This window comes from Panulirus ornatus, chromosome 16 (assembly GCF_036320965.1).
Source record: "Panulirus ornatus isolate Po-2019 chromosome 16, ASM3632096v1, whole genome shotgun sequence".
NCBI lineage: Eukaryota > Metazoa > Arthropoda > Malacostraca > Decapoda > Palinuridae > Panulirus > Panulirus ornatus.
Window position 1 is genome coordinate 35,453,709 of NC_092239.1, and position 144,179 is coordinate 35,597,887.

The following is a 144,179-nucleotide window of genomic DNA, read 5'->3' on the forward strand; positions in this document are numbered from 1 at the left end:
CGCAGCCATTGCTTATCTGGCGCCGCCTGGCACCATACTGGTAAACCTCCCCCCCCCCCCCCCCCCCCTAGTTACCGCACAGGCGAGATCGCGTCTCACAGTTATCAGCATTATACCATATCGTTGGTTGGTTATGAAACATTTATTGAAAGAAGATCCTTAATGATTTTTGCGTTTGTACTCTATTGCCCGCTTTAGCGAGGTAGCGTCAAGAACAGTCGTACAATGGCATGGACTCGCACACGACCAGTCTTGAAATGCCAGGTGTGATCAGCCGAAACAACCAGAGTCTCCTAAATCTTTTTTTTTTTTCTTACTCTTTTACGATCTGATGTTGTTAGATTCGCCAGGCCCACGTCTGCCGCGGGACGACCAAGGTCTCTGGTCTAGCACGACCTGATCACTGACCGTGGGTCACTAGTATCATTCAGATGACCCTTGAGTCTTTTCTTCAGCAGTTGCGCTGATGTACGTCATTTTACTTACAGGTCGCTCATGACCAAATGAAAGAAAAGAGTTGCGAATTAGAGCTGTGGGTTTGAATTCGCAGGGTCATGTCATCCCTGGAGATATGCGACATTAGGGAATGGGCACAAATCTTAAAGTCGATTCGCCATCGATATACGAAGACGCACTCTGTAATGTAGGGAAGGTATAAAGAGCAAGATTCTGTCACCTGGCGATATAGCGCCAGCTTGGTAACATTTCTGCAGTCTCTCTCTCTCTCTCTCTCTCTCTCTCTCTCTCTCTCTCTCTCTCTCTCTCTCTCTCTCCGTAAGTGCTTATGTTAATTATCAGTCGTAGTCAGTATAGTTATATACACAGCGAGTGTACGTTGCCCAGGGAGTATCTTATGAACCTGACGGTGTTCATGATATTGCTATTACTGGTTTATAACGTGATGTTAGTTGCCTTAATGACCGTGGCAGGCGACAGGCTAAAAGCCCAAATAACCAACCCCAGCACCTGTGTCTTGTCACATGATTAGGTTCCGTGCCAGGCAGGGAATTAGCAAACTTAACAGCAACAAGGTCGTTTGTAAGTCTTGACAAGAAGGTGCTTATGTAAGTGAGCTTATCTAAGTTTATCTTCCTCTCCTGAGTCCAGAGCAGCTGTGTGTTGAGCCGCAGCGGACGCGTAACACTCAGGTCAAGGTGGTGCTGCATGTGAAGGTGACGGAAGGGTTAGAGAAAGGGTGGGTCTTCCTTTCTTAAGCTCGTAGTTACCAGAGAGAGAGAGAGAGAGAGAGAGAGAGAGAGAGAGAGAGAAAGCGTGCGTGGTCAGTGGGCTTAAAATCTCTCGACAGATGGTGAAAGACGAAGCGAGAAATCTTGCGCGAGTTACCCTTCGCCATCAGTAGGAGTCCCAGCGGTCGGTCTGTCAGGTATGGCAGGATCAGAAGCTGGGATGATATGTACACGAAGGCCGTCTTCTTGTAGCTGGCGATAGCGATATTACCGGTTTGCCAGTCCTGAAGGCTGTCGAGGGTGGTTTTATATATATATATATATATATATATATATATATATATATATATATATATATATATATATATATATATACATATATATATATATTAAAATTATCACAATTTTTACATGGTGCTCTATAGGCACATCCTGCAGAAATTTCTGGTGAGTTCCTGATTAAGATATTTTTTAGAATATTGTTTCTGAAGGCAACACTTACATTAAAAGATTTAAGCAGCATGGGAAGTAGAGTAGAATTATTACTGAATGGGAGAACTAAAAGGTGTCAAGGGGAGTTTTGGGTTTAACTTTTAAAATAATTTCTTTTCCAACTTAAAGGATTTATCAATGAAAGATCTAGGATACTTTAGCTTGGATCCAATGCATTATATCTTCTCACACTCATCATCAGCAAACTCTGAACTGCATATACATAATGCCCTAAGGAACATAGACAGGAATGATGATAGTCTGACTGTCATATTGAGCTGAATGATTATGGATAAATGAGCGTGCATTGATAGGTTTTCTGTACATGCTAATCTTATACGTGTTTCCATCCCTGTGAATCATGCAATCTAAAACTGGTAACATACCAGTATTTTGAATTTCTACAGTAAAGTAGATGGAAGGTACTAAATTGTTAAGTAAAGGGTGAAATGTCCTATGATCTGTTGACGTAAGGAAGTACAGCCTCCCATAAAATCTTTTCTTCCCAAAAGGCGTGCATCATCTTCCTGCTACTAGAATTGTGCGGGCTTTAAGGTCCAGGAGCTCCTAGGAAAGGGGTCCTGGGATAATTGCACTTAAAAAAGTGTCCGCCTATATATATGCCTATAATCTTTCTATGTATGTATGTTTGTATATCTGTCTATCCATCTGCGTGCGTGTGCGCGACACACACACACACACACACACACACACACACACACACACACACACACACACACACACACACAGATGTTCAAATTAATATTATTCAGAATTCATTACGTTGGAATAGGATGATAGCCTCACGAGGACCAAATTTATATATTAATCAGCTCGTTGATGATCATCTGGTGTCAAGGGTCTGTAATGTTATATGTGCTCATATATATATATATATATATATATATATATATATATATATATATATATATATATATATATATATATATATATAGATAGATAGATAGATAGATAGATAGATATCTGGGAGTGGATTTGGCAGCGGATGGAACCAAGGAAGCGGAAGTGAATCATAGGGTGGGGGAGGGGGCGAAAATCCTGGAAGCCTTGAAGAATGTGTGGAAGTCGAGAACATTATCTCCGAAAACAAAAATGGCTATGTTTGAAAGAATAGTGGATCCAACAATGTTTTATGGTTGCGAGGCGTGGGCTATGGATAGAGTTGTGCGCAGGAGGGTGGATGTGCTAGAAATGAAATGTTTGAGGACAATGTGTGGTGTGAGGTGGTTTGATCGAGTAAGTAATGTAAAGGTAAGAGAGATGTGTGGAAATAAAAAGAGCGTGGTTGAGAGAGCAGAAGAGGGTGTTTTGAAATGGTTTGGGCACATGGAGAGATTGAGTGAGGAAAGATTGACAAAGAGGATATATGTGTCGGAGGTGGAGGGAACGAGGAGAAGTGGGAGGCTAAATTGGAGGTGGAAAGATGGAGTGAAAAAGATTTTGAGTGATCGGGGCCTGAACATGCAGGAGGGTGAAAGGCGGGCAAGGAATAGAGTGAATTGGATCGATGTGGTATACCGGGGTCGACGTGCTGTCATTGGATTGAATCAGGGCATGTGAAGCGTCTGGGCTAAACCATGGAAAGTTCTGTGGGGCCTGGATGTGGAAAGGGAGCTGTAGTTTCGGGCATTATTGCATGACAGCTAGAGACTGAGTGTGAACGAATGGGGCCTTTGTTGTCTTTTCCTAGCGCTACCTCGTACACATGAGGGGGGAGGGGGATGTTATTCCATGTGTGGCGAGGTGGTGATGGGAATGAATAAAGGCAGACAGTGTGAATTGTGTGCATGCGTATATATGTATGTGTCTGTGTGTGTATATATATGTGTACATTGAGATGTATGGGTATGTATATTTGCGTGTGTGGACGTGTATGTATATACATGTGTATGTGTACATATATATTTATTTATTTTGTTTTGTCGCTGTCTCCCGCGTTTGCGAGGTAGCGCAAGGAAACAGATGAAAGAAATGGACCAACCCACCCACATACACATGTATATACATACACGTCCACACACGCAAATATACATACCTATTCATCTCAACGTATACATATATATACACAGACATGTGCATAATTCATGCTGTCTGCCTTTATTCATTCTCATCGCCACCCCGCCACACATGAAATAACAACCCCCTCCCCCCTCTTGTGCGCGAGGTAGCACTAGGAAAAGACAACAAAGGCCACATTCGTTCACACTCAGTTTCTAGCTGTCATGTATAATGCACCGAAACCACAGTTCCCTTTCCACATCCAGGCCCCACAGAACTTTCCATGGTTTACCCCAGACGCTTCACATGCCCTGGTTCAATCCATTGACAGCACGTGGACCCCGGTATACCACATCGTTCCCGTTCACTCTATTCCTTGCACGCCTTTCACCCTCCTACATGTTCAGACCCCGATCACTCAAAATCTTTTTCACTCCATCTTTCCACCTCCAATTTGGTCTCCCACTTCTCCTCGTTCCCTCCACTTCTGACACATATACCCTCTTTGTCAATCTTTCCTCACTCATTCTCTCTATGTGACCAAACCATTTCAAAACACCCTCTTCTGCTCTATCAACCACACTCTTTTTATTACCACACAACTCTCTTACCCTTTCATTACTTACTCGATCAAACCACCTCACACCACATATTGTCTTCAAACATCTCATTTCCAGCACATCCACCCTCCTCCGCACACCTCTATCTATAGCCCACGCAACGCAACCATATAACATTGTTGGATCCACTGTTCCTTCAAACATACCCATTTTTGCTTTCCACACATTTTTCAACGCTCCCAGAACTTTTACCCCCCCCACCCTATGATTCACTTCCGCTTCCACGGTTCCATCCGCTATCAAATCCACTCCCAGATATCTAAAACGCTTCACTTCCTCCAGTTTTTCTCCATTCAAACTTACCTCCCAATCGACTTGTCCCTCAACCTTATTGTACCTAATAACCTTGCTCTTATTCACATTTACTGTCAGCTTTCTTCTTTCACACACTTTACCAAACTCAGTCACCAGCTTCTGCAGTTTCTCATCCGAATCAGCCACCATCGCTGTATCATCAGCGAACAACAACAGACTCACTTCCTAAGCTCTCTCATCCACAACAGACTGCATACTTGCCCCTCTTTCCAAAACTCTTGCATTCACCTCCCTAACAACCCCATCCATAAACAAATTAAACAACCATGGAGACATCACGCACTCCTGCCGCAAACCAACATTCACTGAGAATCAATCACTATCCTCTCTTCCTACACGTACACATGCCTTACATCCTCGATAAAAACTTTTCACTGCTTCTAACAACTTGCCTCCCACACCAGATATTCTTAATACCTTCCACAGAGCATCTCTATGAACTCTATCATATGCGTTCTCCAAATCCATAAATGCTACATACAAATCCATTTGCTTTTCTAAGTATTTCTCACATACATTCTTCAAAGCAAACACCTGATCCACACATCCTCTACCACTTCTGAAACCACACTGCTCTTCCTCAGTCTGATGCTCTGTACTTGCCTTCACCCTCTCAGTCAATACCCTCCCATATAATTTCCCAGGAATACTCAACAAACTTATACCTCTGTAATTTGAGCACTCACTTTTATCCCCTTTGCCTTTGCACAATGGCACTATGCAAGCATTCCTCCAATCCTCAGGCACCACACCGTGAGTCATACATACATCAGATAACTTCACCAGTCAACAATACAGTCACCCCCTTTTTTAATAAATTCCACTGCAATACCATCCAAACCAGCTGCCTTGCCAGCTTTCATCTTCCGCAAAGCTTTTACTACCTTTTCTCTGCTTACCAAATTATTCTCCCTAACCCTCTCACTTTGCACACCACCTCGACCAAAACATCCTATATCTGCCACTCTATCATCAAACACATTCAACAAACTCTCAAGATACTCACTCCATCTCCTCCTCACATCACCACTACTTGCTATCACCTACCAACCAGCTCCCTTTACTGATGTTCCCATTTGTTCCCCTTTCTTACGCACTTTATTTACCTCCTTCCAGAACATCTTTTTATTCTCCCTAAAATTTAATGATACTCTCTCACCCCAACTCTCATTTGCCCTCTTTTTTACCTCTTGCACCTTTGTCTTGACCTCCTGCCTCTTTCTTTTATACATCTCCCAGTCATTTGCATTATTTCCCTGCAAAAGTCGTCCAGATGCCTCTCTCTTCTCTTTCACTAATAATCTTACTTCTTCATACCACCACTCTACCCTTTCTAGTCTACCCACCTCCCACGCTTCTCATGCCACAAGCATCTTTTGCGCAAGTCATCACTGCTTCCCTAAATACATACCATTCCTCCCCCACTCCCCTTACGTCCTTTGTTCTCACCTTTTTCCATTCTGCACTCAGTCTCTCCTGGTACTTTTTCACACAAGTCTCCTTCCTAAGCTCACTTACTCTCACCACTCTCTTCACCCCAACATTCTCCCTTTTTTTCTGAAATCCTCTACAAATTTTCACCTTCGCCTCTACAAGATAATGATCAGACATCGCTCCAGTTGCACCTCTCAGCACATTTACATCCAAAAGTCTCTCTTTCGCGCGCCTATCAATTAACACGTAATCCAATAACGCTCGCTGGAAATCTCTCCTACTTACATACGTATACTTATGTATTTCTCTCTTTTTAAACCTGGTATTCCCAATCACCAGTCCTTTTTCAGCATATATATATATATATATATATATATATATATATATATATATATATATATATATTTTTTTTTTTTTTTTTTTTTTATACTTTGTCGCTGTCTCCCGCGTTTGCGAGGTAGCGCAAGGAAACAGACGAAAGAAATGGCCCAACCCACCCCCTACACATGTATATACACACGTCCACACACGCAAATATCCCTAACCACACAGCTTTCCATGGTTTACCCCGGACGCTTCACATGCCTTGATTCAATCCACTGACAGCACGTCAACCCCTGTATACCACCTCGCTCCAATTCACTCTATTCCTTGCCCTCCTTTCACCCTCCTGCATGTTCAGGCCCCGATCACACAAAATCCTTTTCACTCCATCTTTCCACCTCCAATTTGGTCTCCCTCTTCTCCTCGTTCCCTCCACCTCCGACACATATATCCTCTTGGTCAATCTTTCCTCACTCATTCTCTCCATGTGCCCAAACCATTTCAAAACACCCTCTTCTGCTCTCTCAACCACGCTCTTTTTATTTCCACACATCTCTCTTACCCTTACGTTACTTACTCGATCAAACCACCTCACACCACACATTGTCCTCAAACATCTCATTTCCAGCACATCCATCCTCCTGCGCACAACTCTATCCATAGCCCACGCCTCGCAACCATACAACATTGTTGGAACTACTATTCCTTCAAACATACCCATTTTTGCTTTCCGGGATAATGTTCTCGACTTCCACACATTCTTCAAGGCTCCCAGGATTTTCGCCCCCTCCCCCACCCTATGATCCATTTCCGCTTCCATGGTTCCATCCGCTGCCAGATCCACTCCCAGATATCTAAAACACTTTACTTCCTCCAGTTTTTCTCCATTCAAACTCACCTCCCAATTGACTTGACCCTCAACCCTACTGTACCTAATAACCTTGCTCTTATTCACATTTACTCTTAACTTTCTTCTTCCACACACTTTACCAAACTCCGTCACCAGCTTCTGCAGTTTCTCACATGAATCCGCCACCAGCGCTGTATCATCAGCGAACAACAACTGACTCACTTCCCAAGCTCTCTCATCCCCAACAGACTTCATACTTGCCCCTCTTTCCAAGACTCTTGCATTTACCTCCCTAACAACCCCATCCATAAACAAATTAAACAACCATGGAGACATCACACACCCCTGCCGCAAACCAACATTCACTGAGAACCAATCACTTTCCTCTCTTCCCACACGTACACATGCCTTACATCCTCGATAAAAACTTTTCACTGCTTCTAACAACTTGCCTCCCACACCATATATTCTTAATACCTTCCACAGAGCATCTCTATCAACTCTATCATATGCCTTCTCCAGATCCATAAATGCTACATACATACATGTTCGTTATTTCCCCGCGTCAGCGAGGCAGCGTTGAGAACAAAGGACTGAGCCTAAGAGGGAAAATCCTCACTTGACCCCTTTTCTGTTCCTTCTTTTGGAAAAGTAAAAACTGGAGGGGAGGATTTCCAGCCTCCCGCTCCCTCCCCTTTTAGTCACCTCCCACGACACGCAGAAAAAAGTGGGAAGTGTTCTTTCTCGGGTATCCCCAGGGATATATATATATATATATATATATATATATATATATATATATATATATATATATATATATGTGTGTGTGTGTGTGTGTGTTTTTTCCATATTATTCGCCATTTCCCACATGAGCGAGGTAGCGTTAAGGACGGAGGACAGAGCCTTTGAGGGAATATCCTCACTTGGCCCTCTTTTCTGTTCCTCTTTTGGAAAATTTAAAAATGAGAGGGGAGGATTTCCAGCCCCCCGCTCCCTTCCCTTTTAGTCGCCTTCTACGACACGCAGGAAATACGTGGGAAGTATCCTTTCTCCCCTATTCCCAGGGATAATATATATATATATATATATATATATATATATATATATATATATATATATATATATATATATATATATATATATATATATATATATATATTTATATATATATATCCTTCTACGACACGCGAGGAATGCGTGAGAAGTATTCTTTCACCCCTATCCCCAGGGATAATATATATATATATATGTTTGCTTTGAAGAATGAATATGAGAAATACTTAGAAAAGCAAATGGATTTGTATGTAGCATTTATGGATCTGGAGAAAGCATATGATAGAGTTCATAGAGATGCTCTGTGGAAGGTATTAAGAATATATGGTGTGGGAGGCAAGTTGTTAGAAGCAGTGAAAAGTTTTTATCGAGGATGTAAGGCTTGTGTACGTGTAGGAAGAGAGGAAAGTGATTGGTTCTCAGTGAATGTAGGTTTGCGGCAGGGGTGTGTGATGTCTCCATGGTTGTTTAATTTGTTTATGGATGAGGTTGTTAGGGAGGTGAATGTAAGAGTTTTGGAAAGAGGGGCAAGTATGAAGTCTGTTGTGGATGAGAGAGCTTGGAAAGTGAGTCAGTTGTTGTTCGCTGATGATACAGCGCTGGTGGCTGATTCATGTGAGAAACTACAGAAGCTGGTGACTGAGTTTGGTAAAGTGTGTGAAAGAAGAAAGTTAAGAGTAAATGTGAATAAGAGCAAGGTTGTTAGGTACAGTAGGGTTGAGGGTCAAGTCAATTGGGAGGTAAGTTTGAATGGAGAAAAACTGGAGGAAGTAAAGTGTTTTAGATATCTGGGAGTGGATCTGGCAGCGGATGGAACCATGGAAGCGGAAATGGATCATAGGGTGGGGGAGGGGGCGAAAATCCTGGGAGCCTTGAAGAATGTGTGGAAGTCGAGAACATTATCTCGGAAAGCAAAAATGGGTATGTTTGAAGGAATAGTGGTTCCAACAATGTTGTATGGTTGCGAGGCGTGGGCTATGGATAGAGTTGTGCGCAGGAGGATGGATGTGCTGGAAATGAGATGTTTGAGGACAATGTGTGGTGTAAGGTGGTTTGATCGAGTAAGTAACGTAAGGGTAAGAGAGATGTGTGGAAATAAAAAGAGCGTGGTTGAGAGAGCAGAAGAGGGTGTTTTGAAATGGTTTGGGCACATGGAGAGAATGAGTGAGGAAAGATTGACCAAGAGGATATATGTGTCGGAGGTGGAGGGAACGAGGAGAAGTGGGAGACCAAATTGGAGGTGGAAACATGGAGTGAAAAAGATTTTGTGTGATCGGGGCCTGAACATGCAGGAGGGTGAAAGGAGGGCAAGGAATAGAGTGAATTGGAGCGATGTGGTATACCGGGGTTGACGTGCTGTCAGTGGATTGAATCAAGGCATGTGAAGCGTCTGGGGTAAACCATGGAAAGCTGTGTAGGTATGTATATTTGCGTGTGTGGACGTATGTATATACATGTGTATGGGTGTGGGTTGGGCCATTTCTTTCGTCTGTTTCCTTGCGCTACCTCGCAAACGCGGGAGACAGCGGCAAAATATATATATATATATATATATATATATATATATATATATATATATATATATATATATATATATATATATATGCAATTACTGTGGTTATCATCATTTGATGCAATAACGTGATGGTTCACATCCACCGCAAGTGCTAGTCGTTAATCTATTAAATGACGTCACTGGAAATTGAGAACAAGGTACGTCTAGCACAGGTGCGTCTTGTAAACTTCAAACATGTGCACTTTGGGAAGAGGAGGCGAGGCTTCCTGGCCACACCCCAGCACCACACTCCACACTTGACTGTAGGCAGCAATCGTAGTGACACACGAAGTCCTTACCAAGTGGTCTTTCCTTCGCCGCCGCCATGAACCGACTTATCCTGCTTCTGTTGGCTCTGTCCGCCACCCTGGCCTCTGTAAGTATGTGTCTGTGCGTAAAACGACTTGATTAACTGTGTTTGACTGTACAGTATGGTGGAGGGGAGTTCTACACTCGAGGTAACCTATTACAAAACCTTTAATACCGTCGTACAACTTTTAAAATTTATGCATATGGTCGGCAGTGTCATCTTTTTAAATGATTCTGTATCCCCGTCACTCTCCTCTTGTTTTAGAATTACTTCTTTACATCCATTCAAACATGTGTCTGGATGTGGTCTCTTGTTCCTCTTTACTTATATCTTCCTTTGTGGGCAACTTCATTGCTCAAACATCTTGTGAGTCATCTTCCACCTTTGTTGTCCTTTTTTTGGAAATTTTGTATCAGGTCTACGTTTCTTCAAGCAGGTTGACCCCATCGTAAGATTATGATATGATTAAGATATGCTGTTAATAGTGTGCTGAACATCACCTGATGAATGTAATTAGATATAATGTGTGGCTGGGTTGTATCTTAATTACTCTATTTTTGGCTGGGTTGAACTTGATTAACAATAATTCTAATCAACTTTGGAGTATGGCGAAGTTCTTTTGTTTAGTTGTAAATGTAAACCTGGCCGTAACTTACCTCTCATGTGCGTATTTAGTCCCTCTGGCAAGTTCTTTGGATATGAGGACAACATTAACCCCAAGACCAAATCCTGGGATATGCCACTCTTTACTCTAACCCACAAAGAATTGGCGCCTCTAACGAGAGTTTTCTGATACCTTTCGCTCGGGTGGTTTTTCGATCCAACGAAGGAGTCCATCTTGTACTGGCCACCTGGGAATCCAGTTTCTTTACCACCACCTCGTGTGAAAGAGTGTCGGATGTTTTCCTGAAGTTCACAGACACATAGTCCACCCACCCATCTTTTAAAGCAGAGCTCACTCCACCACAGAATACGAAAAGATTCGTCCTGCATGACTTCTTTCCTCTGAACCTGTGTTTACTCTTGTTTAGGCAGTGTCTTCTTGCAAGTAGTCATCCATTTACTGTCTGATCTTTCTCTTTCTATGTCTTATAGACTCGTTTCACCAGCAGACACTCTTCTGCAGTTCTCTGCATCATCTTTCCTCTCAGTGGAGCTGAAACGCTTCTTCCAACGATGTTTTTTAAGCAACATCTAATTTGGCCTTTTGAGTATTTCTGTACACTGCTCGAGCTCATATGAAGATGCTGGATGAAAACTATAAGTCTTCTTTCGATTCGCATCATTTGTGTGTTTACATGTGTATGTAACCACCTATTTGAGTTGTAAGGGGAGTTTTACGCTCGTGGGCTTACATCTGAACATGTTGGGGCTGTCCATATTTTTTGAGCATTATCATCATACAATTATATCTTAGATGTATGTATGATGTGTGTGTGTGTGTGTGTGTGTGTGTGTGTGTGTGTGTGTGTGTGTGTGTGTGTGTGTGTGGTGAAATTGGTTACAGTAATGACTGCTCATAGAGTCTATTACGGGCAGGTATTTAACTACATCCACTAAGAATGACTTGTCTTTCCAGGGGTTTGTGTACGACAGACATAATGGCCCGATGTCCGACTTCGCTCCTGACGACAACACCAGGAATCTCTTGATGATGGACGACGTCTCTGATTCCAGTGAGGAAAACAGCGACGACAGCGATGATGAAGATAGTTCCGCAGATACCAGCAGCGACAGGGAAGCTCTTGACATGATGACTTTTAGTGACGACAACACCAGGAATCTCATGATGATGGACGACGTCTCTGATTCCAGTGATGATGACAGCGACTACAGCGATGATGAAGATAGTTCCGCAGATACCAGCAGCGACAAGGAAGCTCTTGACATGATGACTTTTAGTGACGACAACACCAGGGATCTCATGATGATGGACGACGTCTCTGATTCCAGTGATGAACACAGCGACCACAGCGATGATGAAGATACTTCCGCAAGTAGCAGCAGTGACAGGGAAGCTCTTCAAATGATGGCTTTTAGTGACGACAACACCAGGGATCTCATGATGATGGACGACGTCTCTGATTCCAGTGATGATGACAGCGACCACAGCGATGATGAAGATACTTCCGCAAGTAGCAGCAGTGACAGGGAAGCTCTTCAAATGATGGCTTTTAGTGACGACAACACCAGGGATCTCATGATGATGGACGACGTCTCTGATTCCAGTGAGGAACACAGCGACGACAGCGATGATGAAGATAGTTCCGCAAGTAGCAGCAGCGACAGTGAAGCTCTTGACATGATGGCTTTTAGTGACGACAACACCAGGGATCTCATGATGATGGACGACGTCTCTGATTCCAGTGATGATGACAGCGACCACAGCGATGATGAAGATACTTCCGCAAGTAGCAGCAGTGACAGGGAAGCTCTTGACATGATGGCTTTTAGTGACGACGACAGTGATTTTACTAAAGTTGAAAATGGTGATGACACTGACAATATTGAAAGTGCGGATAAACTTCTCCGTCATCATCGTAGACTTCCCAACATGCCTGATACCAATGATGATTTGGATATGGGAGACTATGATAACATGTAAGAAGAAACACGGCGGTGACGGTGACGATTTCGATGACGACGAGAGCAAGTACTTTGGTCAACTGGGTAAAGATAGTGAAGATCCTGAAGGGCTTTGAACTCGATGAAGAGAACTTGTAGATGGTTCAAGTAACCGATGAAGACAAGTTTGGATCTCATTCCTAAGCATTTAGAGCTGATGTCAAAAAGTTCAAAGACAACAAAGACAAGTTTGATTCCATAAATAAAAGTTGAGAGCTGATGTCATGAAGTCCAAAGACAAAAAAGAAAAGCTTTACTCCCATGAATAATGATTCAGAGATGCTGATAATGAGTCCAAAGCCGACGAAGACAAGTTTAAATCTTATGATTACGAGTTTAGAAAAGTTCGAAGCCGATGAAGAAGAGTTTTACTCCCACGAACAGTAATTAGAAACTGGAAGGGAGGTTACTCGAAGCCATGATTAAAGCATAACTTTGTAAGACTTTAAAAATACAGGTTGAGGGTCGTGTAATCTTCTCTGATATCAACCTGACAGTCCTTCTATGTAGGTGATATCTTGAGAATCCTGCTGCATTAGAGAAAGTCATCATCTGCTGATATCTTGACAAGGCTCCCAGGTGAGAGATATCATCATCATATGCTGAAATCTTGTTCATCCTGAAATTAGCTCCAGCTAAATGGATTTCAGCTGCCGAATAAGAAATTACAGTAACATTACAGTGGGACTCGTAAAATATATTACTCTCAAGCTAGAAAGATGGAAAGAAGATCCATAACTCAAGGGTAATACATCGCCCCCAAGCTAGAAAGAGGGAAGGAAGATCCATCATAACTCATGGGGAATACATCGCTCCCAAGCTAGAAAGAGGGAAGGAAGATCCATCATAACCCACGGGTAAGAATTTATAGAAAACGAAAATTATTGTCATTTGTCTAATGTTTGTAAAATCTACTACGACCAAGGATGATGAACATCTCATCCTAAATGTGCATATATGTAAAGCATCTCATTAAATCATTGGCAAAAAGCATTTGAATTTCTCTTACACCTCCAAACACTGCATTTGTATGTCTACCTTCCATAAGATAACTAGTATGATGATATCGTCTCGTTATGGTGGTATGGTAGTAATGATGGTATTGTGATGTTAGAGTAATGGTACAGGAATGGTATAGTGGACTCTAGGGTGGTGGTGATGCTTCGGTGGGATGGTATGGTGATTGTAAACGTGTGTGGTGATAGTGAAGGTACTGATATGGTGAGAATGTTGTGATGATGAACATATGGTGATGGTCAGTTGAGAAAGACAATATGACGGTGATGGGAATGTGGTGTTACTGGTACGATAATCGTATGGCGTGATGGTGATATAATCATTCATGGTCTGGTGTTAATAAGGTGATGATTAAGGAATAGATGTGATAATGGTATGCTTATAATGAGTATAGTTTTATGGTGATAGTATGTTGAGGTAGATAGTATAGTAACGGTTATTGCTATGCTAATAATGGTGCTCATGATGATCCACTTCTGATATGGTGATGTGTTGATGGTGTGGTTGTGTTAGAACTAGGCTCACCGCATGGTAATGTGGTAGTGGTGATGGTGAGTGAGTAACGTGTGGTGATTATGATGGTGTGAAGCTGATACTGTGGTGATGGTGAGAGTGATCAAGTTATAGTTGTCATGACGATGGAGTTTTGGTGTGGGCTATAGCGTAAAGGAAGTGATGATGGGTAAGGTATAGTGAGGAGAATAGTAGTAATAGCAGCAGCAGCAGCAGTAGTGGTGTGGTTGTAGATGTAGCAGTAGTAGTAGCAGCAGTAAAGGTAGTAATAGCAGCAGCAGCAGTAGTGGTGGTTGTAGTTGTAGCGGTAGTAGCAGCAGCAGCAGCAGCAGCAGTAGTGGTGTGGTTGTAGTTGTAGTGGTAGTAGTAGCAGCAGTAGTAGTGGTGTGGTTGTAGTTGTAGTGGTAGTAGTAGCAGCTGTAGTAGTGGTGTGGTTGTAGTTGTAGTGGTAGTAGTAGCAGCAGCAGTAGTGGTGTGGTTGTAGTTGTAGCGGTAGTAGTATTAGCAGTAAAGGTAGTAATAGTAGTTTTGTTGTAGTATTGGGATTATTTGGTGGTAGTGGGTAGTGATGACAGGATCTTAGAAGTTTGTACGGTGATGGTGAGGATGGTGATAGCACTGCTGGTTTAGGGCCATAGTAAACCACTAATTATCTCATTTGGTCAAACTCATTTACTTGAAAGAAATCTTCAAGTAAAATTTGATATCAAACTGATGCAACATTTGTATGTGGAGAGTATACAATGTTAGGCCCTGGACGGTAGAGAAGTGACCTGATACAGTGCTTTACTGCCCAGATTATTGCAGGTAACGTGCACCAATGGTAAATTAGGTTGGAGTCTGAGGGGGATTCATCTGTCTCCATAATACAGTTACAGGGAGGAATCCTCATTCCCTGACACATACATGCTCAGGATCAAGGTCCCCTGCCAAAGCTTGTATTCGATCTCTGGATGTTTCTACACTCTTGCAAATTACATACACTCTTGTAAATATGTATGTCCTATTCAGACGCTATTTCTTACACAGATGGCATTTGACAGCACACCTTTCACGCCTTGGAAACCATTCCACAAAAACATCGTGAAGCACTTGGCATTAAGCCTCTCGCACCCAAAAGACCCTAAATACAGCGATTCTCATAGCATGGAACTCTGTCACCACACTTCCATCACCAGAGACTCGAACTCAAGGCATGAAGGATCCATCACAAAATATTTTGAGGATGTTTTTATATTTTTAAGGTTCTGTCTACGATATTACTATAAGCCGTGTCCAGTACATTGAAATAACTAGCGGGATATTTAGTTGCCTGTAGACAGCGGCCGCACATGAAAGCAATACCCACTTGGCTGTGAAGTGTTTAAAGGAGAGCTCGAAACAATTTTGAATCCTATGTGTTGGGATTATCATTAATCCCGTTTTCTCTCTAACGAAAACGACGATAACAGGCTAGACATGACATCAACATAACCTCTTCTCTTTTGTCTTACTCGTCGCTCCGCGCATAAAATCTTATCTGGATAGAAATTTGGATGATAACAATCAGAATATGTCCTTCAGTACCGACCGTCTCGCGGTGCAATGCCATAGTTTAACCTTTATGAATTCTTCACCTATTTACCCCTCTTTGAATGACTAAAATTCCCTCACCATTTGATTCATCTTTACGAACTTTATTTCACTTACAATCTCTTCCTCTGCAGCACCTCAGAAGACCTCGGTCTTCGTCTTGCCTCGTCTAAGCAAGGTATATTAATTAGGTGGTGACGTTGAAATAGAACTGACTTATATTTCCTTCCTGTGTCTCCTCTGATGATGTGATTATTACACGAAAGTGCACTTGGGAACTTATCGTGTTTCATTTCCCCGTGGACTCATAGGAATGTACTTGATCACTCGCTAAATTGTGATCCTTTCCAGCATATATATATATATATATATATATATATATATATATATATATATATATATATATATATATATATATATATATATATCGAACGTGCTTAAACACAAACATACATCCACATATATGGCCTGCTGGGATTCATGGACGACAATCGTACATGAATGTATTTTCAAATGAGACTTAAAGCGTGAAAGAAATCGGCAAATCAAGGATCACGACAACCTGTACAGATACCAAATATGGCTCCACGTATTCCTGAGGTACAACATTGATGATGAGATTCGAATAGACCAAAGGCAGGATGATGGAATGAGTCACAGTAAGACGAGGACAGAGTATGAATTATCGTCACGAGAGGTATAATTTAACAGGAACTGTTCGTATGAGAGTGACTCATGGCTTAACATCGTACCCCGCCAGGTCGCAAGATCCAGTATATCATGGCAATTCTAGAGAATGTAAAAACCATATATTGACCAATGTAAAAGTTTGCCCTCAAGGCAACGAGTCGAAGGAGACACTCGAAATGCATTTACAGCAGAGACTGGCGAAATCAGATTGGCCATCACTTGACACAGCCAAATATTCATAAGGTCTAGCATAGACTATATCTTAAGCAGCGATGGAGACACAGAGAGGAAATAACTACCCAAAGTCTTGCCCACACTGGGAAAGAGGAGGGGAAAGCTGATGACAGTTTACAGGTCGTTTTTAAGATCGATTCGATGATGAATTTGGACCGTGAATGGCCATAGGCGATCGAAACGTGTGTCTGACTCATTCCATTCGTCATCGAACACATACGGAATGGAAAGCAGAAATATTACGGGATCTTCAGACGAAATGCGGACGGAATACATTGATTTTCGCTGAAGTATAACTATTGCTTTCGTTGTTAAATGTGAGGTTACGAGCTTTGCCAGATCTTCCAAATATTCCTTCATTGAAGAATATTCAATTTCAGTTTCATTATGTGTTCCTTTCTTTTACACAAATATTTACATTCACGTTAGCCTTAACTGACAAACACATGAAGGTTCTCAAAATAAGAGATAATAGATTTTACGTGTATGGAGGTATATGGTGACTCCTCTGGGGAACTACCCATTACCCGTCTAACTACACACAATGATATTCTTGTCTTGTATAAAGCCACCATCAAATGGGGAGAGTAAGAATATTCACCAATACACACATACCAACACATGACAGCACATAAAAGAAAACATCAAAAAACAACCAGATGTAGAACATGGCAAGTGTCATAAAATTAATTATGATGACCGTAAACACACACACACACACACACACACACACACACACACACACATATATATATATATATATATATATATATATATATATATATATATATATATATATATATATATATATATATATATATATTATCCCTAGGGATAGGGGATTAAGAATACTTCCCACGTATTCCCTGCGTGTCGTAGAAGGTGACTAAAAGGGGAGGGGGCGGGGGGCTGGAAATCCTCCCCTCTCGTTTTTTTTTTTTTTAATTTTCTAAAAGAAGGAACAGAGGGGGCCAGGTGAGGATATTCCAAAAAAGGCCCAGTCCTCTGTTCCTAACGCTACCTCGCTAACGCGGGAAATGGCGAATAGTTTAAAAGAAAAAAAGAATATATATATATATATATATATATATATATATATATATATATATATATATATATATTTTTTTTTTTCTTTTTTTTCATACTATTAGCCATTTCCCGCGATAGCGAGGTAGCGATATATATTTTTTTTTTTTTTTTTTTTTTTTTTTTTTTTTTTTTATACTTTGTCGCTGTCTCCCGCGTTTGCGAGGTAGCGCAAGGAAACAGACGAAAGAAATGGCCCCCCCCCCCCATACACATGTACATACACACGTCCACACACGCAAATATACATACCTACACAGCTTTCCATGGTTTACCCCAGACGCTTCACATGCCTTGATTCAATCCACTGACAGCACGTCAACCCCTGTATACCACATCGCTCCAATTCACTCTATTCCTTGCCCTCCTTTCACCCTCCTGCATGTTCAGGCCCCGACCACACAAAATCTTTTTCACTCCATCTTTCCACCTCCAATTTGGTCTCCCTCTTCTCCTCGTTCCCTCCACCTCCGACACATATATCCTCTTGGTCAATCTTTCCTCACTCATTCTCTCCATGTGCCCAAACCATTTCAAAACACCCTCTTCTGCTCTCTCAACCACGCTCTTTTTATTTCCACACATCTCTCTTACCCTTACGTTACTTACTCGATCAAACCACCTCACACCACACATTGTCCTCAAACATCTCATTTCCAGCACATCCATCCTCCTGCGCACATCTCTATCCATAGCCCACGCCTCGCAACCGTACAGCATTGTTGGAACCACTATTCCTTCAAACATACCCATTTTTGCTTTCCGAGATAATGTTCTCGACTTCCACACATTTTTCAAGGCTCCCAAAATTTTCGCCCCCTCCCCCACCCTATGATCCACTTCCGCTTCCATGGTTCCATCCGCTGACAGATCCACTCCCAGATATCTAAAACACTTCACTTCCTCCAGTTTTTCTCCATTCAAACTCACCTCCCAATTGACTTGACCCTCAACCCTACTGTACCTAATAACCTTGCTCTTATTCACATTTACTCTTAACTTTCTTCTCCACACACTTTACCAAACTCAGTCACCAGCTTCTGCAGTTTCTCACATGAATCAGCCACCAGCGCTGTATCATCAGCGAACAACAACTGACTCACTTCCCAAGCTCTCTCATCCCCAACAGACTTCATACTTGCCCCTCTTTCCAGGACTCTTGCATTTACCTCCCTAACAACCCCATCCATAAACAAATTAAACAACCATGGAGACATCACACACCCCTGCCGCAAACCTACATTCACTGAGAACCAATCACTTTCCTCTCTTCCTACACGTACACATGCCTTACATCCTCGATAAAAACTTTTCACTGCTTCTAACAACTTGCCTCCCACACCATATATTCTTAATACCTTCCACAGAGCATCTCTATCAACTCTATCATATGCCTTCTCCAGATCCATAAATGCTACATACAAATCTATTTGCTTTTCTAAGTATTTCTCACATACATTCTTCAAAGCAAACACCTGATCCACACATCCTCTACCACTTCTGAAACCGCACTGCTCTTCCCCAATCTGATGCTCTGTACATGCCTTCACCCTCTCAATCAATACCCTCCCATATAATTTACCAGGAATACTCAACAAACTTATACCTCTGTAATTTGAGCACTCACTCTTATCCCCTTTGCCTTTGTACAATGGCACTATGCACGCATTCCGCCAATCCTCAGGCACCTCACCATGAGTCATACATACATTAAATAACCTTACCAACCAGTCAACAATACAGTCACCCCCTTTTTTAATAAATTCCACTGCAATACCATCCAATCCTGCTGCCTTGCCGGCTTTCATCTTCCGCAAAGCTTTTACTACCTCTTCTCTGTTTACCAAATCATTTTCCCTAACCCTCTCACTTTGCACACCACCTCGACCAAAACACCCTATATCTGCCACTCTGTCATCAGACACATTCAACAAACCTTCAAAATACTCATTCCATCTCCTTCTCACATCACCACTACTTGTTATCACCTCCCCATTTACGCCCTTCACTGAAGTTCCCATTTGCTCCCTTGTCTTACGCACCTTATTTACCTCCTTCCAGAACATCTTTTTATTCTCCCTAAAATTTAATGATAGTCTCTCACCCCAACTCTCATTTGCCCTTTTTTTCACCTCTTGCACCTTTCTCTTGACCTCCTGTCTCTTTCTTTTATACTTCTCCCACTCAATTGCATTTTTTCCCTGCAAAAATCGTCCAAATGCCTCTCTCTTCTCTTTCACTAATACTCTTACTTTTTCATCCCACCACTCACTACCCTTTCTAAACAGCCCACCTCCCACTCTTCTCATGCCACAAGCATCTTTTGCGCAATCCATCACTGATTCCCTAAATACATCCCATTCCTCCCCCACTCCCCTTACTTCCATTGTTCTCACCTTTTTCCATTCTGTACACAGTCTCTCCTGGTACTTCCCCACACAGGTCTCCTTCCCAAGCTCACTTACTCTCACCACCTTCTTCACCCCAACATTCACTCCTCTTTTCTGAAAACCCATACTAATCTTCACCTTAGCCTCCACAAGATAATGATCAGACATCCCTCCAGTTGCACCTCTCAGCACATTAACATCCAAAAGTCTCTCTTTCGCACGCCTGTCAATTAACACGTAATCCAATAACGCTCTCTGGCCATCTCTCCTACTTACATAAGTATACTTATGTATATCTCGCTTTTTAAACCAGGTATTCCCAATCATCAGTCCTTTTTCAGCACATAAATCTACAAGCTCTTCACCATTTCCATTTACAACACTGAACACCCCATGCATACCAATTATTCCCTCAACTGCCACATTACTCACCTTTGCATTCAAATCACCCATCACTATAACCCGGTCTCGTGCATCAAAACCGCTAACACACTCATTCAGCTGCTCCCAAAACACTTGCCTCTCATGATCTTTCTTCTCATGCCCAGGTGCATATGCACCAATAATCACCCACCTCTCTCCATCAACTTTCAATTTTACCCATATTAATCGAGAATTTACTTTCTTACATTCTATCACATACTCCCACAACTCCTGTTTCAGGAGTATTGCTACTCCTTCCCTTGCTCTTGTCCTCTCACTAACCCCTGACTTCACTCCCCAGACATTTCCAAACCACTCTTCCCCTTTACCCTTGAGATTCGTTTCACTCAGAGCCAAAACATCCAGGTTCCTTTCCTCAAACATACTACCTATCTCTCCTTTTTTCACATCTTGGTTACATCCACACACATTTAGGCACCCCACTCTGAGCCTTCGAGGAGGATGATCACTCCCCGCGTGACTCCTTCTTCTGTTTCCCATTTTAGAAAGTTAATACAAGGAGGGGAGGATTTCCGGCCCCCCGCTCCCGTCCCCTCTAGTCGCTTTCTACGACACGCGAGGAATACGTGGGAAGTATTCTTTCACCCCTATCCCCAGGGATAATATACATATATATATATACATATACACACACACACACATACACACACATACGCACATACACACACACACACACACACATACATATATATACATATGAAAAATGTAAGAAACAATTTAGAAAACAAACTTTTAGCTTGAAATGAATGAAAAAAAAATGAATGTCACATAATGGTTCAACCTCTGGCTATGGAAAAGGAAATGTACAATTTATTCACACAAACGTCAATAGCAGTTCTCATCAATTTCACCACTGTATATATATATATATATATATATATATATATATATATATATATATATATATATATATATATATATATATATATATATATATATAGCGTGGGCTATGGATAGAGTTGTGCGCAGGAGGATGGATGTGCTGGAAATGAGATGTTTGAGGACAATGTGTGGTGTGAGGTGGTTTGATCGAGTAAGTAACGTAAGGGTAAGAGAGATGTGTGGAAATAAAAAGAGCGTGGTTGAGAGAACAGAAGAGGGTGTTTTGAAATGGTTTGGGCACATGGAGAGAATGAGTGAGGAAAGATTGACCAAGAGGATATATGTGTCGGAGGTGGAGGGAACGAGGAGAAGTGGGAGACCAAATTGGAGGTGGAAAGATGGAGTGAAAAAGATTTTGTGTGATCGGGGCCTGAACATGCAGGAGGGTGAAAGTAGGGCGAGGAATAGAGTGAATTGGATCGATGTGGTATACCGGGGTTGACGTGCTGTCAGTGGATTGAATCAGGGCATGTGAAGCGTCTGGGGTAAACCATGGAAAGCTGTGTAGGTATGTATATTTGCGTGTGTGGACGTATGCATATACATGTGTATGGGTGTGGGTTGGGCCATTTCTTTCGTCTGTTTCCTTGCGCTACCTCGCAAACGCGGGAGACAGCGACAAAGCAAGAAAAAAAAAGAAAAAAAAAAAAAATATATATATATATATATATATATATATATATATATATATATATATATATATATATATATATATATATATATATACGTACACACACACACACACACACACACACACACACACACACACACTTGTGATCTCATTAATATGCTGATTTCGAGAAATGATGGCAACTGTTTTATGCCTGCATATATTTCCCATTCACAGAGCGCTCGCTGTTGGTGTAGTTTTCAAATATACTGATGCCTCACAAGTGTCCTTTGAATCCTTATCTTGTTAATTCACACGTTTCCAAGCCATAATCAGCAACAGATGATGAAATATTCTAATCTCTCTCTCTCTCTCTCTCTCTCTCTCTCTCTCTCTCTCTCTCTCTCTCTCTCTCTCTCTCTCTCTCTCTCTCTCTCTCTCTCTCTCTCTCTCTCTCTCTCTCTCTCACACACACACACAAACTATATATATATATATATATATATATATATATATATATATATATATATATATATATATATATATATATATATATATATATAATCCCTGGGATAAGGGAGAAAGGATACTTTCCACGTAAACCTTGCGTGTCGTAGAAGGCGACGAATAAGGCGGGGGCTGGAAATGCTCCCCGCTCGTTTTTTATTTTCCAAGAGAAAGAACGGAGAGGGGGGGCTCAGTCCTCTGTTCTTAACGCTACCTAGCTAACACAGGAAATGGCGAATAGTGTGTGTGTGTGTGTATATATATATATATATATATATATATATATATATATATATATATATATATATATATATATATATATATATTCATTTTTTATTATACTCTGTCGCTGTCTCCCGCGTTAGCGAGGTAGCGCAAGGAAACAGACGAAAGAATGGCCCAACCCACTCACATACACATGTATATACATACAAGTCCACACACAGCACATATTGGAGGTGGAAAGATGGAGTGAAAAAGATTTTGAGTGATCGGGGCCTGAACATGTAGGAGGGTGAAAGGCATGCAAGGAATAGAGTGAATTGGAACGATGTGGTATACCGGGGTCGACGTGCTGTCCAGGGTAAACCATGGAAAGTTTTGTGGGGCCTGGATGTGGAAAGGGAGATGTGGTTTCGGTGCATTATACATGACAGCTAGAGACAGTGTGAACAAATGTGGCGTTTGTTGTCTTTTTATAGCGCTACACCGCGCGCATGCGGGGGGGAGGGGATTGTCATTTCATGTGTGGCGGGATGGCGACGGGAATGAATAAAGGCAGCAAGTATGAATTATGTATATGTGTATATATGTATATGTTTGTGTATGTATATATACGTGTACGTTGAAATGTATAGGTATGTATATATGCGTGTGTGGACTTATATGTATATACATGTGTACGTGGGTGGGTTGGGCCATTCTTTCGTGTGTTTCCTTGGGCCACCTCGCTGACGCGTGAGATAGCGACAAAGTATAATAAGAAAATGTAATATATATATTCCGGATTTTCGATCGTAAATACATATCGAAAAAAGTATAAATAACTTTGCCATGGCTCCCATGTCTTGAACTAAGTAACCGTTTTTCCATAATTAATGGGCCTATTGACTGGGTAATGACTTTCTTGCTTCTGACATAACTATATAACTCCTTAAGGGTTCTTTATTATTTTCAGCAATACACGCTGCATACTGGCGTTTACTTTGTCATATAACTCTTACTTTGTCGACGCAAATTTTCATAATTCACTCTATTATGTTGGTCACTGGTTTCCCTAAGTTTCTTATGAGCTATTTATTCTTCTTCCTTTTTTTTTTTTTTTTGACAACAGACACTTTTTCTACTTTAACGTCGCCACCTAATCAATACACCTTGCTGAGACTAGACAAGGCGAAGACCAAGGTCTTCTGGGGTGTTGCAGACGAAGAGATTATAAGAAGTGACACAGTTCGTAAAGATGAATCACAAGGTGAAGGAATTCTAGTCATCTAAAGAGGGGTAAAAAGAGGAAGAATTGGTAAAGGTTAAAGTAGAGAAAGTATAAGTTATATCAACGGGGAGAATAGCTATGGCTTTCCATCACGAGATGCTCGGTACTGAAGTACACATTCAGACTGTTATTATCCAAAGCGTTGGCAGGAGACCTCGACCAGGAGCATGTATGTGTCAGTCAATGAGGATTCCTCCCTGTATCTGTATTATGGAGACAGATGAACCCCCCTCAGACTCCAACCTAATTTAACATTGGTGCACGTTACCTGCAATAATCAGGGCAGTAAAGCACTGTATCAGGTCACTCCTCTACCGTCCAGGGCCTAACATTGTATACTCTCCACATACACATGTTGCATCAGTTTGATATCAAATTTTACTTGAAGATTTCTTTCAAGTAAATGAGTTTGACCAAATGAGATAATTAGTGGTTTACTATGGCCCTAAACCAGCAGCTATCACCATCCTCACCATCACCGTACAAACTTCTAAGATCCTGTCATCACTACCCACTACCACCAAATAATCCCAATACTACAACAAAACTACTATTACTACCTTTACTGCTAATACTACTACCGCTACAACTACAACCACACCACTACTGCTGCTGCTACTACTACCACTACAACTACAACCACACCACTACTGCTGCTGCTACTACTACCACTACAACTACAACCACACCACTACTACTGCTGCTACTACTACCACTACAACTACAACCACACCACTACTACTGCTGCTACTACTATCACTACAACTACAACCACACCACTACTACTGCTGCTGCTGCTGCTATTACTACCTTTACTGCTACTACTACCGCTACAACTACAACCACACCACTACTGCTGCTGCTGCTATTACTACCTTTACTGCTGCTACTACTACTGCTACATCTACAACCACACCACTATTGCTGCTGCTGCTGCTATTACTACTATTCTCCTCACTATACCTTACCCATCATCACTTCCTTTACGCTATAGCCCACACCAAAACTCCATCGTCATGACAACTATAACTTGATCACTCTCACCATCACCACAGTATCAGCCTCACACCATCATAATCACCACACGTTACTCACTCACCATCACCACTACCACATTACCATGCGGTGAGCCTAGTTCTAACACAACCACACCATCAACACATCACCATATCAGAAGTGGATCATCATGAGCACCATTATTAGCATAGCAATAACCGTTACTATACTATCTACCTCAACATACTATCACCATAAAACTATACTCATTATAAGCATACCATTATCACATCTATTCCTTAATCATCACCTTATTAACACCAGACCATGAATGATTATATCACCATCACGCCATACGATTATCGTACCAGTAACACCACATTCCCATCACCGTCATATTGTCTTTCTCAACTGACCATCACCATATGTTCATCATCACAACATTCTCACCATATCATTACCTTCACTATCACCACACACGTTTACAATCACCATACCATCCCACCGAAGCATCGCCACCACCCTAGAGTCCACTATACCATTCCTGTACCATTACTCTAACACCACAATATCATCACTACTACCATACCACCATAACGAGACGATATCATCATACAAGTTATCTTATGGAAGGTAGACATACACATACAGTGTTTGGAGGTGTAAGAGAAATTCAAATGCTTTTTGCCAATGATTTAATGAGATGCTTTACATATATGCACATTTAGGATGAGATGTTCATCAATCTTGGTCGTAGTAGATTTTACAAACATTAGACAAATGACAACCGTTTTTATTTTCTATAAATTCTTACCCATGGGTTATGATGGATCTTCCTTCCCTCTCTCTAGCTTGGGGGCGATGTATTACCCTTGAGTTATGGATCTTCTTTCCATCTTTCTAGCTTGGGGGTGATGTATTTCACGAGTCCCACTGTAATGATACTGTAATTTCTTATTCGGCAGCTGAAATCCATTTAGCTGGAGCTAATTTCAGGATGAACAAGATTTCAGCATATGATGATGATATCTCTCACCTGGGAGCCTTGTCAAGATATCAGCAGATGATGACTTTCTCTAATGCAGCAGAATTCTCAAGATATCACCTACATAGAAGGACTGTCAGGTTGATATCAGAGAAGATTACACGACCCTCAACCTGTATTTTTAAAGTCTTACAAAGTTATGCTTTAATCATGGCTTCGAGTAACCTCCCTTCCAGTTTCTAATTACTGTTCGTGGGAGTAAAACTCTTCTTCATCGGCTTCGAACTTTTCTAAACTCGTAATCATAAGATTTAAACTTGTCTTCATCGGCTTTGGACTCATTATCAGCATCTCTGAATCATTATTCATGGGAGTAAAGCTTTTCTTTTTTGTCTTTGGACTTCATGACATCAGCTCTCAACTTTTATTTATGGAATCAAACTTGTCTTTGTTGTCTTTGAACTTTTTGACATCAGCTCTGAATGCTTATGAATGAGATCCAAACTTGTCTTCATCGGTTACTTGAACCATCTACAAGTTCTCTTCATCGAGTTCAAAGCCCTTCAGGATCTTCACTATCTTTACCCAGTTGACCAAAGTACTTGCTCTCGTCGTCATCGAAATCGTCACCGTCACCGCCGTGTTTCTTCTTACATGTTATCATAGTCTCCCTCATACATACTATGACTGTTACTGGCATGATGATGATGATGACGGGAATGTTTAGCCGTACTTTCGATACTGTCACCTTTAATACGGCTGCTGGTATTGCTATCTTCATATTCATCAGAATCACGACTGTCGTCGCCACTGTCTCTAGATACATCAGAGACATCAACCATCGCGTCAAGAGCGTCACTGTCACTGCTGCTACTTGCGGAATTATCTTCATCATCGCTGTCGTCGCTGACTTCCTCACTGGAATCAGAGACGTCGTCCATCATCATGAGATTACTAGTGTTGTCGTCAGGAGCGAAGTCGGACATCGGGCCATTAGGACCGTCGTACGCAAACCCCTGGAAAGACAAGTCATTCTTAGTGGACGTAGTTAAATACCTGCCCGTAAATACCTGCCCGTTAAATACCTGCCCGTCATTACTGTAACCAATTTAGATGTTTAGATGTGACCCCACGAGCGCAAAACTCCCCTCACAGCTCATATAGGTAGTTACATAGACATGTATACACACATGATTAAAGACACGTACACTAATATTAAATCACAGTGGAGTATATTATTACCTTAAGCTAAAGAGAAGAGCTGGGGATACAAGAGTCCATGTAGAGACCTGTAATCGTCTCCAAAGACTAGAGGAGTCTTTCGAAAGGTTGTGAATCGAAAGAAGACATAGTCTTGATACAGCCTTTTCATATGAGCTCGAGCAGTGTGCAGAATTACTCAATAGGCCAAATAAGATGTTGCTTAAAAAAAACATCGTTGGAAGAAGCGTTTCAGCTCCACTGAGAGGGAAGATGATGCAGAGAACTGCAGAAGAGTGTCTTCTGGTGAACTGAGTCTATAAGACATAGAAGGATAAAGATCAGAAAGCAAATGGATGACTACTTGCAAAAAGACACTGCCTAAATAAGAGTTAACACTGGTTCAGAGGAAAGAAGTCATGCAGGACCAATCTTTTCGTATTCTGTGGTGGAGTGAGCTCTGCTTTAAAAGATGGGTGGGTGGACTATGTGTCTGTGAACTCCAGGAAAACATCCGACACTCTTTCACAGAAGGGGGTGGTAAAGAAACTGGATTCCCAGGTGGCCAGTACAAGCTGGACTCCTTCGTTTGATCGAAAAACCAACCGAGCGAAAGGTATCAGAAAACTCTCGTTAGAGGCGCCAATTCTTTGTGGGTTAGAGTAAAGAGTGGCATATCCCAGGATTTGGTCTTGGGGTTAATGTTGTCCTCATATCCAAAGAAATTGCCAGAGGGACTAAATACGCACATGAGAGGTAAGTTACGGCCAGGTTTACATTTACAACTAAACAAAAGAACTTCGCCATACTCCAAAGTTGATTAGAATTATTGTTAATCAAGTCAACCCAGCCAAAAATGAGTAATTAAGATACAACCCAGCCACACATTATATCTAATTACATTCACCAGGTGATGTTCAGCAAACTATTAACAGCATATCTTAATCATATCATAATCTTACGATGAGGTCAACCTGCTTGAAGAAACGTACACCTGATACAAAATTTTCAGAAAAGGACAACAAAGGTGGAAGATGACTCACAAGATGTTTGAGCAGTGTAGTTGCCCACAAAGGAAGATATAAGTAAAGAGGAACAAGAGACCACATCCAGACACATGTTTGAAAGGATGTAAAGAAGTAATTCTAAAACAAGAGGAGAGTGACGGGGATACAGAATCATTTAAAAAGATGACACTGCCGACCATATACATAAATTTTAAAAGTTGTACGATGGTATTAAAGGTTTTGTGATAGGTTATCTCGAGTGTAGAACTCCCCTCCACCATACTGAACAGTCAAACACAGTTAATCAAGTCGTTTTACGCACAGACACATACTTACAGAGGCCAGGTTGGCGGACAGAGCCAACAGAAGCAGGATAAGTCGGTTCATGGCGGCGGCGAAGGAAAGACCACTTGGTAAGGACTTCGTGTGTCACTACGATTGCTGCCTACAGTCAAGTGTGGAGTGTGGTGCTGGGGTGTGGCCAGGAAGCCTCGCCTCCTCTTCCCAAAGTGCACATGTTTGAAGTTTACAGGACACACCTGTGCTGGACTTACCTTTTTCTTAATTTCCAGTGACTTCATTTAATAGACTGAACTAACACTTGCGGTGGATGTGAACCATCACGTTATTGCAACAGATGATGATTATCACAGTAATTGCATATATATATATATATATATATATATATATATATATATATATATATATATATATATATATATATATATATATATATATATATATTATCCCTGGGAATAGGGGAGAAAGAATACTTCCCACGTATTTCCTGCATGTAGAAGACGACTAAAAGGGGAGGGGGCGGGAGGCTGGAAATCCTCCCCTCTCATTATTTTTTTTTTTAATTTTCCAAAAGAAGTAACAGAGAAGGGGGCCAGATGAGGATATTCCCTCAAAGGCCCAGTTCTCTGTTCTTAACGCTACCTCGCTAATGCGGGAAATGGCGAATAGTTTGAAAGAAAGAAAAGATATATATATATATATATATATATATATATATATATATATATATATATATATATATATATATATATATATATATATATATATATATAAAATCCCTGGCGATAGGGGAGAAAGAACACTTCCCTCTTTTTTCTGCGTGTCGTGGGAGGTGACTAAAAGGGGAGGGAGCGGGAGGCTGGAAATCCTCCCCTCCAGTTTTTACTTTTCCAAAAGAAGGAACAGAAAAGGGGTCAAGTGAGGATTTTCCCTCTTAGGCTCAGTCCTTTGTTCTCCACGCTACCTCGCTGAAGCGGGAAATGACGAATATATATATATATATATATATATATATATATATATATATATGATCCCTGGGGATAGGGGATTAAGAGTACTTCCCACGTATTCCCTGCGTGTCGTAGAAGGCGACTAAAAGGGGAGGGAGCGGGGGGCTGGAAATCCTCCCCTCTCGGTTTTTTTTTTTTTTCCAAAAGAAGGAACAGAGAATTGGGCCAGGTGAGGGTATTCCCTCAAAGGCCCAGTCCTCTGTTCTTAACGCTACCTCGCTAATGCGGGAAATGGCGAATAGTTTGAAAGAAAGAAAAAAAGATATATATATATATATATATATATATATATATATATATATATATATATATATATATATATATATATATATATATATATATATATATATATGCTGAAAAAGGACTGGTGATTGGGAATACCATGTTTAAAAAGAGAGATGTACATAAGTATACGTATGTAAGTAGGAGAGATGGCATGGCCTGAGAGCGTTATTGGATTACGTGTTAATTGATAGGCGCGCGAAAGAGAGACTTTTGCATGTTAATGTGTTGAGAGGTGCAACTGGAGCGATGTCTGATCATTATCTTGTAGAGGCGAAGGTGAAGATTTGTAGAGGATTTCAGAAAAAAAGAGAGAATGTTGGGGTGAAGAGAGTGGTGAGAGTAAGTGAGCTTGGGAAGGAGACTTGTGTGAGAAAGTACCAGGAGGGACTGAGTGCAGAAGGAAAAAGGTGAGAACAAAGGACGTAAGGGGAGTGGGGGAGGAATGGGATGTATTTAGGGAAGCAGTGATGGCTTGCGCAAAAGATGCTTATGGCATGAGAAGCGTGGAAGGTGGGTAGATTAGAAAGGGTAGAGTGGTGGAATGAAGAAGTAAGATTATTAGTGAAAGAGAAGAGAGAGGCATTTGGACGACTTGCATGGAAAGAATGCAAATGACTGGGAGATGTATAAAAGAAAGAGGCAGGAGGTCAAGACATAGCTATAGCCGTTACTATACTATCTAACTCAACATACTATCACCATAAAACTATACTCATTATAAGCATACCATTATCACATCTATTCCTTAGTCATCACCTTATTAACACCAGACCATGAATGATTATATCACCATCACGCCATACGATTATCGTACCAGTAACACCACATTCCCATCACCATCATATGGTCTTTCTCAACTGACCATCACCATATGTTCATCATCACAACATTCTCACCATATCAGTACCTTCACTATCACCACACACGTTTACAATCACCATACCATCCCACCGAAGCATCACCACCACCCTAGAGTCCACTATACCATTCCTTTACCATCACTCTAACACCACAATACCATCATTACTACCATACCACCATAACGAGACGATATCATCATACAAGTTATCTTATGGAAGGTAGACATACTCATACAGTGTTTGGAGGTGTAAGAGAAATTCAAATGCTTTTTGCCAGTGATTTAATGAGATGCTTTACATATATGCACATTTAGGATGAGATGTTCATCATCGTTGGTCGTAGTAGATTTTACAAACATTAAACAAATGACTAATTTTCGTTTTCTATAAATTCTTACCCATGGATCTTCCTTCCCTCTTTCTAGCTTGGGAGCGTTGTATTCCCCATGAGTTATGATGGATCTTCCTTCCCTCTTTCTAGCTTGGGGGCGATGTATTACCCTTGAGTTATGGATCTTCTTTCCATCTTTCTAGCTTGGGGGTGATGTATTTCACGAGTCCCACTGTAATGATACTGTAATTTCTTATTCGGCAGCTGAAATCCATTTAGCTGGAGCTAATTTCAGGATGAACAAGATTTCAGCATATGATGATGATATCTCTCACCTGGGAGCCTTGTCAAGATATCAGCAGATGATGACTTTCTCTAATGCAGCAGGATTCTCAAGATATCACCTACATAGAAGGACTGTCAGGTTGATATCAGAGAAGATTACACGACCCTCAACCTGTATTTTTAAAGTCTTACAAAGTTATGCTTTAATCATGGCTTCGAGTAACCTCCCTTCCAGTTTCTAATTACTGTTCGTGGGAGTAAAACTCTTCTTCATCGGCTTCGAACTTTTCTAAACTCGTAATCATAAGATTTAAACTTGTCTTCATCGGCTTTGGACTCATTATCAGCATCTCTGAATCATTATTCATGGGAGTAAAGCTTTTCTTTTTTGTCTTTGGACTTCATGACATCAGCTCTCAACTTTTATTTATGGAATCAAACTTGTCTTTGTTGTCTTTGAACTTTTTGACATCAGCTCTGAATGCTTATGAATGAGATCCAAACTTGTCTTCATCGGTTACTTGAACCATCTACAAGTTCTCTTCATCGAGTTCAAAGCCCTTCAGGATCTTCACTATCTTTACCCAGTTGGCCAAAGTACTTGCTCTCGTCGTCATCGAAATCGTCACCGTCACCGCCGTGTTTCTTCTTACATGTCATCATAGTCTCCCTCATACATACTATGACTGTTACTGGCATGATGATGATGATGACGGGAATGTTTAGCCGTACTTTCGATAATGTCACCTTTAATACGGCTGCTGGTATTGCTATCTTCATATTCATCAGAATCATGACTGTCGTCTCCACTGTCTCTAGATATATCAGAGACATCAACCATCGCGTCAAGAGCTTCACTGTCACTGCTGCTACTTGCGGAACTATCTTCATCATCGCTGTCGTCGCTGTCATCATCACTGGAATCAGAGACGTCGTCCTTCATCATGAGATTCCTGGTGATGTCGTCAGGAGCGAAGTCGGACATCGGGCCACTAGGACCGTCGTACACAAACCTCTGGAAAGACAAGTCATTCTTAGTGGATGTAGCTAAATACCTGCCCGTAATAGACTCTGTCAGCAGTCATTACTGTAACCAATTTCACCACACACACACACACAAACATATCATACATACATCTTAGATATTGTTGGATGATGATAATACTCAAAAGATATGGATGGCCCTATTATGTTTAGATGTGACCCCACGAGCGTAAAACTCCCCTTCCAGCTTATATAGGTAGTTACATACACATGTATACACACATGATTAAAGACTCGTACACTAATATTTAATCACAGTGGCGTATATTATTACCTTAAGCTAAAGAGAAGAGCTGGGGATACAAGAATCCATGTAGAGACCTGTAATCGTCTCCAAAGACTAGAGGAGTCTTTCCAAAGGTTGCGAATCGTAAGAAGACATAGTCTTGATACAGCCTTTTCATATGAGCTCGAGCAGTGTGCAGAAATACACAAAAGGCCAAATAAGATGTTGCTTAAAAAACATCGTTGGAAGAAGCGTTTCAGCTCCACTGAGAGGGAAGATGATGCAGAGAACTGCAGAAGAGTGTCTGCTGGTGAAACGAGTCTATAAGACATAGAAAGAGAAAGATCAGAAAGCAAATGGATGGCTACTTGCAAGAAGACACTGCCTAAACAAGAGTAAACATTGGTTCAGAGGAAAGAAGTCATGCAGGACCAATCTTTTCGTATTCTTTGGTGGAGTGAGCTCTGCTTTAAAAGATGGGTGAGTGGACTATGTGTCTGTGAACTTCAGGAAAACATCCGACACTCTTTCACAGAAGGGGATGGTAAAGAAACTGGATTCCCAGGTGGCCAGTACAGGATGGACTCCTTCGTTGGATCGAAAGGTATCAGAAAACTCTCGTTAGAGGCGCCAATTCTTTGTGGGTTAAATTCTAAAATAAGAGGATGGTAATGGGGGTACAGGATCAGTTAAAAAGATGACACTGCCGACTGTGTACATAGATTTCAAAAGTTGTACGATGGTATTAAAGGTTTTGTGATAGGTTATCTCGAGTGTAGAACTCCCCTCCACCATACTGTACAGTCAAACACAGTTAATCAAGTCGTTTTACGCACAGACACATACTCACAGAGGCCAGGGTGGCGGACAGAGCCAACAGAAGCAGGATAAGTCGTTTCATGGCGGCGGCGAAGGAAAGACCACTTGGTAAGGACTTCGTGTGTCACTACGATTGCTGCCTACAGTCAAGTGTGGAGTGTGACGCTGAAGTGTGGCCAAGAAGCCTCACCTCCTCTTCCCAAAGTGCACATGCTTGAAGTTTGCGAGACGCACCTGTGCTGGACGTGAACAAGTGAGGCTTATTATGATCCGCTTACGACACAAAGTTCACAGTATCTGAATAATCTGAATCAGAATTACTTGTTTGCAAATAATCTTACATTGAATCTATCTTGTTTCAGTGCTACACTATATATATATATATATATATATATATATATATATATATATATATATATATATATATATATATATATATATATATATATATATATATATATATATATACATATATATATATATATTATTTTTATTTATTCTATTTTGCTTTGTCGCTGTCTCCCGCGTTTGCGAGGTAGCGCAAGGAAACAGACGAAAGAAATGGCCCAACCCACCCCCATACCCATGTATATACACACACGTCCACACACGCAAATATACATACCTATACATCTCAATGTACACATATATATCACACAGACACATAAATATATACCCATGCACACAATTCACACTGTCTGCCTTTATTCATTCCCATTCTTTTCTTTCTTTTAAACCATTCGCCATTTCCCGCGTTAGCGAGGTAGCGTTAGGAACAGAGGACTGGGCCTTTTTTGGAATATCCTCACCTGGCCCCTTCTGTTCCTTCTTTTGGAAAATTAAAAAAAAAAAACGAGAGGGGAGGATTTCCAGCCCCCCGCTCCCTCCCCTTTTAGTCGCCTTCTACGACACGCAGGGAATACGTGGGAAGTATTCTTAATCCCCTATCCCCAGGGATAATATATATATATATATATATATATATATATATATATATATATATATATATATATATATATATATATATATATATATACACTTATTGCCTGCGTGTCGTAGAAGGCGACTAAAAGGGGAGGGAGCGGGTGGTTGGAAATCCTCCCCTCTCGGTTTTTTTTGTTTTTTTTTTTCCAAAAGAAGGAACAGAGAAGGGGGCCAGGTGAGGATATTCCCTCAAAGGCCCAGTCCTCTGTTCCTAACGCTACCTTGCTAATGCGGGAAATGGCGAATAGTATAAAAGAAAGAAATATATATATATATATATATATATATATATATATATATATATATATATATATATATATATATATATATTCTCTCTTGCGAGCCCGCTACATGAGCGACGTTGCGCCAAGGACAGTAACACACACACACACACACACACACACACACACAAAAGCCTAGGCCAGGTACCCATCTATCGACCGACCCCTAAGGGCTGATGAACACCTGAGATTGGCTGTGGGCTGACTGTCTCGCCCACGAATCGATCCTGGGCTGGCCCGTGCGTGAGTCATGTCAGGAACGCTAACCACAAGGGAAGCCCCTGTATATATGTGTGTGTGTGTGTGTGTGTGTGTGTGTGTGTGTGTGTGTGTGTGTGTCTGTGTGTGTGTGTGTGTGTGTCAGAGTTACCAGTTTGAGCAAAGGGTCACTGTTATCAGGTGTTGATAATACCGTATCACCTGATAGCACCATTTTCAGCGGACGCGTATTCCTCTCATTTCCTATCCCCTCCATCATCCACACTAATCACTTATTGTCAGTCTTTATCACACCATCTATCTATTTGCCTTGTCCACATATCACTAATTTATCCGCCCGCATTTTTGCCTCTATAACTCCGCCTATACTAACCACTTGCCTCTCCATCTGTACTATCCACCTTCAGCAGCATTTATGCACTTTTACCCCCATCATCCACCAGCTTCTCCACCCACAATATCCATCCGCCCATGTACAAAAGTTCTCTGCCATTCTTTGACCCAACGGAATCCACCTTCCTCTTATAGAGTCCACGTACCCCATCCACTGGCGCTGCCTAAATCCACTTAACCATAACATCCAGTTACTCATCCACATACACATTACATCCATTCCACCCATACCCAAACCTTGCGATAGGAGTATCAACCTACCCTGCTCCACTAACCACAATATACAACCATTCATCCTCTCTTATCTATTTACCCTACTAATATGGTGATCCAGATCAAAATCTGATGAAGAGATATTGCACAGCAACCATTTCCTGTGATGAATAATTCTGACATCACTGAGTATATTCGTAATCAAGCTTGTGGTTAACCACTGTTTGGCGACTGACGTTGGGTGTAACGCTCACGTTGAATTAGTCATACCCCTGCAATCAGTGGGTGTTGAGGAGAGGACATTATAAGTACAGCTTTTGCAGAGGCTGGGACCAGAGCACGGTGGCGAGTTGAATGCTTTTTGGTGACCCCGCGTCTCTTCGCCTACACAACCCCTGAAATTGATAGATAGCCTCGTCCGCGCCTCATAACACTACGTATTCAAAACGTGGAACTCACTGCTCCGCATACTCACGTCCTCCCTGTCTATGTGAGAGCGAAGTGAAGAGACTTCGAAGATAGAATGTATGTGTTTCACATACTCAACTCAGGTCCTATCAGTGCTTAGAAGCGACTCCGTCAAGCTCAAGTTGCCTGAGAACATCTGTTGACTGCAGTGCCTTACTATTGCTACTCACAACTTCACTGTTGCACCCGTGTGGTTCACGATGGAGAGAGGACTGTGGTTGTTCGTCTTGGTCTTGGCTGCAGGTAAGACTCACCGGTGCCTTGAGAGTTGCAGTTTAAGATAATACAAGTCGAAAAAAAGACGTAGTTCAGAGACAGTATTAGAAGTGTTCGGGTTATTAAGTATATAAAATACTTTTATGATAAATAAGAGGTACCTTCAGAGTATCAACATGTTCCATCAGGTTTTCGACGAAGATTTCTCAAGATTTAGTTACCCTGGATAGAACAAAACGTGGAGTTAATCTTGTCTTGCTTGTTTCCCAAAGTTCTGGTGTGTGCGCGTTTCGAAAAAAAACACACACAAAAAAAGGTCTACGTGCCACGTCCTTTTATTTCTGTCACATTTCATATTCATTATGGGTTGTAAGATGGTAAAGTCTGCGTGTCTTATACATAACTCATGTAGTATCTCATAGTATCTCTTCTTGGCCCAACATGAAGGACTGATGTATAAATGAGACTTTTATTAGATTTGATCAGCTTAATGCAAGCAAATCCTGTAACACGGTCCTCAGACTTTTAGGCAAAGCGCTCACTCGTCAAGCATACACTCAGGACGAAATGATTTAAATGATTGCTGCTTTAAGAGATGCGTTACCATCAAGTCTGTTAGGTGTCGTGGACCCAGCACCGCCAGATGGTCTGAGAATGATTGGAAATCAATCGTAAAATGAATCTGAATTCCGAGACAAAGAATGAAGGGACGTCTTCACCAAAGCAAGCTGGGGGAAACGTCAATAAGAATACTGTGGGAAGGCAAAATCAAATGCGTAACGATGGTGGAAAGTGAGCAAAAAGAGATTGTTGAATTTGACGAGTGGCTGAAATATGTGCATTCTGAGAGAAAGAATGTGTTATTTTGTATTGTACTTTATTTTCTAATGTTTTAATGTTTATTATCCTCTCACTCCGGCAGCGATGGCAGAAGGTTCATCATCCCTAATCGAAAACAAGGCAGAGAGGCCTTCGTGCCCTGAGGGATGGGTGGACTTCGAAAACCACTGCTACTTCTTCAGTGAGGAGATGGTGACGTGGGCCCAAGCACGAGCGGTATGTCGGGGTAGCGTTACCGGGGCTGACTTGGTCTCCATCTCTACAGAGGCGGAACTGGCTTTCGTGCAAGGTACGTTCCCAGGGACGGGAGGGATCAGTGTCATTTGAAACTGGGATGCGGAGGTGCTTTGACAAGCTGTGAGGAGGTGCTGAAGTGGCAGATCAGAGTACAAAGAGATCCAGCAAAGAAAGCAATAAATCAGTGAGTTATAGATTACGTTCTTCAAGGGGAGTTGGAGTGTACCTAAAAACATTACGGTACGAGTAAGCCAACATCAGACACTGGGAGAAGGTTAAAAAGCCTTAATGAGGATTTTCAAGTTAAATAAACGCCGTCGGACGAGCACTGTAAGATACGCCAGGGATAAACGACAGGTCTTGGGTAGCTTGTTGGGTATACAGGTGAAGGTAACAGTACTGTGTGGACATCTCGGGTAGAGAAGGATGTGTGGCCGTGTGGATGGTCTCTGGTGAAGTACTGTGGTTCATCATTATGTGACAAAAGTAATGGTCAGCTGTAATGAATCAGAGAAAAAGATATACTTTAAGATTCTCTTTTTCCAGAAACAAACTGAGTGTAATTTACTGACAGTAGATTAACCAACGAATTCCAGTTTGTTCAGTCTAAGATGTTAAGCAAAGAATAGAACTTAAAAGTCACTACATTTAATTATCTGTGCTGGAAAGTCTTGCCACACGCAATAAGACAGCATGCTAGAGAGTCGGTAGCTTACGTTAAGCACAGGTGAATCCTACCAGCTTCCAAAATGATAGCAGTATCCTCGAGTGTCTGACGATCACTTGAAGTTTTCGATCACCAGGAAACCTAGCCACAAGCAGCTGCTGGATTGGCTTCGGCGCTCCCCTAGCTGACGACGTCTGGGTCCTGAACGACGGTGAGTTAAATACTGCTAACTAGAGTATGATATGATCGTGTGACACTGTCTTTAGATAACTAACTTCCCTCACTTTTAGTGTGTCAAGCAGGGGCCACCTCCAACTAACATAAACAGATGGGCTGTTCTAAGTAAAGTAAGGAGATTTCATGGCATATTATTCATTCTTTTTGTGAGGTGTTACAGGCTCAGTACGTCGCGAAATTTCTCATCCCAGGGGCGCCTGGTGGGAGTACATGGAACGTGGGGGGATGTGTGGAGATGAGTGGGAGGGACGGTGGCTGGCGGCGCCTTCAGCCTTGCGACCACACCTCCACCGCCGTGTGTGAGGCTCCGACGCTCCGCATCACACGCGGGACTCTCCAGCAGCTCGCCCCAGCGCCAGGTCAGTCAAAAGTGGGAAAAAAATCTCTCTTTCTCTCTTACATGTTTGCCATTTCCCGCGTGAGCGAGGTAGCGTCAAGAACAGACCCCAGAGCCTTAGAGGGGGAAAAAAATCTTCACCTAGCTCGTTCTTTTCTTTCTTTTGGAAAGTTATACGGGGAGGGAGGATTTCCAACCCCAATCTCCCGCCCCTCTTTGTCGCTTTCTACGACACGCGGGGAATACGTGAGCAGTATTCTTTCTCCCTTATCCGCCGGGGATGATATATATATATATATATATATATATATATATATATATATATATATATATATATATATATATATATATATATATATGATTCTTATTTCAGCAGCAGCCAGCTATGAACACAGAAGGTAAATATCCGCACAATGAATCATTCATATTTGGATAAGCTGCTTGTATTGACTGAGAGCATTGATGTCCTTAGAAAGCGGTTGCTGGGAGAGATGGACGGAGGACCCTGCAACCGGCGAGTGCTATCTCTTGCTAGAGGAGGAGATGACCTTCTTAGACGCCCGGGACCAGTGCGCCTCGCTGGGCGAGGACGACGTAGTCCCGGATCTGGTCTCGCTCTCCACCATTCAAGAACAGAACTTCGTCTATAGAAGTAAGGCATCTCTTGCTCCTCCTCACACACACCCCAACATTTCCTTGTAGATGTAGTGAAATTAGTGCTTGTATGAAAATAGTTAGAATATTAATTAGTTTATTTATAATCTAAGTAGAAAATAGGATTTTGAGTTCATACAACAGTTTATGGTATTTTTGATGCATGAAACTAAAATATGCAGGTTTAAATAATCATAATTTTGTCTTTAGCCTCTTTAGTCACAGTAGACAGCACACTTAATACACTGCATGATTCATTAGCTCTGGACTGTTCAGAAATAAAGAACATACCTGACATCACGGTTGATAAGCGGAAATAAAAACAGATCTGACACCACAGATAAAGCTCTCGTATTGACAATGTATGTCATTGTGTTGAAAGGAGGAGCAACGGACTGCAGGACTCTTGAGAACACAACGATCTGACTGAATCAATTAGCCACACGCTCTCCCTTTAATGTTGTATGTTATACTCCTCCCCATTGTCTCCCTAGCATGGGATATCATATCTCCCTATCTCCCCATAAAAATAAACTTGATATTCCTCTTCCACATAGTGTATTGCACCCCACTCTCATCATACCTTAGCGAGGTATATCTCTCTCCTCTGACTCTCTTCCCTTTTGTCATTGAGTATTTACTATAATTCCTCCCCGCTTCGTAACCCAGCCAGATTGGGTTACACTCTTGTCCTCCCTTGACATAATGCATTACATCCCTGTTCATGACAAGAGAAAGAAGACTCCTGTTATTCGTTTCTCTTGACGCTGTGAGGTATAATCTTCTTTATCACATAATTTCTAATATCCTTCTCCCTTTCCTTTTGATATAAGATCATATATCGTGTTTTAACTCTTCACGATATGTTATACCCTATCGTCCCTCTTCCTAGATGTGATGTGTCACATCTATATATGTTGAAAATCTGAGCAAAATGGATTTTCTTAAAAATTTCAGGATAGATGATTTTAGGTATGCTGTATACGAATCTGTGGTCAAAACCCAAAAATTCGTGTAATTGGTCGAGTCATTAGCATATTAATATTATTATGATTAATCTATGGGGTCATTATATCATACCTACCCCTTCCTAAAATGATGTATGATAATGTTTCCTCGAAACATGAGTTATCCTACTCTCTCCCTTCGTACAATCCGGAGTACCATTATGCATTGTCTGACCCCGTCAGTCCTTCACACAATGTAGTGTACCCATGCTTGAGTCTCCTTCACACTGGATTATAGTCTGCCTTCCATGGCCACAGTACATTGGCCCCATTCGTAACACCTGACACCCAACATCACCCTTTTTTAACCACGATCTCTCCTTCTGGCCCTGTATACCGCTACGTGATTGACCTTTTCCTAACCAATTGGCAGATTTGTAACTTGTTACTTGGCCTGACCCATGCTTCGACTCGTATCATGGCCCATGACATGATCCATGACCTCCCCATCAATATCCTAATCCCTGGACTCACCCATGCAGTACTGTCCCATTATTTGGCCAGTTGTTCAACCAGTGAGTCCAGCGATTTGATTCATGGGCAAATCTCCCGCTGACTTCATCCATGGATAGACCATTCTGGTTGAGTCACAGTTGGACCATTAACTGATTACATAGCTAGTCATGGGTTGAAGCCGACCTTATCCTAGCCAGAGCTGCTGTGTGGGCTGACCCCTGAGTTGGTGTGTTGCAGTGTTGGTGGCGGATCAAAGCGTCCCTCAGAGGATGGTGTGGGTCGGCATGAAGAACATGGTGAACAACTACTGGGTGGACGGATCTCCAGTGGGCTACTACAATTTCGCGCCGGGCGAGCCTGATGGCTATGGTGATGGCTACATCTGTATAGGTACGTGGTTTAATTGCTCATTTGTTAATCGTCTATATTTTACATTTATCTTTACGTTGGAGGCTCAGGTCACGGACAAGAGTCCACATCAAGGCCGGGCCTTAATTGAAATATAAAGAGGTTCAGGAAGGGGGAAAAGATGAAAGCAAAGGTATTCATGAATTTTGAATTTTGAAAAATGCCTGATTATAGTTACCGAGAAAGACATGAGAGGGTTCCAAAGCTTGGAGGTGTAAGGAAAGAAACAGATACGCAAACGGCCCACCCTTGAGTTACCAAGAGCCACACACGAATCATGAAACGTATTAGTTACGTATAGGGCAAAAAAGCCTCTCGCGTTAGCGTCTCCAGGGATCAAATTTCCCAATGGTATCCTCATTTACTTCCTCTTTGCCCAGCTTGTTTTAAGGCAATTCTATCATAGAGTTCTTTCTGCAGCTTCCTCCTGACACTGATCCATTTTCCTGTGATGTCCACAGCTTTTGTACTTATTTTTGATTTTGGAGGAAGGGTATGTTAGAATTGTCGACGTCCCCATCCCTCTCCAGACTCAGAGAAATTATCGTGGACAGTACAGTGATATATATATATATATATATATATATATATATATATATATATATATATATATATATATATATATATATATATATATATATATATATATATATATATATATATATATATATATGGGAGCGGGGGGCTGGAAATCCTCCCCTCTCGTTTTTTTTTTTTTTTTTTTTCCAAAAGAAGGAACAGAGAAGAGGTCCAGGTGAGGATATTCCCTCAAAGGCCCAGTCCTCTGTTCTTAACGCTACCTCGCTATCGCGGGAAATAGCGAATAGTATGAAAAAAATATATATATATATATATTTATATACATATGGTCAAAGGAGTACTTTGAAAGGAGTCAGTTCGATTGTTGGTTCCAAAATGACGCAGTCGGGCCTTTGCAGTAACAGTCGATAGGCCTAAAGAACATACCAGCCAGCCATCGTTTTTTTTTTTTTATCATTACCTCACTCCTGCTTCAGTTGGTGTCCTCTTTCTCCCCTAGGGATGAGGACGGACACCGGCCTGTGGAAGGCCCTGCCATGCACCCTGGCCAACGCCTTCGTCTGCGAAGTGAAAGGTAAGGAGTCGATCTCATATTCAGTTGTCCCAGCCCATGTGAAAAGGGAAGGCAGATATACAGATAGGTAGATTGATAGATATAATCAATAATACATTATTCTGGAGCGTGAATGTAAACTTTATTCATGTGTTTCCATCCTGAGGTTCATTCTAGGACCTGCTGTAAGCCTGTAAAGCTCTGGTCTCCCCCCTTTAGCCAGGTCCTGCTATGTGTCTGTAATTCTTCCGTACCCCAACCCTCCCTGACTAGGACCTGCTGTGTGTCTTTGATGTTCCAGCATCCCTTGGCTAGGATCTCTGTGTACCTGTGATACTCTGACCTCCCCTGGCCAGGATCTCCTGTGAACCTGTAAAATTAAGACACTATAGAAATGAAAGACTTAGAGCAGAAATGGTTCGTGGTTTCACGTGTGATTCATATTAGCCTATCTTTATGACAAACGAAGCACCTTATGGTTTATGGCATGTGAACTTGCAGAGCTCTTCCATGTCGTATAAACCACATGTACAGTTGGAGAGCTCTCCTGTGCAGTATAAACCACGAGTAGAGCGTTTCATGCCACTAAAGCCACATGTAAGAGCATGCCCATGTAGTATAAACTACATGTGGAGTAGTCCCATACTACATACAGTAAATAACTGGTAGAGCTGTCCCCTGTTGTATGAACCACGTATACCCTGGTCTAGTTCCTCCTCTCCTAAAGTACTAGACATAATTCAGTTTTAGCAATGTATACAGCTCAGTGGCTCCCATTCAGGACCCCTTTGGCGAGTTGGCAGAAGAAGCCAGTTTTCAGGAGTCGTTCCCCACAGCCTCTGAACCAGCCCTTCTAAAGTTCACTTGAAGGGAAGAGTTGGTCTCACCAGACACATCAGCTCTGTGTGTAAAGTTGAGAGAGTAAGAAGCACTCTTAAAAGAGCGGAAATCCAACTTTCCCTTCAAGACACTGGGCATAGTAGATTGAGGAACACCGAGACACCGCTTGACTTCATTGATACCGCTGACTATCGTACTTTTATTACGTTGAGAACGAACGGAGCTGAAATGTGGAACCTTTTCGCTGTCGTGTTAGTGGTTTCAGCAATATGAGGTCTGCTTATCAAGCAGGATGCATTTACTAATTTCTTCCTTAGTCAGGCAGCCCACTACAGCTGCTCTGACATGCTGATGAGCCGTATATCTGAGCTGTATTTTCATGCAAATTTATGAAGTATATCAAATCAGCCAATGTGAGCTGGTGTCTCGTATAGAATTTCTGTATAATTGAAGCATTTTTTTTAACTTTTTCAGGAAGCAATTATGTGGGTCCGGTCGTGCCTCGTCCACCCCCAGGTATGTGGTTATGGTATAAGGTTGTTCAAGGACACACACACACCTCTTCACTCTCTGATATCCACACAGAAGGGAGACTCACAGGTCAGAAAGATAATGATATCCAGCCTGAGTTACCGTTTAGAGAAGCCACGTAGAAAGATATCTGTTGAGTTATCATTGTCTTAGGCTCACGATCTCATAATCTTCAGACCACTGGTATGGTTCACGTGAAACTGGATCGACTGATGATACTCTTTCCTTTTTTGATGTTTCACTGGTCTTCCTCTTCGGGACTTTCTGGAACTGGTGTGTGTTATTCCCCTCGATGATTTGAGAGCTTTTGATTGGGTCTGGCATAAGTAACAAATTTCAAAGTTTCTATCAATGGCTCTCCTCCCTCGCTCTCCAAAGTCATCCTTCTAATTGGTCCACTGTTGTAATTGTTGACATCGTTCATTCCATCCTGACTCTCTCTCTCTCTCTCTCTCTCTCTCTCTCTCTCTCTCTCTCTCTCTCTCTCTCTCTCTCTCTCTCTCTCTCTCTCTCTCTCTCTCTCTCACACACTAAGACTTCTCTGGGCTTTGCTTTGAAGTTTCTTTTGCTCAGTCCCTCCTGTATAGTTGCAGCACATTACCCAGGACGTGGTCGTCTCCAACAGCTCAGTGCCCCTTCGGATGGTCGTACTGGGAGAGCCACTGCTACTATGTGTCCAGCAACGACCTCAGCTGGACGGACGCCCAGGCCTGGTGCCATGACAACTTGGCCACCGAGCTCATCTCCATCACCAGCGAAGAGGAGAACTCCTTCATCCTGGGTAGGTCGCTCGCTGGCGGGTTAGGTAGGAGGGTCAGTGTAGGATGTCACATGTGGCGGTGGTGGTGTAAGAGAGAGAGAGAGAGAGAGAGAGAGAGAGAGAGAGAGAGAGAGAGAGAGAGAGAGAGAGAGAGAGAGAGAGAGAGAGAGAGAGAGAGAGAGAGAGAGAGAGAGAGAGAGACTAAAGTACCTTATACACTGTATTGTGGGGTCCAGACGTGGCGTGATCTTGACAGAAGTAATGGTTGAGCATGGAAGAAGCTTGGCTTTATGATTACCTCTCCCATCAGAAGGAAGGACAAATTATAGTTTCCATCTCTTGTTTTTGTATGCGTGGGTGTATTTTACCTATTTGTACGTAGGAGAGGATGGGTAGGGAGAGCTATACATTTTTGGGTCCAACTCAACTTTTTTCTATCATTCACCTTTTCAAATTTCTGTATATTGTACATTGTCTTCGTTCATTCACTCCCTGTTTCTTCTTTCACGGTAGCCTCAATATTCTTAGCCATTACTTTTTCCATTATGCTGTTCCTTTCTCCTAGTCTAGCTTCTTCCTTGGTAGTCCTACGCTTTTCTTTCGTATTGTTAGACTCTTCTGAATCAGCCAATTCTTTCAGCCCTTGCTCTTTCATTGGCCGTACGAATTTAAGTTCGTTCTTCATCTACAGCCTTTTCCTTTATACTCCTGTCCACGTCTTCTACCTAGATCCCGCCACTGTAGACGTGGCCCCTTTTCTTTCACACCATCATCATTCATAGCCATATTGTCTTTATTACTCTTAGCTTCCACCATCATTGACCCGTCATCTTCGTCGATAATCTTAGCTTTTTAATTCATATACAAAAGCCTCTTCCTTTGTAAGTCTGACGTCTTAGCGAGAAGTATTCCCTTGTATCTTAGCCGGAGATAATTTGGGCGCTTCGTGAAAGATGCTAGGAATAATCTACATTCTTAATGTCGGGGATACTGGATGCAATCTATTATGAATTGAGTTAATTAGGTATAAAGGAGACCAATAGATAACATTTTGGAGAATATCACCTTTTGCATCTTGTGTTACCATGCCTGGAGAACACTGTCGTAAAATGCTTAATATTTATTCACTTTAACAGGGAGGATTAGTGAGGGATCGGAGGACTTGTGGCTGGGTCTAGAAGTGGATGAAGATGGGCAGTGGAGATGGGTGGACGGGTCGGCTATGAACTACACCCATTGGCTGGGTGATCTGCCGCCCACTACTACTGGCTCCAGCAAGTGTATCAAGGTAATGTTACACTTCACCCACACTGGCTCCAGCAAATGTGTCAAGGTAAGGTTACACTTCACCCACACTGGCTCCAGCAAGTGTGTCAAGGTAAGGTTACACTTCACCCACCCTGACTCCAGCAAGTGTGTCAAGGTAAGGTTACACTTCACCCACCCTGGCTCCAGCAAGTGTGTCAAGGTAAGATTACACTTCATCCACACTGGCTCCAGCAAGTGTGTTAAGGCAGGATCGTTCCTCCGCCCACAGTGGCTCCGGCAGGTGTGTCAAGGTAAGGTCATTCCTCTGCCAACACTGCCTCAGGTAAGTGTGTCAAGATAGAGTCATCCCCCTCTAAAACTGGCTCCGGCAGGTGTGTCAAGGAAAAGTCAGTATCGGATGATGATATTTGGCAATGGTACAGGCTCTCATCCCTCAACCGTGGTTTACAGTTCTCTCATCATTGCAAAACATGGATGCAGATTTGAAGTATTGTAATCAGAACATGAGTGCACTGGTTGGTGACAGCTTTTGCCAGCTTTATGTGCAAATCACGCTGCAAGAAATTGATCAGTGTGTGCCATTTTAAAAGGTAAATTGACCAAATATTCTCCAGTTTAATTATACCCCGAAAATCTCTCAGAATGACGAGAGATTAATCAATGTGTGTTGAAATCTCATTCACAGTTCGTCCGAGTTCATAAGAGTCGCATCAGCTTCAGCAGGTTCGACGTATTCGAGCTTGAATTGTTGTGGTACTCAGATGAAGTTGGCATACTCTCTCCCTCTCTTTTTGACACATTTGATCGGGTCAGAAAATAGATAAAGTGATTCTAATCATCCCAGCGTTAGAAGAATGGACTGGTATTGTTTGGAGCGAGGTAAGGCGGTGTTAGGAGCGAGGTCACGCCGTTAGGAGCAAAGTCTGGTAGTGTATGGACCGAGCTGGGGTAATGTCGGGAGCGAAGTCGGTCAGATTGTAGAGTGAAGTATAAGAATGTTTGGGACAAGGTCTGGCAGTACAAGGAGTGAGGTCAGGCAGCCTGAGGAACGAGATTAGGTAGTGTTTTGAGTGAGGTCTGGCAGCGTCTGGTGTACTTAGTAGTGTGGGTACACCTGATGTTTCCGTAGAAGCATCATCACATAGTATTTTGTAGCTCACGACGTGCTGTCCAGATGTTTGTGTCTTCAGTGCTAATACGTATTGCTAGGATTCGGGTTGAAAGCCAGTTTTGGAATGACTTGATAGTGAGTGCGTTTTGTTCCACTGATTTAGTATTTCTTGGAGAGGCCATAATCACCGTTTCTTCATTTGATACTCGTTATTCGTGAACCGTAGCCACATATGTTACTTAAGATAGTGTCGTATACTTTGCTTTCATTGTTGATATATATATATATATATATATATATATATATATATATATATATATATATATATATATATATATATATATATATATATATTCTTTTTTCTTTCATGCTAGTCGCCATTTCCCGCGATAGCGAGGTAGCGTTAAGAACAGAGGACTGGGCCTTTGAGGGAATATCCTCACCTGGCCCCCTTCTCTGTTCCTTCTTTTGGAAAAAAAAAAAAACGAGAGGGGAGGATTTCCAGCCCCCCGCTCACTTCCCTTTTAGTCGCCTTCTACGACACGCAGGGAATACGTGGGAAGTGTTCTTTCTCCCAATCCCCAGGGAAGCTTTCTGCTAGTAATGTGTATTTTAAGGTCATGGGGTATATGTAGTCATAATATCGTATTTTTTTTATTAACATTTTCTGTTGATAGACTAATGGCGTGATATGGTAGCAATCAGATACCCTACTGGTGTGACCTCTCGTAGAAAACTAACTTGATTCAAGCTCTCGATGGCTCGTCGGGTATATATCCCTCGTGGTAGTCCGCGTTTTCTGTGTGTATCGCCATCAGACAGGCTCCTTTAGTATCCGTTCGAAGAGGCTCGTTCGAACTCTTAGATCCGAATAGGTTCGAACCGCTCGAACAGTCGCATTCGCTCGTTGCCATTGGACGTTGGAACTGGAGTGACGGTTTGTTGATATTTGTGTTGGGGCGAATCCTACCGGGAGAGTAAAGGGTGTTTTGTGGTTCCACAGGACGTCACTTCATCGAAGTTTACGAAAAGCCACCTGCTGTTTTGATCTAACATAACAATGGATTCAGAAATCATGGGCTGGCACAAACTTTTGAAAGAGTGCAGTGCAAGGTATGTACTGGGCTTTGCTGGTTCTGGTTTTCGTGTGCACGCATCTTCCTTTGGTCCAGGCTATCAATGGCACATATTCTCTCAGTTTACGTAGGATGTTATTGTTACATATTGAAGACATGGTGTCTGATGATCCTGTCAGTCAGCCAGTAACCTACTGGAAATAAGTTTGTAAAACTTTAGTAGGCTGTCCTAGTGGAAGCTTCTGTGTACCTTATTGTGGTGTATTGCACATGATTATACCTATCATAATGTACTGGGGTCCCTGAATAAAGTCAGTTAGTTAGTCAAATTGTTCAAACTGTCATTGGTACATATGCTCTCTGGTTGCCCGAGTTGTGGTAACATTTCAGTGTAGGGGCACATCGTAATCAGCTTTGAAATATTTTCAAATTTGTTTTGCAGTGATATAGTCATGTTTAGAGAACATATCAAGACTGACAGAGGATGATTTGGAGCACTATCAAATATTCTATGGTAATAAATAAGTCGGTAGTGGGGAGGGCTCTGAAGTGTCGCTTGGGGAAAATTTAGGGTTAACAAAAAAAAAAAAAAAGACCATTTCTAGGGCTGTCACTTTATTAAATTATGGAATTTGAGCATATCAAGTGAACTTCTTTTTAGTTTTCATGACTTACACCAGTGCCATATGATGTGGAGCATTATTTTTTATTTTATCCTACGAGAATATACACCAGGTAAGAAACAGTACAACGCAGATCTGGGAAAATGTGAAGTTAGTTACCCCAAAAGTCTGCGAAACATAAATAAGCAAACCCTTGAAAACCAACCTTAACCTACCTTTGTAGCCGAGGCTTAGCTTGAAACTCTTATAGAAATACAGAACACCCATGAAAACTTAGCATAACTTTCTATTGCCTAAGAGTCATTTTGTCGTGCCCAAGGGTTTACACGACACATGAAATCAACCCTGCAAACTGAGGGTTATTTTTTATCATTTTCAGATACGTGCTGACAGCTCGGCGTCATGGGGTTACTGGGTCGATGATAAGTGTGACCAACAGCTTCGTTATGCCTGCAAGATGTTGCTCAGTAAGTTGACACTGCTGTTATATATATAGTCATTTGACACTTAGTTTATAGATACTTCACCTTGTTAGCATGTGGTCAGCTTACAATGAATATATAGCTAGATGACAATCTTAGTATATGGTCAGTTGACACTAAGTACATATTTAGTTGATACTGTTCGTATATGGTGGGTTGACCCTGATAGTACGGTCATTTGACACTGTTAGCATATGGTCAGTTGGCATTGTCAGTATAAGTTTAGTTGACGTAAAGTATATAATCTGTTGACAGTAAATGGTCATTTGTTACTTAAGCTTATAGTCAGTTGACAGTATGAAGTCATTTGACTTAACATATTGTCAGTTGAGACTAAATATATATTCATTGGACTTAATACAATGTCAGTTGTCTCTAAGTAAGTAGTGTACTGTCATTATGTTGCCAGTTGGCAATATATACTTTCCTTATGATGGTCCGCCAGCCTCACAAGTATAGAAGCCAGTTTCATGATGGCATTTTCTTTAGGATTTTGTATTGTCCTTTATTTTTTTTGTCTATTCTTTTCTTCGCTCTTCTCGTAATTCATTCAGTTCGCATCGGGAACGTTCTGTCCTGCTTGCTAAACGCTGTCTATAGTGTGAGCAGTGTAGGTGCACTGTTGTCAGGACTTAATTTTATAACGCTCTCGCCAAAGATCCTCAGCGGTACTGCAAGTTCTCAGACGCCAGAAATATTAGTGGTGTGGACAGTGCTACCTAAACCGAGACAAAACACAGGCCCTGAATCGGGGGAATTGAAGGATGTTGTAAAATCTCTCCTTGTGCAGCTAATTGTACAGAATGGGGACTAAGTTCTACACTTATGGAGCCCCATCGCCTATGTTTAGGGATTCCTTCCTCGCCATGGGAACGTTATACGTTTTATTACGTGGCTCCTGTGGGATTGGTGTCCACAGAGGACGAATTCTGCAGACGTGGCGACATCGCACTTTAAGGGGCCAACAACTGTGCCAAGGACGTGGATTACATGCTCGTATGGCAGTCTACATAAATCCACTTTCACTATGTCCAAAGGCACGGCATATCCGTGAACCACGAGTTTGCGTTTGCCAGCCAGTCTGCCGAATTCTGTGGGTATGGCATCACAGCCCAGGGTGTGACTGCAGACCCAGGTAAGTTGACTGCGATCGCAGATTCTCCCACCTCCACCAGCATTACGGATCTCAGGTCATTCAAGGGCCTGGTAAACCAGGTCGCACACTTCACCCCAATATAGCAACATCGACAGACACCCTCCGCGCATCATTCGAGGGACATGAAACAATCCCTGGCTCGACTACAGTTCTCGCTTACTTCGATCCTGCCCTTTTCTTCAGTTCTGAGGACAGACGCTTCGTGTAGGAAAAGTGTAGGTTACACCCTTCTTCAGCGCCACAGTGAGAAGGTGAGGCCGGTGAAGTATGGTTCTCATTTTCAGTGCGAGGAGGAGACAGCAGATACCATTATGGAGTTAGAACTCGTGGCGGCAGTGTGGACCACGAAGAAGTGCTGCCTGTAAATGCTGGAACTACCATACTTAGATCTCTCGTCGATCACAACCCGCTGGTGCTCATTCTGGAAAGCCCAGGCCTCCACCGTCTGAAGGAGACGACGTAATTTTCCATTCCGACAGTGTGGCGTATGGGGAAAGAGCATACAATCCTCGAGGCCCACTTCGGCGTATGGGTAAAGAGCATACAATCCTCGACGCCCACTTCTGCGTATCTATGGATGACCCTACCCCTGCATTTTTTTTTTTTTTTTTGTGCATCACCCTAACCCCCTTGTGTTTTCGCCCCCTTTACGAGGTTATCGTGCCTATCTCCCACGATGAAGATGAAGATGATCTAACCGCAGTCCTGACGGCTATCTCATATTCACAGTTATCTTGGAAATTATCAAAACCAGTCAGTAAATGGGTATATATATATATGATCCTATGGATAGAATGTGTTGTTGAAAAAATACCCCGTAATGGTGGAATTATAAGAATGTGGTAACTAAATAGGTAGATCCATGTACAAGATATTTGAAAAATATTTTCTTGCGTTCGGAAATACGTCATAGTTACGAAGCAGCTCGAATGGATACACATATCTACCTGACAAAGCAGCAGGTGACGTTGATTGTCACTTGTCTTCAGATTATTATACAACCCCATGACATGAAGATTTTCCATTTCTTGTTAGTTACTTTTGGCTACAGTTTCGGCTGAAAACATCGATTTTCATGGCCATAAGACGCCATCGGTAGGCGACCCCTAGTTTTTTCATCATCGTGTTTTTGAAATGTCTGATATTTGTACGCCGTGTCTCCTTGAGACAGAAATTACAGAGATTATCAAGAAAAGCCATAGCGGATGGCTATATCTGAAGGCGTAAACCTTATTTAAGTTAGGTGTAAGGTTCGAGTCTCGTGAACATGTCTTCGCCGTCTATTATAGGAAATATTGTACAGTTGTTTCTGATCTTGTTCATATATTTGAATATTGGTAATCTTTTAGGGATGAATGGTAAAGCATCATATGAAAATTTTGGGCCATCTGTAATGGCGTCTTCCCCAAAACAAACGGTATAAAGATCAAAATATTTTTAGAGAACAGTGGGGCCTCCTCCATTATATGAAATCATATCTCTTTCTTGGTTTAGAAATTTGTGTGTGTGTGTGTGTGTGTGTGTGTGTGTGTGTGTGTGTGTGTGTGTGTGTGTGTGTGTGTGTGTGTGTGTGTGTGTGTGTGTGTGATCACCCTCCCCTGTAATTAACATATACACTCTACATAGATATGCTGGGTGAGCTTTCACTGATGTACCTTCCTTCATGACCTGGCAGAGACGTGCCCTGAGGGCTGGACGTACCATGAAAGAAAGTGTTACCATGGAAGCGGGCAGGAGATGAGCTGGGACGCCGCGCGCGCCGCCTGCCAGGGATGGGACCCAGAGGCTGATCTCGTAAGCATCCACAGCTTCGACGAGAACTTCTTCGTTGCTGGTAAGACCTGAGGCTTGTCTGAGGAGACCACACGTAGAAATATACTTAAGATGAATTAAACTATATATATATATATATATATATATATATATATATATATATATATATATATATATATTTTTTTTTTTTTTTGTCGCTGTCTCCCGCGTTTGCGAGGTAGCACAAGGAAACAGACGAAAGAAATGGCCCAACCCACCCCCATACACATGCCTTGATTCAATCCACTGATGTCTCCCTGGAGATGGGGGAGAAAGAATACTTCCCACGCATTCCTCACGTGTCGTAGAAGGCGACTAAAGGGGACGGGAGCGGGGGGCTAGAAACCCTCCCCTCCTTGTATTTTAACTTTCTAAAAGGGGAAACAGAAGAAGTAGTCACGCGGGGAGTGCTCATCCTCCTCGAAGGCTCAGATTGGGGTGTCTAAATGTGTGTGGATGTAACCAAGATGAGGAAAAAGGAGAGATAGGTAGTATGCTTGAGGAAAGGAACCTGAATGTTTTGGCTCTGAGTGAAACGAATCTCAAGGGTAAAGGGGAAGAGTGGTTTGGGAATGTCTTGGGAGTAAAGTCAGGGGTTAGTGAGAGGACAAGAGCAAGGGAAGGAGTAGCACTACTCCTGAAACAGGAGTGGTGGGAGTATGTGATAGAGTGTAAGAAAGTAAATTCTAGATTGATATGGGTAAAACTGAAAGTTGATGGTGAGAGATGGGTGATTATTGGTGCATATGCACCTGGGCATGAGAAGAAAGATCATGAGAGGCAAGTGTTTTGGGAGCAGCTGAATGAGTGTGTTAGTGGTTTTGATGCACAAGACCGGGTTATAGTGATGGGTGATTTGAATGCAAAGATGAGCAATGTGGCAGTTGAGGGAATAATTGGTATACATGGAGTGTTCAGTGTTGTAAATGGAAATGGTGAGGAGCTTGTAGATTTATGTGCTGAAAAAGGACTGGTGATTGGGAATACCTGGTTTAAAAAGCGAGATATACATAAGTATACGCATGTAAGTAGGAGAGATGGCCAGAGAGCATTATTGGATTACGTGTTAATTGATAGGCGCGTGAAAGAGAGACTTTTGGATGTTTAATGTGCTGAAAGGTGCAACTATAGGGATGTCTGATCATTATCTTGTGGAGGCGAAGGTGAAGATTTGTAGGGGTTTTCAGAAAAGAAGAGAGAATGTTGGGGTGAAGAGAGTGATGAGAGTAAGTGAGCTTGGGAAGGAGACTTGTGTGAAGAAGTACCAGGAGAGACTGAGTACAGAATGGAAAAAGGTGAGAACAAAGGAGGTAAGGGGAGTGGGGGAGGAGTGGGATGTATTTAGGGAAGCAGTGATGGCTTGCGCAAAAGATGCTTGTGGCATGAGAAGCGTGGGAGGTGGGTTGATTAGAAAGGGTGGTGAGTGGTGGGGTAGAAGAAGTAAGATTATTAGTGAAAGAGAAGAGAGAGGCATTGGACGATTTTTGCAGGGAAAACATGTAAATGAGTGGGAGATGTATAAAAGAAAGAGACAGGAGGTCAAGAGAAAGGTGCAAGGGGTGAAAAAAGAGGGTAAATGAGAGTTGGGGTGAGAGAGTATCATTAAATTTTAGGGAGAATAGAAAGATGTTTTGGAAGGAGTTAAATAAAGTGCGTTACTAAGACAAGGTTTGGGCCATTTCTTTCGTCTGTTTCCTTGCGCTACCTCGCAAACGCGGGAGACAGCGACAAAGCAGAAAAAAAAAAAAAACTAAGACAAGGGAGCAAATGGGAACTTCAGTGAAGGGGGCTAATGGGGAGGTGATAACAAGTAGTGGTGATGTGAGAAGGAGATGGAGTGAGTATTTTGAAGGTTTGCTGAATGTGTTTGATGATAGAGTGGCAGATATAGGGTGTTTTGGTTGAGGTGGTGTGCAAAGTGAGAGGGTTAGGGAAAATGATTTGGTAAACAGAGAAGAGGTAGTAAAAGCTTTGCGGAAGATGAAAGCCGGCAAGGCAGCAGGTTTGGATGATTTATTGAAAAAGGGGTGACTGTATTGTTGACTGGTTGGTAAGGTTATTTAATGTATGTATGATTCATGGTGAGGTGCCTGAGGATTGGAGGAATGCTTGCATAGTGCCATTGTACAAAGGCAAAGGGGATAAGAGTGAGTGCTCAAATTACAGAGGTATAAGTTTGTTGAGTATTCCTGGTAAATTATATGGGAAGGTATTGATTGAGAGGGTGAAGGCATGTACAGAGCATCAGATTGGGGAAGAGCAGTGTGGTTTCAGAAGTGGTAGAGGATGTGTGGATCAGGTGTTTGCTTTGAAGAATGTATGTGAGAAATACTTAGAAAAGCAAATGGATTTGTATGTAGCATTTATGGATCTGGAGAAGGGATATGATAGAGTTGATAGAGATGCTCTGTGGAAGGTACTAAGAATATATGGTGTGGGAAGCAAGTTGTTAGAAGCAGTGAAAAGTCTTTATCGAGGATGTAAGGCATGTGTACGTGTAGGAAGAGAGGAAAGTGATTGGTTCTCAGTGAATGTAGGTTTGTGGCAGGGGTGTGTGATGTCTCCATGGTTGTTTAATTTGTTTATGGATGGGGTTGTTAGGGAGGTGAATGCAAGAGTTTTGGAAAGAGGGGCAAGTATGAAGTCTGTTAGGGATGAGAGAGCTTGGGAAGTGAGTCAGTTGTTGTTCGCTGATGATACAGCGCTGGTGGCTGATTCATGTGAGAAACTGCAGAAGCTGGTGACTGAGTTTGGTAAAGTGTGTGAAAGAAGAACGTTAAGAGTAAATGTGAAAAAGAGCAAGGTTATTAGGTACAGTAGGGTTGAGGGTCAAGTCAATTGGGAGGTAAGTTTGAATGGAGAAAAACTGGAGGAAGTAAAGTGTTTTAGATATCTGGGAGTGGATCTGGCAGCGGATGGAACCATGGAAGCGGAAGTGAATCATAGGGTGGGGGAGGGGCGAAAATCCTGGGAGCCTTGAAGAATGTGTGGAAGTCGAGAACATTATCTCGGAAAGCAAAAATGGGCTATGTTTGAAGGAATAGTGGTTCCAACAATGTTGTATGGTTGCGAGGTGTGGGCTATGGATAGAGTTGTGCGCAGGAGGGTGGATGTGCTGGAAATGAGATGTTTGAGGACAATATGTGGTGTGAGGTGGTTTGATCGAGTAAGTAATGTAAGGGTAAGAGAGATGTGTGGAAATAAGAAGAGCGTGGTTGAGGGAGCAGAAGAGGGTGTTTTGAAATAGTTTGGGGACATGGAGAGAATGAGTGAGGAAAGATTGACCAAGAGGATATATGTGTCAGAGGTGGAGGGAACGAGGAGAAGTGGGAGACCATATTGGAGGTGGAAAGATGGAGTGAAAAAGATTTTGAGTGACCGGGGGCTGAACATACAGGAGGGTGAAAGGCGGGCAAGGAATAGAGTGAATTGGATCGATGTGGTATACCGGGGTTGACATGCTGTCAGTGGATTGAATCAGGGCTGTGAAGTGTCTGGGGTAAATCATGGAAAGTTCTGTGGGGCCTGGATGTGGAAGGGGAGTTGTGGTCTCTGGCATTATTGCATGACAGCTAGAGACTGAGTGTGAACGAATGGGGCCTTTGTTGTCTTTTCCTAGCTCTACCTCGCACACATGAGGGGGGAGGGGGATGTTATTCCATGTGTGGCGAGGTGGCGATGGCAATGAATAAAGGCAGACAGTGTGAATTGTGTGCATGTGTATATATGTATGTCTGTGTGTGTATATATATGTGTACATTGAGATATATGGGTATGTATATTTGCGTGTGTGGACGTGTATATATATACATGTGTATGGGGGTGGGTTGGGCCATTTCTTTTGTCTGTTTCCTTGCGCTACCTCGCAAACGCAGGAGACAGCGACAAAGCAAAATACTAATAATAATAATAATGTATATATATATATATATATATATATATATATATATATATATATATATATATATATATATTTATGTATATTTATTTATTTATTGTCCTTAAGCGCCGTCTCCCGCGTCAGTGAGGTAGCGCAAGGAAACAGATGAGGAATGGCCCAACCCACCCACGTACACATGCATATACATAAACGCCCATACACGCACAGACACATGCATATACATTTCATCATGTATATACATATACATACACAGACATACACATATATATACACATGTACATATTCATACTTGCTGTCCTCATCTATTCCGGTCGCCACCCCGCTACACATGAAATAACATCCCCCCCTCCCCCTCCAGCGAGGTAGCGCCAGGAAAAGACAGAAAAGGCCACATTTGTTCACACTCAGTCTTTAGCTGTTGTGTAATACACCGAAATGGTATGTATATGTGGAGAGGATGATTGAGGAAAGGGTGATAAAGAGGGTATATGTGTCAGAAATGGAAAGAGCAGCAGAATGGTAATATCAAATTGGAGATATAAGGATGGAGTGAGAAAGATTTTGGGCGATCAGGTTCTGAGTGTGCAGGAGGATGAAAGGCTTGCCCGGAATAGAGTGAATTGGAACGATGTGATATATACATGTGTGTGTGTATGTAAAACATGCACATCTTCAAATAACTGCCATAGGTAAAGAACGCTCATTCGCTTACCTCGTTAGCCATTTTGATACCCGTTTGATGTCATGTATAAGAACTGAATTCTTTTTTTTGGATGATATGTGGCTTAACCATGAAATGCTGCACACTACACAGCTCATGGTGTCTCCCTGTCAGAAGTGATGTCCAATGCCAGCCTAGGGTCATGGATAGGGCTGCTGTACAATTTGGAGATGAAACAGTGGACCTGGAGTGATGGGCAGGATGCAGACTTCACCCTATGGAATGTAGGGGAGCCCAATAACCTGCAGATAGATCGCTGTGCAGAGATTACCAAAAGTCTGAGCAGCGATAACCCTGCCAGTTGGAGCAACCTCGCCTGTGACTCGTCTAGGGCCTCTGGCTGTGAGCTCCTCCCCTGTAAGTCAAAGGTGAAAGTGGGTCTGTTTTTGGTCACACAGGAGAAACTTCAAGCCTAGGGATCTATATCTTTTAAGGGAGGAAAGTTATTTTCCTTTTCCGTGGGGGATATATGCACCAATTGGAGGCATAGAGGTGAACTTGCTAGATTAAAAATGTCTTGGAAACCAGAATAGAAATTTCCTTTTTCACCCATGTGACAACGACAACCAACAGAAACGTCATGAGATCGGTTGAGAGCTGAATTATCTTGAGCTTAAAAGTGTTTTGGACATGTCAGGTGTTGTATTGAATAAGACTTAGTTATCATCTTTAATCATTGGCATAAACACAGAAGAGTAACCTTTTGAGCACAATCCTTATGGAAGATGGCTGAGCCTTTGACCTTAAATGTCAAGTTGACAGCCAAACCATTTGTGCTCCAAAGATTAGATATGATGTCAGTACATTTTTTTTTTCTCCTCGAAGACTCCCTCTAGCCCTTTTGCAAGATTTCCCCGTGTCTGTCTGCTCCAACACACAGAAGCCTCAGAAAATACATCTAATATGCTGAATAACTTCCAGTAGCCTTTTACTTACAAAACTTTGCATTCATTTTGCAAAATACCCTTTGCACAGTTAGATCTTTTTTGAAAGTCAAGTTATCATTTTCTTGTATTGCATATCTCTATAATACACTAACCCCATGCACGCCATTTTCATTGCTCCTTGAAACACTCAGTCCATTTGTTTTCTTCTACCAGTATTTATTTTTTTTGTTTATCTCTCTCTCAAGGAGAGATTATAACCTTATCTGTTTGATTTTCCCTTCTGTGTATTCTACACCCCAGGACAAGGATGAGTTATATGATGTGGTCCATTTCTAAATAGATGCAGTGTTTGCACAGCCAAGAACCGTTAACTCCTGAAGAAGGAAAAGTTTATTGCATAGAAGCCAATATATGGAAATGGAACACCATATCCTATATATTCCCTCAAAAATTGTGCCTCACAGATACCTCTTCAGGTGATTTTCAAAAGAAAATGTACATAACATTATCTCAACTTTTGAGGCCTAATGTAGGAGACAAACTTAACCATGACTTGCTTTAACTTTGACGTGAATCTTTGTCCAGTGAACTTGTAGATTTCACAGCCATTTATATAAGTTTTCTCATGCATTATGTATGATTCCTATACAGCGCACCTTATGGGTTGTGAGGATGGGTGGTGGTCCCACGATGGCTACTGCTACTGGTACTCTCACGCTGAAGACACCCACAGAATCTTCCAGGATGCTAGGTGGGACTGTCAGGTCAGGGGAGGCGATCTGGTGTCCATACATACCCAGGAGGAAAACGACTTCATCACCACCATCGTCAGTAGCTGTAAGGGCGTGGCTTATAAGTCATGGAGAAGGTGGGCTGGTGGTGAATGTGGATGAGAGACTGGAGAATTAAGTGTGTAGAGGAGTGAGTGGGTAAATGGCCATACTGGTGAGTTAGTGGTTAAGGAATTATGTTGGTGGTGTATCAGGGTGAGTGAGAGGGTGGATGATTAAGTTGATGAGTGAGTGGATAGTAGGTTTTGGAGAGTAACTAGGTAGTTATGGCTGTAGTAGAGGGTAAGTTGATGGGGCATGGATTGTTATGCTGGGGAGCAGGTGAATATGTGGTTAAATTAGTGAGTAAGAGGGTAGATGGCTGTTATGGTAAATGTCTAACTGGTTGTTGTTGGTTATGCTAGTAGGATTTGTTTTTTATGCTAAGGGCGTTGGTAAGATTAGTAGCTGTATAGCTTTGTAAATGGGGGATTGGTAAAGTTCATGAGTCACTGGGTGAGTTCATTATTTATGTTGGTTAATGTCAGTTTGATTATGTTGGTAGGTTAGTTGCTGAGTTGCTATTTTGCTTCCAGCTTTACCCGCTTACATGATAGGGTCCAGTGAAAATCACTCCAGCATATTATCTCTCCTAGTTAGACCTTAAAGCTTAACCTGCTTGTCTTATGTTGCAATACTAGTTCCCTTTCCCTCTTCTGTAGATATTACTTATGCTTATGCTCACAAGAGCTGGCTGCTTATGTGGCCCTGCCAAAACCTAGGCCATTGCTTTGCATGAACAATATATAGCTGCTTCCAGCTCGAGAGTTCTTCATTGCATTATGTCTCTCTCTTTTTTCTAAGCTGTCAAGCTTTGGTATTCGGATAACAATAATGTGTCCCCTTTCTTAAAGGCAGTCTTTTCATATTTTCATATTTTCATATTTTGACAACGATGTGGTCTTTAGTCCTTGACGTGAAATCAGTAAACACACACTATTTTTTTATCCTCAGCGATCATTCTCACCAGTGACCAGAATATATTCCCTATTTGTCAGTGAATTTTTTTGTTAATTAGTTGATGTCTTGCTGGTACATAGAGATTTTTATCCTCCATTTAACACTTATCAGTAATCTTGTGCTAGTAAGCGAAGATACTTTTTACTTAATGTGAGTATTTACTAATGTAAATGTGCTGAGAGGGGCAGCTGGAGGGATGTCTGATTACAATCTTGCGGAGGCGAAGGTGAAGATTTGTAGAGGTTTTCAAAAAAGAAGAGAGAATTTTGGGGAGAAGAGAATGGTGAGGGTAAGTGAGCTGGGAAAGGACACTTGTATGAGGAAGTATCAGGAGAGACTGAGTGTAGAATGGGAACCAGCACTTTCCTCTCATCCTACTCCTACACATGCCTTACATCCTTGGTAAAAACTTTTCACTGCCTCTTGCAACTTACCTCCCACACCATACACTCTTAAAACCTCCGCAAAAGATCTCCATCAACCCTATCACATGCCTTCTCCAGATCCATAAATGTGACATACAAATCCATCTGTTTTTCCAAGTATTTCTCATACATTCTTCAAAGCAAACACCTGACCCACACATCCTCTGCCACTTCTGAAACCATTCTGCTCTTTCCCAATCTGATGCTCTGTACATGCCTGCACCCTCTCAGTTATTACCCTCCCATATAATTTCCAGGAATACTCAACAAACTTATGCCTCTGTAGTTTGAACACTCACTTTTATCCCCTTCGCCTTTGTACAGTGACACTATGCATGCATTTTGCTAATCCTTAGGCACTTCCCCATGATCCGTACATACATTGAATGTCCTTACCAACCAGTCACCCCCTTTTTTTTAGTAAACTACTGCAGTACCATCCTAACCCACTGACTTGCCAGATTTCATTGTCCACAAACCTTTCACTACCTCTTCTCTCTTAACCAAATCATTCTCCGTGACCCTCTCACTTCGCTCACCACCCCGACCAAAACATCCAATATTAGCCACTCTGTCTTCATACACATTCAACAAACCTTCAAAATACTCACACCCTTCTCCTTACTTCATCGCTACCTGTTATTTCTTCCCCCCTTTACCCTTCACCAATGTTTCCATTTGTTCTCTTGTTTTATTAATTATGTTTACCTCCTTTCAAAACATCTTTTTATTCTCCCTTAAAGAATCTCTCTCAAGCCCTCTTTTTCAACCCTTGCACCTTTCTCTTGACCTCCTGCCGCTTTCTTTTTTACATCCCCCACGCATTTGCGTTCCTTCCTTTCAAGTATTGTCCAAAGGCCTCTCTTTTCTCTTTCACAAACAACAGCCCTTTCTGATCTGCCCACCTCCCACCTTTCTCATGGCACATGCATCTTTTGCACAAGCCATCACTGCTTCCCTAAATACATCCCATTCTTCACCCAGTCCCCTCACGTCATATATATATATATTTATTATATTTTGTCACTGTCTCCCGCGTTAGCAAGGTAGCGCAAGGAAATAAACGTAAGAATGGCCCAACCCACCCACATACACATGTATTTACATAAACGCCAACACATGCACATATACCTCTACATTTCTACATGTACACACATGTACATACACATACATATACATATATACACATGTACATATTCATACATGCTGCTTTCATCCATTTTCGCTGCCACCCCACCACTCATGAAATGGCATGTAAGGCATGTGTACGAGTAGGAAGAGAGGAAAGTGATTGGTTCCCAGTGAAAGTCGGTTTGCGGCAGAGGTGCGTGATGTCTCCATGGTTGTTAAATTTGTTTATGGATGGGGTTGTTAGGGAGGTGAATGCTAGAGTTTTGTAGAGAGGGGCAAGTATGCAGTCTGTTGTGGATGAGAGGGCTTGGGAAGTGAGTCAGTTGTTCGCTGATGATACAGTGCTGGTGGATGATGTGGGTGAGAAACTGCAGAAGTTGGTAACTGAGTTTGGTAAAGTGTGTGAGAGAAGAAAGCTGAGAGTAAAAGAGTAAAAGGTTATTAGGTTTAGTAGGGTTGAGGGTCAAGTCAATTGGGAGGTAAGTTTGAATGGAGAAAAACTGGAGGAAGTAAAGTGTTTTAGATATCTGGGAGTGGATCTGGCAGCGGATGGAACCATGGAAGCAGAAGTGAATCATAGGGTGGGGGAGGGGGCAAAAATCCTGGGAGCTTTGAAGAATGTATGGAAGTCGAGAACATTATCTCGGAAAGCAAAAATGGGTATGTTTGAAGGAACAGTGGTTCCAACAATGTTGTATGGTTGTGAGGCGTGGGCTATGGATAGAGTTGTGCGCAGGAGGGTGGATGTGCTAGAAATGAGATGTTTGAGGACAATGTGTGGTGTGAGGTGGTTTGATCGCGTGAGTAATGTAAGGGTAAGAGAGATGTGTGGAAATATATATTGCTTTTTTTTTTTTTTTTTTTTTGCTTTGTCGCTGTCTCCTGCGTTTGCGAGGTAGCGCAAGGAAACAGACGAAAGAAATGGCCCAACCCACCCCCATACACATGTATATACATACGTCCACACACGCAAATATACATACCTACACAGCTTTCCATGGTTTACCCCAGACGCTTCACATGCCCTGATTCAATCCACTGACGGCACGTCAACCCCGGTATACCACATCGATCCAATTCACTCTATTCCTTGCCCTCCTTTCACCCTCCTGTATGTTCAGGCCCCGATCACACAAAATCTTTTTCACTCCATCTTTCCACCTCCAATTTGGTCTCCCACTTCTCCTTGTTCCCTCCACCTCCGACACATATATCCTCTTGGTCAATCTTTCCTCACTCATTCTCTCCATGTGCCCAAACCATATCAAAACACCCTCTTCTGCTCTCTCAACCATGCTCTTTTTATTTCCACACATCTCTCTTACCCTTACGTTACTTACTCGATCAAACCACCTCACACCACACATTGTCCTCAGACATCTCATTTCCAGCACATCCATCCTCCTGCGCACAACTCTATCCATAGCCCACGCCTCGCAACCATACAATATTGTTGGAACCACTATTCCTTCAAACATAGCCATTTTTGCTTTCCGAGATAATGTTCTCGACTTCCACACATTCTTCAAGGCTCCCAGGATTTTCGCCCCCTCCCCCACCCTATGATCCACTTCCGCTTCCATGGTTCCATCCGCTGCCAGATCCACTCCCAGATATCTAAAACACTTTACTTCCTCCAGTTTTTCTCCATTCAAACTTACCTCCCAATTGACTTGACCCTCAACCCTACTGTACCTAATTACCTTGCTCTTATTCACATTTACTCTTAACTTTCTTCTTTCACACACTTTACCAAACTCAGTCACCAGCTTCTGCAGTTTCTCACATGAATCAGCCGCCAGCGCTGTATCATCAGCGAACAACAACTGACTCACTTCCCAAGCTCTCTCATCCCAACAGACTTCATACTTGCCCCTTATTTATAGTTATATATTTTTTTTTTCTTGCTTTGTCGCTGTCTCCCGCGTTTGTGAGGTAGCGCAAGGAAACAGACGAAAGAAATGGCCCAACCCACCCCCATACACATGTATATACATACGTCCACACACCCAAATATACATACCTACACAGCTTTCCATGGTTTACCCCAGACGCTTCACATGCCCTGATTCAATCCACTGACAGCACGTCAACCCCGGTATACCACATCGATCCAATTCACTCTATTCCTTGCCCTCCTTTCACCCTCCTGCATGTTCAGGCCCCGATCACACAAAATCTTTTTCACTCCATCTTTCCACCTCCAATTTGGTCTCCCACTTCTACTCGTTCCCTCCACCTCCGACACATATATCCTCTTGGTCAATCTTTCCTCACTCATTCTCTCCATGTGCCCAAAGCATTTCAACACACCCTCTTCTGCTCTCTCAACCATGCTCTTTTTATTTCCACACATCTCTCTTACCCTTACGTTACTTACTCGATCAAACCACCTCACACCACACATTGTCCTCAAACATCTCATTTCCAGCACATCCATCCTCCTGCTTACAACTCTATCCATAGCCCATGCCTCGCAACCATGCAACATTGTTGGAACCACCATTCCTTCAAACATAGCCATTTTTGCTTTTCGAGATAATGTTCTCGACTTCCACACATTCTTCAAGGCTCCCAGGATTTTTGCCCCCTCCCCCACCCTATGATCCACTTCCGCTTCCATGGTTCCATCCGCTGCCAGATCCACTCCCAGATATCTAAAACACTTTACTTCCTCCAGTTTTTCTCCATTCAAACTTACCTCCCAGTTGACTTGTCCCTCAACCCTACTGTACCTAATAACTTTGCTCTTATTCACATTTACTCTCAGCTTTCTTCTTTCACACACTTTACCATATATATATATATATATATATATATATATTTGTTATTTGTATATTGTAGTTGCTCGCCCTTTCCCGCATAAACGAGATAGCACCAGAAAACAGATGAAGAATGGCCCATGTACTCATATACACACATATATACATACACCAAGAATGGCCCATGTACTCATATACACACATATATACATACACCCCCATACATGTGCATATACATATGTATGAATATGCATAACATCTACATATGTACATACACATACACAAACATACATGAATACATATGTCCATATTCATACTTGCCTGCCTTCATCCATTCCTGGTGCTACCCTGCCCCACAAGAAACAGCATCGCTTCCCCCTGTTTCAGCGAGGTAGCACCAGGAAAACAGACAAAAAAAAAAGAGGCCATATTCATTCACCCTCAATCTAGCTCTTATGTGTAGTGCACTGGAACCACAGCTCCCTATCCACATCCAGGCCCCACAGACCTTTCCATGGTTTACCCCAGATGTTTCATATGCCCCGAGGAGTGGATAGTCTCCCAGCTAAACATAATCCCTGACCTACTATGTGTCTCTATGGTGGTGGTGGCACCTCAGACAACTGCTGCTTTCACATGTGGCTTGGGATGAGTGATGAGGACCACTGGAATCAGATAATGTGGGTGGATGGCTCACCCCTTACCTTCACCCTCTGGAAGGCCATCAGTGATATCAGTAAGTCCTCATTCCTGGTATGTTGTCAATTATACCTCATCTTGAGGTTACAGTACTGAATATCATTCATCTGGTTTGAACATATGGAGAGAAAGAGTGAGGAAAGATTGACGGAGAGGATATATGTGTCAGAGGTGGAGGAACAAGGAGAAATGGGAGACCAGTTTGGAGGTGGAAGGTTGGAGCAAAAAAGATTTTGAGCGATCGAGGCCTGAACATAGAGGAGGGTGAGAGGTGTGCAAGGAATAGAGTGAATTGGAACGACGTGGTATACTGGGGTCGATGTGCTGTCAGTGGACTGAAACCAGGACATGTGAAATGTCTTGAGTAAACCATGGAAAGGTCTGTGGGGCCTGGATGTGGATAGGGAGCTGTGGTTTCAGTGCATTACACATGACATTTAGAGACTGAGTGTGAATGAATGTGGCCTTTTTTTTGTCTTTTTCTTGGCACTACCTCACTGAAGCAGGGGGTAGTGATGCTGTTTCCTGTGGGGCATGGTAGCACCAGGAATGGAAGAAGGCAATTAGTATGAATATGTACATGTGTATATATGTATATATCTGTGTATGTGTATGTGTGTATATGTTAATATGTATATGTGTATTTAGGGGCATATATTTAGGGGCATGTAAATGGAAATGGTGAAGAGCTTGTAGCTTTATGTACTGAAAAAGGACTGGTGATTGGGAATACCAGGTTTAAAAAGCGAGATATACATAAGTATACGTATGTAAGTAGGAGAGATGGCCAGGAGCGTTATTGGATTATGTGTTAATTGACAGGCGCGTGAAAGAGAGACTTTTGGATGTTAATGTGCTGAGAGGTGCAACTGGAGGGATGTCTGATCATTATCTTGTGGAGGCGAAGGTGAAGATTTGTATGGGTTTTCAAAAAAGAAGAGAGAATGTTAGGGTGAAGAGGGTGGTGAGAGTAAGTGAGCTTGGGAAGGAGACTTGTGTGAGGAAGTACCAGGAGAGACTGAGCACAGAATGGAAAAAGGTGAGAACAAAGGAGGTAAGGGGAGTGGGGGAGGAATGGGATGTATTTAGGGAAGCAGTGATGGCTTGCGCAAAAGATGCTTGTGGCGTGAGAAGCATGGGAGGTGGGTTGATTAGAAAAGGTAGTGAATGGTGGGATGAAGAAGTAAGATTATTAGTGAAAGAGAAGAGAGAGGCATTTGGATGATTTTTGCAGGGAAAAAATGCAAATGAGTGGGAGATGTATAAAAGAAAGAGACAGTAGGTCAAGAGAAAGGTGCAAGAGGTGAAAAAGAGGGCAAATGAAAGTTGGGGTGAGAGAGTATCATTAAATTTTAGGGAGAATAAAAAGATGTTCTGGAAGGAGGTAAATAAAGTGTGTAAGACAAGGGAGCAAATGGGACTTCAGTGAAGGGGGCTAATGGGGAGGCGATAACAAGCAGTGGTGATGTGAGAAGGAGATGGAGTGAGTATTTTGAAGGTTTGTTGAATGTGTTTGATAATAGAGTGGCAGATATAGGGTGTTTTGGTCGAGGTGGTGTGCAAAGTGAGAGGGTTAGGGAAAATGATTTGGTAAACAGAGAAGAGGTAGTAAAAGCTTTGCAGAAGATGAAAGCCGGCAAGGCAGCAGGTTTGGATGGTATTGCAGTGGAATTTATTAAAAAAGGGGTGACTGTATTGTTGACTGGTTGGTGAGGTTATTTAATGTATGTATGATTCATGGTGAGGTGCCTGAGGATTGGCGTAATGCGTGCATAGTGCCATTGTACAAAGGCAAAGGGGATAAGAGTGAGTGCTCAAATTACAGAGGTTTAAGTTTGTTAAGTATTCCTGGAAAATTATATGGGAGGGTATTGATTGAGAGGGTGAAGGCATGTACAGAGCATCAGATTGGGGAAGAGCAGTGTGGTTTCAGAAGTGGTAGAGATGTGTGGATCAGGTGTTTGCTTTGAAGAATGTATGCGAGAAATACTTAGAAAAGCAAATGGATTTGTATGTAGAATTTATGGATCTGGAGAAGGCATATGATAGAGTTGATAGAGATGCTCTGTGGAAGGTACTAAGAATATATGGTGTGGGAGGCAAGTTGTTAGAAGCAGTGAAAAGTTTTTATCGAGGATGTAAGGCATGTGTACGTGTAGGAAGAGAGGAAAGTGATTGGTTCTCAGTGAATGTAGGTTTGTGGCAGGGGTGTGTGATGTCTCCATGGTTGCTTAATTTGTGTATGGATGGGGTTGTTAGGGAGGTGAATGCAAGAGTTTTGAAAAGAGGGGCAAGTATGAAGTCTGTTGGGGATGAGAGAGCTTGGGAAGTGAGTCAGTTGTTGTTCGCTGATGATACAGCGCTGGTGGCTGATTCATGTGAGAAACTGCAGAAGCTGGTGACAGTTTGGTAAAGTGTGTGAAAGAAGTTAAGAGTAAATGTGAATAAGAGCAAGGTTATTAGGTACAGTAGGGTTGAGGGTCAATTCAATTGGGAGGTAAGTTTGAATGGAGAAAAACTGGAGGAAGTAAAGTGTTTTAGATATCTGGGAGTGGATCTGGCAGCGGATGGAACCATGGAAGCGGAAGTGAATCATGGGGTGGGGGAGGGGACGAAAATTCTGTGAGCCTTGAAGAATGTGTGGAAGTCGAGAACATTATCTCGGAAAGCAAAAATGGCTATGTTTGAAGGAATAGTGGTTCCAACAATGCTGTATGGTTGCGAGGCGTGGGCTATGGATAGAGTTATGCGCAGGAGGATGGATGTGCTGGAAATGAGATGTTTGAGGACAGTATGTGGTGTGAGGTGGTTTGATCGAGTAAGTAATGTAAGGGTAAGAGAGATGTGTGGAAATAAAAAGAGCGTGGTTGAGAGAGCAGAAGAGGGTGTTTTGAAATGGTTTGGGGACATGGAGAGAATGAGTGAGGAAATATTGACCAATAGGATATATGTGTCAGAGGTGGAGGGAACGAGGAGAAGTGGGAGACCAAATTGGAGGTGGAAAGATGGAGTGAAAAAGAATTTGAGTGATCGGGGCCTGAACATTCAGGAGGGTGAAAGGCAGGCAAGGAATAGAGTGAATTGGATCGATGTGGTATACCGGGGTCGACGTGCTGTCAGTGGATTGAATCAGGGCATGTGAAGCGTCTTGGGTAAACCATGGAAAGTTGTGTGGGGCCTGGATGAGGAAAGGGAGCTGTGGTTTCAGGCATTATTGCATGACAGCTAGAGACTGAGTGTGAACGAATGGGGCCTTTGTTGTCTTTTCCTAGCGCTACCTCGCACACATGAGGGGGGGAGGGGGATGTTATTCCATGTGTGGCGAGGTGGCGATGGGAATGAATAAAGGCTGACAGTGTAAATTGTGTGCATGTGTATATATGTATGTGTCTGTGTGTGTATATATATATGTGTACATTGAGATGTATAGGTATGTATATTTGCGTGTGTGGACTTGTATGTATATACATGTGTATGGGGGTGGGTTAGGCCATTTCTTTCGTCTGTTTCCTTGCGCTACCTCGCAAATGCGGGAGACAGCGACAAAGCAACAAAAAAAAAAAGAAAAAAAAGTATATACATGTGTATATGCATGGATGGGCCATTCTTAGTCTGTTTCCTGGTGCTACCTCGCTGACATGGGAAACAGCAATTAAGTACGTTGAGTATGGACATATGGAGAGAATGAGTGAGGAAAGATTGACAAAGAGGATATATGTGTCAGAGCTGGAGGGAACAAGGAGAAGCAGGTGACCAAATTGAAGATGGAAGGATGGAGTGAAAAAGATTTTGAGTGATCAGGGCCTGAACATACAGGAGGATTAGAGGCACGCAAGGAATAGAGTGAATTGGAACAATATGGTATATGTATATTTTATGTTTAATTGGCAATTGATCCTCAGATAGACTTGCAATTTTTTTACCCTTTTAGTTAAAAAAAGACCATTTCAAAAGTAAGTCAAATATGTAATGTAACTAAATGTAACCTAACCTTCGATGAAATAGTTTTTGATATATTTATTGACTTTAAGTAAGGTTTAGATACTTTTTCAAATTTTTTGGTCAAATAATGTACATTTGCAAAATTTGTAGTGCAAGATGCATGTACACAGACATACATGCTTTGGTTCCTTTTTGTGTTAAAACTATTAACAGACATTATTGTAACCCAAGGAAACCTTTTTGTAGACCTTGATAAAGAACTGACATTGTCAGGAACATGTCTGCATAGGCACCATGGTATAAAGACCCTATTTGATAGACTTTTCACGTAATGGACATTCCTCATTTGGAATGGGCCAGTGCTCTTTTGGGGGTGGCCGAAGTTGAAGCAAGTTTCCTTCCCAATAGTGCAGTGACTCCCATCTATGAATGTAGTGTTATAGCGTATCATAATACTTTTTCTTTTCATAGCTATCACGTTTTAGGGGAAAGGAACTCTTTAAGACATAATTATGACTTTTTTGGGAAATGGTATCCTGTTCGTGGGCATTATTTGCTTTGCTTTCATACTAAATACATTATGATGGGCCCACCATGTATCACCTAGCTCACCCTTTATGACCTGTGGCTCAAACCACCTGACCCTCATCTGATCTCAGAGGTGTCGTTGCTCACACAAGACCCCTGGCTCATGCCACATGATTCTTGGCTCACACCACTTGACCTCCAACTCACTCCAGAGGATTCATGGCTCACATGACATGATTCCTGGCTCACACCACATTATCTTTGGCTCAAGCTGCATGATTGTCAATTCACCCCAGAGGACTTGTGGATCACAGTACATGACCACTGGCTTACATTACATAACTCATGGCTCACACCACATGAACCTCTACTTAAAGGACTCGTGGCTCACCATGCTACATTACCTTCAGCTCACACCACATGATTCCTGGCTCCCCATGCCAAGTTACCCTCAGCTCACACCACATGACCCCAGGCTCACACCTCATGATTCCTGCTTTATGCCACAAGACCTTCACTTAACAACATGACTCCTGGAAGCCACTCCACCTGACCCCTGGCTCACATCAGGCTCATGCCACAAGACTCAAGTCACACCACATTACCCCTAGCTCACACTGCATAACTTCTGGCTTACACCACAAGACCCCTGGCTCACACCGCATGACTATTGGCTCACACCACATTACTATTTGCTCACACCACATAATCCCTGGCTCACACCACATGTTCCCTAGCTCACACCATATGTTCTCTGGCTCACATCACATGAACCTTAGCTCACACCACATGACCCCTGGCTTATTTTACAGACCTGAAATACCATCCAGTGTGTGGCTATCGGGATGGCTACTCCGAGACCAGTCAGTGGGGTCTGGGCACCTGTTATAACCAGAGGTTCTATATGTGCAAGAAGCCTATGATGGTAACTCCCATCATCCCACCAGACACACATTGCAGATATGTAAGACTTGACTATCCTATGTGTTGTAAGTTCTTTGTAAAAAAATATATGAGTGTATATTATCATGGGGATAGGGGAGAAAGAATACTTCCCACACATTCCTCAGGTGTCATAGAAGGCGACTAAAGGGGACGGGAGCGAGGGGCTAGAAACCCTCCCCTCCTTGTATTTTAACTTTCTAAAAGGGGGAACAGAAGAAGGAGTCATGTGGGGAGTGCTTATCCTCCTCGAAGGCTCAGACTAGGGTGTCTAAATGTGTGTGGACGTAACCAGGATGAGAAAAAAGGAGAGATAGGTAGTATGTTTGAGGAAAGGAACCTGAATGTTTTGGCTCTGAGTGAAACAAAGCTCAAGGGTAAAGGGGAAGAGTGGTTTGGGAATGTTTTGGCTCTGAGTGAAACAAAGCTCAAGGGTAAAGGGGAAGAGTGGTTTGGGAATGTTTTGGGAGTAAAGTCAGGGATTGGTGAGAGGACAAGAGCAAGGGAAGGAGTAGCACTACTCTTGAAATAGGAGTGGTGGGAGTATGTGATAGAGTGTAAGAAAGTAAACTCTAGATTGGTATGGGTAAAACTGAAAGTTGATGGAGAGAGATGGGTGGTTATTGGTGCATATGCACCTGGGCATGAGAAGAAAGATCATGAGAGGCAAGTGTTTTGGGAGCAGCTGAATGAGTGTGTTAGTAGTTTTGATTCATGAGACGGGGTTATAGTGATGGGTGAATGCAAAGGTGAGTAATGTGGCAGTTGAGGGAATAATTGGTGTACATGGGGGTGTTCAGTGTTGTAAATGGAAATGGTGAAGAGCTTATAGATTTGTGTGCTGAAAAAGGACTGGTGATTAGGAATACCTGGTTTAAAAAGAAAAATATACATAAGTATACGTATGTGAGTAGGAGAGATGGCCAGAGAGCATTATTGGATTACATGTTAATTGATAGGTGCACAAAAGAGAGACTTTTGGACGTTAATGTGCTGAAAGGTGCAACTGGAGGGATGTCTGATCATTATCTTGTAGAAGTGAAGGTGAAGATTTTTAGAGTTTTTCAGAAAAGAAGAGAGTGGTGAGAGTAAGTGAGCTTGGGAAGGAGACTTGTGTGAGGAAGTACCAGGAGAGAATGAGTGCAGAATGGATGTAAGGGGAGTGGGGGAGGAATGGGATGTATTTAGGGAAGCAGTGATGGCTTGCACAAAAGGTGCTTGTGGCATGAGAAGCATGGGAGATGGACAGATTAGAAAGGGTAGTGAGTGGTGGGATGAAGAAGTAAGATTGTTAGTGAAAGAGAAGAGAGAGGCATTTGGACGAGTTTTGCAGGGAAATAGTGCAAATGAGTGGGAGATGTATAAAATAAAGAGGCAGGAGGTCAAGAGAAGGGTGCAAGAGGTGAAAAAAAGGGCAAATGAGAGTTGGGGTGAGAGAGTATCATTAAATTTTAGGGAGAATAAAAAGTGTTTTGGAAGGAGGTAAATAAAGTGCATCAGACAAGAGAACAAATGGGAACATCGGTGAAGGGGGCAAAGGGGTAGGTAATAACAAGGAGTGGTGATGTGAGAAGGAGATGGAGTGAGTATTTTGAAGGTTTGTTGAATGTGTTAGATGATAGAGTGGCAGATATAGGGTGTTTTGGTCGAGGTGGTGTGCGAAGTGAGAAGGTTAGGGACAATGATTTGGTAAACAGAGAAGAGGTAGTAAAAACTTTGTGGAAGATGAAAGCTGACAAGGCAGTGGGTTTGGATGGTATTGCAGTGGAATTTATTAAAAAAGGGGTGAGTGTATTGTTGACTGGTTGGTGAGATTATTTAATGTATGTGTGACTCTTGGTGAGGTGCTTGAGGATTAGCATAATGCATGCACAGTGCCATTGTACAAAGGCAAAGGGGATAAAGGTGAGAGGTATAAGTTTGTTGGGTATTCCTGGGGAATTATATGGGAGGGTATTGATTGAGAGGATGAAAGCATGTACAGAGCATCAGATTGGAGAAGAGCAGTGTGGTTTCAGAAGTGGTAGAGGATGTTTGGATCAGGTGTTTGCTTTGAAGAATGTATGTGAGAAATACTCAGAAAAGAAAATGGATTTGTACGTAGCATTTATGGATCTGGAGAAGGCATATGATAGAGTTGATAGAGATGCTCTGTGGAAGGTATTGAGAATATATGGTGTGGGAGGAAAGTTGCTAGAAGCAGTGAAAAGATTTTATCGAGGATGTAAGGCATGTGTACGAGCAGTAAGAGGGGAAAGTGATTGGTTCTCAGTGAATGTAGGTTTGCGGCAGGGGTGTGTGATGTCTCCATGGTTGTTTAATTTGTTTATGGATGGAGTTGTTAGGGAGGTGAATGCAAGAGTTTTGGAAAGAGGGGCAAGTATGAAGTCTGTTGGGGATGAGAGAGTAAATGTGACTAAGAGCGAGGTTATTAGGTACAGGAGGGTTGAGGGTCAAGTCAGTTGGGAGGTAAGTTTGAATGGAGAAAAACTAGAGGAAGTAAAGTGTTTTAGATATCTGGGAGTGGATTCGGCATCGGATGGAACCATGGAAGCGGAAGTGAATCATAGGGTGGGGGAGGGGGCGAAAATTCTGGGAGCCTTGAAGAATGTGTGGAAGTCGAGAACATTATCTCGGAAAGCAAAAATGGGTATTTTTGAAAGAATAGTGGTTGCAACAATGTTGTATGGTTGCGAGGCGTAGGGTATGGACAGAGTTGTGCGCAGGAGGGTGGATGTGCTGGAAATGAGATGTTTGAGGACAATATGTGGTGTGAGGTGGTTTGATCGAGTGAGTAATGTAAGGGTAAGAGAGATGTGTGGTAATAAAGAGAGTGTGGTTGAGAGAGCAGAAGAGGGTGTTTTGAAATGGTTTGGTCACATGAAGAGAATGAATGAGGAAAGATTGACAAAGAGGATATATGTGTCAGAGGTGGAGGGAACGAGGAGAAGTGGGAGACCAAATTGGAGGTGGAAAGATGGAGTGAAAAAGATTTTGAGTGTTTTGGGCCTGAACATTCAGGAGGGTGAAAGGCTTGCAAGGAATAGAGTGAATTGGAACGATGTGTTATACCAGGGGTCGACCTGCTGTCAGTGGATTGAACCAGGGCATGTGAAGCGTCTGGGGTAAACCATGGAAAGTTGTGTAGGGCCTGGATGTGGAAAGGGAGCTGTGTTTTCGGTGCATTATTACATGACAGCTAGAGACTGATTGTGAACAAATGTGGCCTTTGTTGTCTTTTCGTAGTGCTACCTCTCACACATGAAGGGGGAGGGGGATGTTATTTCATGTGTGGCGAGGTGGCGATGGGAATGAATAGAGGCAGACAGTATGAATTATGTACATGTGTATATATGTATATGTCTGTGTGTGTATATATATATGTATACGTTGAGATGTATATGTATGTATATTTGTGTGTGTGGACGTGTATGTATATACATGTGTATGTGGGTGGGTTGTGCCATTCTGTCGTCTGTTTCCTTGCGCTACCTCGCTAACACGGGAGACAGCGACAAAGCAAAATATATGAATAAGTAATATATATATATATATATATATATATATATATATATATATATATATATATATATATATATATATCTTTTCTTTTCATACTATTCGCCATTTCCAGCATTAGTGAGGTAGCGTTGAGAACAGAGGACTGGGCCTTTGAGGGAATATCCTCATCTGGCCCCCTTCTCTGTTCCCTCTTTTTGAAAATTAAAAAGAAATGAGAGGGGAGGAAATGTATAGGTATATATTTGTGGATGTGTGGATGTCTATGTGTATACATGTGTATGTGGGTGGGTTGGGCCTTTCTTTCATCTGATTTCTTGTGCTACCTCGCTGACACGGGAGACAGCGACAAAGTGTGATAAAAAAGATAAAAAATATTATCAAATATTATCATGTATTTTGCTCCTGTACCAATCTGACCTTGAAATTTATACCCTCAGGGCGATGGAGAGTATGGACGCTCCTGCTACAGCTTCCCTGGGTTCTCTCACAGCTGGCTGGATGCCAACAACATCTGCACTAGTATGAATGGCTCCCTGGTGGTCCTCAACGATAGGTTGGTTTATATGCTGTTAATGCTAAACAAATGTTTGTACCTATGGATAGGTGACAGAGGAGAAAGAAAATTTCCCATTTATTCCCTGCATGTTGTAGATGGCGACTGAGAGGGGTGGGAGCAGAGGGCTGGAAATCTTCCCCACCTATTTTACTTTTCTTATAGAAGGAACAGAGATGCAGGCCAAGTGAGGATTTTTTCCCTCTGAGGCTCAGTCGTCTGTTCTTCACACTAGCTTGCTAATGCAGGAAATGGCAAGTATGAATGAGGAATACAACTTAAAAAAAATAATAGTATATATATATATATATATATTTTTTTTTTTTTTTCAAACTATTCGCCATTTCCCGCATTAGCGAGGTAGCGTTAAGAACAGAGGACTGGGCCTTTTTTGGAATATCCTCACCTGGCCCCCTCCGTTCCTTCTTTTGGAAAATTAAAAACAGACGAAAGAAATGGCCCAACCCATCCCCATACACATGTATATACATACGTCCACACACGCAAATATACATACCTACACAGCTTTCCATGGTTTACCCCAGACGCTCCACATGCCCTGATTCAATCCACTGACAGCACGTCAACCCCGGTATACCACATCGATCCAATTCACTCCATTCCCTGCCCCCCTTTCACCCTTCTGAATGTTCAGGCCCTGATCACTCAAAATCTTTTTCACTCCATCTTTCCACCTCCAATTTGGTCTCCCACTTCTCGTTTCCTCCACCTCCGACACATATATCCTCTTGGTCAATCTTTCCTCACTCATTCTCTCCATGTGCCCTAACCATTTCAAAACACCCTCTTCTGCTCTCTCAACCACGCTCTTTTTATTTCCACACATCTCTCTTACCCTTACATTACTTACTCGATCAAACCACCTCACACCACACATTGTCCTCAAACATCTCACTTCCAGCACATCCACCCTCCTGCGCACAACTCTATCCATAGCCCACGCCTCGCAACCATACAACATTGTTGGATCCACTATTCCTTCAAACATACCCATTTTTGCTTTCTGAGATAATGTTCTCTACTTCCACACATTCTTCATGGCTCCCTGGATTTTCGCCCCCTCCCCCACCCTATGATTCACTTCCACTTCCATGGTTCCATCCGCTGCCAGATCCACTCCCAGATATTTAAAACACTTTACTTCCTCCAGTTTTTCTCCATTCAAACTTACCTCCCAATTGACTTGACCCTCAACCCTACTGTACCTAATAACCTTGCTCTTATTCACATTTACTCTTAACTTTCTTCTTTCACACACTTTACCAAACTCAGTCACCAGCTTCTGCAGTTTCTCACATGAATCAGCCACCAGCGCTGTATCATCAGCGAACAACAACTGACTCACTTCCCAATCTCTCTCATCCACAACAGACTTCATACTTGCCCCTCTTTCCAAAACTCTTGCATTGACCTCCCTAACAACCCATCCATAAACAAATTAAACCACCATGGAGACATCACACACCCCTGCCGCAAACCTACATTCACTGAGAACCAATCACTTTCCTCTCTTCCTACACGTACACATGCCTTACATCCTCGATAAAAACTTTTCACTGCTTCTAACAACTTGCCTCCCACACCATATATTCTTAATACCTTCCACAGAGCATCTCTATCAACTCTATCATATGCCTTCTCCAGATCCATAAGTGCTACATACAAATCCATTTGCTTTTCTAAGTATTTCTTGCATACATTCTTCAAAGCAAACACCTGATCCACACATCCTCTACCACTTCTGAAAACACACTACTCTTCCCCACTCTGATGCTCTGTACATGCCTTCACCCTCTCAATCAATACCCTCCCATATAATTTACCAGGAATACTCAACAAACTTATACCTCTGTAATTTGAGCACTCACTCTTATCCCCTTTGCCTTTGTACAGTGGCACTATGCAAGCATTCCGTCAATCCTCAGGCACCTCACCATGAATCATACATACATTAAATAACCTTACCAACCAGTCAACAATACAGTCACCCCTTTTTTAATAAATTCCACTGCAATACCATCCAAACCTGCTGCTTTGCCAGCTTTCATCTTCCGTAAAGCTTTTACTACCTCTTCTCTATTTACCAAATCATTTTCCCTAACCCTCTCACTTTGCACACCACCTCGACCAAGACATCCCACATCTGCCACTCTATCATCAAACACATTCAACAAACCTTCAAAATACTCACTCCATCTCGTTCTCACATCACCACTACTTGTGATAACCTCCCCATTAGCCCCCTTCACTGAAGTTCCCATTTGCTCCCTTGTCTTACGCCCTTTATTTACCTCCTTCCAAAACATCTTTTTATTCTCCCTGAAATTTAATGATACTCTCTCATGCCAACTCTCATTTGCCCTCTTTTTCACCTCTTGCACCTTTCTCTTGACCTCCTGCCTCTTTCTTTTATACCTCTCCCACTCATTTGCATTTTTTCCCTGCAAAAATCGTTCAAATGCCTCTCTCTTCTCTTTCACTAATAATCTTACTTCTTCATCCCACCATTCACTACCTTTTCTAATCAACCCACCTCCCACGCTTCTCATGCCACAAGCATCTTTTGCGCAAGCCATCACTGCTTCCCTAAATACATCCCATTCCTCCCCCATTCCCCTTACCTTCTTCGTTCTCACCTTTTTCCATTCTGTACTCAGTCTCTCCTGGTACTTCCTCACACAAGTCTCCTTCCCAAGCTCACTTACTCTCACCACTCTCTTCATCCCAACATTCTCTCTTCTTTTCTGAAAACCCCCACAAATCTTCACCTTCGCTTCCACAAGATAATGATCAGACATCCCTCCAGTTGCACCTCTCAGCACATTAACATCCAAAAGTCTCTCTTTCGTGTGTCTATCAATTAACACGTAATCCAATAACGCTCTCTGGCCATCTCTCCTACTTACATACGTATACTTATGTATATCTCGCTTTTTAAACCTGGTATTCCCAATCACCAGTCCTTTTCCAGCACATAAATCTACAAGCTCCTCACCATTTCCATTTACAACACTGAACACTCCATGTATATCAATTATTCCCTCAACTGCCACATTACTCACCTTTGCATTCAAATCACCCATCACTATAACCCGGTCTTGTGCATCAAAACCACTAACACACTCATCAGCTGCTCCCAAAACACTTGCCTCTCATGATCTTTCTTCTCATGTCCAGGTGCATATGCACCAATAATCACCCATCTCTCTCCATCAACTTTCAGTTTTACCCATGACAATCTAGAATTTACTTTCTTACACTCTATCACATACTCCCACAACTCCTGATTCAGGAGTAGTGCTACTCCTTCCCTTGCTCTTGTCCTCTCACTAACCCCTGACTTTACTCCCAAGACATTCCCAAACCACTCTTCCCCTTTACCCTTTAGCTTCGTTTCACTCAGAGCCAAAACGTCCAGGTTCCTTTCCTCAAACATACTACCTATCTCTCCTTTTTTCTCATCTTGGTTACATCCACACACATTTAGACACCCCAATCTGAGCCTTCGAGGAGGATGAGCACTCCTCGCGTGACTCCTTCTGTTTCCCCTTTTAGAAAGTTAAAATACAAGGAGGGGAGGGTTTCTGGCCCCCCACTCCCGTCCCCTTTAGTCGCCTTCTACGACACGTGAGGAATGCGTGAGAAGTATTCTTAATCCCCTATCCCCAGGGATATTTATTATACTTTGTCGCTGTCTCCTGCATTAGCGAGGTAGCGCAAGGAAACAGACGAAAGAATGGCCCAACCCACCCACATACTCATGTATATACATACCTGTTCACACATGCACATATGCATACCTGTACATTTCAACATATACATACACAGACATATACATATATACACATGTACATAATTCATACTTGCTGCCTTTATTCACTTCCGTTGCCACACTGCCACACATGAAATGACAACCCCCTTCCCTGCATGTGCACGAGGAAGAGACAACAAAGGCCAATTTCGTTCACACTCAGTGTCTATCTGTCATGTATAATGCACCGAAACCACAGCTCCCTTTCCACATCCAGGCCCCCATAAAACTTTTCATGGTTTACCCCAGACTCTTCACGTGTCCAGGCTCAATCCATTGACAGCACGTCGACCCCAGTATACCACATCATTCCAATTCACTCTCTTCCTTGCATGCCTTTCACCCACCTGCATGTTCAGGCCCCGATCGCTCAAAATCTTTTTCACTCCATCCTTCCACCTCCAATTTGGTCTCCCACTTTTCCTCGTCCCCTCCATCTCTGACACATATATCCTCTTTGTCAATCTTTTCCTCACTCATTCTTTCCATGTGACCAAACCATTTCAAAACACCCTCTTCTGCTCTCTCAACTACACTCTTTTTATTACCACACCTCTCTTACCCTTTCATTACTTACTTGATCAAATCACCTCACACCACATATTGTCCTCAAACACCTCATTTCCAACACATCCACCCTCCTCCTTACAACTCTATCTGTAGCCCACACCTCGCAACCATATAACATTGTTGGTACACTATTTCTTCAAACATACCCATTTTTGCTTTCCGAGATAATGTTCTCGCCTTCCACACATTTTTCAACGCTCCCAGAACTTTCGCCCCCTCCCCCACCTTGTGACTCACTTCTGCTTCCATGGTTCCATCCGCTGCCAAATCCACTCCCAGAGCGGGGGGCTGGAAATCCCTCCCTCCCACTTACAATTTTCCAAAAGAAGGAACGGAGAGGTGGGCCCAGTGAGAACACACCCTTCAAGGCTCACTCCTCTGTTCCCAAAGCCACCTCGCTAATGCGGGATAAGGCAAATATGTACGAAAAAAAAAAATATATTTCTTTCTTTTCTTTTGTACTATTCGCCATTTCCGCACCAGCGAGGCAGCACCAAGAAAAGAGGACCGAGCCCCTGAGGAACATCCTTTCTTGGCCCACTCCTCTGTTCCTTCTTTCAGATAATCAAAAATGAGAGGGGAGGATTTCCAGCCTCCTGCTCCCATACTCCCATATATATATTCTTCAAGGCTCCCAGACACTTCACATTCCCTGGTTCAATCCATTGACAGCATGTCGACCCCGGTATACCACATCGTTCCAATTCACTCTGTTCCTTGCATGCCTTCACCCTCCTGCATGTTCAGGCCCCGATCACTCAAAATCTTTTTCACTCCATCTTTCCACCTGCAATTTGGTCTCCCACTTCTCCTCGTTTCCTCCACCTCTGACACATATATCCTCTTTGTCAGTCTTTCCTCACTCATTCTTTCCATGTGACCAAACCATTTCAACACACCCTCTTTTGCTCTCTCAACCACACTCTTTCTATTACCACACATCTCTCTTACCCTATTGTCCTCAAACATCTCATCTCCAGCACATCCACCCTCCTCCACACAACTCTATCTATAGCCCACGCCTCGCAACCATATAACATTGTTGGAACCACTATTCCTTCAGACATACCCATTTTTGTTTTCCGAGATAACATTCTCGACTTCCACACATTTTTCAATGTTTCCAGAACTTTCGCGCCCTCCCCAACGCTATGATTCACTTCTGCTTCCATGGTTCCATCCGCTGCCAAATCCACTCCCAGGTATCTAAAACACTTCACTTCCTCTAGTTTTTCTCCATTCAAACTTACCTCTCAATTGACTTTTCCCTCAACGTTACTGTACCTAATAACCTTGCTCACATTTACTTTCAACTTTCTTCTTTCACACACTTTACCAAACTCAGTCACCAGCTTCTGCAGTTTCTCACCCGAATCAGCCACCATCGCTGTATCATCAGTGAACAACAACTGACTCACTTCCCAAGCTCTCTCATCCACAACAGACTGCATACTTGACCCTCTTTCCAAAACTCTTGCATTCACCTCCCTAACAACCCCATCCATAAACAAATTGAACAACCATGGAGGCATCATGCACCCCTGCCGCAAACTGACATTCACTGAGAACCAATCACTTTCCTCTCTTCCTACATGTACGCATGCCTTACATCCTCGATAAAAACTTTCTTGGCTTCTAACAACTAACTTCCCACACCATATATTCTTAATACCTTCCACAAAGCATCTCTATCAACTCTATCTTATGCCTTCTCCAGATCCATAAATGCTACTTACAAATCCATTTTCTTTTTTAAGTATTTCTCACATCCATTTTTCAAAGCAAACACCTGATCCACACATCCTCTACCACTTCTGAAACCACGCTGCTCTTCCCCAATCTGATGCTCTGTACATGCCTTCACCCTCTCAATCAATACCCTCCCATATAATTTCCCAGGAATACTCAACAAACTTATATCTCTGTAATTTGAGCACTCACTCTTATCCCCTTTGCCTTTGTACAATGGCATTATGCAAGCATTCCGCTTTTTATTCTTTTAATTCTTTTTATTCTCCCAAAAATTTAATGATACTCTTTCATCCCTACTCTCATTTGCCCTCTTTTTCACCTCTTGCACCTTTTTCTTGACCTCATGTCTCTTTCTTTTACACATCTCCCAATCATTTGCATTATTTCCCTGCAAAAATTGTCCAAATGCCTCTCTCTTCTCTTTCACTAATAATCTTACTTCTTCATCCCACCACTCACTACCCTTTCTAATCTGCCCACCTCCCATGCTTCTTGTGTCACAAGCATCTTTTGCACAAGCCATCACCGCTTCCCTAGATACATCCCATTATTATTATCATTATTTTTATTATACTTTGTCGCTGTCTTCCACGTTAGTGAGGTAGCGCAAGGAAACAGACAAAAGAATGGCCCAACCCACCCATATACGCACATGCACATATACATACCTATACATTTCAAACATATACATACATGTACATACACAGACATATACATATATACACATGTACATATTCATACTTGCTGCCTTCATTCATTCCCGTTGCCATGAAATGGCACCCCTCCCCCCATGCATGCGCAAGGTAGCGCTAGGAAAAAACAACAAAGGCCACATTCGTTCACACTCAGTCTCTAGCTATCATGTGTAATACACTAGTCTACCACATCGTTTCAATTCACTCTATTCCTTGCATGCCTTTCACCCTCCTGTATGTTCAGGCCCCGATTGCTCAAAATCTTTTTCACTCTATCCCTCCACTTCCAATTTGATTTCCCATTTCTCCTCGTTCCCTTATACCTCTGACCCATATATCCTCTTTGTCAACCTTTCCTCACTTATTCTCTCCATATGTCCATACCTTTTCAAAACACCCTCCTCTATTCTCTCAACCATACTCTTTTTATTTCCATACATTACTCTTACCCTTTCAATACTTACTCGATCAAACCAACTCACACCACGTGTTGTTGTCAAAGATTTCATTCCCAACACATCCACCCTCCTATGTACAACCCTGTCTATAGCTAATATTCCTTAAAACACTCATTTTTGCATTCCTAGATAATATTCTCTCTTTTTTTTTTTTTTTTTCATTTTTCATCGCTCCCAGAACCTTCGCCCCCTACCCACCCTATGGATCACTTCTGCTTTCATGGTTCCATTTGCTGCTAAGTCCACTTCCCATGTATTCCCTGTGTGTCATAGAAGGCAACTAAAAGGCATGGGAGCACTGGAGCAGGAAATTCTTCCCTCCAGTTGTTACTTTTCCAAAAGATGTTAATATCTCTTTTTTTTATATGGGTATGTAGGTTGTGTGTAACTTACTTGCAAGGGTTATTTCAGCATTTTGATGTGGAGAGATTGGTGGAGCAACTGGGAATGATTGTAGATAGCTGGGTGAGGCTTGGTAATGCTGTAGACAGACATGCATGTAGTGCTGTGCCCTTATTTTTTGTAACTTGATGCTAAGGTGTGTAAATGCAGTATCGTGTCTTGGCCTATGTTCTGGTTGTTGATGTTTGGTTGGTGTTCCTTACTAAATAATGCTTTAGCTACATGTATGCATCTTTTGTTTTGTTCACGGTATACTATCTGATTAAGTAGATCTGGTGTGGTGTTTACTGGGGGAGAGGGTCCCATAGCTTATGATTTGAAAATGCAGAGCAGGCCTTGTAACACGTTCATGTCTGACTGTGCAAACTTGATATTTAAAACTCTAACTGTTTTGTAAAACAGCTATTTAGAACTCTCTAGAACATGGAAAGTGCTTGTAACCAGTAGGGCCAGTGGGAGGTCAGAGAGTGAGGAGAAGCTGGATCTAGGTATTGAAGCAGGGATAGTGTGTGCTAAAATGAGGAAAGGTGGTAAGGGCCAGAGACTGAAAACAGAAGATTAGATGGTAAGGGAGAGCTAGTAAGGTGAGGAGAGGCTGAATCCAGATGAGTGATATATGGAGGAGTGGCTGTTGTTTTATGGGTACCAGTGCATCTGTTCCTAATTGGCTGATGGCACTAAAGGGGCACTGTCTGAGTATACAGGAGGTTGTTGGTTGGCTGTTACTCAACCTTGTTGTATCTTAAAGGGCTGCTTCTGTCCTGGGGCATTGTGGAGGTTTGTATATCCTGGAATGCTCTAGCCATTAAGGCCTCTGGTGACTCTCTTTGTTGTCTTCTACCATTTCTATATTCCTAACTCTGCATCATGTGCACCTTTCTTTTTGAAAACAATGAGGCTGTTTTCTTTTATATATCCTTTTGGAGAATGTGTGTGTTCTTTCCCATCATAACCACTCAAATTGACATTCAGCACATAATATGTAGACATACCATAATCTGATAAAAAGTGCCTTCTATCGTTGTATCTTGAAGATAAGCATGTGTGTTTTTATGAATCAATTTATTATGCTTTGACAGCAGCATACATGCATCCTTTGTAGAGCTTCACTTAAAATTTTGTCCCACAGGGCTGAGAGTGCTTTCCTGTCTGTGTTGCTGAGTCAGCTGGGCTCCAAAGTGTGGATTGGTCTCGCTGGCAATAAGAGTTCCGATGATTCTGTCACTTTGCAGTGGGTCAGTCAGGATACTGTGACTTTCACACAGTGGGGCATCAACCAGCCAGGTCAGTCTGGTCTCACCTACTGAGTTAGATTAAGTCTAGAGTTTGTAAATGTTATACATTATTCAACATTTGCCACTTATTGTATGCACTTCGGTGTATATGTTGAATGTGGTCTTCCTCATTCACTTGTTTTAGGTACAGTAGCATGCTGAGGCAAAGGTTTCAGTTGTGAAACAAAACAATATCTCTTATGAGCTATTAGACGAGCTATTAGACTGGATATTTAAAGATACCCTTTGCATCTTACCAAATATTCAGAAATTCATGTTGATCTTTATTATTGCAGATCCTCGCAATGGGACGTGTGTGGTGGCATCAGGGACAGGCAAACCCTTAGGGTCATGGAGTCTCAGGCCCTGCAACCTGCCACTTCAGTATATCTGTTAGTGGATTCAAATCTTAATGATGTCATTATCTGTACATTTCTTATGTTCAAAGTTCGTGGTATTGTTTTTTGATATTTCACCTTCATATCTCAAGCATTTAGATGCAATTGCCCTTGGTCACCATAATAGATATATATCATATGCTTTCTATGTTTCATTTCATGTGCTTGTAGTAATGTCACTTGTAATCATTGAGCAATAACTGTATCATCCTCTACCAAGATTGCTCTTCTGCAGTCCCTCTTCTTTCTTCAATACAGTGTCACTAAGGGGTAAAATGCTACTATCATATTCAGTTGTTGTCTCGAACAGTATGCAAATTCCAGACATATCATGAACCCTCCCTTTTATCCATTCTTTCCCATGCTCTCCTACAGTAAGACACCGACATGCACTCTGTTTTCCTTCCCTCCATTTTTCAACTAACATTTCCAAGACAAAAGTTTGATCACCACAACCAGGTCTTCCTGATCATCCAGAACTCCACAACTTGAGGTATTAATTCCATTTCACATTAGGTAGCCATCTCTTTCCAACCCCCCTTTATTAAGAAAATTAATATTTGTGTTCCTCATGGCTGCTGTGTAGTGGTCTGGTCCCGGCCTCCTCCACCCTCAAGCACACCCCTCATTCTCTTGCGATCATCTCATAATAAACGCAGATCAATGTCTTCAAGATTTTAACACGATTCACTGATGATATCTTTCTAAGTGTTCTATGTGTAAACCTCTTCAACCCTGTATTTGCTAACTGTTATTACACTAACTCTTTCAAGTTTTTGTAGATCTTATATGATATCACTATCTTACACTATCATTTTCTTTCATTCACGCTGGGACAATATTGTCCATCTGTTTCCCTTCCTCTCACTACTTTCCACTTCTGTATCCAGCGTATCTTGCACGTTTCATTTTTTTCAGTTTTTCCACTTCTCCTTATATGCCTGGCATTTTGTAGTCACTTTGGTTTTATCATCCTGTTCTCAGTGTCTCTGTCTAATCTTTTTTTCTTTTTTTTTCTCTCTCTTAACCCCCCCCCCCCCCTGCTGCTGCTGTGTTGAATCCTCTCCTTGCTCATACTCACAACTCACATGTTGGTGCACCTCATTACCACTTCTTCCAAGTATCTTCCAGCCTCACCTCACCCTCTCTCCTATAACCAGGTGAGTACGAGAGGGAGGGTCATCTTCCCACGACCCTGGGGCCAACACTGCCTCCTCCTGCTGGTGGCTGCCTCAGTGACTGGACACTGCATGGCTACCACTGCTACAGGGTCAGTGAGGCTCATCTAATTCCATAGCCTTAGTTTGGTGTTTTCATTTCTGTGATAATATCAGTATTTTGTGCACCAATTTGTATCATTTCTGTCTGTAATTGATAAGCTGTGGTAATTTTTAATGTACAAGAATTATTTCCTGAGTGTTTATTAGAAATGATTATACATTTTTCCTTTGATCATTGGATGCAGGTGTATGTAGAAGCCAAGACATGGGCTGGGGCAGAGGATCTGTGTTCCTCCCATGGCGGCCACCTCCTGAGTCTGGGCTCTGCGGAGGAACTGCTTTCAATCCTGAGGTCAGTACTTCTCTCTTCCACACTTTCTGCCCCTATCATTGGCTCCAGTTCCCTCTTACCTTAAGTTGAGTACATTATAGGTACTCTTTAATTCTTAAGGTCAAAAGTAATGTATGTAGTTCACATGTATGTGGTATTATTTGAAATTCCTTTTTGAAATAATTTATACCTCGCCATGCCTACTTAAGACTGTGTATTATATGTGATTATATCCCATCTGAGTATTCTTCAATGTAGGTGTTTAAACTTTCTTGAACCAGGACCAAGTGAATCTGTATATACACACACACACACACACAAAAAAAAAAAAAAGATTCTATTTTCCTTATACCAATGTGTCGACTTGCATATCAACATGATCTGACTGAATGGATAACTATACACATCTCTGTGTTTCAGTCTCCCTGACTTATCAGAAATCCCTGCCTCATACAAATCCATATGGGTCGGGCTCACAACTGATGAAGAAACAGGTGAGGAGTTTCCAGGTGATGTAAGGAGCATGAGGGGGAACTGAATAAGTTACAAAAGAATACCAAAACACAAGGGAAAGTGTAGAATGATATACAGGAAAGCCTGAAACCTATGGAATAGAGGAAGCTGAAAGACATATATCTTTCTGATAAGAGAGGCGTTTGTTGCAACTTCTGGACAAATAACACATCATACACCTAGACACTAGAGTCATTATGTGCAGAATGACAGATATTTAAGTGGAAATAGTTTAAGGACTTTGCTACATAGCATTCGTATGGGGATGAGAATGTCATGTTCTTGTGAAGTATTGAATTTCCAAACAGACATAACAGTACACTTCAGTATGTGTTATATCATTAATGTGTAGGCTCTGCAATTTGTGATTATTATATATTGAACATTTTCAAAGTATACTTGGTCATTGAAATGATCTCTTAAGTCATATGTGTGAAGAAAACATGACATATGTGTACCTTCTCTGTCAGGCTACCAGTGGAGTGATGGGTCACCGTTCACTTACATCAGCTGGGCAAAGGACCAGCCAAACAGCCTCCATGGCCGAGAGAACTGTGGCTCTGCTGACAAGTATTCCTTTAAACTCTCCATCTCCATGTGTGATGCTCATCTGCCCTTCATCTGCAAGGCTGAGCCAGGTACCATTGCCACACAAGGCATGGAAGGGTCCTCAAATGTATGACAGGTTGGCCTTTGGTTACTGCCTCTTACAGGATCATTTGATTTGTGTTTGAGATAGATAATTAGATATTTGTAAGATTGGCCATGATTAGGGCATGTTTTCCCATAATTTCTGTCCCTAATATGTGTGCCTTCCACTATGTGTTACAAAGTTCTGCAGTGGTAGCTCCTGACAGACATTGTACAATCATCATGCTTTTCTGTCATAAGGGACGATGCTCACTACTCTCCATCCCTTGACGATGACCCCAAGTGTGGCTTGCGACGATGACCCGTTGTGGATTCTGTATGACAAGTACTGCTACAAGCTGACCTCTGAGGCTGATGGAGAACCTCTTACATGGTGGGACTCCCATCTCCAGTGCAGGAAAGAGGGTGGGGAGCTCGCCTCCATCCATACCTATGAGGAGAACTACTGGCTGGAGTCTCAGGTCTTAGCTTGGATGTGTTTCTAAACTGAAAAGAAGAAATGTAATTTCTTTGGTCATTGATAACCATCTGGTTTATTTTTATTTTCAGATTATGCCTTTTCAGTACCTTTGTAAATATATGCTGGTATAAGTTGCAGAAGCTTAGAGATTTAGCACTGTTTACATTGGCTCCCACAAGGTGTTTACCCTCTCTGCTTTCATACTGGCTGACCTTGAGACACTGGCCTCTCAAACTCAGTAAGAAGGTTTGATCCATGTACCGCAAAGCTAGTCCATGTACCTGGTGACAACTTGATATAGAGTATTTGTAGAGTTGTGCTTTGACAGGAAGACAAGACTGAAAGACAGATGGATGGACAGAGTAAAGGGAGTTGCTGTGATACACTTATCCTTGTCATGGCCTGATTAATATTTACAAAATGAAAATGATAGCTGTGGCAGCATTAATGATTGTAACAACGATGATAATGTAACTTCTTTTCATATGAATATCTAAAATAATAATGATTATAATGATGATAGTGATGATAATAATAATGATAATACTACTAATAATGATGATAATAATAATAATAATGATAATTACCCCTGGGGATAGGGGAGGAAGAGTACTTCCCACGTATTCCTGCGTGTCGTTGAAGGCGACTAAAAGGGAAGGGAGTGGAGGGCTGGAAATCCTCCCTTCTGTTTTTTTTTTTTTTAATTTTCCGAAAGAAGGAACAGAGAAGGGGGCCAGGTGAGGATATTCCCTCGAAGGCCCAGTCCTCTGTTCTTAACGCTATCTCGCTAATGCGGGAAATGGCGAATAGTATGAAAAAAAAAAATAATAATAATAATAATGATAATAATAGTAATGATAATAAGGGTGAAAGGTGTGCAAGGAATGGAGTGAATTGGAATGATGTGGTATACCGGGATCGACGTGCTGTCAGTGGATTGAACCAGGGCATGTGAAGTGTCTGGGGTAAACCATGGAAAGTTCTGTGGGGCCTGGATGTGGAAAGGGAGCTGTGGTTTCGGTGCATTATACATGACAGCTAGAGACTGAGTGTGAACGAATGTGGCCTTTGTTGTCTTTTCCTAGTGCTACCTCGTGCACATATGAGGGGAAGGGGTTATTATTTCATGTGTGGCATGTTGGTGAAGGGAATGAGTAAGGGCAAACAGTATGAATTATGTACATGTGTATATATGTATATGTCTGTGTGTGTATATATATGTATACTTTGAAATGTATAGGTATGTATATGTACGTGTGTGGACGTGTATGTATATACATGTGTATATGGGTGGGTTGGGCCATTCTTTCGTCTGTTTCCTTGCACTACCTCGCTAACGCGGGAGACAGCGATAAAGTATAATAAATAAGATAAGTAATAAGTATACATATGTGAGTAGGATAGATGGTCAAAGAGCATTATTGGATTACATATTAATTAATAGGCGTGTAAAAGAGAGACTTTTGGATGTTAATGTGCTGAGAGGGGTAGCTGGAGGGATGTCTGATCACTATCTTGTGGAGGCGATTGTGAAGATTTATAGAGGTTTTCAAAAAAGAAGAGGGAATGTTGGAGAGCAGAGAGTGGTGAGAGTAAGTGAGCTTTGAAAGGAGACTTGTGTGAGGAAGAACCAGGAGAGATTGGATGTAGAATGGCAAAAGATGAGAGCAAATGACATGAGGGGAGTGGGTGAGGAATGGGATGTATTTAGGGAAGCATTGATGGCATGTGTAAAAGATGCATGTGGCATGATAAAGATGGGAGGTAGGCAGATTAGAGAGGGTAATGAGTGGTGGAATAAAGAAGTAAAGTTGTTAGTGAAAGCAAAAAGATAGGCGTTTGGACAATACTTACAAGGAAGGAGTGCAAATGACTGGGAGATGTGTGAAAGAAAGTGGCAGGAGGTCAAGAGAAAGGTGCAAGGGTTGAAAAAGAGGGCAAGTGAGAGTTGGGAAGGGAGAGTATTGTTAAACTTTAGGAAGAATAAAAAGATGTTTTGGAAGGAGGTGAATAATGTGCATAAGACAAGAGAACAAATGGGAACATCGGTGAAAGGGGCAAGAGGGAAGGAATAATAGGTACTGATGAAGTGAGAAGGAGATGGAGTGAGTATTTTGAAGGTTTGTTGAATGTGTTTGATGATAGAGTGGCAGATGTAGGGTGTATTGGTTGGGGTGGTGTGTGAAGTGAGAAGATCAGGGAGAATGGTTTGGTTAAGAGAGAAGAGGTAGTGAAAGCTTTGCGGAAGATGAAATCCAGCAAGGCGGTGGGTTTGGATGGTATTGCACTAGAGTTTATTAAGAAAGAGGGTGACTGTGTTGTTAATTGGTTGGTAAGGATATTCACTGTACGTATGGATCATGGTGAAATGCCTGAGGATTGGTGGAACATTGTACAAAGGCAAAGGAGGTAAAGGGGAGTGTTCAAACTACAGAGGCATAAGTTTGTTGAGTATTCCTGGGAAATTGTATGGTAGGGTATTGAATGACCGGGTGAAGGCATGTATAAAGCATCAGGTTGGGGAAGAGCAGTATGGTTTTAGAAAAGGTAGAGGATGTGTGGATCAGGTGTTTGCTTTGGAGAATGTATGTGAGAAATACCTAGAAAAACAGATGGAATTTAGCATTTATGGATCTGGTGAAGGTATATGATAGGGTTGATAGAAATGCTTTGTTGAAGGTTCTTAAGAGTATATGGTAAGGTTGATAGAGATGCTTTGTGAAAGGTCTTAAGAGTTTATGGTGTGGGAGGTAAGTTTCTAGAAGCAGTGAAAAGTTTTTACCAAGGATGTAAGGCATGTGTATGAGTAGGAAGAGAGGAGAGTGATTGGTCCCCAGCGAAGGTCAGTCTGCAGCAGGGGTGGGTGATGTCCCCATGGTTGTTTAATTTGTTTATGGATGGGGTGTTTAGAGAGATAAGTGCAAGAGTTTTGGAGAGAGGGGTGAGTATGCAGTCTGTTGGGGTTGAGAGGGCCTGGAAAGTGAGTAAGTTGTTGTTTGTCGATGGCACAGCTCTGGCGGCTGATTCGAGTGTGAAACTGCAGAAGTTGGTGACTGAGTTTGGAAAAGTGTGTGAAAGAAGAAAGTTGAAAGTAAATGTTCAGTATGGTTGAAAGACAAGTAAATGGGGATGTAGGTTTGAATGGAGAAAAACTGGAGGAAGTAAAGTGTATGAGATATCTGGGAATGGACTTCGCAGCAAATGGAATCTTGGAAGTGGAAGCGAGTCACAGAGTGGGGGAGGGGGCGATGGTTCTGGGAGAGATGAACATTATCTCAGAGAGCAAAAATGGGTATGTTTGAAGGAATAGGAGTTCCAACAATATTATATAGTTGTGAGGCATGGGCTATAGACTGGATTGTGTGGAGGAGGATGGATGTGTTAGAAATGAAATGTTTGAGGATAATATGTGGTGTGATGGGTTTGATTGAGTAAATAATGAAAGGGTAAGAAGAGATGTGTGGTAATAAAAAGAGTGTGGTTGAGAGAGCAGAAGAGGGTGTGTTAAAATGGTTTGGACATATGGAGAGAATGAGTGAGGAAAAATTGACAAAGAAGATATATGTGTCAGAGGTGGAGGGAACAAGGAGAAGCGGGAGACCAAATTGGAGGTGGAAGGATGGAGTGAAAAAGATTTTGAGTGATTGGGGCCTGAATATACAGGAGGGTGAAAAGTGTGCAAGGAATAGAGTGAATTGGAATGATGTGGTATACTGGGGTCGACGTGCTGTGAATGGATTGAACCAAGGCATGTGAAGAGTCTAGGGTAAACCATGGAAAGTTTTGTGGGGCCTGGATGTGGAAAGGGAACTGTGGTTTCACTGCACGACACCTGACAGCTAGAGACTGAGTGTAAATGAATGTGGCTTTTTTTTTGGAGCTGGGGGGAATGCTATTTCATGTGTGGTGGGGTGGCTAAGGGAATGGATGAAGGCAGTAAGTATGGATATGTATATGTGTGTATATGTATATGTTTGTGTATGTATATGTATGTATATGTTGAAATGTATATGTACGTATATGTGCATGTGTGGGCGTTTATGTGTATGTGGATGGTTTGGGCCATTCCTCATTTGTTTCCTTGTGCTACCTCACTAACACGGGAGATGGAGGTTAAGTATAATAAATGATAGACATAGATAAATATTGAAAATGATAATGATTCACATCTGCTGACAATGCCCTTCCTGATAAGACTTGAATGAACATCTATGTAACATTACTGATGATTCATGAACTTGTGAGGTCCTTGGCAATTTTATTAAGTCAGCTGCTACAGTTGTCGACAGAAGACAGATGAAAGAGAAGAGTATAAGAAAAATTGTTAATACAAAGACGCAAAGGAGGTTAGTTGTAGGTGTTTGAGGGAAAGGATATTATGTAAAGTTATAGTGAAATAAAAAAAAAAAGTTCAATTCTTATTTGTATTCTAGATATTCAGAATTTCTGACACGAGTCTTTGGATTGGTGGGAGAGCATTGATGGACTCTGGGTTCACATGGGTGGACGAAACGCCTTTTGACTTCGATAACTGGGATAAAGGGGAGCCCAACAGTATGTATGGTAGGTACTGCCCTTGGTTGAACTATAGTGAATAGTGCTGGATAACTGTTCTGAACCCCGATGAATACTTCAATAGTGGGAGAATTGTCACTTTTTTCAGAGGAGACAGTAAATGCAAGTTACATGAGCATCCAAGTAATTCAGACTAAAGGAATATAGATCAACCTCCAAACTGTCTATTGATAATTCACTGCTAGGTTTATCCAGACTGAAGCACTGGTTCTTATTTTAAAAACAATGCCCCACCAAAACAGCTTGGTGCATCAGATATTAGTGTTTTTATCATGTTGTATGAACTAACATCTACAGCTGCTGTTTATATTTAACTTAAGTCATGGTTCCTATAGCGTTACAGTCAATACTTGTATTTCTTAAGCATTGAAATAATACTGATATGCAAGAATAATTTTTGGGAATGCACTTTCTTCCAGACAAATAATGCATGTATTATGCAGTTTTTTTTTATACAGTTGTGCTGTGCTTCAGAAAGGATACTTGGATTCTAAAGTGATATGGAAAAACTGAATGAACCTTTTATGGGTAGCCATTAATGTTTCTCATAGCTCAGGATAGTTCTCATCCTGCTGGGATGATGTAAGAATTATATCAAGCATATTTATAAATATGTGGATGTGGAAAGGGAGCTGAGGTTTTGGTGCATTACACGTGAGAGCTGGAGACTGGGTGTGAACAAATGTGGGCATTTGTCTTTTCCTAGCGCTACCTTGCAGGGGGAGGGGAATGCTATTTCATGTGTGGCGGGGTGGCAGCGGGAATGAATAAAGGCAGCAAGTGTGAATATGTACATGTGTATATATGTATACGTAGGTATGTATACATTGAAATGTATAGGTATGTGTATGTGCATGCGTTGGCATGTATGTATACACATGTGTATGTGGGTGGGTTGGGCCATTCTTTCATCTGTTTCCTTGTGCTACCTCGCTAACGCGGGAGACAGCAACAAAGTATAATGAATGAATGATGAAAATATTTATAAATGAAAATTTAAGTCAAAATGTACCGTCACATGTACCAATGTATCCTTGACAGATGCTGAGGACTGTGTTGCCCTATACAGCCATCGCCAGGGCTACTGGAATGACCAGAACTGTGGCTACCAACAAGGTCATGTGTGTAAGCGTCCTCATGGGGCCACTCTACCACCTCAACCCACCACCGAACTTCCAAATGGCACTTGTCCCAGTGGATGGATCCATGCAGGTTCAAGTTTCCTCTGGCTTTTTATTCAAGGATGGTTTGGCTTCTTGGTCATGTACTTTATGTATTAGGTAGTCAGAGACTTAGAGATATATGGTTGAATTTAAACTGTTGAATTTTAAAACTCAGGCCATGTTATAATACCAGTTGTATATGATATGGGTAAGTTTAGACAGTAATGCTTGTGATAGAGTATGTTAGGGTAGTTAACTTATAAAGTATACCTTTCTATGTAGTATGATGGATGTCTGTTCAACAGGCAGTAACTGTCTGCGGTTCTACCCAGAGAAGAAGACCTTTGAGGAGGCCAGAATGTTGTGCAAAGACCTGGAGGGTCAAGCTGACCTTGCTAGCTTCCACTCTCCCGAGGACCAAGGTGAGTGTAGGTGTGCCCAGAACTTATTCAGTACACACCAGCCCCACCATCTTTCTCTGTGTTTTTGTGTAGAATTGAGACAGAACCTTCAATTATTACTTTATCTTGCTGTCTACATCTTTTTTATTGTATGTTTCTGTGATTTGTTTGTGGTCAAAGAGTGGGTGAAACATACCATGTGGTTACAGATAAATGGATGCTGAATATGTGTAATTCCCAATACTAGTGTGAAGGTCCTCTAGATCAGTTTTGTTAGAAGGAACATCTGGATGGGTACAACAATGGCTGGAAACTGATGAGAGGAATTCTTATGTAGAATGAAGAGAAAGTGTGAGGAGCCTTTAAGCTGTGCACAAGGTAGATGTATTAAGGTTGTAGATTTCAGGGGTTCCCAACCCTTGGTTCGCAAAGCATTATTATTCTTGGGTCTCTTGAAGCCATTGAGGCATCCTCATGGCTGTCAAAACATATCTTTTGTAATGCCTGAGTCTGCAGCTCTCCTGTGTCTTAACAGGGTCACTATCATGGATTCACTTTACTTTTTTCGTTGTCTTATAGTTCCAAAGTACTGTTCTTGTGTCTTGTTCTTCATTGTCTGTTTTACTCTTCCCATGACTTGTCCCTTTCCAATTGATTTCCCTTACTCTTGCAAGCCTCCCTCCTCCCTAAATCTCCAATAGTCCATGACAGTAACAGCATTGCCTTTGTCTGTTCCACAGCCTACCTGACAGCAGCGGTGGGGCAGCTTGGTACTGACCTATGGCTGGGTATGCACAACACTGATGGCTTCCACTGGGTAGATCAGTCGGCAGTTACCTACACCAACTGGGCAGTTGGAGAACCTAATAGGCAGGAACAGGTGGTTAGTAGAGTAGATTTGGCCTTACAAAGCTCTGTTTGTTACTTTATCATCAAAAATTGGCTAAGATTCTTCACACAGTACTCCTTGTTCTTTCATGAGAACATTAGAATATAAGAAAATAGTAAACTGCAGAAGGTCTGATGCCTACACAAGGCAGCTTCAGTTTGCACTTAAATATAATTTGTCATGTATCCATATAACCTTTGTTTAGAGCTTCTCAGTGTGCCAGACTTTATGATCTATTAGGTTCTCTTGTTCTATTTGTTTTCTGTTGTTTGCATACCATCACTTACTTATTGTTTTGATGAATCTATTTTTTTCTCCTAATTTGATGAATCCACTGTTACATGCTTTTTATTCTGATATTTCTTGTACTTTCTGTGTTCATAGTTAATGCTCATTCAACATTTGTTTACCTCATCAAATGATCCCTCACTCTAAGCCTCCTCTTAGAATGCAAATTTAGTTGACTGGAGGCTTTTACTGCCTGATATCAGCTTTGTAATCCTTTTATTTGTAGACTCACAGTGGAATTGACCTCCATTCTGTAGGAAGGCATCAATAAAAGACCTCCATTCTGTAGTAAGGCATCAATAAAAGAAGTAAATACAGAAGCTGTGTTTAGGTCACAAAAATTCACCATGCAATGTATTATCATAAAGATTCTTATTCCTTTATAACTGCACTGTACACAGGAACAGGGAAATTATTGATTCATTTTTGGTGAGAAGGTCATTGAGAGAACAGTACTTCTTTTTGTGAAACGACAGTGATACAGTCTTGGCAAAGGTGAAACTTCTTGCTATCACTGTAACCACCAGCAGATGTAGTCTCTGGTGACATCACCAAAGAAAATACTTTCCTCCCAACAGATGTCATGTGTTCGGGCCTATGCTGTCAATGGCCAGTGGGATGACACAATCTGTGACCAGAAAAATGGTTATGTCTGCAAGAAGCAGCAGGAAGGTAGATTCAGCATGTGCCTCAGTTTTCTTGAAGCTTCAGAGTTAAACCCAGAGATTTAAATCATATTTTGGAATCTTCCAAATGTTTTTTGTATCTTTTGTACCATGCTAATTCATATATGCATACCTATGCTTCATTACCTGTTTTTGTATATCTTGCTTTAACTGTAACTCCAGCCCGTTTTTTTGTCTTCAGTTTTACACTTTGAGACTAATTTTTCATCCCTATTACCCTTCCCAAGACACCTTACACCCTTGTTCATATTGTTGGTTTTGATTCCTTTCTGCACAATCCACTGTCGGTCTCACTGCTGTCACTGCCTTATTTGATATTGAAGACACCTGCTGTCTATCTAAGGCAATCATATTTGCCATCTTTGCCAAGAGCAAGTGAGATAAACAAATATGAGATAGTGCTGAGTCTTACTGTATATGATAGGCCAATGAGCAAGACTTGTGGCATGCACAGGACAAAGAGGGAACACTCATTGCTACAGGCCAAATCAAAAACTTGATACTTTTCCCTCTAGCATTGGTTTCTCAACAAGTACTGATGATTGATGACCATTATATTTACTTCTGCCCATACACACACACACACACACACACACACACACACACACACACACACTGTGTCATTGCATATGTATGTTAACCCAGCCACGGTGATTTGCCATATACATGACTCTTATGTTCATATGAATGTGTGGTGACTGTATGTATACATTGTGCATTTATTTATTGCATGTACAGGGTTCCCATTTGCTGCTCTACTGTCCATCTGTACACTTATATACTGACCCAACCAATGATATATCTGTATTAGTATACATATTGAATTCTTGGGATCCTTTACCCACCCTGTTGCCTCTGCTGTCCATATACTATGTGTATACTGAATCATCAAATAATTTATGTCTCCATGGCCAGAATCATATGCCATTCAGTTCTTAATGCTACCTTGCTAATGTAGGAAATGGCATATATATTTCTTTCATACTATTCGCCATTTCCCGCATCAGCGAGGTACCATTAAGAACAGAGGACTGGGCCTCTGTGGAAACATCCTCACCCAGCCCCCTTCTCTGTTCCTTCCTTTGGAAAATTAAAAAAGAAAAAAACAAGAGGGGAGGATTTCCAGCCCTCCCGCTCCCTTCCCTTTTAGTCGCCTTCTACGACACGCAGGGAATATGTGGGAAGTATTCTTTCTATCCCGCAGTCTGTTGGGATGAGAGAGCTTGGGAAATGAGTCAGTTGTTGTTCGCTGATGATACAGCGCTGGTGGCTGATTCATGTGAGAAACTGCAGAAGCTGGTGACTGAGTTTGGTAAAGTGTGTGAAAGAAGAAAGTTAAGAGTAAATGTGAATAAGAGCAAGGTTATTAGGTACAGTAGGGTCGAGGGTCAAGTCAATTGGGAGGTAAGTTTGAATGGAGAAAAACTGGAGGAAGTAAAGTGTTTTAGATATCTGGGAGTGAATCTGGCAGCGGATGGAACCATGGAAGCGGAAGTGAATCATAGGGTGGGTGAGGGGGTGAAAATCCTGGGGGCCTTGAAGAATGTTTGGAAGTCGAGAACATTATCTCGGAAAGCAAAAATGGCTATGTTTGAAGGAATAGTGGTTCCAACAATGTTGTATGGTTGTGAGGCGTGGGCTATGGATAGAGTTGTGTGCAGGAGGGTGGATGTGCTGGAAATGAGATGTTTGAGGACAATATGTGGTGTGAGGTGGTTTGATCGAGTAAGTAATGTAAGGGTAAGAGAGATGTGTTGAAATAAAAGGAGCGTGGTTGAGAGAGCAGAAGAGGATGTTTTGAAATGGTTTGGGCACATGGAAAGAATTAGTGAGGAAAGATTGACCAAGAGTGGATTGAATCAGGGCATGTGAAGCATCTGGGGTAAACCATGGAAAGTTCTGTGGGGCCTGGATGTGGAAAGGGAGCTGTGGTTTCGGGCATTATTACATGACAGCTAGAGACTGAGTATGAACGAATGGGGCCTTTGTTGTCTTTTCCTAGCTCTACCTCGCACACGAGGGGGGAGGGGGATGTTATTCCTCGTGTGGCGAGGTGGCGATGGGAATTATGTACATGTGTATATATGTATAAGTCTGTGTGTGTATATATATGTGTACATTGAAATGTATAGGTATGTATATTTGCGTGTGTGGACGTGTATGTATATATATGTGTATGTATATACATATATACACATGTACATAATTCATACTTGCTGCCTTTATTCATTCCCATTGCCACCCCACCACACATGAAATGACATCCCCCCTCCCCCGCATGCGTGCGAGGTAGTGCTAGGAAAAAATAAAAAAAGGCCACATTCATTCACACTTAGTCTCTAGCTGTCATGTATAATGCACCGAAACCACAGCTTCCTTTCCACATCCAGGCCCCACAAAACTTTCCAAGGTTTTCCCCAGATGCTTGACATGCCCTGGTTCACTCCACTGACAGCATGTCAACCCCGGTATACCACATCGTTCCAATTCACTGCATTCCTTTGCACGCCTTTCACCCTCCTGCATGTTCAGGCCCCGATTGCTCAAAATCTTTTTAACTCTATCTTTCCACCTCCAATTTGGTCTCCCACTTCTCCTCGTTCCCCCCCACCTCTGACTCATATATCCTCTTTGTCAATCTTTCCTCACTCATATATTTATTTATTTTGCTTTGTCGCTGTCTCCCGCGTTAGCGAGGTAGCGCAAGGAAACAGACGAAAGAATGGCCCAACCCACCCACATACACATGTATATACATACATGTCCACACACGCAAATATACATACCTATGCATCTCAACGTATACATATATATATACACACACAGACATATACATATATACACATGTACATAATTCATACTGTCTGCCCTTAGTAATTCCCATCGCCACCCCGCCACACATGAAATAACAACCCCCTCCCCCCTCATGTGTGCGAGGTAGCGCTAGGAAAAGACAATAAAGGCCACATTTGTTCACACTCAGTCTCTAGCTGTCATGTAATAATGCACTGAAACCACAGCTCCCTTTCCACATCCAGGCCCCACAGAACATTCCATGGTTTATCCCAGACGCTTCACATGCCCTGGTTCAATCCATTGACAGCACATCGACCCTGGTATACCACATCGTTCCAATTCACTCTATTCCTTGTGTGCTTTTCATCCTCCTGTATATTGAGGCCCCGATCACTCAAAATCTTTTTCACTCCATCCTTCCACCTCCAGTTTGGTCTCCCACTTCTTGTTCTCTCTACCTCTGACACATATATCCTCTTTGTCAATCTTTCCTCACTCATTCTCTCCATCTGACCAAACCATTTCAATACACCCTCCTCTGCTCTTTCAACCACTCTCTTCCCATTACCACACATCTCTCTTATCCTTTCATTACTTCAACAAACCACCTCACATCACTTTTGTCCTCACACATTTCATTTCCAACACATCCACCCTCCTCCACATAACCCTATCTATAGCTTATGCCTCACAACCATATAACATTTCTGGAACCACTATTCCTTCAAACATACCCATTTTCGCTCTCTGAGATAACGTTCTCGCCTTCCACACATTCTTCAATGCTCCCAGAACCTTTCGGCCTCTCTCTCACCCTGTGACTCACTTCTGCTTTATGGCTCCATCCGCTGCTAAATCCACTCCCAGATATCTAAAACAGGTCCTTACTCATCATTTCATGTGTTTGTATCCTGCACTGAATACTTAAGGGCCCTCATCCTATATCTTTATCTTGACTAATATTATGTTGTTATATTTTATGTGCTGACTCTGAAAGTATTTTTTGTGTGTCTGTGTACAGCACTGATAAGAAAGGGTCTCAGTCTACCCCTGACAATTAACATATTTTAGTCTACTGTCCATATATAAGAGTACTAACAGATTCTGTACTATACTTTTATCTGAGTGTATAGACTAGGAGGTGGATGGAGGTTCTAAGATAAAGGGTGAAATGGAATTTGTGTTAGGCAAAGGGGGTAATGAATTCTCTATTAAGACAAGATGGGTAATGTACTTTCTGTTGACTTGGAGGGAAATAAATTGTTTTAAGATGAGGTTAATGGGCTGTGTTTTAGAATAAGGAAGGAAATATATTCTTTGGAGGAAAATGTATTCTGTAAGTCCCCAGCCAACCTTTGTAATTTGACTTACAGAGTGCCCGTATATGTCTTGCCCATTCCATAGCATTTATGGGTTGATAAACTGATTAAAATAATTACTGACTGCAAACTCATGTTGACAGGGCCGGACACAGGAGCACTCCAGCCATGTGAGCCACCCCTTCAGAACTACCTGAACTACAGTGGTGTCTGTTATCGGACCTACAGCACACCCAAAACTTGGCATGTAAGTCATAGTCCTAATACAGATACATCTAATGGCCCTGTCTCTCTGTCGATCTTATCATTGTAAAGGCTTTCCCCCATTTCATGGGGAAAGATCAAGTTCATGTAAGCTCCTTTTCTGGGAGCATATTTTGCCAAACTGAGGGGCTCAGGTCCCAACCCAGTAGTCTACCAAGTGGGCAGGGATGCTCTATACCCTGGACAGACTTGCTTCCCTGAAAGAATAATTCATACCAACTTATGACAGCAGCTTTCAGTGTTTCCAGTCAGTATTTTTCTTGTTACTTTGTGTCACAGGCTATCTGTTAACACTTTTAATGATCTCGATAATGATGATGTTATTCTGTCTCTTAGCAAGGAATGCATTCAAAAATTCAAGTTAAGGGTTGAAATGTAAATTATATTCAATTATGACTGGTGTGCCTTAGTGCCAGGAAGGACTCTAGTCCCTGTCTCTGTATCCTGCTACATGCAGACCTCCCTCAAGTGCTGTGACTGGCTTTGTTGCTAATTGGAGTATCTTCAGCAGGTAATGTGGGAAGAGTTTCAATTTGTTAATCGAGTTAGTATGAAAGAACAAGTCATTTTATGGAGTAGGATGAGCACCTAACTTATACTCATCAAAAACAAATGATATATAGTGGTAACCTGCTGCCTGCTGTCTTGTAAATAATCTGTTGATATTGATCTTGTTTGCTTCTTTAAGGATGCTGAGGAAACCTGTGTGGGAGAGGGCAGTCACCTGGCATCACTGAAGGAGGTGACAGAAGGAGCCATGGTCTGGGTCCTCTCCCTCCAAGATGATTGCAGAGACGCATGGATTGGCTTCAGTAACTTGCATGTGAGTGATCAACATGTACACATCAATAAGGCTTTGACTCACTAGAACAACAGTGGCCAAAGTAATAACTGTTGAAGAAAGATAAAGAGGGAAAAGAAACAATCATGATGGGTGGAAAAGGATGGTTGAGGTGATTGTAGGGAGTTGATAAGGTGGAAGGATTTCTATTCTGCTCTGGCAAACAGAGGTGTTACAAGAGCCACCTGGACTCAGGTGTGCAATGTCTGGTTTGGTTGGTTGGTTCAGAATGGCTGATTTCATTACTACTCTTGTCTGATGTGGTTCCTGGTAAATCCTCTGCAGTGATGGTGTTTTCCAATATATTTTTTACAGTTATTCATTACAGTCCTTGAAAATTATGATGTAGTTGTGGGACTCCTTCCTATATTGGATGATTTAAAGGGAGCAAAGTTTTGCCTGGGAAATAATATTTTTCTGAGAACATTCTGCATTATTGATATGTTTATCTCAAAAGAGTGAAATGTACCCCTTTTTATAAAATGGCTAATGTAATGTGAGAATGAAGCTCCTGGTCTTTGCTCCACAGGACCAGCACCAGTTCATATGGAGCGATGGGTGGCCTACAACCTATACCAATTGGGGCCCTAACCAACCTAATGCCAGCCTCACTGACCACAACTGTGTCAGGCTGGACTCCCACACTGGTCTTTGGATTAGTGAGAAATGTAACCAATGGAGACCCTTCATCTGTAAATATCAGGACGGTGTGTATCTAAAGCATCTGACTGTTCAGTGTGTATTAGGAACTTCACAAGACTGGAGAAGTTAGTTTATAATCTCTGCTTAAAGTGATTGATCTGTATAGTATGATACCTCCCCGTTTTCTCTTACAGTAAAACTGTGTTTTTTTATTCACTCATTTACTTTTCACTTAAAAGAAATGGGTCTACACACACTTTAGGAGCTGCAATTAATCCCTGCTTCATTTTTTTCATACTCAATTTTCTTATTTTTTATAAAACCTAGATGGCCATGACTTGGGTATGCCTTCACCTTTTCTGTATTGGCCACTGTAAAAGAAAGTCAGAGACAATTCTGCTCTCATGGCCACTGTGACCAGAGGTCATATAACTTTTTGACAAACTCAGAACCCAGGTGTTTCTGTCTCTCTAAGGGGCTCACAGTTGACCAGACCTTAGATATCTTTTATATAACTGATGAATTTGTCTTTGTCACAGTATCACAATTTCACTCCCCTTTGTAAATTTATGCAGTTTTCACCAGAATTCAAGGTTCCCAGAGTACAGTGGAACCAACTGTCCATGTGTGTGTCAGTGCCTGTCATGGTCAGAGCATTAAGACTAAGAATTTCAGCTACTCTTTCGGCTGTACTGAACATGATGTTCAGGTGGTTTACATCATTATTTTCACTGCAGAAATGATATAAAATAGATTCTTAGAGGTACTGGCTAGAGCTTAAGACATATCAGGTGTGTTATACTGGGAATCATATTGTCTTTAGCTCTGTTCTCTGTAACTTAGTGCATTTTTTTGTTTGTGTAGAGGAGGCCCCAACTCCAGAGCCACCTGTTACAGGACATTGCCCCAGCCATGACTGGCTTGACCTAGGCGGTGCCTACTGCTACCTCACAGGTCAAATGAAGAGGAAATGGATAGATGCTAGCATCAGGTAGGCAAGTGATGGCCACTGCATGATAGTGGACGGAACATGGGTTGCATAATGTAGTATCATTGGTGGCCACCTGATGGTGGTGAGGAAGACATGAGTTACATGAAGTAAAAGTGATGAACTTCAAATTAGAATGCATCATTGATTTTTTGAAGTAACTTAAAACTGTAAAACACATGAAACTCATGAGGTATAAGAGAGATTTGAATGTGGAAAATGTTTCTCATACTGTAAAACCACCTAACTAGTATTGTGAAGAATGCAGGCTTGACTTTCTCTTCGAAATTCATTTCCATTGATAAACCAAATCACTTTAGTGGATTTTTTTGATCAGTATTTTAAGAAAGTAACTCATCTCAGTCTTGATTAATTTTGTTTCCAGTTGTGCTCAAGCAGGGGCCAACCTCATATCCATACACTCTGAGGACGAGTCATCTCTCATCATGATAGCCATCAGCAGCATAAAGGATTCTATCTGGACTGGTCTTGTACAAACAAGCAACGGTTGGATTTGGCCTTCATTTAATGATACAAAAAAATAGATTTTGCATGAAAAACACCTATAACATAGACTAGTTATTCAGTTTATGCATTATTTTCTTTTTAAAGGATATGGTTGGGGTGATGGTACAGGGTTGGACTTCATTAACTGGGAGGCAGGGGAGCCGGGCAACAACTCCCTACCATGTGTGGTGATGTCCACCACCTCTGGGACCTGGTTGGATGTTGACTGTTCCTCTTCCCACCCATATGTCTGCAAAGTAAAGAAGAGTGAGTATGAAAAATAAATATTTTGTAATGTCATACTTTTTTGTTTTTTATTGTAGGAAAAAAATGGCCTTTGAATAACATGCTACACACGTACTTGAAATCACTTGAAAAGGATATGGACTAACGTTGTTGGTATCTTCTGCAGGTGGCGATGGTCACCAGACGGAGGCTCCAACGAACCCTTCACGTGAGTTCTCTGTATTTAGTTGTGTGTAGTGGATGGTACACTAAAGCTGCTGTACTTTTGAAAATGCATTGTAGGGAAGCTTTATTCTTTGGAACATCATGAGACCATTGGACAAGTCTTTGTTGTTCACAATCAGTTGGACACATCTCTTCTTGTCCCAGACAAACTTTCCTTGTCTTTGTTCTACTCCCCCCCTCCCCATCACACACAGACAGACAGACACACACACACACACACACACACACACACACTATATAGAGATTCAAGGACAGAAATAACAATAAAAAATTAAAATAGCAGTTTGAGCAGTAGTTTTCATATGAACAGTTGTTTAACATCTGAATCAGTAGCTGCAAGATTTTTTTTTCATATATGTTAATTTGATGGCATGGGTAACTGAGGCCCTAATCAAGGTTTGGTAAGAGAGAAGAGGTAGTGAAAGATTCGTGGAAGATGAAATTTGGCAAGGCAACAGGTTTGGATGGTATTGCCGTTGAATGTATTAAGAATGGGGGGTGACTGTTTTGTTAATTGGTTGGTAAGGATATTCCATGTATGTATGTATGGATCATGGTGAAGTGCTTGAGAATTGGTGGAATGCGTGCATAGTGCCTTAGTATAAAGGCAAAGGGGATAAAGATGACTGTTCAAACTACAGAGGCATAGGCTTGTTGAATGTTCCTGGGAAATTATATGGGAGGGTATTGATTGAAAGGGTGAAGGCATGTACAGAGCATCAGATTGGGGAGTAGTAGTTTGGTTTCAGAAGTGGTAGAGGATGTGTGGATCAGGTGTTTGCTTTGAAGAATGTGTGTGAGAAATACTTAGAAAAACAGATGGATTTGTTTGTAGCATTTATGGATCTGGAGAAGGCATTTGATAGGGTTGATAGAGATGCTTTGTGGAAGTTCGTAGGAGTATATGGTGTGGGAGGTGAGCTGCTAGAAGCAGTTAAAAGTTTTTACCAAGGATGTAAGGCATGTGTATGAGTAGGAAGAAAGGATAGTGACTGGTTCTTAGTGAATGTCGGTCTGCGGCAGGGGTGTGTGATGTCCCCGTGGTTGTTTGATTTGTTTATGGATGAGGTGGTTAGGGAGGTAAATGCAAGAGTTTTGGAGGAAGGGGCAAGTATGCAATCTGTTGGAGATGAGAAGCCCTGGGAAGTGAGTCAGTTTATTGTTTGCCGTTGTTACAGCTCTGGTGGCTGATTTGAGGGAGAAACTGCAGAAGTTGGTAACTGAGTTTGGATAAGTGTGTGAAAGGAGAGAGTTGGGCATAAATGTGAAAAAGAGCAAGGTTATTACGTTCAGTAAGGTTGGGGGACAATTTGATTGGATGTAAGTTAGAATGGAGAAAAATTGGAGGAAGTGAAGTGTTTTAGATATCTGGGAATGGACTTCACAGTGAATGGAACCATGGAAGTGGAAGTGACTCACAGGGTGGGGTTGGGGGCGAAGGTTTTGGGAGTGATAAAGAATGTTTGGAAGGAGAGAATATTATCTCAGAGAGCAAAAGAGTATGTTTAAAGGAATAGTAGTTCCAACAATATTTTAATGGTTGCAATGCATGGGCTATAGATAGAGTTGTGCAGAGGAGGGTGTATGTGTTGGAAATGAAATGTTCGAGGACAGTATGTGGTGTGAGGTGGTTTAATCGAGTAAGTAATGAAAGGGTAAGAGAGATGTGTGGAAATAAAGAGTGGTTGAGAGAGCAGAAGAGGGTATGTTGAAATGGTTTAGACATATAGAGAGAAGGAGTGAGGCAAGATTGACAAAGAGGATATATGTGTCAGAAGTGGAGGGAACAAGAAGAGGGAGACCAAATTGGAGGTGGAAGGATGGAATGTAAAAGATTTTGAGTGATTGGGGCCTGAACAGGGGGATGAGAGGCTTGCAAGGAATAGAATGAATTGGAATGATGTAGCAGAACAGGGTCAGTGTGCTGTCAATAGACAACCAGGGCATGTGAAACATCTGGGGGAACCTTGGAAAGGTCTGTGGGGCATGGATGTGGATAGGGAACTGTGGTTTCAGTGCATTACACATGACAGCTAGACTGAGTGTGAACGAATGTGGATGGCCTATTTCGTCTGTTTTCCTGGCTCTACCTCGCTGAAGCAGAGGGTAGCGATACTGTTTCCTGTGGGTTGGGGTAGAGACAGTAATGGATAAAGGAAGACAAGTATGAATATGTACATGTGTATGTATATATGTTTGTGTTTATATATGTGTATATATGTATATGTCTCTGTATATATACTTCCCACATATTCCCTGCGTGTTGTAGAAGACAACTAAAATGTGAGGGAGCGGGGGGCTGGAAATCCTCCTCTCCTGTTTTTAATTTTCCAAAAGAAGGAACAGAGAAGGGGGCTAAGTTAGGATATTCCCTCCAACGCTCAATAGTCTGTTCTTAACGCTACCTCGCTAACACGGGAAGTGGCGATTATGTATGAAAAGAAGAAAATATATATATTATCCCTGGGGATAGGGGAGAAAGAATACTTCCTGTGTATTCCCTGCGTGTTGTAGAAGGCGACTAAAAGGGGAGGGAGCAGGGGGCTGGAAATCCTCCCTTCCAGTTTTTACTTTTCCAAAAGAGGGAACAGAAGTGGGTCAAGTGAGGATTTTCTCTTCGGGGCTCAGTCCTCTGTTCTTAATGCTGTGTTGCTAATGTGGGAAATGGCAAATAATTATATTCATATTTTATATTTATTATACTTTGTCGCTGTCTCCCGCATTAGTGAGGTAGCGCAAGGAAACAGAAGAAAGAATGGCCCAACCCACCCACATACACATGTATACACATACACGTCCACACATGCACATACACATACCTATACATTTCAACATATACATATATATATACGTACACAGATATATACGTATATACACCTGTACATAATTCATACTTGCTGCTTTTATTCATTCCCGTTGCCACCCTGCCACACATGAAAATAACAACCCCCTCTCCTCGCAAGTGTGTGAGGTAGTGCTAGGAAAAGACAACAAAGGCCACATTTGTTCACACTCAGTCTCCAGCTGTCATGTATAATGCACTGAAACCACAGCTCCCTTTCCACAAAACTTTCCATGGTTTGTTTACCCCAGACGCTTCACATGCCCTGGTTCAATCAATTGACAGCCCCAGGGGTGGATGAACAGCTGAGTTGATTGTGGACCGACTGCCACAACCAGGATTTGTACCGATGTAATTGACCATGGGTGACCCATGAATGCATCACGGAGGAAGAAGTGGCACTACTCCTGAAGCAGAATAGTGTTTAAGGGAGTAAATTCTAGATTGATGTGTGTATAACTGAAAGTGGATAGTGATAGGTGAGTGATTATTGGTGCTTATGCACCTGGTCATGAGAAGAAAGATCATGAGATGCAAGTGTTTTGGGAGTAGCTGAGCAAGTGTGTCAGCTGTTTTGGTGCATGAGATTGGGTATTAGTTGTGGGTGATTTGAATACCAAGGTGAGTAATGTGGCAGTTGAGGGTATGATTGGTACACATTGGGTATTCAGTGTTGTGATTGGGAATACCTGGTTTAAAAAGAGAAAGAAACACAAGTATACATATGTGAGTAGAAGAGATGGTCAGTGGGCATTATTAGATTATGTATTAATTGATAGGCTTGTAAGAGAGAGACTTTTGGATGTAAATGTGCTGAGAGGAGCAACTAATGTGTGTGTAAATGTGTGTGCTTTCTGTAACTTATCGGGTTGGGGACAGATATGACTGTTTAGTGCCTGGTGATGGAAGATGGTTTTGATTTTGACCCTGATGTTGGATACCATATTTGTCTCATCAAGTGTCCTTCCCCTTTCAGGCCTGTAATGGGTTGCTTAGAATCTGTGATTTCTCTGAACTACATAGTTTCATTTTGTTTTAAGAGACTGGAGGCTGTGATTATGATGAGGATCATGTTATTATTGTAGATGGGTTTGTTTGTTCCGCTTGGTATGGTTTTTTGTGTTGAGTTTTCACTGGTTGCTCACCTCCTCTCATTTTGTGTGTTCCTGTGCTTTTCATTTTTTTTTTTTTTGCATACTTTCCTATGTCCGATAACCATCCCACACCTCCCACTAGCATCTTTGCTGTCTCCGATGGTGATCCTTTGTCCTCAACACTCATGCTCCTGTCTCCGGCAGATGCACTAAGTGATGGTCAGGTGGCAGGCATTGTGGTGGCTGTGGTGATTGCGATGGTGGGCCTCTCCTTCATCATATACGTCTACATCACAACATGGAAGAGATCTGTTGCCACAACTGACCCTCTCTACTCTTATGAAGTTCAGATCCTGGAAGGTAACTTCCTCTGGTTTAATGTGCTGTTTTAAGTTACCTCAACTTAAGTTACTGGGTTTGTGGATGTAAGATCATGTCAGTTTCTTGATGATATCCGTAAAAACAGCTTTTATGTTTGTCTACAAGTTTGGGAGAACTGGTCCTTGTCACATTACATATACATGCACTTTGGAATAAACTTGTCTCTAACTGACTGCATTAACGTTTGTTTCCCATAGGCACCACTTCAGATGCTTCGCAAATATAGCTTTAACTATGGGCATCACCATCTCCATCTCTCCATGATTATGGGCGCTCAGGTGAACCAGAGGGTAAGTCAGTATATTTCTGTAATGTTCAGGCAATAAAAAGATTGTTTGGAGGGATGTTTGCATGGAGTTCTCATCTCTGCAAGTAATGATGGTTGTGCCATATTGAACATTGTGAGCAAAATGTTGATTCTGTGATTGGAAAGAGTAGGCTAATGATTCCCAGATATTTGTTTCATATGTTGACTTTACAATTCATTCAATGGTATTATGGTAATATGTATGTGATAATTTCTCAGTCGATAAAGATATGAACTAGGTATGAATATAAAACTGGAGGAAGTAAAGTGTTTTAGATATCTGGGAGTGGATCTGGCAGCGGATGGAACCATGGAAGCGGAAGTGGATTATAGGGTGGGGGAGGGGGCGAAAATCCTGGGAGCCTTGAAGAATGTGGAAGTTGAGAACATTATCTCGGAAAGCAAAAATGGGTATGTTTGAAGGAATAGTGGTTCCAACAATGTTGTATGGTTGCGAGGCGTGGGCTATGGATAGAGTTGTGCGCAGGAGGATGGATGTGCTGGAAATGAGATGTTTGAGGACAATGTGTGGTGTGAGGTGGTTTGATCGAGTAAGTAACGAAAGGGTAAGAGAGATGTGTGGAAATAAAAAGAGCGTGGTTGAGAGAGCAGAAGAGGGTGTTTTGAAATGGTTTGGGCACATGGAGAGAATGAGTGAGGAAAGATTGACCAAGAGGATATATGTGTCAGAGGTGGAGGGAACGAGGAGAAGTGGGAGACCAAATTGGAGGTGGAAAGATGGAGTGAAAAAGATTTTGTGTGATCAGGGCCTGAACATGCAGGAGGGTGAAAGGAGGGCAAGGAATAGAGTGAATTGGATCGATGTGGTATACCGGGGTTGACGTGCTGTCAGTGGATTGAATCAGGGCATGTGAAGCGTCTGGGGTAAACCATGGAAAGCTGTGTAGGTATGTATATTTGCGTGTGTGGACGTATGTATATACATGTGTATGGGGGTGGGTTGGGCCATTTCTTTCGTCTGTTTCCTTGTGCTACCTCGCAAACACGGGAGACAGCGACAAAAAAAATAAATAAATAAATATTTTAATACAGATATGAATGTTGTAAAAATCATTCATTATGTAGGTCCAAAGATCTATTCTTACACCAAAGGCATCATAAGATTTCTTTTTTATCTGATTGAGAAGGTAGGTAAAGAAGGACTGACTGTAAAGATAGGTAAAGGTGGATTCACTTCAAAGCCCAGGGCCAGGTAAGATTTTCTTCATCGCCACTCATTACAAATTGAAATATTTGAAATCTTAATCCCAAACGCGAACAGAGTTGCTCTCTGTTGCATTTACCAGATGGCTCAAACTGGTCGCTCTTTAGAGGAATTTGTGTATAAGGGAAGAGACGTAGTGTACCCATGCTCCACCTCAGTTGAAAAGTGGTCATGTACTGTGGGGTTTCAGAGGTGGAGGATAGTTTCAGTGGCTAAAGGTAAAGAAGTGAGTGAGGGAGTTCGCAAGAATCATAACTGGCAGGGTATTTTGTCGAAGTATGATAAGTTAAATGCTAAACATTAGGTGGAAAGAAAACAGGATTTAGTGATGGAGAGGATAAGAGAGATGTGTGGAAATAAAAGGAATATGGTTGAGAGAGCAGAAGAGGGTGTGTTGAAATGGTTTGCACTTATGGAAAGAATAAGTGAGAAAAGATTGACAAAAAGGATATAGGTGTCAGAGGTGGAGGGAACAAGGAGAAAAGGGAGACCAAATTGGAGGTGTTAGGATAGAGTGAAAAAGATTTTGAGCGATTGGGGCCTGAACATACAAGAGGTTGAGAGGCGTGCAAAGAATAGAGTGAATATATATTTTTGGTGACGGTGGTGACAGGTTTGGATGGGAGCAGCAAGAGTGAATTTGTACGAGTAATTAAAGGCATTAATAGATTGATATGCAGTCATTTGACTAGAAATACTTATCAGCATGTAAAATAACATCTGTTCCCAGATTTACATTAAAATCTGAAGAAGTTGAAAATCTGAGCAAAATGCAAGGCTTTTATTTAGCCTATGATTTTTCTTGATTTTCTTCAAAAAATGGATTTTCTTGAGAATTTCAGGGTAGATGCTTTTAGGTATGCTGAATAGGAACCTGTGGTCAGAACCTAAAAATTTGTGTAATTAGTCGAGTAATTAGCATATTAATATTATTATAATTGATGTAAGGGGTAATTAAAGGCATTGATAATGCAAAATGGTATAATTTGACTAGAAATACTTGATCAGCATGTAAAATAACATGTATGCCGAGATCTTCATTAAAATCTGAAGAAGTTGAAAATCTGAGCAAAATGCAAGGCTTTTAGGTATGCTGAATACGAATCTGTGGTCAAAACCCAAAAATTTGTGTAATTAGTTGAGTAATTAGCATATTAATATAATTAATCTAAGGGGTTAATGAAAGGCATTAATAATGCAAAATGCAGTTATTTGACTCAAAATACTTAATCAGTATGTAAAAAAAATCTATACCCAGATTTTCATTAAAATCTGAGGAAGTTGAAAATCTGGGCAAATCTGGCCTTGTATTTTTCTTGATTTTTTTCAAAAAATGGATTTTCTTGAGAATTTCAGGATAGATGCTTTTAGGTATGCTGAATACGAATCTGTGGTCAAAACCCAAAAATTCTCGTAATTAGCCGAGTAATTAGCATATTAATATTATCATGATTAATCTAAGGGGTAATTAAAGGCATTAATAATGCGAAATGCAGTCATTTGACTCAAAATACTTAATCAGCTTGTAAAATAACATCTATACCCAGATTTTCATTAAAATCTGAAGAAGTTGAAATCTGAGCAAAATGCAAGGCGTTATTCAACCACACTTAAAAGCATCTATACTGAAAATTTCAAGAAAATCGATATTTTCAAAAGAATTAAGAAAAATCCAAGGCATTGCATTTGCCCAGATTTTCAGCTCCTGGATTTTATTGAGAATTTCAGGATAGATGCTTTTAGGTATGCTGAATATGAATCTGTGGTTTAAACCTAAAAATATGTGGTTAGTCGAGTAATTAGCATATTAATATTATAATTAAGGGGTAATTAAAGGCTTAATAGTACGAAATGCAGTCATTTGACTCGAAATACTTAGTCAGCATGTAAAATAACATATATACCCAGATTTTCATGAAAATCTGAAGAAGTTGAAATCTGAGCAAAATGCAAGGTGTTATTTAGCACACTTAAAAGCATCTATACTGAAAATTTCAAGAAAATCGATATTTTCAAAAAAATTAAGAAAAATCCAAGGCATTGCATTTGCCCAGATTTTTAGCTCCTTTAGATTTTAATAAAAATCTGGGTATAGATGTTTTCTATAAGCTGATTAAGTATTTCGAGTCAGAAGACTGCATTTTGTAATATTAATCCTTTAATTACACTTGGATTAATTACAATTATATTAATATGCTAATTGCTCAACTAATTACGTGAATTTTTAGGTTTTGACCACAGATTCTTAATGAGGATACTTAAAAGCATCTATGCTGAAATTTTCAAGAAAATCCATGTTTTCAAAAAAATCAAGAAAAATCAAAGGGTAGCCTTGCATTTTGCCCAGATTTTCAACTTTTTCAGATTTTAAAGAAAATCTGAGTATAGATGGTGTTGTATATGCTGATTAAGTATTTCGAGTCAAGTGGCAGAGTGGTTTGGGAATGTCTTGGGATTAAGGTCAGGAGTAGCACTGTTTCTGAAGCAGGAGTTGTGGGATAGAGTGGGTAAAACTGAAAGTGGAAGGAGAGAGATGGGTGATTATTGGTGCCTTTGCATATGGTCATGAGAGGCAAGTCTTTTGGGAGCAGCTGGATGAGTGTGTTAGCAGCTTTGATGCAAGAGACCGGGTTATAGTGATCGGTGATTTGAATGCAAAGGTGAGTAATGTGGCAGTTGAGGGTATAATTGGTGTACAGTCTTGTAAATGAAAATGGTGAAGAGCTTGTAGATGTGTGTGCTGAAAAAGGACTGGTGATTGGGAATATCTGGTTTAAAAAGAGAGATATACATAAGTATATGTATGTAATTAGGAGAGATGGCCAGAGAGTGTTGTTGGATTACATGTTAATTGATAGGCACACAAAAGAGAGACTCTTGGATGTTAATGTGCTGATCATTATTTTGTGGAGGCGAAGGTGAAGATATGTAGAGGTTTTCAGAAAAGAAGAATGTTGGAGTGAAGAGAGTGGAAAGGAAAGGAGACTTTGTGTGAGGAAGTACCAGGAGAGATTGAGTGCAGAATGGAAAAAGGTGAGAGCAAAGGATGTAAGGGGAGTGGGGGAGGAATGGGATGTATTTAGGGAAGCAGTGATGGCTCGTGCAAAAGATGCCTGTGGTATGAAAAAGGTGGGAGGTGGGCAGATTAGAAAGGGTAGTGAGTGGTAGAATGAAGAAGTAAGATTGTTAGTGAAAGAGAAGAGAGAGGCTTTTGGACGATTTTTGCAGGGAAATAGTGCAAATGACTGGGAGATGTATAAAAGAAAGAGGCGAGAGGTCAAGAGGTGAAAAAGAGGGCAAATGAGAGTTTGGGTGAGAGAGTATCATTAAATTGGTGGAAGGATGGAGTGAATAAGATTTTGAGCGAGTGGGGCCTGAACACAGAGGAGGGTGAAAGGTGTGTAAGGAATAGAGTGAATTGGAATGATGTGGTATACCGGGGTTGACATGCAGTCAATAGATTGAACCAGGGCATGTGAAGCGTCTGGGGTAAACCATAGAAAGTTTTGTGGGGCCTGGATGTGGAAAGGGAGCTGTGGTTTCGGTGCATTACACATGACAGCTAGAGACTGAGTGTGAACGAATGTGGCCTCTGTTGTCTTTTCCTAGCGCCACCTCACGTGCACACTGGGGAGGGAGGGTGCCATTTCATGTGCGGTGGGGTGGCGGCAGGAATGGATGAAGACAGCATGTATGAATATGTACATGCGTATATGTCTGTGTATGTATGTATACATTGAAATGTATATGTGCATGTGTGGGCATTTATGTGTACACGTGTATATGGGTGGGTTGGGCCATTCTTTCGTCTCTTTACTTGCACTACTTTGCTAACGTGGGAGACAGCGTCAAAGTATAATAATGAATAAATATATATGAACATGCAGGAGGGTGAAAGGAGGGCAAGGAATAGAGTGAATTGGAGCAATGTGGTATACCGGGGTTGACGTGCTGTCAGTGGATTGAATCAGGGCATGTGAAGCGTCTGGGGTAAACCATGGAAAGCTGTGTAGGTATGTATATTTGCGTGTGGACGTATGTATATACATGTGTATGGGGGGGGGGGGGGTTGGGCCATTTCTTTCGTCTGTTTCCTTGCGCTACCTCGCAAACGCGGGAGACAGCGACAAAGTATAATAATATAATAATAAAATATATATGAAATGTAATATGTATGTGAGGGTAACAGACTAACAATATATCTGCAAGAAACACTGATACTTCAATTCCAACAGGGCACCTGTTTGGGTCGAGCATCCGAAGGGCACCAGTCAGGATCCCAGCTGGAGAGTCTTAGTTGTGTGACGACTGATTCTGTGTGCAGCACCAAGGACATGCTTGACCCAGCCGGCATGGAATGGTGTGCTGCTACGTGGAACATGAGCATGGGCCGACCTGATGTGGAGGATGAGGGTCCCTTGCTCCCTTGCTAGGCCTCAGATATGCTCATGCTCGCAGTCGTCACTCAAAATCCAGCAAAGAACCTGTACAAGAATTCCACAGAATTGCAAAGGAATATATTATCCCTGGGGATAGGGGAGAAAGAATACTTCCCACGTATTCCCTGCGTGTCGTAGAAGGCGACTAAAAGGGGAGTGGGGGGGGGGCTGGATGTCCTCCCCCTCTTGTTTTTTTTTTAATTTTACAGAAGGAACAGAGAAGGGGGCTAGGTGAGGATATTCTGTCAGAGGCCCAGACCTTTGTTCTTGATGCCTATTTTACTGGTTGTGAAATATTTTTTTTAAACGTTTAATTGTATGATGTAATGGTTATAAAATTTTCTTGTATTTATGAAACATACATAGTAAGGCATTTTATGATTTAAATTGTATATATATATTCATCTTTGGGAGAGAGGACTGGAAATTTTTTTAGTTAAAAAAAAGGAACATGGTGATATTGCACAAGTTTCACTTTTCAACAAAAATTTTAGATTAAAGGAAATTGTATATATATTCTGTATTTGTTGAGACACATTGATGAAATTTAATTACCATACCTATTATTTATGTAAGTGGATGAAATAAAAAAATTTTTCCTTTATTTTTTATTACAAGATAAAGGCTGCCATTAGAGACAGTATCGCATTCATATTACAAGTTTAAGACTGCCTTTATAGACAGTAACATGTTCACATTACAAACTTTGGTGTTAACTATAGTTGCTGATGTTAGATATATCACAAAAAAAAAAAAACTATATATATATATATATATACAAACCTTCAATAGCCATGCTCGAACCCATGACCCATATATGGCAGTCAAGAGTGGTACTGCCAGACTATTATCACCTGCCATGCAGGGGTCTAGGAGGTTTGAATGTTCTATGAAAGTGCATGTTCACATGCACTATATTTGTGTATATATACATATATTACTGCAGAACCCATTTCTATGCAAGTCCTGGTGTTACCTATGACTTTCATAATGTTTCATGCAGTGCAAAGCTTTGCTACTTCCATTACTAAGACTGTGCACCAAATAATACAATCTCTCTGAAAGCCCAATTATATATATATATATATATATAATATATATATATATATATATATATATTATATATATATTATATATATTATATATATATATATATATATATATATCGTATTACCCAGGACCTTTCTAAAGGCTACTGCAGCCCAAGGCTGCAATAGCCTTTAGAAAGGTCCTGGGTAATACGATATATATATATATATATAATATATATAATATATATATATATTATAAATATATATATATATATATATATATATCGTATTACCCAGGACCTTTCTAAAGGCTACTGCAGCCCAAGGCTGCAGTACTTCCAGTAATGGAAATGTTGACTCCTTTAACAAGACTATACTCCCACCAATAAAGCCTCTCCAAATGTGACTCTTCACTCAGTGTAACCTCAAGCAGGGACAGTCTGGTAATATATATTGGAAAGGATCACAATTTTGCGTGTGATCAAGATATTCCTATGATTCCATGGGGAAAATGAAACACGACAAGTTCCCAAGTGCACTTTCGTGTAATAATCACATAATCTTGGGAGACACGAGAGAAATATAAGTCAGTTGATATACATTGAAGAGACAAAGCTAGGATGCCATCAGGTAAACATGCGATTGTCCAAAACCAATTGCATGTTTACCAAATGGCGTCCTAGCTTCGTCTCTTCGATGTATATCAACTGACTTATATTTCTCTCGTGTCTCCCCTGATGATGCGATTATTACACGAAAGTGCACTTGGGAACTTAATTTATATATATAATGTTGGTTACATTTCTTGTTAACATTAACCAGGTAATTGAATTTTTAAAACATTATTCCTGAATTTTTCGAGTTGCTTAATACCTCTCTAATTATGGGTGTGTTGGCTACGGCTTAGGATTGTCACAACATTTTGATCTGAATCCATCAAATCATCTTCAGGACTGTGTGGAGAGGTTGTTGGTGACTGGGTAATATCAACTTGCAGACGTTCAAGTAGTTATGCTCTCTTATTGGTTGTTTTGCTATGCTGGGATGTGTAGCTGGAGTATTCTGTCTCAGCCTGTATCCTGGTTGTTGTTCTTTGATACTCGGAGCTTCAGCGATGTGTAGTTGTCTTGGTCACAGAAGAGTATCTGTGTAGATTTAACAATTGACTCGTGTGAGGGCAGTATTGGACTTCTTGATGATGTGAATTTTGATGAAGCACAACCTGCACCCTACACCTAAATGAAGGCTCCATCAAACTACGTCACCAAGAAGCACAACACTGCCCTTATACATCGTCAAAGCACTTTTTATTAAAGAACAAAATCCAAAACTCAACAACCAAAACACAGACCATGGCAGACTACTCCAGCTACATGCCCTAGCACTGCATTAAAACCAGTAAGAGCGCAAAACTATATGCACATCCACCTACTAGCATTACCTAGCCTCATCCAGCTACCAACTGACCTCTCCCAACACTCCGGAAGATGATTTGTTGGTTCAAATTGAAACGCTGAGACAACCCTAGGAGGTATCCTATTAAAAGACATAGCAGACAACTTGAAAAATTCAGAAATATGATAAAAATCTAGTTAACTGTTTCCTTGCGCTACCTCGCAAACGCGGGAGACAGCGACAAAGTATAAAAAAAAAAAAAAAAAAAAAAAATATATATATATATATATATATATATATATATATATATATATATATATATATAAAATATATATATATAATGTTGGAACATTAATTACCACACATTCTCTTAAAACATGAAATTTAGGTCTGCAGAACTTTTGTAATATATGGTTAGGAACAGTGATTACGTGAAAAACATGCCCTATTGGAGATTTGACTGATGACTCTAGATAACCAGGCATTTTTTTCATCAGCTCTGGAATCATTTGTCACCAACAAGCAATGAGCCACATGAAGTTATAGTAAGCATTAATCAAATGAAAGATTTCCATCAATCAAAAGCATTTCTTAGGTAAATGAATATCAATAATGTTACCAAACATGACAGTTGCACTCCTGTATCCCCTAAAACTTCAGATTTTCTCACTTCTTCCTAAAAGGATAATTGTGGCTCAGTCCTTTCCAGGTGATATCATGGTGTGACTCCGAGCATGATGGTACATTTCGGTATAATAACCTGACCTTTGATCTACAATTGCGTTAAAAAATGCATGAAAATATTACAGAGTGATTCTGCTGTTCTGTACAATAAACCAAAATGGATTATTCTCAAATTGAAGCCACTAGTAAATATTAAACAAGACAGTCCTTCCTTGTCTAACCATGCTAGAATTTCTAATGATGCCATGAGTATGTAGTCTACAAGAACAACTAGACTACAGTAGGCAATTAATGTGTAGAAATTCTAGGAAAAACAAAATTCATTAATTCACCATATTCTCCACAAACCAATAAATTTTCCCCATTCTAATCCATAGCTGAAGATATGGCAGATGGTTTTAAAAAATCAACCTATCCCAATCTAAACAATGAATTTGATTTGTTCCTAATGTACACTAACATTATATCTACAGAATCATAGAGAAAATGTATAGTTTATTTTGATTCCAGAGAACATAATGGTCATGTTCCAATTCCCAATATTAAAAGTCAACTGTCACAAAGTAGAGTTTTGACGATTTTCTATAAACATCAATTGAGCTTAGAAAAAGAAATATGCTCAGGATATGTAGCCTCTTCAAGTTAGCAGAGCAGAGCATCACCAAGTAAAGCTTGCCTCAACAGGATTTTTTACCTTTTATCGAAATCAACAAAATACTAACAAAGAAATATGTGCCTAAAGTACAGCTGAATACACTAATTTCAGTGGTGTAGATGATAAACAAACTGGGGGGTAATATTGATATAAAATATGTCAAGAGTCAAGACGAAAACCTTACTTACAAAAGAAGTGAACACATGAAGCTGCATGTACAAGGATTACACTGCTTTACTACACAAGCAAAAATGTACAAAGACTATATATATATATATATATATATATATATATATATATATATATATATATATATATATATATAAATATATATATATATATATATATATATATATATATATATATATATATATATATATATATATACATATATATATATATATATATATATATATATATATATATATATATATATATATATATATATATATATATGTAATTATCTATATTTATTTATAAAAAAATATATAATTCAGGAAGAATACTTCCCTCTCAGGCCAGCAGCATTAAGAGTGCAACTGTGGTCACCTATTAATACACACATCTTGCATTCTGACACTCGCACACCTTATTCAATACTCTAAATACCATATATTCCATGATAAGTACCTTACCTTGTGCATACAGAATGTTAAGAATCCTTCACACAAGTATGCTGCTGTATAATTACATGTATGACGGTCCATCGAGCAAGCATACATATCAGAAGTCACCCATAAAAACCGACACAATATTCACAACCATCAACAAAGTTTTGAGTCAATACAGTCACTTGCCTCAGCTGTGGATAGGGTTAGAGTCCCATGACAGTAACAGACTTGGTGCCTTGGCCAACATGGGCCAAAAGTGGATACTACACCTTTGCCAGCATGGGCCAATCGTGGAGACCTGACACCTTGGCCACCATGGGTCAAAGGTGGAATTTAACATCTCATCCAGAATGAGCCAAAGGTGGAGACCAGACACATTAGCCAGCATGAATTAAATAGACTAAAGGTGGAGACCTAACACCCCAGTCAGCATTGGCTAAAGGTGCAGACTTGAAACCTTGACCAGCTGTCTTTACAGCTTAGTTTGAAAGACCATGCTGATTATGGTGGTTTCTCAAAGTCTTGTAATATGTTCAATCTCACAGGCTTCAGATATCTTCATTATGGAAGCATTTAGCTGTTTCACAGACAAAAAGTTCTGAAAACACTACTGAAACAAAATCAGATGTGCCTGACCCCCTTACTATGTGCACCTTATTTACCTGTCATACACAGCACTTGATACCCTTTTATTATGCCTAAACTGACCCTTTCTCTGTAGCAACTGACAATATACATCTGATCCTTTCCCACTGTCTGCTTGACCACAAACAGCACCTGGCAGTAACTCATATACATCACTTAAACCTCACTCACTGTGATATCTAATTACACAAGATTTTATCCTTCCTAACATTGATATTTGATCAAATTGAATGCTTTATCTTCTCTCACTATGATGTTTGCTAACACTGAACATCTGGTCCTCTCTTACTGTGTTGTTTGATCACAAACCTCTATTTGAGGTCTCAGGCACACCACCTAATCCTCTCCTACTTAAGTTTAGATCACACACTACCTGATCCTCTCTTACTAAGTCTGATTACATACAGCATCAGATCCCTTATGTATGTGATCTTTGATCTCATACAGTTCATGATCTTTTCAGTGTGATGGATAATAACATCACACTGTCCCCTTCCATGGTGATGGACAATACGACTCTTAGTGTCATCTGTTGTGCCTCTGAGCATTTTTGGTCTGAAGGATAGATCTCAGTGCATGAAGGTTCATGGACAGCAGCAGACCTGGGGTAGTGGCCTTCCTGAATCTGTCTTGATGCGTCTTGTGTGTGGCCAGCCGAACAAGAACTTAAGTGATTTTATAACAGATATAACCAAAAAAATAAATAAATCTATACTATCTAAATCTAGCAGCAGAAATATGCAGAAAACTACATACAGACACATAAAGAGCAGGTCCCTTAATACTTGGTATAACACACTGTAGTCAATTCACTTTCAACCTGATTACAAAAACATTACTCAAGTCTAATGGACTACTACTGGTGTGTGAGCCTGTTTGCTGTTGTTACTAGGCATAGACAAGCTAGTAGCAGATGTCTGCACAAGTTAAAGTGAGATGACTCAAGTAGTGTTTTTTAAAGCACTTAATCCAAAACCAGTATTTCATCAGAGAGAGTAGGAGGTAAAGCTATGTAACTATACTCTAGCTATCGTAAAATAATACAGAATATTTTGGAAGAATTTTAGTATTGCACTTAACTATCTTCAGAATATATACATGGCTTTTCCTAAGATACTCGTAATTATCTTTTTATTATGCTTGACAAAGCGAATGGAGAGAGAGCAAGAGAATTCTTTCCCACATCAGTGTAGTATTTTGGTGTAGCGTTTTGCGTGTGTCGCACTTCTCATCACCAGCAAGCATAAGATCTTTTATCAGCACTAACCATCACCTTACTGATATATATTTCCCTGTATGGTAGTCCTGAGATTCCTCTGAATCTCTATTCTGATCAATATGATGATCAGAGGTACAGCATATCAAACAATCTCTTGCCTGATATTGCTCTAGTCCATTTTCAGCGTGTTTCTTCTATCCTCTTCCTTCACTAATGTCTTCTTCACTGTTCTCTCCTCTTCTTTCCCTCTCTAGGTAGCTTTTCTGTCCTTCCTTTTTGGTTTGATCATGAGGACGGACTTTTTCAAGGTGTAGTCCCAGCCCCTCCACCGGAACCAAACAATACCTGCTGAGTATAACAGAGATCAGACACTGCTTAGAGGAGGGTCTGTACAGTTGGGTGTAGCAGATCTTAGCACTGTTATCTTGGATATCAATGCTTTGGTCTACTACATCCAACTGTATATATTCCTTACTACTTTGTAAGAGATGTAAATGTAAAAGAAGATTGTACTTTGAATCACTACTTTAACACAGTGCTCTTAGAAAACATCTGCTTACCCTAGACAGATTGAATGTTCAGGCCAATGAGCTGATATACTAGATCTAGTAGAACAGTAGAGGCTAAGTTAATCATGTTTCTGGCAATACTGACAGTTAAGTCTAACAGGCACTTTTGAGACAAATGAAAAGTGAAATAACTGAACTTGTACATCTGTGGGAGAGGCTAATGAACTTGTGCAAAATATATCGTTTTTTTCACCTTGTCTCGCTGTGAGGTCATTGGGATCAGTGAGGTATATGCCATTGAGGCCTCTTCCACAGGAACGCCACCACCAGCCACCCTTCAGCATGGAGGCACAGTTCAGGCTGGAGCGGTCATTGTCTCTGTTGGTTGAGCGCGATAACAGTTACATGAGGCAGTCAAGGTGAAGCAACATCTTCCAGCATAAGTGAATTTAAAGACAGATCAATATTAGTAAGGGTTAATAAGTTTATTTGCCACAGATGAAATAAACGTTTAGTGGAGATGTAAGGGAGCATCACCTGGATGTGATGACATGATGGTCAGTTGATGAGACCAGTCAATATTATTAGAAGGGCGAGTGTCACACAGCTGTGTCCAGGAACAGTCGTGAAGATACGGTCAGGATGAAAGCAATGGTTGAGGATGAAGAAAAGGAGTGGTTAAGGTGAACAAGGTAAGGAAGTCCTTAAGCTGATGGTCAAGAGTACCAAGACATCAAGTTTAGTGATAATATGTCTTAGGATGGAAGTCTAGATGATAACTAATTTTAAGACAGAAACAAATCTACCAATGATTCTATAGAACTAAACCTCATACCTATTACAGAAAAGTTAAGCAAAGTTCAACATGCTACAGGAGAATAATAAAAGAATGAGACCTATACCTTTTTATGGTAACAATAATATAATTCATGCTTTCCCAGTCCTCTACAAGGTCACAATGCAAAGCAAATACATGATAGTGACATGAAATGTAAGAACTACAAGCATGGGAGCACATGTACTTCATAATCTGAAAAACTTCTACCTCACATCCCACACTGGCTCTTCCACACATACACATACTATATATACCATGCTTTGTACATGAAAATTACATAAAGCTTGCTGATCCTGTTGCAAACAGACAAAAGACTAAAATGACTATATCTATTTGCTCACTCATGTGTACATTACTACAAAATTTCACTATGAAGACTGAGATACTAAATCTATCCTGCCTCTACCCTATCTAGTCCAAGGTCTGCCTCTACATCCCTGGCTTCACCCACATCTGTCTCATCCCCCCAAAAAATCTGATCCTACTTGGCTGTTAATTGATTTGGTCTTCCACTATGCTCCTGCTTCTAACGAGGTTCCTTCCTCATCATTGCAATTTTTGTTATTCATGTCCAAGGTTCCAGTCGCAAACTAAAGTCCACATCAAGGCCGGGCTTTAATTGAAATATGGAGAGAACTACAAAGTGGAAAAAGAAAAGACAAGAAAAAGTAAGAATTTTTAAGGATGTAAAAGACCTGTCTTTTGAAAAATGCCAGGTTACAGGTATTGGGAAAGACATAAGAAGTAGAGTTCCAAAGCTCTGACATACATGTAGGGATAGAAGCAGGTATCAAAACAGCCCACCCTTGAGTTGCTGAGAGCCACACACTAGTGTGGTCTAGCTAGTGGTGGGGGCACACAAGCAGCCTGCTCTTGGGAGCAAAAACCAAATAATACCTATAGAAGAAGAAAAGTGAACTAACATTGCAGTGTAGGGCAAGAAGGTCAAGTTTGGAAGTTAGCCTGAGACAGTTTATGAGTCGGACAGCTTTCGACTTGACACTGTCAAGTCAGGACACACACCTAGAACCACCCCAAAAGTGAGAGCAGCACTCCATACAAGGACGAATCAATCCCTTGTATAAATGCAGCAACTATTCAGAAGAGAATTTTCAACATCTGAACAGGTCACCCAGTTTCTATGAGGCAGACTTAGCTATCCCTGTAATTTGGGTTTCCAAGAAAGAGTGGATACAACAGTAATACCAAGTATGTTTACTGAATAAAGAGGTGGAACTACAGAACTGTCAAAAGAGAGGCAAGAGTTGTGAGGCGTTTTTGATAGAGATGGGTAGAAAATGGGTCTTGGAGGCAATAAACTTACCAAGATTTTCTGTACCCCACTAAGATATCTTGTCCAAGTCTGAGTTTACTGAGGAAGCTGTGTCAAGACAAGATGCAGATTGGGCGAGTGAAGAGGAAGCAAAATTGAAGGATGTGGATTAGTACAATGTTGAGTCGTCAGCATGTTAATGCATTGGATTATTTGTGGCGAGGAAATCATTAAAAAAAAAAAAAGGAAAAAAAGTGTGTGGGGCAAGAAAGAACCTTGAGGGACACCACTGTTAACGGAGAAAAGGGGGGAGTTTGATCCATTAACAACCACAGAGATAGACTGGCCGGAAAGGAAGCTGGATATGAAGGAGCGAAGTGATGGAGCCTTAGATATGTCAAGGGTAACTATGCATGACTCCCTGAAATCTTTCAGTGACAATGACCAGATATCATCATTATAGGAAAGAATATCACAAATGGATCAGTAAGAAGACTATGATCTTCGAAGTGTTTCAGGATATGGGAGTTGAGGATGGATTCAACGACTTTGGAAATGATAGATGTCAAAGCATAGGATGATAATTAGAGGGGTGTATCAATGGGATGCATCAATGCATACTTCCAAGGAGAAGGAAAAAGTTTTGGCTTTTGAGCTGAAACATAACAGACGAGTAAACACAGGTGCGTGTTTAGAGATACCCTTTTTAAGTAAATGGGGATGGATGCCATCAGGACCATAAGCCTTGCTTGTGTGTGTCCTGAGAAAGAAGTGCTTTTCAGACAGTCCGAAAAGAGAACAGTAAGAGGAGCATCAAGGGGTGAAATGGAGAATACTCAAGCAAATTCACATGAACTAAGTACAATAACTCAAGCAAGTTGAATTGATACCAAACATGATTTAACCTTTTTCCTTTCAAATCTTTTTTAGAATATGGTCCAAAAATGATTAATTCTTAAATGCAGTTTTGAGATGTATATAGATACAAAAAGCAACACACAAAATATTGTCTGAACTGCTAATATTTTTGAAAATAGTACATAAAAGAAATGCAGTTTCTGAATCCTAGTACATAAATGAAATGTGCAGTTTCTGAACCCAAGCTACCTAAATGAATACAAAAGTTATTGTAAATAATAGAAACTGTAATTTTATGAAATTTACATTGTAGAAGACATCAGGAAAATATAGAGTTGGAAATGTGCATATTTATCTATTTATTTATTATACTTTGACGCTGTCTCCCGCGTTTGCGAGGAAACAGACAAAAGAATGGCCCAACCCACCCACATACACATGTATATACATACACGTCCACACACAGCACATATACATACCTATACATCTCAACGTATACATATGTATATACACACACAGACATATATACAAATGTACATAATTCATGCTGTCTGCCCTTATTCCTTCCTGTCAACACCCCACCACACATGAAATAACAACCCCCTCCCCCTACATGTGTGCGAGGTAGCACTAGGAAAAGACAACAAAGGCCACATTCGTTCACACTCAGTCTCTAGCTGTCATGTATAATGCACTGAAACCACAGCTCCCTTTCCACATCCAGGCCCCACAAAACTTTCCATGGTTTACCCCAGACACTTCACATGCCCTGGCTCAATCCATTGACAGCACATTGACCCCAGTATACCACATCATTCCAATTGACTCTATTCCTTGCACGCCTTTCACCCTCCTGCATGTTCAGGCCCCGATCACTCAAAATCTTTTTCACTCCATCTTTCCACCTCCAATTTGGTCTCCCACTTCTCGTTCCCTCCACCTCTGAAACATATATCCTCTTGGTCAGTCTTTCCTCACTCATTCTCTCCATGAGACCAAACCACTTCAAAATACCCTCTTCTCCACTCTCAACCACACTCTTTTATTGCCACACATCTCTCTTACCCTTTCATTACTTACTCGATCAAACCAGCTCACACCACATATTATCCTCAAACATCTCATTTCCAGCACATCCACTCCCCTCTGCACAACTCTATCTATAGCCCACGCCTCACAACCATATATCATTGTTGGAACCACTATTCCTTCAAACATACCCATTTTTGCTTTCCAAGATACCGTTCTCGACTTCCACACATTCTTCAACGCTCCCAGAACTTTCGCCCCCTCCCCCACCCTATGATTCACTTCCGCTTCCATGGTTCCATCTGCTGCCAAATCCACTCCCTGATATCTAAAACACTTCACTTCCTCCAGTTTGTCTCGATTCAAACTTACCTCCCAATTGACTTGTCCCTCAACCCTACTTTACCTAATAACCATGCTCTTACTCACATTTACTCTCAGCTTTCTTCTTTCACACGCTTTACCAAACTCAGTCACCAGCTTCTGCAGTTTCTCACCCGAATCAGCCACCAGTGCTGTATCATCAGCGAACAACAACTGACGCACTTCCCAAGCTCTCTCATCCACAACAGACTGCATACTTGCCCCTCTTTTCAAATCTCTTGCATTCACCTCCCTAACAACCCCATCCATAAACAAATTAAACAACCATGGAGACATCACGCACCCCTGCCGTAAACCAACATTCAATGAGAACCAATCACTTTCCTCTCTTCCTACACGTACACATGCCTTACATCCTCGATAAAAACTTTTCACTGTTTCAAACAACTTGCCTCCCACACTATATATTTTTAATACCTTCCACAGAGCATCTCTATCAACTCTATCATATGCCTTCTCCAGATACATAAATGCTACATACAAATCCATACATTTTTCAAAGCAAACACCTGATCCACACATCCTCTACCACTTCTGAAACCACACTGCTCTTCCCCAATCTGATGCTCTGTACATGCCTTCACCCTCTCAATCAATACCCTCCCATATAATTTCCCAGGAATACTCAACAAACTTATACCCCAGTAATTTGAGCATTCACTTTTATCCCCTTTGCCTTTGTACAATGGCACTATGCAAGCATTCCGCCAATCCTCAGGGCACCTCACCATGAGTCATACATACATTAAATAATCTTACCAACCAGTCAACAATATAGTCACCCCTTTTTTAATAAATTCCACTGCAATATCATCCAAACCCGCTGCCTTGCCGGCTTTCATCTTCTGCAAAGCTTTTACTACCTTTTCTCTATTTACCAAATCATTCTCCCTAACCCTCTCACTTTGCACACCACCTCGACCAAAACACCCTATCATCAAGCACATTCAACAAACCTTCAAAATACTCACTCCATCTCCTTCTCACATCACCATTACTTGTTATCACCTCCCCATTAGCCCCCTTCAACGATGTTCCCATTTGTTCCCTTGTCTTACACACTTTATTTACCTCCTTCCAAAACATCTTTTTATTCTCCCTAAAATTTAATGATACTCTCTCACCCCAACTCTCATTTGCCCTCTTTTTCACCTCTTGCACCTTTCTCTTGACCTCCTGCCTCTTTCTTTTAGACATAAACACTACTGTGCATAAATACTATTATTAATACTATTATTTCCATACTTTTGATATGGTACCATTTACCACTTCCATTATCTCCTAACACTGTTGTCAAGCCTTGCTTTACATACTTACTGGTCCCTTCAGCTATCATGCCAGTAAGTTCATTATTGTTCATTGTTGTATAGTTATAACAGTATTATGACCAGCAACAGCAAATGGTTGGGCATGCACAGTAAGAGGTAAAGATAACTTCACTTTGGGCTACTTCACAGCATCAGATGGACTATCTGAGTTGGAGCATGTAGATTCTTGAAGTATTAACTTTACTGTGTGTTTGTACAGTCATGAATGTCATAATTATCATACTTGGCCTAGCAAGTGTGAAAAAATAGTGGAAAGGCAGAAATAAACCTAACACTTCCAGCTCCTCAAGAAATGCTTTGCTTTGATTTTGTCTGCAGAACTACTTGAGTCAGGGTCTTCTTAACAGAGGAGTAATTATCTTTGCATATGAATCTGCATAATCATCATCGTATTTGCTCAAACATTATTTTTTTTTTTTTTTTATTATACTTTGTCGCTGTCTCCCGCGTTTGCGAGGTAGCGCAAGGAAACAGATGAAAGAAATGGCCCAACCCCCCCCATACACATGTATATACATACGTCCACACACGCAAATATACATACCTACACAGCTTTCCATGGTTTACCCCAGACGCTTCACATGCCTTGATTCAATCCACTGACAGCACGTCAACCCTGGTATACCACATCGCTCCAATTCACTCTATTCCTTGCCCTCCTTTCACCCTCCTGCATGTTCAGGCTCAAGCATACTGAGACAAAAAAATATAAAAAATAAGGCAGACACTCGCACCTCTTCAGAAAGACACCTCACCATGCTCTCATGTAAAGATGTAAATAATTGCTTGTAATGCCATCTATTAAGACAAATGAAACCTTATATACTCTGGTCTCTTGTGAATGATAGAAAACACATCTGAAATCCCAAATGAGTTATCTTAGGATAATACTTTTTAGAAAGTAAGTGATGTTGAGTTAACTGGAAGTAGTAATTATTAAAAGTTCAGCCCAAGTATACTTGGGATACTAAGGGAAGAGGTTAACCAAGGAAATCAGCAGACACTACAGTTTGTACGTGTGAACACTTATATAAATGTATGATTCTGTTACAAGTCTAAACACAAGTTCATAAATGATGAAAATATCCTGTCAAGGTAATTCCAAATCAAACGTAACATTAAAAATCTTATCAAAAAACAAATCCAAAAGGTTAATGTGACTGTAATAGAAATACATGCTGAACAATGCTCACTTTATACCACACAGCACCACCTGCGAGCCTCAAACCCTTACCCTCAGAGGCAGGAGTGCTTATCCACTCAGCCACTGGCTGGCTATATGAAAGGAATGGAGAGTGGATATTCAATTAACTGACTGGCCAATTCCTTTCTTATGGCACTTTGGCTGAGTGGAAAAGTGTTGTTGCCTCCCACCTTAAGAGGGTAAAAGTTCAGGCTCATTTGCTGAGGTTTAAAACAAAAGCACTTCTGAAGAATTTAAGGGCTAAGAACACATTAAGTGATGTAGAATCTTGCTGTAGCATTATCTGCTATGATAATAAAATGACTATGTAAGTGTGGCTGTAAAATGTTATGCGTAGATTATGTGAGTGATACTGTCCCACAGCAAGCTATCACCTTCCCAACCCTTTCCCACACTACTACTAATGCCACTGCTAATGTATTAATAACACCATAGCTACATCTTACAGAGTTCTCCTCGCTTTCAAAAAAAAAAGAGCAATATTACTGAAGTCTAAGTAAAAAGAGGGGTAGCCATAGGAGAACTCTGGACCTATCTACACCAATAAACAAAATAGCAAGGGCAGGACGACGTGCCCGACGAGTGGGTGGTGGGTGTGAGAAGTCTGGTCTGGCTAACCACCATCAGTAAGCCTCAGTAAGTCCTGCTGTGGCCACCGTCACTTCGTCAGTAGATGGTCGGCGTCTCTGAAACATACAACTCCAAACCGCCATATTGGTAGTAAATGGCTGTGAATTGAAATGCCATACTCATAGCAATGGATGTATAGGAAAGAACTTATGATACTGAGATCATGCCTAAACTGGGAAGCTGTCTCATAAGGTCCTAGTTTACATATATCTAAATTCTTCTTTTGCTCTGAATGTCTTTGTTACAAACTACCAAATGGTAACTAATATTTATTGTCTTTAGTCACATATGCTGTGCAGACAAGAGTCTACACCACTGCCATGGAACTGCTTAGGAGGAGTTCCTCATGAGATAAAGGGGAGATACCCTATACTTCCACCAGGAACCTCCTTATGTATTGCTTTCCACATCACATTTCCTCAAATAGGTAAAGCAACTCAAGAGTTTGCAAAGTGATACCTAAGGAAGATTCATGGATACTGGCATTACCTGTTGACGGTGGAGAAGGGGCTGAGGTTGGAGCCGTACCAGGGGTCGTTGAGCGAGTCACCAGCATTACCCGAATACCCACCAATCTCCAGTTTGTAATTTTCCTTCTCACTGTGAAGCTTGAATGTTGAATACTCAGCATATCTGAAGCAGAAGGTACTGTTATCACTTGGCCTGGTATTAGCTAAACCACTAAACAGATCAATTTTGAATGAACCAGAACCATAAAGAAGCTTATCAATCATTCCAGTAAACAGTTCTACAGCATACTCATTGAAATTGTGCAGATAAAAAAAATTTTCATTTGAAACTCTGACTTCATAAGTAAAATTAATCACAATATCTGTGTAAAATGCCAAAGCTATCTACCAATTTTGTTTTAAACTTCAGAATCAATACTTTATGAAACACATGTGTAACTTCGCTTTCTTACCTTCTGTTACCATCAAAGTCCTCGAGTTCAACTCTGAGCATGTAGTTGTCAGTGTTGGTAAGCATATAGATGTTCTCATTGCCGAGCCAGAACTCTGCCTCAGGGTTGCCAAATCCATGCTTATAATCATCCCATTCTCGGTTGAAGGTCTCACGGGGTTCACCAAAGTCATCACGTCGCTGGATGACCTTTGTTTGGTGAAAAATTTCTTAATTGTTGTCCAGTACATTGTAAAAATTCATCTCGTTTAGTAACTTTCACTCTATTACAAGGTATATCATGTACTTATGGTAACATTCCTCAAAAATATATAATCCTAAAAAGAATGAAAAATTATTTGGCATTGATATAAGCATAAAGCATGAGAATTAAAAGAGGATGTAGAGTGTGCATACTTACTGTCCAGCCACCTCCAGAGATGTCCATGTCACAGTACACCTTGAGGAACCAATAGGTGGTGCCACGGATCTTAAGGTAGTAGGTGCCACTCTCCACCATTTGCTTTTCCCTCAAGTCTTGACATGAGTAACCTTGCTGAGATGGTATAAAGATAAACATCAGGACAAATACAGATACATGAGGTTACTAATACTCTGTATAATATAATAATACCGGAGATATGGAGAGTTAAACAAGGTAGGAAGGTTAGATGATGAGAAGCTGGCAAATTCTTAAAATCTTCAAATGTCTAAAGTGTTGAGATTCATTTGAATTGCTGATAAGTTATGTTGGAATGAAAAATGAGGAAGTACAACAGTGAAATGACTCCTATAAGACATAAACAAAATCAAGAGACAAGTATAATAAAACAAACAAAGAGGAATACATTAAGCATAGGAGAGTGAACTTTATATATTTTTTTATTCTATTATACTTTTGTCGCTGTCTCCCGCGTTAGTGAGGTAGCGCAAGGAAACACACGAAAGAATGGCCCAACCCACCCACATAAACATGTATATACATACATGCCCACACACACACACACATATACATACCTATACATTTCACAGTATACATACACAGACATATACATCTATACATATATACATATTCATACTTGCTGCCTTCATCCATTCCCGTTGCCACCCCACCACACATGAAATGGCATCCTCCCCCATGTGCGTAGTAGTGCTAGGAAAAGACAAAAAAGGCCACATTCGTTCACACTCAGTCTCTAGCTGTCACGTGTAATGCACCAAAACCATAGCTCCCTTTCCACATCTAGGCCCCACAAAACTTTCCATGGTCTACCCCAGATGCTTCACATGCCCTGGTTTAATCCATTGACAGCACGTCAACCCCGGTATACCACATTATTCCAATTCATTCTATTCTTTGCACGCCTTTCACCCACCTCCAATTTGGTCTCCCACTTCTGGTTCCCTCCACCTCTCACACATATATCCTCTTGGTCAATCTTTCCTCACTCATTCTCTCCATGTGACCAAACCATTTCAATACACCCTCTTCTGCTCTCTCAACCACACTCTTTTTATTACCACACATCTCTCTTACCCTTTCATTACCTACCTGATCAAACCACCTCACACTACATATTGTCCTCAAACATCTCATTTCCAACACATCCACCCTCCTCCGCACAACCCTATCTATAACCAACACCTCACAACCACATAACATTGTTGGAACCACTATTCCTGCAAACATACCCATTGTTGCTCTCCGAGATAATGTTCTCACCTTCCAAACTCAGTCACCAGCTTCTGCAGTTTCTCACCCGAATCAGCCACCAGCACTGTATCATCAGCGAGCAACAACTGACTCACTTCCCAAGCCCTCTCATTCGCAACAGACTGCATACTTGCCCTTCTCTCCAAATCTCTTGCATTCACCTCCCTAACAACCCCATCCATAAACAAATTAAACAACCATGGAGACATCACGCACCCCTGCCACAAACTGATATTCACTGTGAACCAATCACTTTCCTCTCTTCCTACTCGCACACATGCCTTACATCCTCGATAAAAACTTTTCACTGCTTCTAGCAATTGCTAGAAGCAGTGGAGAGTGAACTTACATGTAAAAATAAAATCAGAAGCTCCAAGCCTTCAAATGTACTTTAGCCATTGTCAAAGATACATGGTTAAGATGAGCATCAGAATACTGACAAAACTAAATATCACTCCAGCTAGGGAACATGAAGTTCTTGAGCTGAGTAATGCTGAATGGATGACCAAAACGAGTAAGGGGTGGCTCAACACCTGGCTAGGGAACTCAGGTATGCCACTACCTAGCTTTAATGGTTTCCCCTTTTTTGTAAACTTCCAATAAAGATTTAGTTGAAATATTATGCAATCTATACAAAGCTTCATAAAGATTCATAACACTGATAACATTGATATGGGAGGATTTTACAATAATCCCTTCTGTAAATGACACACAATGGCATACATATCTAGACTCTTCCCATGTATTTGATGTCAATAGTCTTCAACATTTGAAAAAGCATTTGATCCCAGGGCTGTCTTTACAGAATACTCATGCTGTTGAATCCTCCCCTTTGAAGACTTACAGTTCGGCCAATATACAAAATATCACAAGCCTTATAAAGACTTGGATAGATGCCTGATTCTGCCTTTGGTGATAGGCTGTTCTTTTTAATCAATTACACATGGAGTCTTCATATAGTGTGGGAGGCAAGTTGTTAGAAGCAGTGAAAAGTTTTTATTGAGGATGTATGGCATGTGTACGAGTAGGAAGACAGGAAAGTGATTGGTTCTCAGTGAATGTCGGTTTGCGGCAGGGGTGCGTGATGTCTCCATGCTTGTTTAATTTGTTTATAGATGGGGTTGTTAGGGAGGTGAAGGCAAAAGTTTTGGAGAGAGGGGCAAGTATGCAGTCTGTTGTGGATGAGAGAGCCTGGGAAGTGAGTCAGTTGTTGTTCGCTGATGATACATCGCTGGTGGCTGATTTGGGTGAGAAACTGCAGAAACTGGTGACTGAGTTTGGTAAAGTGTGTGAAAGAAGAAAACCGAGAGTAAATGTGAATAAGAGCAAGGTTATTAGGTACAGTAGGGTTGAGGGACAAGTCAACTGGGAGGTACGTTTGAATGGAGAAAAACTGGAGGAAGTGAAGTGTTTTAGATATCTGGGAGTGGATTTGGCAGTGGATGGAACCATGGGGGGAGGGGGCGAAAGTTCTGGGAGAGTTCTCGGAAAGCAAAAATGGGTATGTTTGAAGGAGTAATGGTTCCGACAATGTTATATGGTTGCGAGGCATGGGCTATAGATAGAGTTGTGCAGCGGAGGGTGGATGCGTTAGAAATGAGATGTCTAAGGACAATATGTGGCATGAGGCGGTACAATCGAGTAAGCAATGAAAGGGTAAGAGATGTGTGGTAATAAAGAGAGTGAGGTTGAGAGAGCAGAAAAGGGGGTTTTGAAATGGTTTGGTCACACAGAGAGAATGAGTGAGGAAAGATTGACAAAGAGGATATATGTGTCAGAGGTGGAGGGAACGAGAGAAGTGGGAGACCAAATTGGAGGTGGAAAGATGGAGTGAAAAAGATTTTGAGTGATCGTGGCCTGAACATGCAGGAGGATGAAAGGCATGCAAGGAATAGAGTCAATTGGAACAGTGTGGTATACCAGGGTTGACGTGCTGTCAATGGATTGAACCAGGGCATGTGAAGCGTCTGGGGTAAACCATGGAAACTTCTGTGGGGCCTGGATGTGGAAAGGGAGCTGTGGTTTTGGTGCATTATACACGACAGCTAGAGACTGAGTGTGAACAAATGTGGCCTTTGCTGTCCTTTCCTAGTGCTACCTCATGCACATGCGGGGGGAGGGGGTTGTCATTTCATGTGTGGCGGGGTGGCGACAGGAATGAATAAGGGCAGACAATATGAATTATGTACATGTGTATATATGTATATGTCTGTGTGTGTATATATGTGTATACGTTGAGATGTATTGGTATGTATATGTGTGTGTTTGGACGTGTATGTATATACATGTGTATGTGGGTGGGTTGGGCCATTCTTTCGTCTGTTTCCTTGCGCTACCTCGCTAACGCAGGAGACAGCGACAAAGTATAATATATATATTATCATAATCAAATAACCCTAATGATAAAGGAAAAAGAATACTGCCCATGTATCTCCAGCATGTTATAGATGGCAACGAAGAGCAGTGAGACCTGAAAATCCTCCCTTCCTGTATTATCAGTTTCTCAAAGCAGGAAATGGAGTAGCTAAACTAGTATTCCTCCTTGAGGACTTTGTTGTCTGTTTGTGATTTCACCTTGCTAAGACAGAAAAATAAAGACACTACAAAGCAAGAAAAAATTAAAAGAATTATCATTTTCATCATACTGTATATCATGACAGCAAAGGAGAGGAAATTTTATTTAGAAGAAATGAAAAAGTAAAGTGAGTCACTGAAAAATTAAAGTAAGTCATGATTCCGCAGAAAGGAATGGTTGATAAGAGAAAAGTCGTTGTTAAACACTGCATGTAGGAAGAATGACCATAAGTGTATGTGAAGCTATGGGAGAGCAAGATGGATGGGGAATATACAAGAGAGTGTAGGTAAGAATGATTGTGTTATGAAAGAGCATGCAAGGCTGAGCATGGATAGAATTGAATGGAGGAGATTGGATAAAATCCAACCTGCTAACTTGGGTAGATGAAATACTTTTAATGGACTAAAGAAGGTGCTAATAAGTTATTCTCAGGTCTCTGGTGGTGATACTATATCATTTCATGCAGGGTAAGATGAGGTGTATGAAGAATAGGAAGGAAACTTCTTTTACTGCTGTGACTCTGAGGCCATAAATAAGCACGGCACTAGTTTGACAGCATGGCCTTTTGACCTGACCTTTAATGGTCAGATCAAAAGCCATGTGGTCATATCATTAACATCACAACAGTAAGAATACTTTCTTCTTTTCTGAAAACGAGCACTATCAGGAGTTAATCTGTTTAACTTCATCTCTAGAGTGACAGCATGGCCTTTTGACTTGACTTTTAGTGGTCAGATCAAAAGCCATGTGGTCATATCATTAACATCACAACAGTAAGAATACTTTCTTCTTTTCTGCACATGAGCACAATCAGGAGTTAATCTGTTTAACCACATCTCTACAGTCCTTAGAGTAACTCACTGACACTAACAAAAGTACAAATGAAGTCATTGTCATAGGGTTTGGTCACAGTCAGATAGCACCAACCTTTATGTTCTGATCATTGAGGTCACTCATGATGAAGGTGTTATTGATGGTAACTGGTTTCTTCTGGACAGAAGGGAACACCAGGCCAGAAGGTCCTACTGGGCTGCGAGATGGCGGCCGCTCCGTCGTCGTCAGTGGATCACTGTTATTATGTTCCGTCAGGAAGGACTGTCGGACAACACTTCGTGTTACATGATAATTTTTTCTTGCAGAACATCAAAGTATTATTGAAATATCCTTGGATGTTTGTGTTTGAAAGAAATTCATTGTCATAAGACCTATCATCCTTCATCTGAACTATTGTCACTGATATTTTGGCTGCAACAGAGGGCAGGTTTATGTCTCAAGAGGCAAATACAGAAATGTACTATTCGGTGTGACACTTCTAGTGCCTGCCAGGTGCTGGCACTCATACCCATGAAACAATAAATTTTTGGAAAAGGGAATGTTCATCAAATCAAAGTGTGTGATGGGAGATACTCAAATGGTTGTGGAGAAGTGCAAGATATGTGATTCATGATAATCAAAGGGGTCTGTTCAAATATATAGTGAGTTCCATTAAAAAACTGAATAGTTCTCAATGAGTGCAAGATATGTGATGTGGATAATCAAATGGTTATGCAGAGTACAAAGGGTACAACATGAGATAATCAAATGGTTATGGGTTTGTACAACACAAGTGGCCTTAGATGATCAAATGGTTGTGGGTGAGAGCAAGGTATGTGATGTGGATAATGAGGTGACTTTGGATATGTGCCAGATGAGTAAAATGGGATAATCAAATGATTGTGGTTCAGTGCAAGGTGTGAAACACAATATAATCAAAAGGCAGTGGAAGAGCACTAAGTGTATACTATAGAATAAACCAAGATGATGCTTGTGATAAGGTGTAAAGGTGTACCTGGTCAACAAAGTCTCCTGGGGGATCATCGGCAGGGGTGTCATCCTCAATCTGGGTGTGGGTGGACCGGTGAAGCAGTGACACTGGGTTGATGTGGTCCCGGTGAAGGTTGCCCTCTCGTGGCATGGTCTTCAAGGTCTGCTCCACCTGAATGGATAAAATTAGCATTGACTATGCACCCACAAAGGATATGAATTTCTATGGATTATTCAAACATTATTTTCACAACTCTCTAGAAAAATAAAAGAACATCTCAGCTTTCATATATTATCTTAGACCTCATTTGGGGTAATAAGAAAAGAAAATAACATGAAAGTATGAGGAACAAGGTTCCTTGCTTTATACCCACCATTACCCTGAGAACAAGTTTGTACCAAAGAAACATCTAGCTCAACCTGACCCCATATGAATTCAATCTGCTATAGTCCAAGACTGCGATGTTTGATTTGTAAAATCATAAATGGGATTTATTAACACATCCAGCCAGTGCATTCCATAACCTGGAATTTGGGAACGAGGTAGGTCGGGGTAAAGGCAGAATACAGCAGCATGATATCAATTCTCAAGTGAAAGTAGGGAACAAGGCTGGTACTACCCAGGATGGGATGGTTCAAGCTGAGGTTACAAACTTTGCTTAGTTCGTAGGCTTCCCTCTGCTGCACATATACATAAGAGAGAGAAAAAGTCTATCATGTATTAGTATATCTTTTGTTAATGCTAGGAATAAACGTAAAAAAAATTTCAGAGTTAGAGACAACTGTACTGGAAGAGAATCAGGATATAATTGGTGTTTTGGAATCTTAGCTACATATTACAATAGGGATTTCCTTGCCATTTACACCATGTCTGGGTATGCTATACTTAAAAGTGACGGGGAAATAAAACAGGCAGTGCTATTTTGCTCTTTGTTCAGTCTTATCCAAGTCCTGTGTTGAAAGATGCTGTAGCTGTTGATATGAACTTCATTTTTGTAGAAATCAAAGATAAGTTTCGAAAGAAAAATAACAGTACGATTAGTTTATAGGACCTCAATACAGGCACCAAAGGCAGATAAAAGACTGAATGATCAGATAGCACAAAATAGCAATGAAAGCAATTTGGTCATAGTAGGTGATTTCTAAATACCATTAGCTAAGAGGGGAAAATCCCTTTCCAGTTGCTCAGGGCATGGGTTTTACCTAAACCTGCTTGATAGAGCCCTAATACAGTTAGTTGATAAACCTACGTGTGACAAGATAATAGATTTGGTTCTAACTACTAATGAGGATATTGTTAACAATGGTGGTCAAAGAAAAGTTCAGTACAAATGATCATTGGCAAATTACATTAGAATTAATTTCAACATTGCCTACAAAGCAGGTCAACATGAGAGGAACGACAAAATATAAAATTTTAGAACTGCAAATATCAAAGATACTTGCACTACTCATGACAGGCAAACTTGGGATGATATAAATGAAAGCGACACTGATGTAGCATGGGAGAGTTTCGGTAAAACTCTCAAAGCAGTTGAGGGGTCATTTGTGCCAACACGTTGTAGGTGGTCTTTTTCCAATATAAAGTCGTAATGGTGGAACGATAACATAAGTGTCTGTTGTCTGACGAAAAGAGCACATAAGAAGCTCAAAGCAGAGCCTCCCTCATGTAGGAACACTCACCCCCTAAGTTAGGTTAGGCTATATGAAGTTCATTACACTAAAATGTAATCTCAGAAATGAGTGATTTGCGAGGGAAGTGTGTCAAAAGTGATCAAATCATATTAGATACCATAAGGAAAAATGCTGTTCTTCCCAAAAATAACTTTTGTGCAGTGGAAACTGTAAAATCACTGTAGAGTTTGCTCACAAAAGCTACTTCCACACTCTGCAATATTATATACTCTTAAAACACTAGTAAGTTCTAAGATGATTCTAACCAAACATTACAATGTATTATATATTCCAAATGTCCAGTATATGTTTCATCCATAACAATGTTCTAACCCAGGAACTTGAAAAGTATCACAACTTTCACTACTGTAAACAGGTCATTTATTAGATATCATAATACAAAAGCATCATTGTTATTCAACTGTTATAAACCACTTACCATGTAAATTGCTGAACAATTTATCCATTGCTGCCCAATACATGTTAAATTTTTTCTTACCACGTAACCTAAAATGTATTTCAATCACTGAGGATCCAGTGCCTGGATTTTTCGTGCACTCTTTTAAAATAACATTTTATCAGATGTTCACTAAAAGATCCCTCAACTTTATGAAAAAAAAAGCAGGTGGTGGACAATGTTATGAAGATACAATAATTCACAATAGGAAGTCTGGCATCAAATGTTTGTGCAATAGTCCACATCAAGGTCAGGCCTTAATTGGAATACTGAGAGGATTAAGAAAGGGAGAACGAAGAGACAAAGGAAAGTATTTGCAAATTTTGGAGGAAGTGCAAAACCAGTCTTCTAAAATGTGCCAGGTTATAGTTGTTGGGAAAGACATGGAGAAGATAGAGGGTTCATAAGCTCTAAGATGTTGGGAAATAAACAGTTAACAAAACGGCCCACCCTTGAGTTGCCAACGGCCACACAATAATCATGTGACGCAGTAGCTTGCCGAGTACTGTGTGGGGGCACACAAGCAACAAGCTCTTGGGAGCAAAAACCAAAGTAATAACTACAAAAAAGAGGGAAAGTGAACCAACATTGTGGCATAGGACAAGAGAGTTGAGTTTGGAAGTTAGCCAGGGGTAAGTTCATATGTCAGAGAGCTTTCAACTGTCAACTAAGGATGCAGTCACCTCAAATGTGAGAGCAGTGCTCCACATATGGATGAATCGAGCCTTTGTATAAATGGAGCAGCTGTTTAGAGGAAAAGAAGTTTCAACATCAAAACAGGACACCCAGTTTCTTAGGGGCAGTCTTAGCTATTTCCATGATGTCGGGTTTCCAAGAAAGAGTGGATGTTGCAGTAATACCAAGTATGTTCACTGAATCAAGAAGTGGAAAATTAAAGACCCGTTAAAAGAGAAACAAGACTTGTGATGAGTTTTCAATAAAGAGAGGAGTAGAAATTGGGTCGGGGAGGCATTAAACTTCACAAGATTTTATCTACCCCACTGAGATATTCTCAAGTTTACTGAGTAAGTTGTGTCAAGACAAAATGCAGACTGATAAAGAGATGAAGGAGCAGAACTGAAGTGTGTAGATGAATGTAGAGGTGAGTCATCAGCATATGAATGCATTTTGATATTCGTGGAGGAGAGGAAATCACTGGAAAAAAGGAGAAAAAGTGTAAGGGGCAGGACAGAACCTTGAGGGACACTGCTAGAGAGAGAGAGAGAGAGAGAGAGAGAGAGAGAGAGAGGGGGGGGGGGGGTAGGTTGGCTGGAGAGGCAGCTAGATATGAAGGAGCAAAGTGAAGGAGGGAAGCCAAAAGAGGGGGAGTTTAGAGACGAGACCCTGGTGCCACACACTGTCATTAGCTCGGGTTATGTCGAGGGCAACTACACGACTCTGCAAAGTCTTTCAGGGACAATGACCAGACAATAGTAAGATAGAAAAGTATATCACCAGTGGATCTCACCTTATGGAAGCCACATTGGTAATCTGAGAGGAGACTGTGAGTTTCAAGATGTCTTAGGACATAGGGAGTTAAGGAGAGATTGTTTTTGGAAATGATGTCAAAGAAATAGGAGAATAGTTACAGGTCTCAGAACGGTCACTGTTCTTAGGGATGGAATGTATCAACGCATGCTTCCAAAAAGAAGGAAAAGTTTTGGTGTTTTAAACAGAAACGTTCTGCAGGAGCCTTTAGAAAGAGGTCCTTGATTATAGCTAGGAAAATTTCAAATAAAATAAGTGACTCAATTCATGTGCTCCTCAATATATATTGTGTAAGTTAGGGTACAGACTGTAGTAAAGAAAGAGATACAAAAATGAAAAACTAAGTGAAATCGTGTATGCCCTCCTCCTGTGGGATACATAACAGTAGAATGAGGAGTGCATCCTACCTGGTCCAAGTTCTGGATGATACGGTTCGCCTTCTCCGTGAGGTCTGACTGGATGGTGGAGATGGCTCGCTCTTGGCGCTGGCTTGTGTTGAGCAATGCCTCACTCTTGGGCACCAGCACGTCCACAGAACTCTTGGTGCCCACCACAACATCCCATACCTGTATGTGAAAGAGTGATCAGCTACACATCCCTTTGAACAGTCCTGTCATGCAAATGTCAATGGAATAATTTGATAATGTAGTAAGGAGTATTTATACTTGTAATTGCCACCTTAACAGATACACTCACACATACCATGCGTGTGTGGACAGAATATTTACATCAGACTTGATCACCATCCCTGAGGATAGGGGAGAAAGCATACTTCCCACGTGTCGTAGAAGGTGACTAAAGGGGACGGGAGCAGGGGGCATTTTAACTTTCTAAAAGGGGAAACAGAAGGAGTCATGCGGGGAGTGCTCATCCTCCTCGAAGGCTCAGATTGGGGTGTCTGAATGTGTGCGGATGTAACCAAGATGAGAAAAAAGAGAGATGGGTAGTATGTTTGAGGAAAAGACCCTGGATGTTTTGGCTCTGAGTGAAACGAGGCTCAAGGTAAAGGGGAAGAGTGGTTTGGGAATGTTTCAGGAGTAGAGTAAGGGGTTGGTGAGAGGACAAGCGCAAAGGAAGGAGTAGCACTACTCCTGAGAGGAGTTGTGTAAGTGTGCGATAGAGTGAATGAAAGTAAACTCTAGATTGATATGGGTAAAACTGAAAGTGGATGGAGAGAGAGATGGGTGATTATTGGTGCATATGCACCTGGGCATGAGAAGAAAGATCATGAGAGGCAAGTGTTTTGAGAGCAGCTGATTGAGTGTGTTTGCAGTTTTGATGCAGGAGATCGGGCTATAGTGATGGGTGATTTGAATGCAAAGGTGGGTAATATGGCAATTGAGGGAACTGGTGTACATGGGGTGGTCAGTGTTGTAAATGAAAATGGTGAAGAGCATGTAGATTTGTGTGCTGAAAAAGGACTGGTGATTGGGAATACCTGGTTTAAAAAAAGAGATATACATAAGTATACCTATGTATACCTATGTAAGATGGCCAGAGAGTGTTATTGGATTACTGAGGTAGTGCAAGGAAACAGATGAAAGAATGGCCCAACCCACCCACATACACATGTATATACATACACATCCATACATGCACATACACATACCTATACATATCAACGTATACATATATATACACACACAGACATATACATACATACACATGTACATAATTCATACTTGCTGCCTTTATTCATTCCAGTCACCAACCCGCCATACATGAAATGACAACCCCCTCCCCCAGCATGCGTGCGAGGTAGTGCTAGGAAAAGACAACAAAGGCTACATTCATTCACACTCAGTCTCAGCTGTCATGTATAATACACTGAAACCACAGCTCCCTTTCCACATCCAGGCCCCACAAAACTTTCCATGGTTTACCCAGACACTTCACATGCCCTGGTTCAATACACTGTGACTCCACCCTGTGACTCACTTCTGCATCTGTGGTTCCATCCACTGCTAAATGCACTCCCAGATATCTAAAACACTTCATTTCCTTCAGCTTTTCTCCATTCAAACTTACCTCCCTCACCCCTACTGAACCTCATAACCTTCTTCTTATTCACATTTACTCTCAGCTTTCTTCTTTCACACCAAACTCATTCACTAACTTCTGCAGTTTCTTACCCGAATCATTCATCAGCAAACAACAACTGACTCACCTCCCAAGCCCTCTCATCCACAACCGACTGCATACTTGCCCCTCTCTCCAAAACTCTTGCATTAATTGCTACTATTGTTAAGAGTCTTACCTCTGTCAGCAAAATGATTTGATCTGTGAGACCCAACCATAATTCTCATGGCCTTCTGGGTGTTGTAACATGAACTGCAGATGCCATTAATAGCTCTGAATCAGCTAAACAAAGTACACTACCAACATTTCTTTTTTTGTTGGTGAACAGCCATGGTGACATCAACCATCCTTTCTGTAGGCCTACCTTAATCAGGATCCACTTGCCCACCTCCTTTCCTACCTACACACAAGCCTTAATCTCCCAGCAAGAGAGGATATGATGTGACACTTACCTCCTCCATCTTCTCCCACACCGTCTCCATCGGTGACATCCTGTCCACCAGAGAGTCAATCTTGGTGCGGGGTATCGTGCGGGTGACGTTCCTGCCAGGGGAGAGAGAGCATTACCATTGGGCGTCTGCCTGTCCTCACCACCTGAGTGACTATGCTGCATGCCTGCAAGCTTCATTATGGGGAATGCTATACCTGGGAATGAATACCTGTCTTGATGTATCATCATAAAGGGAGAATTTGTCCAGGGAAGAATATATAAGTCACAGCCACAACAATCTACTCTGAAAGGGATGGACACTGAAAACAATGTCCTGCTGTAATTAGGGACATTACATTATATTATGAGGGGACTAGAAGACATTAGATCTTACTACAAAGGGACTGGATATCGGACATAGCATCTCATTGTGATGGGACTAGAAATTATGGACAACATCACACATAGAGGGGGCTGGGGATATCAGATACAATGACACAGTATTTTGATAATCTAAGGAGAGTAAATCCTTCCCAACAGCTGTCAGTTATCCCATGATGGCCATCTCAATCATCATTTTAACCAAGTTTCCAGCTAAATCCAACAACACATAACAGATACATGAACAGCAGTCATAAAGCTCTCTCATTAAAATTGCATCACAGGTAAACAAGCACAGACACAAAAAGGCCAGTATTATAACAATTAACAGGAACTATACATACAAAAGTCACTATACTGAAGTCTAGTTAGATACCATATCTCAGCATAGAGAATTTCTTTATGGTCACTCCACTGATACCAATGAGACAGACTAAAACTTAGGGGTCACTGAATTGAATCAGGATTGCACATTTTTTTTTCAAAAAGTGAAGGGTTTGCATGCCCATTCTAACTTCTGACTTTCCTATGAAAAGTTCCTTCAGGCATATTAGTTCAGCAAGGTATTTTTATGAATGTTTTCCATCCAGTATGTTGCTGAAGGGAGTGGAGGGTGGAGAGAAAGCCAAAGCTTTGATCTCCTTTCCTTCTACTGCTTTTCAGTGGAATGCATCTTTCTCAGTTGTGATAAGAACAGATCATCTTGCATGTACCTTGGGTAAGTGTATGTATGTAATATGTAACTGTCTCTCTTAATGTGTTAGCTTTGTCTCAGGCGAGACCTTATTGTAGGTAGAATCTCTCCCTCATTTCTCTTATCGTTATCTTTTCTTCTACAGCTTTTAAGGAGAAAGCAGCATTGTGAGTAGTAAGGCCTGACTACCTCACTTGGACCTTGGAGTCTGTGTGGTATGTGTGTCCAGGTAACTCACTCCCACCTCACCTGCTGGGTTCCGTAGTGGTGTCAGCTGGGGAGTTCTGGTCCTCCAGGATGGCAGTGTGGATGTTCCTAACAGAGCCAGCCAGCTGCTCTAAGTCCCCAGACACATAGGCCATATGGAACTGTAGGCGGCGGTCCATCGACGTCACAGACTCGCGAACAGATTCTATAGAATCTTGGAGCTGGTTTAGTGCCGGGGTCTGTGGAGACAAGAGGATGTGAGGGAGAAGGCATAGCGAGGCTCTGCTAAGGTGTTTATATGAGCTCTGAATATCTTTAAGGAAGCATTTTATAGATGCTTTGACTGCGAGTGAAGGAGCGTATTGAAATATGTACAAGGAACAGGCCTAGGCAACGTTTTGATTATAAGCAGAGGAAAGTATCTGTCGTTATTTAAGGTAGTCCTGGAAAATGTAAGGTGTAACTATAGGCAGAGTGAGTGTGGAAAGACATATATGGAACAAATATAGAAAATGGGTGAGGAATGTGTTAGACAATCTTCAAGGTGCAGTATTGGGCAGATTTTTTATCATGAGTGAAGTGTATCTGACGACATTTGAGGTTAGGTTAGGTTAGGTTAGTTACTTATGCTACAATTATTCTTATGCATCCCATATTGCAAGGAAAGGAATTTCAAGATAAGTAATAATTCTGATGCCACTGCATTATCATTGCAAGTAATAATTCTCACAATACAAATTCAAATAAAAATCATAGAAATCAATGAAACAATTATATATTTGCAAGTCTCTGTGTGTGTGAACTATGTATTTGTACTGTACAGGGAGGGAATTTTACACTTGTGGGGACCCATCTTTGTAAAATATTCTTACTATCATACAACTTATCAATTTCATGTATGTTTTCTACATTACTGATGTCCTCAGTCATTCTATTCATCTGCTACTCTTATACTATTGAAGTAATCTACATCTTTTTTTTAACAAGTTGGTTGCTCAATTTCATGTATTAGGTATAAGGATGGTATAGTCGAAGTGCAAGGGTAGAGTGTCAAACTATGAATAGTGAAATAAAGACCAGGAGAGTGCAATCGGTGCACAAAAGACTCTGGGAGAGAGTAGTGCAGCCAGTGCAATAGAGAAATGTGTATGAGTGAGAGTAATGCTACTATGGCACAGCACAAGAGTGTGAGAGTGAAAGAAGAGCACCAAAGGCACAAGAAATGAGCATTTGCAAGTGGTGGAACCAGGGATTAGAAGTGTGTAAGGGCTCTGCAGCCTTGGCACTTGTGAAGACTCAGTGAGAGCAGCCAGGCACAAGAGATTGTGAGTGAGAGTAGTACCGCACAAACATGAGAGAGAGAGAGAGAGAGAGAGAGAGAGAGAGAGAGAGAGAGAGAGAGAGAGAGAGAGAGAGAGAGAGAGAGAGAGAGGAGCTATTCAGCTTCGGCACAAGAGGAGAGTGAGTGACAGCAGAACAACACAAGAGTATGTGTGAATTACGCAGCCAGGGCACGATAGAAGTGAGTGTGAGTGGTGCCGTCAGGGCACTGTGAGTGAGATGAGTCCAGCCATGCACAAAAGGAGAGTGGGCAAATGAGAGTAACAAAGCACAAAAGAACACTATGCGAGGGTCGTGCAACTAGGTCACACAAGACAATGTACGAGTGAGACAGGTGTAGCCAGAGCATAACAACAGAGTGTGTAATAGCGGTGCAGCCAGGACAAGAGGTGTGTATGGGTGTGTAACAGTGCTGCAGCCAGGGCCACAACTAAAGTGGTAACCCGGAGACGAAAGGAGTGTGCGAGTGTAGCAGTGCAACCAGGGAACAAAAGGAGTGTGCTGGTGTGAAAGTACAATCAGAGCACTTGAGGAGAGTGTTTTTAGTGAGAGTAGAGTGCCGTCAGGGTACAGAAAGGAGAGTACGTAAGCTCGAGTCGAACTTACCTTTTCGAGAGCTTGAACTCGGGGTACGTCGACTCCCACTCGGTAGCTCTCAGAGGCAGCTGCCACCAGCTCATCTTGAGGGACGACGATGCTGTTGGTGTCGAGGGCCTTCTGCATACTAGAGAGCTTTGTGTCGATCCTGGCCACATGTTCCGTCAGCAGGTACAGCCGCTGTTCCATCAGGCTGTTGCTCCTGGTGATGTCGTCTGCCGTGCTGCTACTGCTGCTGTCAGTATCAGTGCTACTAGTACTACTACTACCACTACTATCGCTTCTACTTGCGTCGCCTTGTCTACTGTTACTAATACTGCTGCTGCTGCTCCTCCCTCTGTACGCTCTGGGGTCAACTAGTCGCGTCTCTAGCAAGTGCACCATCTGCAAGAACAATGGAGAACTTCATACACCACTCATGGCTCTGTACAGTCAACACATTCAAAACTGAAATTATTATGCTGAAGCTGAGCATTCTGTCAGCGACGGTATAAAAATGATGTATGGATAAAACAAATGCGTTGAATAGTCTACTTATTCATACTCATATCATTTATTAATTCAACTATAGAGTTAATGACTTTCAGTATGAATTTTCACCAGTGATAATCATTATTGGTCGCCACTGAATTTTACCCTCTGGCCATATTTCTTTTAATTTTTCCATTACACCTGTAAAGACGCGAGGGTCTAAATTCATGGCCAGACTCTGAGGCAACAGACTATTCTCCTACTGCTTCATACACAAAACTAACTTTCAACGTTGCTTATAATCCCTTCCTGCCATTTGCCTTTCCCTACCACTGATCACTATTCTCGTGTCTCCTCTGCTAGCAGTATGACTCTTGGCCTGAACTTATTTTTTTTCTCTTTAGAACCAACTCTCGCCTCTAAAAGCCAGATCATTTTGCCTTGGGTAACCATGCCCCTCTCTTCCGCGTCAACTGATAAGGCGATTTCACAAAATGCCTCTAATGCTCAAAATCACTAGGCTATTACACGACATGCATCTATTGCTCCAATAAGCTATTTCACAACATGCATCTATTGGTCCAACTTACAGGCTACTTCACAATATACTCACATCTATTGCAGCAAACATCATTTTCCTTCCTTAGCGTTTGCTCTAT

The 144,179-nt window shown here is 41.4% G+C and overlaps 5 protein-coding genes across 12 annotated transcripts in view; 2 read left to right on the forward strand and 3 right to left on the reverse strand.

The window, feature by feature from the left end:
- The first annotated feature begins 10,048 nt into the window (after positions 1–10,048).
- LOC139754253 (uncharacterized) lies at positions 10,049–13,775 on the forward strand. Its single transcript, XM_071671593.1, has 2 exons — positions 10,049–10,225; positions 11,739–13,775. The coding sequence occupies exons 1-2, from the start codon at positions 10,175–10,177 to the stop codon at positions 12,762–12,764; spliced, it is 1,077 nt and encodes a 358-aa protein (XP_071527694.1). The 5' UTR covers positions 10,049–10,174; the 3' UTR covers positions 12,765–13,775.
- Positions 13,776–25,897: 12,122 nt separating this feature from the next.
- On the reverse strand, positions 25,898–28,884 carry LOC139753989 (uncharacterized). The gene is made up of 2 exons (XM_071670947.1): positions 28,746–28,884; positions 25,898–27,218 (listed from the first exon to the last, which is right to left on the reverse strand). Exons 1-2 carry the CDS (start codon positions 28,794–28,796, stop codon positions 26,853–26,855), a joined length of 417 nt encoding a protein of 138 aa, XP_071527048.1. The 5' UTR covers positions 28,797–28,884; the 3' UTR covers positions 25,898–26,852.
- A 2,365-nt stretch (positions 28,885–31,249) lies between these two features.
- LOC139753990 (uncharacterized) lies at positions 31,250–33,702 on the reverse strand. The gene is made up of 2 exons (XM_071670949.1): positions 33,601–33,702; positions 31,250–32,495 (listed from the first exon to the last, which is right to left on the reverse strand). Exons 1-2 carry the CDS (start codon positions 33,649–33,651, stop codon positions 32,130–32,132), a joined length of 417 nt encoding a protein of 138 aa, XP_071527050.1. The 5' UTR covers positions 33,652–33,702; the 3' UTR covers positions 31,250–32,129.
- A 2,249-nt stretch (positions 33,703–35,951) lies between these two features.
- Positions 35,952–113,198, forward strand: LOC139754254 (macrophage mannose receptor 1-like). 3 transcript variants are annotated; one of them, XM_071671595.1, is made up of 39 exons: positions 35,952–36,370; positions 37,266–37,472; positions 38,224–38,298; positions 38,516–38,683; positions 39,134–39,313; positions 41,016–41,168; positions 42,226–42,300; positions 43,594–43,635; positions 44,276–44,431; positions 45,547–45,698; positions 48,869–48,956; positions 51,803–51,961; positions 56,676–56,918; positions 58,100–58,285; positions 64,176–64,292; positions 69,538–69,689; positions 73,627–73,742; positions 82,581–82,735; positions 83,022–83,117; positions 84,284–84,393; positions 84,589–84,695; positions 85,095–85,168; positions 85,658–85,825; positions 86,079–86,299; positions 90,732–90,861; positions 91,915–92,085; positions 92,342–92,458; positions 93,178–93,317; positions 94,193–94,286; positions 98,559–98,662; positions 99,368–99,502; positions 100,050–100,227; positions 101,027–101,153; positions 101,536–101,657; positions 101,763–101,924; positions 102,070–102,111; positions 106,269–106,424; positions 106,643–106,735; positions 112,213–113,198. In XM_071671595.1, the coding sequence occupies exons 1-38, from the start codon at positions 36,328–36,330 to the stop codon at positions 106,669–106,671; spliced, it is 4,950 nt and encodes a 1,649-aa protein (XP_071527696.1). In that variant the 5' UTR covers positions 35,952–36,327; the 3' UTR covers positions 106,672–106,735; positions 112,213–113,198. The 3 variants fall into 3 exon arrangements, with proteins under 3 accessions (XP_071527696.1, XP_071527695.1, XP_071527697.1); XM_071671594.1 differs by having other exon boundaries at positions 35,953–36,370; positions 93,178–93,320; XM_071671596.1 differs by lacking the exon at positions 64,176–64,292 and having other exon boundaries at positions 35,953–36,370; positions 93,178–93,320.
- Positions 113,199–118,828: 5,630 nt separating this feature from the next.
- LOC139754255 (uncharacterized) overlaps positions 118,829–144,179 on the reverse strand; it is a 413,413-nt gene continuing 388,062 nt past the window's right edge. For all 6 annotated transcript variants that reach the window (XM_071671598.1, XM_071671599.1, XM_071671597.1 and 3 more), the window contains 11 exons: positions 143,059–143,433; positions 141,154–141,350; positions 139,852–139,942; positions 137,728–137,886; positions 133,727–133,873; positions 132,826–132,993; positions 128,031–128,165; positions 127,632–127,819; positions 127,199–127,342; positions 119,419–119,543; positions 118,829–119,001 (listed from right to left, as the gene is read on the reverse strand). In XM_071671598.1, the coding sequence (XP_071527699.1) occupies positions 118,907–119,001; positions 119,419–119,543; positions 127,199–127,342; positions 127,632–127,819; positions 128,031–128,165; positions 132,826–132,993; positions 133,727–133,873; positions 137,728–137,886; positions 139,852–139,942; positions 141,154–141,350; positions 143,059–143,433 (1,824 nt within the window). In that variant the 3' untranslated portion in view covers positions 118,829–118,906. The remainder of the gene's footprint in view (positions 119,002–119,418; positions 119,544–127,198; positions 127,343–127,631; positions 127,820–128,030; positions 128,166–132,825; positions 132,994–133,726; positions 133,874–137,727; positions 137,887–139,851; positions 139,943–141,153; positions 141,351–143,058; positions 143,434–144,179) is intronic.

What these genes read in the sequence shown, in the direction of transcription:
- LOC139754254 (XM_071671594.1), top strand. Translation starts at nt 36,328, where the DNA reads ATGGAGAGAGGACTGTGGTTGTTCGTCTTGGTCTTGGCTGCAG. An exon ending in GGAACTGGCTTTCGTGCAAG is followed by an intron (nt 37,473 to 38,223) that starts GTACGTTCCCAG and finishes TTCGATCACCAG; the next exon opens with GAAACCTAGCCACAAGCAGC. An exon ending in GCAGCTCGCCCCAGCGCCAG is followed by an intron (nt 38,684 to 39,133) that starts GTCAGTCAAAAG and finishes TGATGTCCTTAG; the next exon opens with AAAGCGGTTGCTGGGAGAGA.
- LOC139753989 (XM_071670947.1), bottom strand. Translation starts at nt 28,796, where the DNA reads ATGAACCGACTTATCCTGCTTCTGTTGGCTCTGTCCGCCAACCTGGCC. An exon ending in TGTCCGCCAACCTGGCCTCT is followed by an intron (nt 27,219 to 28,745) that starts GTAAGTATGTGT and finishes TTGTCTTTCCAG; the next exon opens with GGGTTTGCGTACGACGGTCC.
- LOC139753990 (XM_071670949.1), bottom strand. Translation starts at nt 33,651, where the DNA reads ATGAAACGACTTATCCTGCTTCTGTTGGCTCTGTCCGCCACCCTGGCC. An exon ending in TGTCCGCCACCCTGGCCTCT is followed by an intron (nt 32,496 to 33,600) that starts GTGAGTATGTGT and finishes TTGTCTTTCCAG; the next exon opens with AGGTTTGTGTACGACGGTCC.
- LOC139754253 (XM_071671593.1), top strand. Translation starts at nt 10,175, where the DNA reads ATGAACCGACTTATCCTGCTTCTGTTGGCTCTGTCCGCCACCCTGGCC. An exon ending in TGTCCGCCACCCTGGCCTCT is followed by an intron (nt 10,226 to 11,738) that starts GTAAGTATGTGT and finishes TTGTCTTTCCAG; the next exon opens with GGGTTTGTGTACGACAGACA.